At 44.3% G+C, this 144,179-nt stretch overlaps 2 protein-coding genes and 1 long non-coding RNA gene across 3 annotated transcripts in view; 1 reads left to right on the forward strand and 2 right to left on the reverse strand.

The window, feature by feature from the left end:
• The first annotated feature begins 4,393 nt into the window (after positions 1-4,393).
• Positions 4,394-64,705, forward strand: LOC137544433 (uncharacterized). The gene is made up of 3 exons (XR_011025860.1): positions 4,394-4,531; positions 43,271-43,467; positions 64,563-64,705. It is a non-coding gene; the product is annotated as an uncharacterized lncRNA (long non-coding RNA).
• Positions 52,482-80,724, reverse strand: C2H3orf52 (chromosome 2 C3orf52 homolog). The gene is made up of 6 exons (XM_068265509.1): positions 80,536-80,724; positions 69,337-69,463; positions 66,434-66,573; positions 63,954-64,027; positions 59,409-59,587; positions 52,482-54,593 (listed from the first exon to the last, which is right to left on the reverse strand). Exons 1-6 carry the CDS (start codon positions 80,593-80,595, stop codon positions 54,586-54,588), a joined length of 588 nt encoding a protein of 195 aa, XP_068121610.1. The 5' UTR covers positions 80,596-80,724; the 3' UTR covers positions 52,482-54,585.
• A 5,516-nt stretch (positions 80,725-86,240) lies between these two features.
• APOBEC2 (apolipoprotein B mRNA editing enzyme catalytic subunit 2) overlaps positions 86,241-144,179 on the reverse strand; it is a 65,078-nt gene continuing 7,139 nt past the window's right edge. The window contains exons 2-3 of the mRNA XM_068269376.1: positions 98,876-99,279; positions 86,241-91,850 (exon numbers count right to left, since the gene is read on the reverse strand). Of these exons, the coding sequence (XP_068125477.1) occupies positions 91,286-91,850; positions 98,876-99,015 (705 nt within the window). The 5' untranslated portion in view covers positions 99,016-99,279 and the 3' untranslated portion in view covers positions 86,241-91,285. The remainder of the gene's footprint in view (positions 91,851-98,875; positions 99,280-144,179) is intronic.

Below are 144,179 nucleotides of genomic sequence, written 5' to 3' on the forward strand. Positions count from 1 at the left end.
AATGCTTTAGGGTGTAGTTTACTATTTGGCCACAAGATGGCCACAGTAACATTTTGTTTATGCGTCCTGCAAGTGTCCGGAAGGATGCTTGCAGGAAGTGTTATGAGGCTGGGAAACTTTTTTTTTTCACAATGATCGCGCTGCTTTTTGTAGAAGCAGCTGATCATTGCGGGGTTTGGACCAATGAACGGGAACGGGTTTTCCTGTTCATTGATCTCCGGGCAGCAGCATGCACGAGCGCGGGGGTGCACGGACGAGCGAGCGGGAGCGCGGACAGCGGCGAGAGTGGCATCAGGTGCGGATTTCTCCGTCCCTGGTGTTAACAGGGTGGAAAAAGGGACAGAGAAATCCGCACCGCTGGGGGTAAAGTGGTTAAAAGGCATTTTATTTATAAGGTGAGAAAATATTGCCTAGGAGAAAATTTAGGAAAAAAAATGAATTGAATAAGGGCCAGTGAGAGATAATTCATGAGGTAAAATGGGTGAGGAGGGAAAAAAAAAAAACACGAGTTGAGATTAATTTGGAACGATAAATCACAATTGAAGCCAGATAAGGAGAGATAAATGAGGTAACTCCTAGAGAGTGTTGTGTGCATGAGGGACCATAGTTTCCTCAGCTTCCTCTTATAAATTATAAATAATTTTTCAGCACCTACCAAGCAAAACACGCACTCAAAGCATTAAATGAAATTAACTTAATATATATATATTTATAAATACAGTATTTCTTTTCTCATCTTGCTTGTAGAACTTTTCTGTTAGATTATTTTACAGGGTGTCTGTGAGAAAACGCGGAAAAGCCGCCGCGTGAACTGTAGTATGTGCTAGAAGCAAACCTTCAAGTCAGGCACCAGTTGGAACATTGCAGTCCTTACCAGTTCCGAGTGAACCTTGGACTCATTTGTCCATGGATTTTGTGGGCGAACTCCCCAGGTCTGAGGGCATGACGGTCATTTGGGTGGTAGTCGATCGTTTCAGTAAGATGGCTCATTTTGTCCCTCTGAAAGGTCTCCCCTCGGCTCAGGAATTAGCTGATCTGTTCATCCAGCACATCTTCCGGCTGCATGGCATTCCGGAAAATATAGTGTCAGATCGGGGAGTCCAATTTGTATCTAAATTTTGGAGGGCGTTTTGCCATCAGTTAGACATGGAACTTTCATTTTCATCAGGCTACCACCCACAGACCAATGGCCAGACCGAAAGAGTCAATCAATCCCTGGAACAGTTTCTGAGATGTTATGTTGCAGATGCACAGACTGACTGGGTTAAATTCTTGCCATTTGCAGAATTTGCACACAACAACCTGAAAAGTTCCTCGTCAGGATTTTCCCCATTTCAGGTGGTGACGGGAAGATCACCTAAGTTTGCCCCATTACCAGTGGCTTCTACTTCCAGCCCTGGATGATTGGCAGAAGTCCCTAAAGCAAACCTGGGGAATAGTCAAAAGGAATTTGGGGAGGGCTTTTCAGAACCAAAAGAAACAGGCTGACAAGAGACGTTCCATAGAATGGGAATTCGCCTCAGGGGACTTAGTCTGGGTGTCCACACGACATTTGGCTTTAAAGAAACTGTCACCCAAACTAGGCCCTAGATTTGTGGGTCCTTTTCCAGTGACCAGAAAGATCAATAATGTCACTTATCTCATTGATCTCACTACCAGCATGCGTGGTGTGAGATCATTCCATGTGTCCTTGCTCAAGCCGGCAGTTCACGTGGATTCCGCTCCCTCCCCCCCCCCCCCCGTGTTGATTGATGACCAACCTGAGTATGAGGTTGAAAAGATTCTGGATTCACAGCTTGTGCAGAACTTAGTGCAGTATCTGGTGCACTGGAAGGGGTATGGCATTGAGGAAAGAACCTGGGTGCCAGACTGTCGTATGCACGCAGAGGAATTGAAGAAAGAATTCCATGACCTGCATCCTGGGAAGCCTGGTGGGAAGTGTCCGGAGTCCACTCCTCGGGGGTTACTGTGAGAAAACGCGGAAAAGCCGCCGCATGTACTGGTGGCAAGGCGGCTGAATCCGCGTCCTGCGCGGCGGTTTGTCCGCAGCAGCGTGCGTCTGGTGTGGCTGGGTCTGTTAGTTTACACAGGTTGAGGAATATGCGCGCGCGTGCTGAGAGGCAGAACCTTTATGACAAACGTATAGGGATAAGCTGACCAGGCTGGTCAGCTGACCTCAAGGCAAGTGACTATTGGTTGATCACGAATGGGCGGCGCCGGTGAGCGCTGCTCTATATATAGTCACTGCTGGCCAGTCTCAGGTTGTCTACTGTTGCGAACACTTACGTGGAAGCACTCAGACCGTAGTCAGATCCCACAGTGTGTTAGAACCAGGAGGACCTGGGAATTCACACTGAGCCAGATTACTTCTGTGTATTATTCTGTTATACTTCAGACTAGTTCCAGGGTGCCGAGACCACGGACCTCACACCCAAGATTAGGAACTTTGTGTTATCACTCTGTTATACTTCAGACTAGTTCCAGGGTGTCGAGACCACGGACCTCACACCCAAGATTAGGAACTCTGTGTTATCATTCTGTTATACTTCAGACTAGTTCCAGGGTGTCGAGACCACGGACCTCACATCCAAGTCTAGGGATACTCTGTACCATCATATTATATTCCAGACTAGTTCCCGGGTGTAGAGACCACGGACCTCGCACCCAAGACTAGGCATTGTTTATATCTGTTATGACCTTTTGCATTCCTGACTATCCCTCTGCTTTCTGATTCGGTACATTCGTATATCTGATTACCTGTTGCCAAACCCTGCCTGCCTTGGATACCGAATCAGTCTTCTGTCTTTGTACTTTATCTGTCTGTGTGTTGCCGACCTGGCTTGCCCGACCTCGAGAGCTATCTCTCTCTTTAAGAGATAGTCTCCAGACCTGCTAGTGACATCCACCTTCAGGTGTCACTCACTTGCAGGCCCTTCCTACCTTCACCCTGGGACTCCGCCCTTTGGGAGGTCTCAGGCTGTTGGAAGGTTATTGTACTTCTCTAAAGGCAGTATCGCCCGTACTGCCAGAGACCACCTGCTCCTCGGGTGGTCTTACTCAAAGTCATTACTGTTGCACCAAACACTCACACTATAAAGGTGTCCAGAGGTTAGTTATACTTGGATTATCGGTGATTCTGCAGATCATCAATAATCAGGTATAATCTGTATTCTTGGTGATACTGCAGATCGCCAATAATCAGATTCTCTCTGTGTGCCTACACCGATCGTTACAGTATCTGAGGAGGAAAAGAAAAGTTTTATACATACCTGGGGCTTCCTCCAGCTCCCTTCAGGCTGAACCGTCCCTCATCGTCCTCCTCCACCGCCTGAATCGTCCGCTATGGGTCCCAGTAATTCTGCCAGTCAGGGCTAGTCAGCACAGGGGAAGTCCAGCCACGTGCGATCCCTCATCGCGCTCCCATGGCCAGGAGTAGTACTGCACAGGAGCAGAATGCTCCCTGTGACAGGGGCATGACAGGGCACACGTGTGCGGGGCTGTGCATGCGTGCTACTGTAAGTGCCGGCTGGCTCAAGTACTAAGACCCATAGAGGAAGATCCAGGCCGTGGAGGAGGATGGCGAGGGACTGATTAGCCTGGAGGGGGCTGGAGGAAGCCCCAGGCATGTATAAAAGAAAGTATTCTTTTCATCCATCTCAGGTTTACTCCATCTCAGGTCCCTTTGTAACTACAAGAGATAAAAGTTTTTTTTATCTCCTGACATCACACATGAGTTTCTGGAAGATAAAATGGTCAATGTCTTGTCTCTGATCTCTGTGCAAGGTTGGCGTTACATAGTTGAATTAATTGAGCGTTGCACAGACAGGCGATTTGTAAGCGAGATGTAATTCTGTGGAGCTGTCTTCAGCACCATGCACTGCTAGTGGGCTTTTGAAAAATGTTATTTGTAAAAACAAAAATTAACTTTAAATAGCAATAGTTGCCAACCATGCACTAGCAGGATAATAGGATAAAACTTAACCACATGAATGCAAAGTAAAGGAAAGGTCGAAGCACAGACCCCTGTCTCCATCAAGTGTCAGAAACAAGAATGAACAAAAGTAGCCACATTAGCTGCTATGGTTAAGGCACAGTAAGACCATCTAGGCAACCAACTATATTCAAACCTTCACAGATCAAAAAGTTTGAGAACCCAAAGAATTCAGCTGCAGAAACACAGATTAAAGGGGCGCTACAGCGAAAAACTGTAAAATTTAAAATATGTGCAAACATATACAAATAAGAAGTACATTTTTTTCCAGAGTAAAATGAGCCATAAATTACTTTTCTCCTATGTTGCTGTCACTTACACCACTTAGTGAATGGCAGTTGCTCTGTCCAACTGCCAAAAAACTGTGTAGCAAGCAGGGAAGCTGGCCAGCATCATTGTTTAAATCCTTGTTTGGGAATAACTTTATAAAGAATAAAAGCCTTGCTGAGAATCCCCTATGAAGAGATGGACTAGTCCAAAACCTGTAACTTCTGTCAGATTTCTACTGCCTACTGCAAGTGAAGGCAACGTAGGAGAAAAGTAATTTATAGCTCATTTTACTCTGGAAAAATGTACTTCTTATTTGTATATGTTTGCACATATTTTAAATTTTACAATTTTTCGCTGTAGTGCCCCTTTAAGGGCTGCAGTAATTTCATTGTTTCAACCCAGTTTAAGAGCTCACAAAACTTCCTCTGTGCTCATCATGCAAGAAAATGCTCAAAATAATTTTTATAGTACTCTTTCAACTACTTTTTGGTACTTTATCAACTGCAAAATGCTGAAACGTTATTTTAAATAGAAGATGAAAAATTATCTCCTAGGAGAAAACTCAGGAGAAAAAGTGAATTGCATATGGACCAGGAACTCCAGCCACATGAGAGAAGATCTCTCTTCTCTTCCAGCAAGGACATCAAGGGCTTGATCTATCAGGCAGTACTACTGGGACTTCTGCTTGCCAAACATTGCAGACAGAATGCACAATCCTTTTGTAAGCTGACTCCAGATATGGTCTGAGATTAGCCTTGTCAGTTCATAAAATACTTCTTGACTGATACATTAACAAGCGGCAAACAATTGTGTTAGACACAGTGTGTTGACATCAAATAATACCTCCATGTCCTCCAGTGATAGCACGCGAATTCTGCACACAAAGGCTCCCAAAGCTCAAAGCTACCTTCTGAGAAATGTGTTTTCAGATAGGCAGAATAGGTGAAAGACTTTTCTCACACTTGGGAGAATGAAATACTTTCCCCAAATCTGAAATAAAAAGTCAGTAAGATCAAAACGTCAAACAGTTACACATATCTGATTCAAACAAATGTTGCATATGATCTAAATTTTGGTTTCAGAAGAAAATATTAAATTAAGATGTTCCTGTTTAACTAAAGATAATGATGAGAATACTAGGATGAATTCTAATTCACATGAAAGAAGCAACATCCTAAAAGCTATCCTGTAACAATTATTATTATTAATGAAAACAACCTTTTTTTGTTGTATTAATTATTATGCATATCTGTGATTTAATGGATGTACTTGTTACTATGAAGAAGGCAGTGGCTATAATTGTTATAGGGGAAGAAAAGGATATAAGAAATCACAGGTGTTGGGGTTCAAAGGAGATGACTCAGCTAGTAATGGTGTGGGGAGGACTTTGATAATATTACTATATTACAATATAACAATATTACTATATAATATTACTATAAGAGTACTATTAGTCTGCTGCTCGACTCATTCATCTCTCCTCTCGCTCTTCCTCTGCTTACCCTCTCTGTCAAGCTCTTCACTGGCTACCAATTAATGACAGGATTCAGTTCAAACTTTTAACCTTAACCTACAAAGCTCTCCACAATCTCTCTCCCCTGTACATCTCCTCACTAGTCTCCAGATACCAACCCAACCACAATCTCAGATCTGCACACGAGCTTCTTCTATCCTCTTCTAAAATTACCTCCTCACATTCACGTGTACAAGACTTCTCACGTGCTTCACCCCTCCTCTGGAATGCCCTTCCACAACACATCCGCCACCAAGCATGCTCAGATGTACCAAAATTCGGTTCGGGTACATTCGAATTCGGGTCCGCATGACATTCGAATTCAAATTCGCCTTCGACCACGAAATTCGGTTCGAATTCATATTCGGTTCGGGGTTACGGCTCAAAATTCGGTAAAAATTCGTGTTCGCGAATTCGGGTTTTTTTGTGTGTGTTTTTTTAAAGAGAATTCACATTGAAATAGGGGTACTTAAAAAAACAAAACTAAAAACGTGACGTGTGGCACTGGCAGCAGGCAATGCATTGTGTGGACCCTGACAGCAGGAGGATAAATACAGCAGCAGGAGGATAAATACAGCAGCAGCAGGTGGAGGAGTGACATGTGGCACTGACAGCAGGCAATGCATAGTGTGGACTCTGGCGGTGGGACCACTGACAGCAGCAGGATAAATACAACAGCAGCAGGAGGAGGAGGTGTGGCGTGTGGCACTGGCAGAAGGCAATGCACAGTGTGGACTCTGGCGGTGGGACCACTGACAGCAGCAGGATAAATACAACAGCAGCAGGAGGAGGAGGAGTGGCGTGTGGCACCGGCAGCAGGCAATGCATAGTGTGGACTCTGGCGGTGGGACCACTGACAGCAGCAGGATAAATACAACAGCAGCAGGAGGAGGAGGTGGAGTGACGTGTGGCACTGACAGCAGGCAATGCATAGTGTGGACCCTGGCGGTGGGACCACTGACAGCAGCAGGATAAATACAACAGCAGCAGTAGGAGGAGGAGTGGCGTGTGGCACTGGCAGAAGGCAATGCATAGTGTGGACTCTGGCGATGGGACCACTGACAGCAGCAGGATAAATACAACAGCAGCAGGAGGAGGAGGTGGAGTGACGTGTGGCACTGACAGAAGGCAATGCATAGTGTGGACCCTGGCGGTGGGACCACTGACAGCAGCAGGATAAATACAACAGCAGCAGTAGGAGGAGGAGTGGCGTGTGGCACTGGCAGAAGGCAATGCATAGTGTGGACTCTGGCGGTGAGACCACTGACAGCAGCAGGATAAATACAACAGCAGCAGTAGGAGGAGAAGTGGCGTGTGGCACTGGCAGAAGGCAATGCATAGTGTGGACTCTGGCGGTGGGACCACTGACAGCAGCAGGATAAATACAACAGCAGCAGGAGGAGGAGGTGGAGTGATGTGTGGCACTGACAGCAGGCAATGCATAGTGTGGACTCTGGCGGTGGGACCACTGACAGCAGCAGGATAAATAGAACAGCAGCAGGAGGAGGAGGTGGAGTGACGTGTGGCACTGACAGCAGGCAATGCATAGTGTGGACTCTGGCGGTGGGACCACTGACAGCAGCAGGATAAATACAACAGCAGCAGTAGGAGGAGGAGTGGCGTATGGCACTGGCAGAAGGCAATGCATATTGTGGACTCTGGCGGTGGGACCACTGACAGCAGCAGGATAAATACAACTTATACCGGACTCTACCGGACTCCTCCTGCTGCTGCTGGCCTGCTGCATTGATTTACCTATGAATTTATTTATGCATTTATTGTATTTCTACCCGACTCCTCCTGCTGCTGCTGGCCTGCTGCATTGATTTACCTATGAATTTATTTATGTATTTATTGTATTTCTACCTGACTCCTGCTGCTGCTGCTGGCCTGCTGCATTGATTTACCTATGAATTTATTTATGTATTTATTGTATTTATAAAGCGGCAACATATTACACCGCGCTCATTTTCATCCTGCTGCTGTCAGTGGTCCCACCGCCAGAGTCCACACTATGCATTGCATGCTGTCAGTGCCACACGTCACTCCTCCTCCTCCTGCTGCTGTTGTATTTATCCTGCTGCTGTCAGTGGTCCCACCGCCAGGGTCCACACTATGCATTGCCTGCTGTCAGTGCCACACGTCACTCCACCTCCTCCTGCTGCTGTTGTATTTATCCTGCTGCTGTCAGTGGTCCCACCGCCAGAGTCCACACTATGCATTGCCTGCTGTCAGTGCTACACGTCACTCCACCTCCTCCTCCTGCTGCTGTTGTATTTATCCTGCTGCTGTCAGTGGTCCCACCGCCAGAGTCCACACTATGCATTGCCTTCTGCCAGTGCCACACGCCACTCCTCCTCCTACTGCTGCTGTTGTATTTATCCTGCTGCAGGATAAATACAACAGCAGCAGTAGGAGGAGGAGTGGCGTGTGGCACTGGCAGAAGGCAATGCATAGTGTGGACTCTGGCGGTGGGACCACTGACAGCAGCAGGATAAATACAACAGCAGCAGGAGGAGGAGGTGGAGTGACGTGTGGCACTGACAGCAGGCAATGCATAGTAATTCTTTTTATTAAAAGACTGCAACATATATACAAAAATTTTAAAAAGAAATCAATAATTAACAAAAACATTAGGCTAACCGCCTTAAGTACCTTAGTACTTTAGTCTCTGATAAGTCCATACCTATAGGGGGCTAAATCAAAATGCATTAATCATGCCATCACATAACTTGATCCCTTCCAAGTTTATACTTCTTAACTGAGGACTTCAGTTTAATCTTGCCACCTGGGCTTACTATACACTATATTACAATACTATATACATTTTACCTTACCGCAAGAAAGGCTAAGCAACCTTACACCACCTTATGCTTGCAAACCATTCCTCAATTTAGATCATCTAACTACGTGAAGAGAGAAAGAAAGCTCACCAAAGAGAAGGTTTGGCCAAGTCATGGAGGCTTAATGTTCCGCCACAGCAAACACCACTCCCCCCGACTCAACCTTCCCTCCTCAAGACCCCGAATTTTCCCAACCTCACCCAATATGCCATGCACCACCACCTGGACAGGGAGGACTTTCTGATGGATCGTAATTTGACACCGTGCATTCCAAGTGTAATATCGAATCACTAGACTAACTAAAAATAAGGTGTCCAAATTAAATGACCCCCGGTTATTGAATGCCCCATATGTCCACTCCGCATAACTAAGCCGCTCTAGGAAAGGAATACCCAAAGCCCTACCCACCTGTTTGTATACTTCTTTCTTAAAGGAACAGTCCACTAGGAAATGGTCCATGGTCTCCTCCACCCCTCCACACTCCTCATGAGGACAACCACGATCCCTATCCCCAATGAACTTCAAGTTACCTCTAACAAAGAGTCTGCCGTGGAAGGAAAGCCAAGCCAAGTCCCTGAATTTGTTAGGAATCCTAGGAGAACATAGCAAGCGCAAACCCTCCTCCATAATTGGGCTTGGGCAATCTCTCAGGGCCAATGGGTCCTTAAAGAAGGTCTCAATCACTCTCTCCTCCAGGGATTTCCTAGGGATTGAAATGATCTCCTCCCTCGTCAGTTCCCACTGCCTCATTGCTTTCAGACATGGTGCAACATAGGCCGGAAGATAGCCAGGACCAGCTCTCAGTCTTTTCACTAAACCACCACTTTCCCATTGTCTGAGAAAAGGCCTAAACCAGGACTGAAAAATACCCATCCATCCAGGCAGTTCCTCCGCATACATTTTACCAAGATTGTGTTTAATAAATAACAGAGAAAAGAAAACCACCGGGTTGACCATCCCTAAGCCACCCTTCTGCCTTGATTGATAAGTGACATTCCTCTTAACGTGGTTCATCTTGTTTCCCCAAAGCATTTGGAAAAACAAGCTGTAGATTCTTGTGTGAAGAGACACTGGCAAAATACAGACAAAACTGACATACAACATAATTGGAATCAGATAGGTCTTGACTATGTCAATCCTTTCTCTGAAAGTCAATCGCCAACCTTTCCAGCGGACTACCTTAGCCTCGGCACACTTTAGTCTGCTTTCCCAATTTTGGTGACCATAGTCACCCAGGCCAAATTCTATGCCAAGTATTTTAATCTTTTCCTTTGGTGCCGGAAAAGAGACCGGAAGCAAGAAGCTCTCATTTTCCTTGCCCATCCAGAAAGCCTCACACTTATCCTGATTGATCATTGAACCTGATGCCAATGAGTAACGGGCAACCTCCGCACAAACACCTTCCGCCTCCTCCTGTCCAGAGATTACCACAGTCACATCATCCGCATAGGCCACAACCTTGAGAGGAGGCACGCCAGCAATGCCCGATGGCACCCCACACAAAGCTCCACCCTCAATCCTTCGTATGAAAGGATCAATGGCAAAGGCATATAGCAGGGGACTCAAAGGACACCCCTGACGCACCCCTGATCTAACCTCAAAGGTCTGTCCGACCCAACCATTGACAAGCGGGAAGCTTTCAGCACCTTTATACAACACTTTCAGCCAATTGATAAACCTCCCTGGCAGACCATATTTACTAAGGAGCATCCACAGATACTCATGATTGACACGATCAAAAGCCTTTGCCTGATCCAACGCCAGTAAGTACTTTCCCCAACCAGCAGCCCTGCATCTCTCCAGAATCTCCCGGACCGTTAATACGGCTGAAAAAGTGCTCCTCCCCTGGACAGAACAGTGCTGCTGGCGAGAAAGTACTCCATTTGCCACCTGGCTCAAACGCCAAAAAATTATTTTAGCCAGAATCTTTCGGTCAACATTGAGAAGGCTGATAGGCCGCCAATTCTCAATCATTGAAGAATCTTTACCCTTTGACAGAAGTATAACTGCTGATCCTCTCATAGAGGGAGGAAGCTCATCCTCTGCAAGGCTGCGATTGTACACTTCTGCTAACTCAGGGGCCAGAATATCTTGAAAGACTTTGTAAAATTCTGCCGTCAGTCCATCCGGACCCGGCGTTTTCTTGACAGCAAGACACTCTATGGCTTTCACCACTTCTTCAGCAGAAATCTTTTCCGTCAAAAACGCAAGGGGAACCTCTATATCTTCCAGTCCTGGAATATTACACAAGAAAGATTCCATCGCCGTCTCATCAAGGGGTCTACTACCCAACAGTTCAGAATAAAAGGATCTAACGATTTCCAGAATCCCTGCTCTGGACTGCACCAGGGATCCTGTACTATCCTTGAGACCATAGATGACTTTAACTGCTACACTTTGTTTGCAGTTCTGATAAGGGTCCGGCGAGTGATTTTTACCGTAATCCCTTTCCAGAAGCAAAGAAGTGTGCCGGTCATACTGACTCTTGCGTAACAGATCCTTGATCCTTTTGATCTCCCCAGGATCTCCATCCCCCGAGACAGCGATTTCAAGTTTCCGCCTCAGACGCTGGTAGGTAACATATCTACCAAAGGCTCTCTTTTTTGCTATGTTCTTGAAAAGACCTACTGCCCTCCTCTTGACCATCTCCCACCACTCAGACCTACTGCTGCAACAGTCCAGTAGAGTAACCTGTGCCTGAAAAAAATCCCTAAAACATTGTCTCACACTTTCCTCCTTCAACAGCAACAAATTTAATCTCCAGATACCCCTTCCTTTTGGAGGGACCTCTGCAACATTCAACACCATAGACATAATACAGTGATCAGAGAACTCCACCACCTGCACCTTTGGGGATGAGGTAGCAGAGCTCTCCTTAACAAAAAACCTATCTATCCTACTCCTACGCTCACCACAGAAAAAAGTGAACCCTGTGTCGTCTGGATTGTGCTTTATATGTACGTCTACCAGACCAGCATCTCTAATCATATTATTCAAAAAGTTACTATCATAGCCCAGGCGGGTCTTGGCACCTCTCCTGTCCTTTAACCTGACTACGGTATTGAAATCACCACCAAAGACCACCTCCTGGGCTGTAAACAGAAATGGTTTGATCTCTGTGAAGAGGCGCTTCCTTTCCCTTTCAGACTGAGGCCCATAAATGTTAATCAACCTTATATCTTGCCCCCTCACAGAGACGTCCATGACCAAGCATCTCCCCATCTCCACCTCACTTACTCGCCGGAAAGTTACCATGTCGGTCTTAAAAAGGACCGCCACCCCAGTATGAGTCTCAGCCGCAAGAGACCAGTAAGAGGGACCATAATGCCAGTCCCTCTTAACTTCATGTATGTCATCCAGCGTTTGCAACCTGGTCTCCTGCAAAAATAAAATGTCGGCATCAAATTGACCGAGAAAAAATATGGCTTCCCTACGAGCACTCACAGATCTCATACTAGCAACATTAATGGTTGCTAGTTTCAAAGGGGGGGGAACCTCCATCAGAGTAAATGAGTTTGCTTAGCCTTCCTTAAACTGTACCAGAGGATACTTCCATATCCGCCACCCCAACCTCATCATCACTATTTACACCATTCCCTTCTGACATATCAGATTGGTCAGATAATGCATTAAATTTATTTTTCACAGTAACCAATTTTTTCTTTTTAATCTCTTCCAACTTCTCATTTATTTTTTTCTCTGTTTGGAGCATCCTCCTTTCCCTCCTCTTTTCTTTTGCGGATTTTACTTCTATAAATTCTCCTTCATCTTCAACCTCCTTTACTTCCCCACTTTGTTTATACTTCCCCCTCCCACCGACACTTTCTGCTTTTGCTTCCTTTGGGGCTTTGCTGTTTTTCTTCCCCTTTTCCCCACCTTCTGCCTTCTTGGTTTTGGGAGCACTCTTCTCCCGGTTTGCTTCAGAAGGAGTTTCCCCTCCATCTTGAGAAACTCCCTCTTTGCATATGGAGAAAATATTTTTCCCCTCACCTGGTGCTGCAATCTTGAAAACCGCCTCTGTACCCAAAGTACCTTCCGGTAATTTGGCCACCACCGGTACCAAGGAAGGGGGTGGGGGAGGTGGAGGCATTGACTTTAGTACCGATGCAAATATCGGCACTTCCACCTGGGGCTTCAAGGCGATGGACTCTGGACGTGACGACCCACCATCAGCGACCTCCCTCTCTTCACATTCTTCTTCTAAGATTTTTTCCATCTCCTTTTCTACCTCCTCGTCCACATTTGCCCATGCTTCAGGGCACTTCACGTACGGGTGTCCCAACTTGAGACATATACTACAACGTATGTCTTTGCAATCTTTCGCTAAGTGCCCCAAAGCATGGCAACGCGAACATTTCACCTCTTTGCAGGAAATGCTATAATGGCTCCGAGAACCGCATTTATAACACACCCGAGGCTGTCCCTGATAGTAGGCCGTCACCCTGTCCTTTCCAATAAAGACAGACGTAGGGATGTGCTTGACCACATTCCCCACTCTGTCCAATCTTACCATTAGCTCCCAACCTCCCCCCCAGATCCCAAACTCATCCATCACCTTTCTTGGCTCATTTAATGGTTTCCCATAGTTCCTGAGCCACACCATGATATCATGCACAGGGATGGATTCATTCGGGACCACAATTGTCACCTTTTTGTCCAAAGACCGTCCAGACACAGGCTGAGGAATCAACCAAGTCCATTCCTCACTTGCTTTCCAGTTTTTCTCATATTTCTCCCAAAATGCATCTAGACCGGTCGGGGACAAAAAGCTAACATCAAAAAAGGAGGGGGGGGGGCTTCAGGAGCCAAAATGGCATAAAAGTCCACCGCCTTGAAGCCCATCTTTAACAGCAATTGAATAAACATTTTCCTCGTATAAGTTGCACTGTTTCCACCTGGCTTGTAACTCACTCTTACAACATTTCTCCTATTTGCTGCGGATTGACCCGCCACATCATGTACAGTTTGCTTTAATACTCCATTACTCACATTTTTCTTAATCATACCTGCATAAGACCCATTTTTTTTCCCAATCACAGAACCTTCAATTTGCTCATTCACTGACACATTATCATCAGCTTTGGCCCTCCTCCCACCCTCCTTCTCCCCCTGCACAGTATCTAAACCAGCCTCAGATCCTTTTTGTTTAACCATATCAGATTTGAGCTTCCTCCCACCCTCCTCCCCTTTCTCATTTCTCACAGTCCTTTCTTCCCTCTTCTCCAGCCCCTCCTCCCTCCTTCTTTTTGCAGCCTGTGTGCCTCCCGTTTTGTTACCTGTTTGGTTGCCTCCTGCATTCTGCTGTGCTTTTGGAGCAGCATCTAGTGATGCTGCTCCACTTTCAATGCCTCCAGCTCCCTCACCTTCCCCTCCACCAGGGGGTTCAGCTGCAGCATCCATCCTGCTGACCCCCTGGGACTGGACGCTCCGAACGCACTGTCGCCGAACCGGAAGTAGCGCTGACGTCACTTCCGGTTTCGCCGCCGCCTTCCGCCGCCAATACCGACGCACCCAGGGCACTGGGGGAGTTCTGACCACCTTCGCCCACCTCCACAGAAGCTCCCCCAGCTCCCCCAACGCACGGAATCCGCTCGTGAACGCCTCCCCCGCCGCCGCCGTTAGGCCCCGCCCCCACGCCGACTCCAAGCACAGGGGCCATCTTAGGTGAGGGCAAACTTTGCCCAAACATTCCACCGGACAATACAGAGGGATTACACACAGGGGAAGGACTCACCAGGTAGGGATTTGACACATTTGGGGAATTAACACTGGGGAAAAGGTTGGGGGACACACTGGGAAAAGGGGAAGGGGATTGGGATAACGCCAAACTCTGCTGAAAAAACGGGTTATTCACATTGCTTGCATAACTCTGGTAATGTAAATTGGGATACAGTCCATACTGCTGCAACTGTCCTGGGAATTGCTGCATATTTTGTCCGTACTGCGGGGAAAAAAAACCATTAAAACTTTGCATATTGCTTAATCCAGTAGAGTTCTGCATAACTTGCGCCTGCATATTGCTGCATCCAGGTACAACAGGTGAACCAGTTCCTTCCATTCCGCTTGCATTCTGCATTGTATTCTGCCCCTGTACACTTTTCGGGCTCCGCATACTCACATCCATCTCTAATCCCGCCTTGTCACTTTCGAACCGCATTTGATTTTTCAGTCCTTCAGCATGCATACCGCCATTCACTATTAACTCCTCCAATTTCCTTTTCTGCAACACAATCTGCTCCTGCAGTTTCACCAACTGCGGATTGGTTCTTAAAAAAGCCGGTTTCCACGACTGACCGTACTTGTTTATACGTTTCTTTAAGTCAAACTGTAATGAGTTCAATGTTTCCTGCACCAGTTTAACACTCTTGTGCCATTCCACAACATTACTCACAGTCTCTTCCACCGTTGACCCACTGTCCATAGCTTTATGAGCCTCCATCCTGGAGGACAGGGATGCCTTCTCAAGGCCCAGGCCCCCCAAAACCGTCCAGCCCAGGGGAGCCTAAAACCTCCACACGAAGTCCTTCTCCCTCCTTAGGTGTTCTGCCTGGACAGGTTCCTGGATCCTGGGTGAAATTCAAGGGAATCCTCCCTAGCAGCTGTATCCGCTGGAGCACAGCCAGAGAGGTCCTCTCTCCTCGGCAGCCACACTCACACTGACCTCCAAGGGGCGGGGCAATGCATAGTGTGGACCCTGGCGGTGGGACCACTGACAGCAGCAGGATAAATACAACAGCAGCAGTAGGAGGAGTGGCGTGTGGCACTGGCAGAAGGCAATGCATAGTGTGGACTCTGGCGGTGGGACCACTGACAGCCGCAGGATAAATACAACAGCAGCAGGAGGAGGAGGTGGAGTGACGTGTGGCACTGACAGCAGGCAATGCAAAGTGTGGACCCTGGCGGTGGGACCACTGACAGCAGCAGGATAAATACAACAGCAGCAGTAGGAGGAGGAGTGGCGTGTGGCACTACCAGAAGGCAATGCATAGTGTGGAATCTGGTGGTGGGACCACTGACAGCAGCAGGATAAATACAACAGCAGCAGTAGGAGGAGGAGTGGCGTGTGGCACTGGCAGAAGGCAATGCATAGTGTGGACTCTGGCGGTGGGACCACTGACAGCAGCAGGCTAAATACAACAGCAGCAGGAGGAGGAGGTGGAGTGATGTGTGGCACTGACAGAAGGCAATGCATAGTGTGGACCCTGGCGGTGGGACCACTGACAGCAGCAGGATAAATACAACAGCAGCAGTAGGAGGAGGAGTGGCGTGTGGCACTGGCAGAAGTCAATACATAGTGTGGACTCTGGCGGTGGGACCACTGACAGCAGCAGGATAAATACAACAGCAGCAGGAGGAGGAGGTGGAGTGACGTGTGGCACTGACAGCAGGCAATGCATAGTGTGGACCCTGGCGGTGGGACCACTGACAGCAGCAGGATAAATACAACAGCAGCAGTAGGAAGAGGAGTGGCGTGTGGCACTGGCAGAAGGCAATGCATAGTGTGGACTCTGGCGGTGGGACCACTGACAGCAGCAGGATAAATACAACAGCAGCAGGAGAAAGAGGTGGAGTGACGTGTGGCACTGACAGCAGGCAATGCATAGTGTGGACTCTGGCGGTGGGACCACTGACAGCAGCAGGATAAATACAACAGCAGCAGGAGGAGGTGGAGTGACGTGTGGCACTGACAGCAGGCAATGCATAGTGTGGACTCTGGCGGTGGGACCACTGACAGCAGCAGGATGAAAATGAGCGCGGTGTAATATGTTGCCGCTTTATAAATACAATAAATACATAAATAAATTCATAGGTAAATCAATGCAGCAGGCCAGCAGCAGCAGGAGGAGTCAGGTAGAAATACAATAAATACATAAATAAATTCATAGGTAAATCAATGCAGCAGGCCAGCAGGAGGAGGAGGAGGAGTCGTCACATCGGGCAGGCAGCAGGCAATGTATTGTAATTCCCAGGCAGGCACCTCATGTCCTCCTTTCGCCGACAACAGGTGCCAGGAACGTGCCTTCTATCCAGGCCTGGTTAATCTTCAAAAATGTCAGTCTGTCCACGCCCTCTATGGACAGACGAGAGCGCTTCTCGGTGACCACACCACCGGCCGCACTGAAGCACCTCTCAGACAGCACGCTGGAAGGGGGGCAAGACAATACCTCCAGGGCGTACTGCGCAAGCTCCCTCCAGATGTGCAAGCGCTCCACCCAGTACTCCATGGGGTCCACAGGCTCTTCGCTGCCGGTGTCAAGTACACTGAAGGACCCCATGTAGTTGGCCACCATCCGGATCATGCGCTGGCTGTGACTCTCACCGAAGGTGGCTGCTACCCGCACCTCCTCTCTCGGCTGCTGTACCTGCATGTAGAACGCCTGCGTCAATGACAGCAGGTCTCCTGGGCACCTGACGCTGCTGCTGGCCGCAGGCACCTGCTGCTGTGCTGCTGGCTGCTGGACAGGGACAGAGGGAGTGGAAGGCGGGGGGAAGGCTTCCTCCAGTCGCCGAACAAGGATCTCCTGCAACTCCCTTGCTCGCTGCTCACGGTCTCTGGCAGGCAGAAACTGATCCCACCTCCCCCTCAGCCGTGGGTCCAGGATCATGCTGATGCAGGCGTCCTCCCTCACTTGCATCCGCTTGACCCTGGGGTCTGTGCGCAGGCAGCGCAGCTTGTGCGCTGCTATAGGGAACAGGGTGGACCGTCTAACAGAGACATCAGGGTCAGCGTCCTCCACCTCCTCCTCTTGCCCCTGAGACTCTTCCTCCTCTCTCCACCCTCGCACCACTGCTGCTGCGCTCCAATGTTCTCCCCCAGCAGAAACATCCAGCACCTCTAACTCCTCCTCCTCCTCCTCCTCCTCCAGGGACTCCTGCAGAGCAGTGGACTGCGCAGGCGGCTGCTGTTCCAGCTGCTTCAGGGCCTCCTCTCCCAAATCCACCAAATCGCCAAGTGCCCTGTCCAGCAGACAAACAAAGGGCACCCACTGGCAGAGGGATGCCCGTTGTTCACTCACCAGGTTGGTTCCCTGCAGGAAGGGAGACACCACAAAGCAGACCTGCTGCATCTGCCCCCATTGCGCGTTGGTGAGGAGCTGGAGTGTGGTGCTGCTTCTGCTGCCGGTGCCCGCGACAGTGGCATCATAGATGTACCGGTTGACAGCCCTCCTCTGCTCAACCAGCCGCTCCAACATCGCCAGGGTGGAGTTCCAGCGAGTTGGCACATCTATGATGAGGCGGTGTCGTGGCAGGCCCTCCTGCTGCTGGATGTCTGCCAGTTTTGCTGCGGAGCACGTTGGATGCCGTCAAGGAGTTCTTCCCCAGACTTTTCATCTCCAGCAGCGCTTGGCAGTGGCGGGCCTTCACGCTGCTGGAGAGACGGGATCGCTTGGCGGTGGGAGCTGCTGCTTCTCCCCTGACCCCGCGCGGTGGCACCACGTAGTGGGCGACTGGTGCTGCTGCGCCGGAGGATGGACCTGCTGTTTCCTCGCTCGGGCTTTCCACCAGGCTGACCCAGTGGGCCGTAAAGGACAGATAGCGCTCTGTCCCAAACCGGCTGCTCCAGGAATCCATGGTTATGTGGATCCGCGCACTGACAGCGTGATCCAGCGCGCGGCCCACGTTCTCCATGGCAGAGCAGTGCAGTGCTGGGATCGCCCTGCGGGAGAAAAGTGGCGGCTGCGGACTTGCCACTCCGGGATTCAAACCTGCAGCAGTGCTCTGATGTCACTCCCCTCCTGCACAAAGGAATATGGCAGGAGCTGGGAGCACATGGCCCGGGCAAGCAACCCGTTCAGCAACCGGATGTGCCTGTGGGCGGGAGGCAGCACCTTGGTCACACCGGGGAATGCTTCGCTGAGCAGGGTCTGGCGGCGTTTGCCTGCACGGGAGGATGAGGAGGCCACTGTGGAGGGAGCTGATGAGGCCACTGAGGACTGGCTGCCCGGGGGTGGTGGGGGGGTGGGAGTGAGTTGCTGCTGTGCTCCTGCTGCTGCTGCTGGATGGGCAGGAGGGGCTGCTGCTTCTGCTGGATGGGCAGGAGGGTCGGCTGCTGCTGCTGCTGAAATCTGTGCAGATTGTAACTCTTATTTATTACACACACTACGGATGATAATAAAATCACACAGTAAAAGTGAAAAAAAAAAATATATGTGAACGGGTACTAGTAGACTAGTTGTATAGTAGTAGACACTAGTAGTATAGTAGTAGACACTAGTAGTATGCTCGCACGCAGGTAACTAAGAAACACCTAGCGTACTACACTACAAGTAAGTCGTGCGGCATACAGTCGGTGACAATTAAAAACGGTCACACATGGTCAGACGCAATCAATCAATAGGCTCGGGCAGGCGACAGACAGTCACAGGTCACTCACAATGGATGCTGGTGGTGGCCTGTATGTGTTGTAACTCTTATTTATCACACACACTATGGATGATAATAAAATCACACAGTAAAAGTGAAAAAAAATATATGTGAACAGGTACTAGTACACTAGTAGTATAGTAGTAGACGCTAGTAGTATGCACGCACGCAGGTAACTAAGAAACACCTAGCATACTACGCTACAAGTAAGTCGTGCGGCAGACAGTCGGTGACAATTTAAAAACGGTCACACACGGTCAGACGCAATCAATCAATAGGCTCGGGCAGGCGACAGACAGTCACAGGTCACTCACAACGGATGCTAGTGGTGGCCTGTATGTGTTGTAACTCTTATTTATTACACACACTATGAATGATAATAAAATCACACAGTAAAAGTGAAAAAAAAAATATAAGTGAACAGGTACTAGTAGACTAGTAGTATAGTAGTAGACACTAGTAGTATGCACGCACGCAGGTAACTAAGAAACACCTAGCGTACTACGCTACAAGTAAGTCGTGCGGCAGACAGTCGGTGACAATTACAACAATCGGTCACACACGGTCAGACGCAATCAATCAATAGGCTCGGGCAGGTGACAGACAGTCACAGGTCAGGTCACTCGCAACGGATGCTGGTGGTGACCTGTCACAGTCAGTAACTAACTAACACAGTACTGAAACTAATAAAGTAACAGACTACAGCAGTAATAATTAACTAAACTAGTACTACTAGTACATAACTAACTAGAATCCCTAACCTACCTAAGCTAGTAGTAGGCTAAGGCTACCTAGGCTAGCAGGCCTAGCCTGCTCACAGACTAACACTAGCCTAGCACAGTATACACAGGCCCGGCCCTAGACCATTTGCCGCCTGAGGCAAACTTTAAAGAAATCGCCGCTGCGCCCCCCTCCCTCGCCTGGGTCCCCCGTCCTCCGCTACGCCTCCGCTACGCCGCAGGAAGTGACGTCAGTGGAGCGCACGTTGGAACGAGGAAGAGGTGAGTGATCCCCGCCCGTTGCCTGTTACAGCCGCAGCCAGCCAGCCAGCGTGCATAACAAGCTGGAGGGGAGCGGAGGACGGGGGACCCAGGCGAGGGAGGGGGGGTCCGACCCCCCTCCCCGCCGCTAGCCCCAATACCCCCTTCCTGCCCGCTATTACCTCCAGCTCGGGCGGCACTCCACACCCACGGACGGGCGGGTGCCGCCCCCTCAGAAGCGCCGCCTGAGGCAAACGTTTCACCCCGCCTCATGGGCGGGCCGGCCCTGAGTATACACTAGCTGACTAAAACCAATCAAAATACTAGCTAACTATATAAGACAACAATAAATGTGTTTAGGAGGTGTTTAGGAAGCAAAACGCTAGGTTTAGCAGTGAAAAGCACTTGCTCAGACACAGCACAGCACTGGAGAATCTCTCAGTACCAGCAGCAGTCACACAAGTGCGTGGCTCCGCAACATGGCCGCCGCCTTATATAGAGGAGGGGAGGGCCAGGCTCCCCTCCTCTGATTGGTTGCTAGGGTTGCCAGGTCCTCGGCAGGAGGACTTCTGATTGGCCCAATCACGTCATCCCCGAATTCCGAAGCCGAACCCGAACCCACAGCTCCATTCGGCCGAATTCGAGCGCGCACATTCGGCAGGCTTCGTATTCGGGCTCGGCTCGGATCGCAGCATTCGGGTTCGGGTTCGCATGCGGCAAACCCAAAAAACACCCGAATTTTTCGGGGTCCTGCTGAGCAACCCTGTCCGCCACTCTCCCACCTTTGAAATCTTTAAACGCTCCCTCAAAACCCACCTTTTCCGACAAGCATATTATCTAGCTTAGGCCATGCACCCACTAAATAACCTAATTACGCACTGCCTGTACATATACTGTATACTTCCCCACCTCTTGTTTCCACCCCATTCCTTTAGATTGTAAGCTCGCCGGCCCAACCAGTATAAGCGCGGTCAGTTGTGTCTTTGACTATATGCGTCTCATCTGTGGACATCCCAGAAGCGCAAGTATGAAGCCTTGAGCTGGTATATTGAGACCACCAGAAACTTGGACATTTCTTTGTGTCACACTCTGTCCCGCCTGATCTGTTATGCAAGAGTGTATATGTTATATTTTGTATTTTGAAAATTCAATAAAAATTTTGAAACAGATTGTAAGCTCGCAAGGGCAGGGCTCTCACCCTTGTGTGTCATGGACTTTTATTAATTTAATTGCTTGCACACTGTTAGACATTTATACATTTTAGTCATCATGTTAAATCAAATTGTAATCAGCAGTGCTGTATCTTGTATCAGTGTTCATATTTGATGTATATAATTGTCTGTATCATTATGTATCCCTTGTTTGTTTTCTTACATTGTACAGCGCCAAGGAATATGTTGGCGCTTTATAAATAAATAATAATAATAATAATATGGGGAAATCACAAGAACCAGGTCACCCACATGGCAACCTAGGACAAAGCTTAGGGCCTGTAGGGTGTCCAGGAGTCTGGCTGGTATCTCTTTTAGTTCTGTCCTACACATCACCTTACTAAAAAAGTCAAGTGATAAGCAGAGGGAAACTACTAACAGGTCTAGGGCCTTATTTTACCTTAATCTGCACAGAGTTTGTATGTTACTCCTGTGCCTCTGTGGATTTCCTCCGGGCACTCCGGTTTCCTCCTACATTCCAAAAACATACAGATAATTTATTTGGCTTCCCCTAAATTGACCCTAGACTACGATACATAAACCACATGATACAATACATACATAGACATATGACTATGGTCAGGGCCGTGCAGACGGTCCTCAAGTGGGGGGTGCTTAAATTTTACAAAGCCCCCCACGCCCCGTCCTCATTTCTGGCTAGTCGGTATTGGTTGTCATGTGGGTGCTGAATGCAGATGCTGGGTGCCATGTGAGTTCTGGGTGTGAGTACAGAGTGTCATGTGGGTTCGGGCTATGGGTGGGTATCGAGTGTCATGAGGGTGTTGATTGCAAGTACTTATGCAAGTACTTATCACTTATAGTGATATGTGAGATCTAGTTGCATGTACTGGATGTCATGAGGGTGCAGGTACTGGGTGTGACATGGGTGCGAATACTTGGTGCCATGCCTGTACTGGGTGCTGGCTATGGGTGGGCATTGAGTATCATGTAGGTTTTGAATGCAGATACTTTCGGTGTGGGACAGGAAGGGTGCTGCTGGGGGAGGGAAAAGTCAATGTAGGTGCCCGAAAGGGAGGGGTCACTGTGGCTGCTGGGGGAGGCAAGATCACTGCAGTCCTAAAGCCTCATCTACACGCGTAGATGACGCTGCGATCCGGCGGCTCGATTAGCCGCCGGATCGCCTCTTCCGCGTACCCGCCGCGTCCCCGCTCGCCGCGCGTGCGTTGGATTCGATCTGCCCTCGTCCCCGCCCGGCGCCGCTTATCTTCCACTCGATTCCCTGCCATTTTCCCCTCCTGGGGAACGAGCAGGGAATCGGCGGTGGCAAGATCTGCCCTGTCGGATCTTATCAATCGAGCCGCATCAGTGGCTCGATTGATAAGTAACATCGGAGCGTCATCTATGCGTGTAGATGAGGCTTAATGCTGGGGAGGGTGAGGTCAGTATGGGTCCTAGGTGGAGGGAGAAGTCCCTGTGGGTGCAAGGTTGAGGGAGAGGTCACTGTGAATGCTGGGGTAGGTAGAGGTCACTGCTGTCAGAGTCAGAGAGACACTATCTTACCTGCTCCCACACAGCTGTGGGGATGGTTACACTAGGATTCCTGTATGGCACCTCTTTACTCCAAAGTTTCCCAGATGGGGAGGGGCTTCCTGTGGGTGTGGGTGGAGCTTCCTGCGGAAGGGTCGGGGCTTATCACGACCGGAGGTGGAGCTTTGTTTTTACTGCCAAAGTGGCCTTTTTATGGAAATTTAAAGGCCCCCCCCCCCCCTCTCTGCACTTGCCTGACTATGGTAGGGATTAGATTGTGAGCTCCTAGGAGGGACAGTTAAGTGACAATATACTCTGCACAGCAAAAACATGGATATAAAAGAGAGCGCTCCCCCCAATCTAACTTACAGTGGGTTGCAAAAGTATTCGGCCCCCTTGAAGTTTTCCACATTTTGCCACATTACTGCCACAAACATGAATCAATTTTATTGGAATTCCACATGAAAGACCAACACAAAGTGGTGTACACGTGAGAAGTGGAACGAAAATCATACATGATTCCAAACATTTTTTACAAATAAATAACTGCAAAGTGGTGTGTGCATATTTATTCAGCCCCCTTTGATCTGAGTGCAGTCAGTTGCCTATAGACATTGCCTGATGAGTGCTAATGACTAAATAGAGTGCACCTGTGTGTAATCTAATGTCAGTACAAATACAGCTGCTCTGCGAGGGCCTCAGAGGTTGTCTAAGAGAATATTGGGAGCAACAACACCGTGAAGTCCAAAGAACACACAAGACAGGTCAGGGATCAAGTTATTGAGAAATTTAAAGCAGGCTTAGGCTACAAAAAGATTTCCAAAGCCTTAAACATCCCACACAGCACTGTTCAAGCGATCATTCAGAAATGGAAGGAGTATGGCACAACTGTACACCTACCAAGACAAGGCCATCCACCTAAACTCACAGGCTGAACAAGGAGAGCGCTGATCAGAAATGCAGTCAAGAGGCCCATGGTGACTCTGGACGAGCTGCAGAGATCTACAGCTCAGGTGGGAGACTCTGTCCATAGGACAACTATTAGTCATGCACTGTACAAAGTTGGCCTTTATGGAAGAGTGGCAAGAAGAAAGGCATTGTTAACAGAAAGCATAAGAAGTCCCGTTTGCAGTTTGCCACAAGCCATGTGGGGGACACAGCAACCATGTGGAAGAAGGTGCTCTGGTCAGATGAGACCAAAATTGAACTTTTTGGCCAAAATGCAAAACGCTATGTGTGGCAGAAAACTAACACTGCACATCACTCTGAACACACCATCCCCACTGTCAAATATGGTGGTGGCAGCATCATGCTCGGTAGGTGCATCTCTTCAGCAGGGACAGGGAAGCTGGTCAGAGTTGATGGGAAGATGGATGGAGCCAAATACAGGGCAATCTTGGAAGAAAACCTCTTGGAGACTGCAAAAGACTTGAGACTGGGGCGGAGGTTCACCTTCCAGCAGGACAATGACCCTAAACATAAAGCCAGGGCAATAATGGAACGGTTTAAAACAAAACATATCTATGTGTTAGAATGGCCCAGTCAAAGTCCAGATCTAATCCAATCGAGAATCTGTGGCAAGATCTGAAAACTGCTGTTCACAAACGCTGTCCATCTAATCTGACTGAGCTGGAGCTGTTTTGCAAAGAAGAATGGGCAAGGATTTTAGTCTCTAGATGTGCAAAGCTGGTAGAGACATACCCTAAAAGACTGGCAGCTGTAATTGCAGCAAAAGGTGGTTCTACAAAGTATTGACTCAGGGGGCCGAATAATTACACACACCCCACTTTGCAGTTATTTATTTGGAAAAAATGTTTGGAATGATGTATGATTTTTGATCCACTTCTCACGTGTACACCACTTTGTATTGGTCTTTCACATGGAATTCCAATAAAATTGATGCATATTTGTGGCAGTAATGTGACAAAATGTGGAAAACTTCAAGGGGGCCGAATACTTTTGCAACCCACTGTAATTATACTCGTGCTAAAAGTTTGGCTTGCTGCATATAAATAGTGTTACATCAAAACACACCAAAAAAATATGACCATACAATAAATGTGCTTCCAACCTTTATCACTTCTACAAGGTAACAGAGTGATGAAATGGCTACAAAGTCCCACTTTAAAAAGTTCCTATTAAAAGATCCACCGCTGATCTGGATGATTCCATCAGATAAATGCCTCAAAAGAAAAAACAAAGATATATCATAGCATAGTCTGCAGTACATAAACCAGAAGGGACCATCCATACGCGTACATCAAAAAAGGGCGTCAGGAAAAAAGGGCGCATGGTGTAAACGATAAGTAGTAAAAATATTGTGTAGAATTTCATTTACTAATAGTGTTTTAACAATTTATATTCTTAAAACGTTAATCTTCCCTGTTTGTAAACTGAAACTTATAATTACGTTTGTTAAAAAAACAGTAATATTTGTTTAAACATTATAATTATATATTGTTATGAATAATCTTGATTTATCGTTTATTATTATAATAAAATGTGAAAATATTGTTTATAACAATGACATTAATATAAGTACATTCATAATAACTGTTGATTAGTATTATTAAAATTGTACTAAAACTATACCTAACCCTACTCTCACACAAAACCCTCCCAGTACCTATCCCTAACCCCTAGACCCCCTGGTGGTGCCTAAACCTAAGACCCCCCTGGTGGTGCCTAAACCTAAGACCCCACTGGTGGTGCCTAAACCTAAGACCCCCCTGGTGGTGCCTAAACCTAAGACCCCCCTGGTGGTGCCTAAACCTAAGACCCCCTGGTGGTGCCTAAACCTAAGACCCCCCTAGTGGTGCCTAAACCTAAGACCCCCCTGGTGGTGCCTAAAACTAACCACCCAAAGCCCTCCCTGTACCTATCCCTAACCCCTAGACCCCCTGGTGGTGCCTAAACTTAAGACCCCCCTGGTGGTGCCTAAACCTAAGACCCCCCTGGTGGTGCCTAAACCTAAGACCCTCCTGGAGGTGCCTAAACCTAAGACCCCCTATGGATAATAATGTTTTACAAACATTAATAAATAAAAAATTTAAACAAAAAAATGTAAATCATTTTTTGGGTGGATAATAATGTTTTAGAAATGTTTTACAAATAGTGATTGTAAAAAATATATTGCTATTTACGTTAGGTACTGATCGCTTTATTTTGTGAATAATAATGTTTTACAAACAGTAAGGGATAAAATGTTAAATAATGTTTTAGTTAAATAGGATAAATATGTTTAGTATTTTTATAAACGTTATTAGTCACGGGTGCATTTTCTAAACGTAAATCATCACAAGCACAGTTATAAAACATTAAAAATCTCCGGGCGCCGTTTGTAAAACTTTATTTATCTCCGGCGCCCTTTTTTCCCTGTTCGGCGCCCATTAAACGATATTTATAATGGGAGTGAATAGGGCACCCTTTTTGTCCACTTGTCTCATGCGCCCAAATCTCCTGCTTCCATCCACACTTAGATAGTTCCGTGTCTCTTCAAGCAGGACACCCTGCTAAAAGATTGGAAGCGCATTTATTGTATGGTCATACTCTGTACAGCGCTGCGGAAGATGTCGGCGCTGTGTAAATACTGAATAATAACAATAATAAATAATAATAATCTATTATGCCACATTTGGGGTGGGAAGACCATGGTTAAACTTGTTATGGAGGTAAGAAATAACCATAAAGAAAAATTTAAAATAGTGCGCTCCTCACTGGTTACTCGTCTTATTGATTTTTTTCTATAGGTCTGGGGCGCTTTAATCAATTGAGGGGTGTATGCCCTCCAAGCAAGTCTATAATTGGAAGATATGAGCGCTCAACAGATATTTCAGAAGGTGCTTTCCAGCCCCAATAAAAGGTCCTATTGTTAGGGCCTCCACCACATTAACCATACATCTTAGGCATCAATTACATTTGACAGCATTTTATAACTCCACAAATAGTTTTTTGAAAAGTCCTTGTGCAAAAGTCCTAATCCACAATACACCACTATAGCCAGCCGGATTAATATATCTTCAACAACCAAAATGCTCATATATGGTTGAGGTGACTAAACCTCCTTGGTCTGCGCTTCAGTGCACGCTGTAGCGTCTATTTCCCGTGGATAAAGTCCACTGGTGTTAATACGCATTAAGGCATCGCTGCACTTCGATACAAGACCAGTTTAAAGCAATTCAAATAACGATAGTGGTCTATACTGTATATGCAAATTGTAAACAAATTTATTTAAATAGGTACAGAATATAAAACTGGGATATATGTGAGGTGATGGGATGGGGGGACAATGCAATAAAAACGTTTTGACACTCTGCGGGGCTACATCAATCACATTGCTGGCCAGCTTGTGTTAATACATACGCCATACACACATACATTCACCCTGCAATGCTGGTATTATGGTTTGCATAAACTGACAGTGGTACCACTCCTATTCATTTTTTATGTGCACAATGTAAGCGCAGTATAAGCGCACACAAGGTTAGTAGGCAGTCTCTGGCAAGCGTGAGTAGTGTATTAGTTAGTCTTCATAGGTAACAGGAGTCGATCACTTTGTAGTGCTATGCAGCTTTAAGGAACATGCTTTTAGCTTAGAAGCAGGATGGCAAGCAAGCAGTCTCCTGGTAGAATGTGTGTTAGCATACAGTTAGTCTTATACTTGTTTGAAATCAGCAGTGCACATCAATATCTCACCAGTTTTCTTGCCGCTGTGGTTACCATTCAGCTTTAGAGTTTGTGGTACATTTGCCGTTTTGGAAGCTGCGTTGAGCGGCGGTATGCGGACCCTGGCGTCCCAGCCTGCTTCGTACGCCGGGTCTCCGCTAATACCTTCCTCCTCGCTCAGCGTCTTTCCGTAGTTCCAGCTTGTTTAGCCGGGATACGTGGGAGTTGCAGGCCTGGCCAGACGTGACGTAACTCCGCCCACCAACGCGTTTCACGCCTCTTGGGGCGTTTCCTCAGGGTGTGTCATTCCTTCTCTTTACCCTTCCTTTTAAACTCGCACTTTCTCCTCCCATCTTAATTCTGATAGGGTCGGAGGTCTGTTCAGTCCAGGACATTGTGAAGCGCAATCTGCAGAGTTGCCAATAGATGGCATTCAGGTAGCAAAGTTTTTCCTTTTTGGACGTGACAGGAAGCGTTCAGGATTCCCATACATAGATATCTTTTCATCTATTTCTCTCTATTTTAGCAATTGTAAAGTGCCATTTTACCTCATGGTAATGGAGTCTTGATCTTTTTAGGTGAATCTATGACAGACACTTGCACTTCTCATTCATACAATGAATCTAATATCATCTATTTATATGCCTCTAGGCGTAAATACGCCTTTAGATCTAATTCTCTATTGAGTCCATGCGGATACAGCGTATCTAGCTTGTATATCCACATGGCCTCTTTGCAATACAGTAGATCATCATAGTCCCCTCTCCTACTGGACACGTTCAGCTTATATAGCCCCTTGACTCTTGTGCCCTCCAAGCTACTTCCATGACTCTCTGCATAATGTGTTGCCAAATAGCTTTTCTCCTCATTACCTTCCTCTATGTGGTGGAGATGCTCTAAGACTCTCTCCTTTAGCATTCTTTTGGTTTTTTCCACATATTTGAGTTTACATGGGCATTCTATCATATAGATTACTCTTTTTGTCTGGCAGTTTATATGGGATCTTGTCTCATATGTTTTTGTTTCAGAGCTATTAGTGAATGTTTTGTTGTTCTGTCTGTCAATTAATGGGCATAGTTTACACCTACCACATTTATAGGTCCCATTGGGAATCATTTTATTTAGCCATGTGGTACTGTCTTTTATATACTCACTATGGACCAATTTATCTTTAAGGTTTTGTGCGCGACGCGCCGTTAGTAGGGGTCTAGGGCCTATAATTTGTGCTATTTCTGGGGATGAGATAAGAATCCCCCAGTTTTTAATCAGCATCTCTCTTAAATCTTCCCAATGCGACCCATATCTAGTCACCATCCTAATAAATTGTTCTCCTTCTTCTCTATCCTTTTCTTTTTGTCTAGACTGTATGAGAGAGTTTCTGTTTAGGTTCCAGGCTTTTTTAAGAGCTCTTTTGAGTATACGGTGTGAATAGCCTCTCTCACGGAATCTCTGATACATTTCGCGAGCTTCGCTTCTAAATAGTTCGTCCGTTGAGCAATTGCGACGTAAACGCACAAATTGTCCATAAGGTATGCCTCTAATTAGGGGTCTAGGATGGTGGCTAGAAGCATGTAGCAGGCTGTTTCCTGCTGTTGGCTTTCTGTAGGTAGAGGTCGCTAGTCTATTATTCCATGCTGTCACTGTAAGATCTAGAAATGTGAGGGATTGATCACTAACCGTATATGTCAGTTTTATGTTTCTATCATTTTTGTTAAGTTTCTCAAGGAATTTGTCCAATTCTTCCCTGGTTCCAGTCCAGACCAGGAGCACGTCATCAATATAGCGAAGCCAGAGAGCGGCATGCGCTCGATAATCCTCATCTCTATAGACCTCCTGGTGCTCCCAAAGGCCCAGGTGGAGGCAGGCGTATGCCGGAGCACACGCCGCCCCCATGGACGTGCCCCTGATCTGTCTGTAGAAACCACCATTAAAAGAAAAGCAGTTGTAATTAAGTATCAGTTCCATTGCTTCAAATACAAATTGGTTGATCTCCTCTGCCTCCGGATGGAATGCAATGACGATCTAGATGAGGAAATCAGAACCTCATTTAACGAAAATAATCTAACAGATAGATCAGGATATCAAGAACTAAAAGGCCATTTCCAAATTCATAAAAATTTACTGATTAAACAGTTAAAAAGAAAATGGAACTCCTCACTACTCGACTCCTATTCTAAAGCTAAAGTCATACCGGAGGGTATCCTAGAACGCATTATCCCAGCGGAGAACTTACATACAGAAAGATTTAAAGAAAAATGGAAAGTAAGTGCACTTAAAAGAGGTATAGAAATTTTAGAACTTTTTGCTGAAGAAAAAAAATTACAATTAAAGGAGATCACTGTAGAGGTTCAGGAGAGTGTAAAGGTGCTGAATATGTTTCAGGGTAACGAACACTTTGTCTCCCTTAATGAACAACTAAAAAATCAAATTCAGAAGATTCAGAGTGAAATCAAAAAAGATAAACAAGCAAAATTTGCAAAAGATCTTGCCAATTGGGATATAGATGAAGCACTGGATCCCTCCATTAGGCTTGCTAAGAAAAGGAGTCGAAATCAAAAACGTAGAGACAGAAGATCCTCTGGAGAGGGGTCAGGAGGTGAAACTGACAGCTCTGTAGCCTCAGGAGCTAGCAGTAGAAGGGGGGTTACTTTTTTAGGGGAAGACCACCCAGAAAGACAACCAAGGGGAAGGGGATGGGGAACCGCTCGCAGAAGTCGAGGAGGCAGACACAGGAGGGGGAGGGGGAGAAGAGAAGAGAGGAGATACGAAGAGGAGGAAGAGATATACCAGGAAAGACAGAGCAGAGAGGAAGTAGGAGGTATGAAGACACGAAGCAGGGATGGTATAAAAACCAAATAACGAACAACCCCAACATGGTCATAAACCTCTCTGACTTTCAGATAAATGACAGCCATCTGTCCATTTTGAACAAGGGGCTATCATTTTCTCCTCAGATAGGAGGTGATCCCTTTGAAGTCTATAAGCATATAACTCTATTTTTGCGCAAAGTAGCCCTTAGGCTGTGACATAAGAAGGAAGGTGACATCATAGAGGAAATAGAAGGTGATGATGACCTTGATTCACAACTTGATGTTGATGATCAAATGACACTGATAGACTTGATTGAACTCTATGAAAAACAGGAAGACAGTACTAGAGATGGAAGCTATGGGGATGAGAATCTGGGCGGGGATGAGAATCCGGGCAGGGATGAGAGTCTGGACGAGCCTTACAGCTTTTCCTCAGAACCTTCCTTAGATTCACTCCATCCAACAAAACTACGTAAGAAGTCAACAAAAATGCCTCCTATGTCTGATAATAAATACATCTCTGTCTTCTTAGAAATGATAAAACAAGACATTGACAAATATGACTGGAGTAAAAGAATGACTAGGCCCAACCTGACAAGAGAGGAGAGACAAGCCCTCACGGAACTACAACAGGCAAAGGGCCTGGTAATCAAACCAGGAGACAAAGGTGGCAACATAGTCCTCCTCAATGAGGAGGACTATGTTATAGAGGTTAAAAGACAACTAAATGACACAACAACTTATCTTAAGTTGGATGGCAACCCCTTTGCCTGCATTGCCCAAAAGGTCAATGACCTGGTGGACGATGCATGGCATAACCAGGTGATTACAGAAGCAGAGTGGGAGTATATGAAGGTGGAGTCCTTCAATATTCCAACATTTTATACTGTCCCCAAAATTCACAAAAACCCCACAAAACCACCAGGACGACCCATAGTGGCCGGTATAGGGGGACCGACAGAAAGATTGGGCAAATACATAGACGAACGACTAAAACCATTAGTAACAAAACTCCCCTCCTTCGTACTAGACACCAAAAGTCTGCTGGAGAAACTGGATACATTTGCCTGTCCCCCTGGGGCCCTCCTTGTGGGGATCGATGTGGAATCATTATACACGTCGATTCCCCACGTGGAGGGGCTCTGGGCAGTGACTTTCTTCCTTGAAGCATTCCATCCGGAGGCAGAGGGGATCAACCAATTTGTATTTGAAGCAATGGAACTGATACTTAATTACAACTGCTTTTCTTTTAATGGTGGTTTCTACAGACAGATCAGGGGCACGTCCATGGGGGCGGCGTGTGCTCCGGCATACGCCTGCCTCCACCTGGGCCTTTGGGAGCACCAGGAGGTCTATAGAGATGAGGATTATCGAGCGCATGCCGCTCTCTGGCTTCGCTATATTGATGACGTGCTCCTGGTCTGGACTGGAACCAGGGAAGAATTGGACAAATTCCTTGAGAAACTTAACAAAAATGATAGAAACATAAAACTGACATATACGGTTAGTGATCAATCCCTCACATTTCTAGATCTTACAGTGACAGCATGGAATAATAGACTAGCGACCTCTACCTACAGAAAGCCAACAGCAGGAAACAGCCTGCTACATGCTTCTAGCCACCATCCTAGACCCCTAATTAGAGGCATACCTTATGGACAATTTGTGCGTTTACGTCGCAATTGCTCAACGGACGAACTATTTAGAAGCGAAGCTCGCGAAATGTATCAGAGATTCCGTGAGAGAGGCTATTCACACCGTATACTCAAAAGAGCTCTTAAAAAAGCCTGGAACCTAAACAGAAACTCTCTCATACAGTCTAGACAAAAAGAAAAGGATAGAGAAGAAGGAGAACAATTTATTAGGATGGTGACTAGATATGGGTCGCATTGGGAAGATTTAAGAGAGATGCTGATTAAAAACTGGGGGATTCTTATCTCATCCCCAGAAATAGCACAAATTATAGGCCCTAGACCCCTACTAACGGCGCGTCGCGCACAAAACCTTAAAGATAAATTGGTCCATAGTGAGTATATAAAAGACAGTACCACATGGCTAAATAAAATGATTCCCAATGGGACCTATAAATGTGGTAGGTGTAAACTATGCCCATTAATTGACAGACAGAACAACAAAACATTCACTAATAGCTCTGAAACAAAAACATATGAGACAAGATCCCATATAAACTGCCAGACAAAAAGAGTAATCTATATGATAGAATGCCCATGTAAACTCAAATATGTGGAAAAAACCAAAAGAATGCTAAAGGAGAGAGTCTTAGAGCATCTCCACCACATAGAGGAAGGTAATGAGGAGAAAAGCTATTTGGCAACACATTATGCAGAGAGTCATGGAAGTAGCTTGGAGGGCACAAGAGTCAAGGGGCTATATAAGCTGAACGTGTCCAGTAGGAGAGGGGACTATGATGATCTACTGTATTGCAAAGAGGCCATGTGGATATACAAGCTAGATACGCTGTATCCGCATGGACTCAATAGAGAATTAGATCTAAAGGCGTATTTACGCCTAGAGGCATATAAATAGATGATATTAGATTCATTGTATGAATGAGAAGTGCAAGTGTCTGTCATAGATTCACCTAAAAAGATCAAGACTCCATTACCATGAGGTAAAATGGCACTTTACAATTGCTAAAATAGAGAGAAATAGATGAAAAGATATCTATGTATGGGAATCCTGAACGCTTCCTGTCACGTCCAAAAAGGAAAAACTTTGCTACCTGAATGCCATCTATTGGCAACTCTGCAGATTGCGCTTCACAATGTCCTGGACTGAACAGACCTCCGACCCTATCAGAATTAAGATGGGAGGAGAAAGTGCGAGTTTAAAAGGAAGGGTAAAGAGAAGGAATGACACACCCTGAGGAAACGCCCCAAGAGGCGTGAAACGCGTTGGTGGGCGGAGTTACGTCACGTCTGGCCAGGCCTGCAACTCCCACGTATCCCGGCTAAACAAGCTGGAACTACGGAAAGACGCTGAGCGAGGAGGAAGGTATTAGCGGAGACCCGGCGTACGAAGCAGGCTGGGACGCCAGGGTCCGCATACCGCCGCTCAACGCAGCTTCCAAAACGGCAAATGTACCACAAACTCTAAAGCTGAATGGTAACCACAGCGGCAAGAAAACTGGTGAGATATTGATGTGCACTGCTGATTTCAAACAAGTATAAGACTAACTGTATGCTAACACACATTCTACCAGGAGACTGCTTGCTTGCCATCCTGCTTCTAAGCTAAAAGCATGTTCCTTAAAGCTGCATAGCACTACAAAGTGATCGACTCCTGTTACCTATGAAGACTAACTAATACACTACTCACGCTTGCCAGAGACTGCCTACTAACCTTGTGTGCGCTTATACTGCGCTTACATTGTGCACAAAAAAAATGAATAGGAGTGGTACCACTGTCAGTTTATGCAAACCATAATACCAGCATTGCAGGGTGAATGTATGTGTGTATGGCGTATGTATTAACACAAGCTGGCCAGCAATGTGATTGATGTAGCCCCGCAGAGTGTCAAAACGTTTTTATTGCATTGTCCCCCCATCCCATCACCTCACATATATCCCAGTTTTATATTCTGTACCTATTTAAATAAATTTGTTTACAATTTGCATATACAGTATAGACCACTATCGTTATTTGAATTACAACCAAAATGCTCACCAGATTCCAATGCCAATTACAACAGTTGGCATATAGCGTATGTGGCCCAGCCAGTGTCACTTCTCCAGCCTTCTTGTTCCTTCAATGGCATCCCATGCGTACATGCAACGAAACAAGCCCATATAGTGTAGTATGCCGGTTATCTCTATATCTCACCACGTGTCCACCGCACACATTGACACCGCTTGTGACCCACCGCTATCCACTTTTCCGCATGCACTGTATAAACACTAGCCTCTTACCAGCAGGAATGGCTGACCCAACAAGACCAGCATCAGCGTTTGATTTTGTACTAATATCCTCCAGACATCTGTCCTCCACTCTGCCAGCACATTAAACTCAGAACAAAACGCCTCTATGGTGTAACACCGTTTTGTATTCCGATAAAACAAGCTTTAAAATCACACTTACAAGATCCAAGATAAAATGCGCATATCAGTAAAACAGCCTCGAGGTCCAGCGTCTCCTTCCGTGGTTAAGCTCCGCCCTACTAGTTTCGTCAGATATGACCCCTGTAACTATACCTAACCCTACTCTCACACAGAACCCTCCCTGTACCTATCCCTAACCCCTAGACCCATGGGCGTCCGCAGAAAATTTTCCAGGGGGGGGCAAAAAGTGGGGAGTTAAAAATTTGGGCTGGTGTTGTGTGGCGCGCTACGCGCGCCAAAAAATGGAGCTACGTCATGCGGCGCGCGTAGCGCGCCGCGCCGAAAAATGGGTGTGGTCATGAACCAGAATGTGGGTGTGGTCGTGGGTGGAGACAAGTTTACATGAACTAAGCAATGGTGGGACATTAGATTAGGACAATGGTGGCGAACCTTTTGGAGGTCGAGTGTCCAAACTGCAAAGTCACTTTACTATCACAAAGTGCCAACAGCAATTTAAACTAAATACAAACGTTTTAACTCATACATGAACATTATGGAAAATTAAGTTGAAAATAAACTGTGAAGATAAACAATTTCATCCATCGTACTCCTGAAAAAAATTATTCATTTTTTTTAGAACCTCCCAGTTTCATTTTCTGTTTTAAAAAGCAGAAAAAGTAGGTTTAATGCTATTGTCTCATATGATGATGATTCAGCTTTTTCCATAGTCTCGCAGTTAGCAATCATGTGACCCCCAACAAGACAAATTCAGCAATCATGAGGCCCCCCCCATCAAGACAAATTCAGCAATCATGAGGCCCCCAACATGACCAACTCAGCAATCATGAGGCCCCCAACAAGACAAATTCAGCAATCATGAGGCCCCCAACAAGACAAATTCAGCAATCATGAGGCCCCCAACAAGACAAATTCAGCAATCTTGAGGCCCCCAACAAATCATGAGGCCCCCAACAAGACAAAGTCAGTAACCATGAGGCCCGCAACAAGACAAATTCAGCAGTCATGAGGCACATAAATAGACAGCTTTTCACATAAATAGGCAGAATGCCCCCTTAATATGTAGACACCTCTCACCTGGCAGCAGTTCCCCAAAATACACTCAATCTGACAGCAGTGGTTCCCCAAAAATAGGTAGCCCCAGGTCTATAGGTGTCCCCAGAATAGGTGGCCAGCGGTATAGATGTCCCCAGAACTGGTAGCCAGGGGTAGAGATGTCCCCAGAACAGGTAGCCAGGGGTATATGTGCCCAGTATATGTAGGCACGGGTATATGTCCCAGTATATGTAGGCAGGGGGTATATGTCCCAGTATATGTAGGCAGGGGTATATGTCCCAGACAGTATATGTAGGCAGGGGTATATGTAGGCAGGGGTATATGTCCCAGACAGTATATGTAGGCAGGGGTATATGTCCCAGACAGTATATGTAGGCAGGGGTATATGTCCCAGACAGTATATGTAGGCAGGGGTATATGTCCCAGACAGTATATGTAGGCAGGGGTATATGTCCCAGACAGTATATGTAGGCAGGGGTATATGTCCCAGTATATGTAGGCAGGGGTATATGTCCCAGACAGTATATGTAGGCAGGGGTATATGTCCCAGACAGTATATGTAGGCAGGGGTATATGTAGGCAGGGGTATATGTCCCAGTATATGTAGGCAGGGGTATATGTCCCAGACAGTATATGTAGGCAGGGGTATATGTCCCAGACAGTATATGTAGGCAGGGGTATATGTCCCAGACAGTATATGTAGGCAGGGGTATATGTCCCAGTATATGTAGGCAGGGGTATATGTCCCGGTATATGTAGCCAGGGGGATATGTCCCCAGAAAAAGTGGCCATGTGTGCAGGAGGAGGGGAGCAGCGGAGAGAAGAGGGAGAGCTATGGGCACTCACCTTAGGGGGCTCTCCCTCCCTCTCTCGCTCTCCCCTCCGGAGTCCGGAATGAAGTGTGCAGCGGCTGGCAGCGGTGGGCGGAACTTACCTCCTCTCGTCGCACGCGCCGGATGGATTAGCCGCTACTCTGGCCTGATCCAGACCAGAGTGCGGCACCAGAACTTCCGGCGCAGGAGCGAGAGGAGGTAAGTTCCGCCCACCGCTGCCAGCCGCTGCACACTTCATTCCGGAGGGGACAGCGAGGGAGAGAGAGACCCCTAAGGTGAGGGAAGGGGGGGGAGACGTCCGCCCTTCCCCACTGTGCCCATAGCGCTCTCTCTCTTCTCTGCGTGTTCCCCTCCTGCTGGCTGCACGGGCACGCGGCCAGGGGGGGGCAGCGGGCGGCCAGGCTCGGGCAGATGCCCGGTTTTGCCATATGTGCGGACGCCCATGCCTAGACCCTAACCCTAACCACCCCCCTTACCGATCACTTTATTATGAGGATAATAATGTTTTACAAATAGTGACTGTAAAAAATATATTGCAATTTACGTTACGTACTAATCGCTTTATTTTGTGAACAATAATGTTTTACAAACATTAGGGGATAACATTTTAAATAATTTTATTTTGTGGATAACGGTGTTTTACAAATAGTGACTGTAAAAAATATATTGCAATTTACGTTACATACTGATCGCTTTATTTTGTGAATAATAATGTTTTACACACAGTAGGGATAACATTTTAAACAATGTTTTAGTTAAATACGATAAATATGTTTAGTATTTTTATAAACGTTATTCGTCACGGGCGCATTTTCTAAACTTAAATCATCACAAGCGCAGTTATAAAACATTAAAAATCTCCGGGCGCCATTTGTAAAATGTTAATAATCTCCGGCGCCCATTAAACGATATTTATAATGGGAGTGAATGGCTGCGCCCTTGTTGTCCACTAGGTGCTGGCGCCCTTTTTTCCTGTTACCCTAGTCTTTGGATAAGTCAGAAGAGATTTGTTTTCTTCCACACAATAAACAAACATCAAAAATGTCAGTCTTCAGAGAGAAGTAGATTTATCAAAACCGGTGCAAGGAAAACCAGAGCAAAACTGGTGCAGAAGTGTAGCAGACAGATATCCAGATCAAGTATTCTGATTGGTTGCTCAAAATACTGTTCCACAACTGCAACTATTTTGCCCCTCTTTTACTCTATTTGACATTACATTGGTGTAGATAAATCTGTCCCTATTGTATAATAAACCACTGGTTTTATCTTATTAAAATGTTGCTTTAGGCTGAATTGCTTTATGCCTTTATGCAGCTCAGTCAGACGAGGCGGGTGAACGCCCGAAGCGCAGTGCAGGAGGAGGGAGCAATGGAGAAGGACCAGGAAGAACGCAGAGCTGCAAGGGCGTGGGGAGGGGTCCCAACTTCTATCCCCCTCCCATATGCAAAGTAAGGCATAGTGTGTGGGGATTACTGCACAGCACACACTCATGTCCTCTGGGCTCCAGGCGATACAGGTCCAAGTCCCATTTGTCTTCTCTGTCCTGCCTGCCACACATGCCCTAGGATCAGGAAGCAGGGAATGAGCGGGTGGGGTAATTAGGGATCAACTGGCTACCCTTATTGGATGGGGGATACATCTGGCTACCTATACTGCAGGGGGTCCTCAGGTATCTTTTTTTTGGGGGGGGGGGGAGGGAACACTACACTTGGCCACCCGAACGGCAGGGTTCATCCGGCTACCAAATCCAAAAAAGCTTTATTGGCAGGACCACATACATTTAGCATTGCCAAAGCAAAACAAAGCGTTTGTCTACCCATATACTGGGGGGTCCTACATATAGCCACCTATACTGCAGGGATAATCTGGCTACCTATACAGGTGAGGGACTCTATTACCATAAGCCTCCTGCGCATGCGTGATTCTCGAAAAGACTGAACCAGGCATGAGCAGGAGGCTTAAATGCTTGCCGCCCGCGTCACGCCAATGGGCGTGGCCGCGGCGGCAGCCCCAGGACCAGCTAACGCCGATTGGTGTAAAGTCCTTGGGGCTCGCAGTGCAGGAGATCGCGCACAGGCTGCGCGCGCATCTCCTGTTAGTGGGCGGAGCAGAGCTCCGCCTTCAGTCTCCGAGTGGCGGTTGCCGCTCGGGAGACTGTTAGACAGCGGAATAGCCGTCTAATCACATTGTACAGTGCTGTGTGACACGGCTGTCCCCATGGGACACTAGAGAGCGATCGGCTCTCATAGGCAGAAGCCTATGACAGCCGATCGCCTTTATTGGCTGGCTGTGGGGTGGGAGGAAGGGAGGGAAAAGAGCAGAAAAAAAAGAGGCAGATTTATAAAAAAAAAACCACAATAATTATACCAAACAAACACGGAGGGGGGGGGGGGAGGGCGATCAGACCCCACCAACAGAGAGCTCTGTTGATGGGGAGAAAAGAAGGGAGGAATCACTGGTGTGCTGTGTTGTGCGGTCCTGCAGCTTGGCCTTAAAGCTGCAGTGGGCTTTTTTTTAACAAAAATAGCCTGGTCTTTAGGGGGGGTAAAACCCCCGGTCCTCAAGCGGTTAAGGCTGCGCACGCATGATAGAGTCGGGTATGCGGATGGGCCGCGCAGGGCAGTTGCTCACATCTTCACTAGAGTTGGGCCGAACGGTTCGCCGGCGAACCTGGTTCGCGCGAACCTAGGTGGTTCGCGTGCGGGTACCGCACGCGAACTTTATTGCGGAAAAGTTCGCCCCATTGCGGTTCGCCCCATAATGCACTGAGGGTCAACTTTGACCCTCTACATCACAGTCAGCAGGCCCAGTGTAGCCAATTAGGCTACACTAGCCCCTGGAGCCCCACCCCCCCTTATATAGGCAGGCAGCGGCGGCCGTGGCCACTCGTGTGCCTGCATTAGTTAGAGTAGGGCGAGCTACTGCAGTCTCTCATAGGGAAAGATTAGTTAGCCTTAGCTTGTCCCTGGCTGCATACCTGTTCATTGATCCTGCCACTGCATACCTGTTCATTGATCCTGCCACTGCATACCTGTTCATTGATCCTGCCACTGCATAACTGTTCATTGATCCTGCCACTGCATACCTGTTCAGTGATCCTGCCACTGCATACCTGTTCATTGATCCTGCCACTGCATACCTGTTCATTGATCCTGCCACTGCATACCTGTTCATTGATCCTGCCACTGCATACCTGTTCATTGATCCTGCCACTGCATACCTGTTCATTGATCCTGCCACTGCATACCTGTTCATTGATCCTGCCACTGCATACCTGTTCATTGATCCTGCCACTGCATACCTGTTCAGTGATCCTGCCACTGCATACCTGTTCATTGATCCTGCCACTGCATACCTGTTCTGTGAACCCACCACTGCATACCTGTTCTGTTCAGTGGACCCGCCACTGTATACCTGTTTAGTGAACCCGCCACTGCATACCTGTTCTGTTCAGTGGACCCGCCACTGTATACCTGTTCAGTGAACCCGCCACTGCATACCTGTTCTGTTCAGTGGAGTTTGGTGTGTCAGTGTGAAGCAGTACCTTAATTACACTCCCTGATTGATGTATACACATGCAAGATGTTTTAAAGCACTTTAGGCCTGTCATTTAGCATTCAATGTGATTTCTGCCCTTAAAACGCTGCTTTGCGTCAAATCCAGATTTTTCCCGGTGACTTTTGGCGTGTATCCCACTCCGCCATGCCCCCCTCCAGGTGTTAGACCCCTTGAAACATCTTTTCCATCACTTTTGTGGCCAGCATAATTTTTTTTTTTTCAAAGTTCGCATCCCCATTGAAGTCTATTGCGGTTCGCGAACTTTAACGCGAACCGAACCTTCCGCGAAAGTTCGCGAACCCGGTTCGCGAACCTAAAATCGGAGGTTCGGCCCAACTCTAATCTTCACCCGAAATCACCAGCTTAATGGAGCCGCCAGCGGAACCATGGAGGGGACCCAGATGATGCAGGAAGCCCAAGGTAAGTGCAGATTTTCATTTGTAGGCACTGCTCAGGATCCCTTTAATACTAAGCTTTGTGCAAAGCAGAATTCTGCATAATAAACAACCTAAGTTAAGCCTCAGTGGGAGGGTAAAGCTACATACCAATATACAGCAATATATAGCTATAGGAAGTGTTTTGATGCTGAAACTGGGATATAAGCTGGGATATTTTAACTGGGATATAAGTAATGTATCCCAAATCATTTATTGCATTCCACTATATGGTGTTACTGTTCCTCTTTAAAGGACACCTGAGGTGAAAATAAACTAATTAAATAAACGATTGTATCTATCTTCCGTCTCCTAAAAATGACTTTTTAAGATATTCTACAGTTTTATTTTATGTTTAAATCTACTTTTTAAGTTTTAACTGTTTTATTGTTTTTGCTCAATGACACATTCATTGACGTATACCAGAGCTAAAATCTATGAACTATTGACTCTTTTTATCTTTTTCCTGCTCTCAGAAGCCATTTTCTGCCAGGAAATTGTTTTATAGTTGGAATTTCTTATCAGTGAGGGTCACACTGTAGTCACTTTCTGTCTGAGTTAGGACTGAGTCAGCCACTTACATACCTGATATTTAACTCTTTCAGGAAGAGAAAGAAAAAAGGAACACAGCATAGTTATTTGTGTGCTAGTTACTGTACATACCCATCTCATCATGTCACATGTCATCTGGGGTATCCTTTAACCACTTCCTCTCCCCTGGGGCAAGTAACTACTGCAAATTGCCATATCTTCTTGCAGGGGCGTAGCTACTACATCCCTTGCTGCTGCATGATGCCGCTCCCCCTCCCCCCTCGAGTGCCTCTGTGCTCGTTACTGCTACCGATCATTAGACAGGAGATCAATGAATGGAAACACGGTTCGCATTCATTGATCTAAGTCTCCGTATGAATGAACGCTGCCATCTATGAGACGGTGCCTTCATTCACAAAACCAGACACTTACACGTCCACGCATTGCTTCCTGTTTGCGTAGTAATACTCCACATAAGGAAGTTATGCGCGAGGACATCTTGTGTCCAAAAAGTAAAATTACATCTACAAACTTTTTTTCCCCATTAAAATACCTTTTTAACAATTCAAATTAACCCCTTACCTCTCACACTCCCCAATAGTTACCAACACCCCCCCTCCCCCCCCACCCCCCCAAAAAAAACAAATGATTAAAAAAAATAAAAAATAAAAAACTACATTAATAGTTACCTTAGGGACTGAACTTTTTAATATGTATGTCAAAAGGGTATATTAACCTCCCTGGCGGTAAGCCCGACCTGAGCTCGGGCTATGCCACCGGGAGGCACCGCTCAGGCCCCGTTGGGCCGATTTGCATAATTTTTTTTTGTTACACGCAGCTAGCACTTTGCTAGCTGCGTGTAACCTCCGATCGCCGCCGCTACCCGCCGATCCGCCGCTATACCCGTCGCCGCAGCCGCCCCCCCCCAGACCTCGTGCGCTGCCTGGCCAAGCGCTGTGGGGTGGATCGGATTCCCCTTTGACGTCACGACATCGATGACATCGGTGACGTCATGCCACCCCGTCGCCATGGCAATGCGGGGCTGAACAGCCCTTAAAGAGAAAGAGCACAGATACAGGATGAATGTGTGTTCACCAATCTAGTCACGACCCTGCGACGGTGAACACACATCAGCAGAAACAAAAGCAAGAACTCGATCGCGAGAAAGGCAATCGCCAGAAGTGACACAAGACTGATCAGAACAGAACTCAAGAGTAGCAAAGGCACAGCAAACGACAATGAGAAAATAATGAAAATAACAAACGCTAACTAAACGCGAACACCGCACTCATTCGCAACAGCGAACACGTTTACAGCGCTATCTCCGCACGTTAAGCGCAACAGAGACAAGCACGCCTAACTAACCACCGACAGACAAACACGAAACAGAGGACGTGAGCGCTTGCTTAACGGTTGCCTCACCGAGCCTACAGCAAGCGTTCGCATCAGACAAGACAGACAAACGGAAAACAGGAATAAGAGAGGAGAGATCCACTGCTCTTTCCGTCAGAGCGAGTGCGATCCGGGTTCAGGAACAGGCTAGGGAAGATCCACTGCTCTTTCCGCCAGAGCGAGTGCGATCCGGGTATAGGAACAGGAACACAGATCAGAAGGATCCACAGCCGCTACCGCCAGGGGCTAGTGCGATCCAAGCAAGACAGGCAGATGAGATAGCCGGTAGCAACCGCTGCTCCAGCTATACTCCAAGAAAGCAGATCAGAAGGTTTCACAGCCGCTACCGCTAGAGACTAGTGCGATCCAAGCAAGACAGACAGATGAGGTAGCCGGTAGCAACCGCTGCTCCAGCTTACTCTCCAAGAACATCGATCAGAAGGTTCCACAGCCGCTACCGCTAGAGGCTAGTGCGATCCAAGCAAGATAAACAGAAGGGGCTACCAGTAGCAGACAGGCAGAACGATTTCCTGACGCCCACCGTTGGCGACAGGACAATGGCAGCAGAGAGGCAATACAGACAAAATAGATAACAATCTAACTGCACTAGGGAAACTGCCTAGTGCAGTCCAGAGAATTACTCTAAGATAACTTTGACAAGAAATAGCATGGCTGACACTCTAGGAGTGTTTCAACAAACCCTGAAGCGATGACCAGCCAAGGACTCTGGGAAAACATAGCTTTTTATACTGCCAGCCTACAAAGGAGGCAGTTAGGTGATTTGCATAACCAATGTATGCAAATCCCTCAGCAGCAGAACAGGTCTGGAACTTGCAAAGAAAAGACAGGTCTCTCTTCCAGAGACCTGCAGCCCACAGACTAGAGGAATGGTCAAACAGGTGTCTGCCTGTGCAGCCAGCTGAGCGGATCATTACACCTTTATTTCCAAATGAAATATTGGCGCCATACATTGTACTAGGGAAACATTTTACACGTTGCAATAACCGGGTTAAATGGGCAAATAAAATGTGTGGATTTAAATTGTGGTAGCATGTATTATTTAAAAACTATAATGGCTGAAAACTGAGAAATAATGACAAAAATAATTCATAACAAAAAGTACCCCCCAAATAAAGTCTAATTGGTGGGGAAAAAACAAGATATGGATTGTTTCATTGAGATAAGTAGTAATAAAGTTATAGGCAAATGAATGGAAGGTGCGCTGACAGGTGAAAATTGCTCTGTTTTTTTAAGGGGAAAAACCCTTGGAGGTGAAGTGGTTAAAGATCACAGAAATTCAAAGCACATAAAGAGGTGATCATTACCAGCATAACACCAATGAAAAGCCAATACAGTGATTAAAGGAGAACCTCTGATGGACCCCTCTGGTCAAGGGGCCCTGGTGCAATCAAAACCTCTGCCCTTCTGTGCAACCAGCATGGAGTGATAAGGTATGTGCTACTGCGTATTTACAGTATTTTATAGTTTAATCTATCAAAGAGTGGTGTATGAGGAGGTGGTGGTGGTTGTTGTTGTATCACCTGCATGACAGATATCCCCAGCGTTCTAATTAAATCCTGTTTTTTTTAACCACTGACAATAATACTACTTAAGCAAATTTGGATACAGTATCACAAATTTAACAGGAACAGTCCTGGCTATTGCCCCAACATCTCTATTCTTGGTGAGTTGGCTGTAACATCTCTCAGCAATAACTCACTGACATCCTATGGCAGGGGATGCAGGACATTTATTGTGTGAAAACACAAGATCAGAGAGTTGGCCTCTTAGCCTACCTGCTTGTATTCATATCTGAGCTGACTCACCAGATAGACTTTACATGGGACTTTGCTGCCATCTACTGGAAAAGTATGGTTACAACGTGTGATTTTTTTTTGGCTGTTTCATTTATCTATACAGCTGAAACGCTGACGATACAGTATATTCTTTCCGCTGTCTTTATGTATTGACTCAAGTAGTAAGACATAAGCCCTTATTCAATTCACTTTTTCTCCTAGGTTTTCTCCTAGAAGATAAATGTTTATCTTCTGTTTAAAATAACTTTTCAGCATTTTAAACAGTGGGTGAAAAAGTAGTGTATCAATTATTCTGAGTATTTTCTTGCTCGCTGGTGGTTTGAAAGGCATTTTATTGATACGGTTTCAAAATAACACCTAGAAGAAAAAGTGAATTGAAAAAGGACCATAGTGTCTGACTTAGTAAGGTTCTTTTGAATTGCAGAACATATCAGTGAGCCAGCAAACCTGGATTTATTAAAAATTGCCTGTTTCAGTTGGCAACAAGCTGATGAAACTATTTTTGTTCATATTCACTTACTGGCATGGTGGGTGAGGATAAAGCTTGCATTAAAGAACCATTATATTTAAAAATGTACAATACATATGTATAAAATATACAATGGGATGTGAAAGTTTGGGCAACCTTGTTAATAGTCATGATTTTCCTGTATAAATCGTTGGTTGTTATGATAAAAAATGTCAGTTAAATATATCATATAGGAGACACACACAGTGATATTTGAGAAGTGAAATAAAGTTTATTGGATTTACAGAAAGTGCGCAATCATTGCTTAGACAAAATTAGGCAGATGCATAAATTTGGGAAAAAAAGAAAAAAAAAAGAAATCAATATTTTTTTGCAGAAATTACAGCCTCCAAATGCTTCCTGTAGGTTCCAATGAGAGTCTGGATTCTCATTGAAGGTATTTAGGACCATTCATCTTTACAAAACATCTCTAGTTCATTCAGGTTTGATGGCTTCCAGGCATGGACAGCTCTCTTTAAAGGGATACTGTAGGGGGGTCGGGGGAAAATGAGTTGAACTTACCCGGGGCTTCTAATGGCCCCTCACAGACATCCTGTGACTGTGCAGCCACTCACCGATGCTCAGGCCCCGCCTCCGGTTCACTTCTGGAATTTCAGACTTTAAAGGCTCTGTTGGAGCCAGTCTAAGCGTAAGGGAAGTGCGCTGTTTGTGTATCTCTGCAGCAGCCACTGGAGAGATACGTAGAGGGCATACTTCTCCTGCATAGCTGGCTCAGATGACATCAGTGACGGGACCTGGTTCTCGTAGATGCAGGCAGTGGAGGATGGCGGCGTGGGATCGATCAGAGAGTATGGGGCTGGAGGAAGCCCCAGGTATGTATAAAATCTTTTTCATGTCCCCATCTCTGGTTCCCTTTAAATACTCTTTCTCATAATTGGATTCCCCTGTGTATGTAGGTCAGGGGTCACTGAGCTTACCAAGCCAATTTGAGTTCCAATAATTAGTTCTAAAGGTTTTGGAATCAGTAAAATGACAACATTTCTGAACTTGAAAACATACAGCATTTTTTAGTGATTTTGCAGCTTCGTTTGGAAAGATGATCTCACCTGCCACAACTCTTGTGGGCATTTTGGGGCTGCTGTACACACACTATATTCCCTCCCGAGGTGGTCTTTAGCGGCTGCCGCAGTGAGTTCTATTTAAGGTGTGTATGTATGGACCTTTAGAAGCATCCATCTCATAAGGGGGATTTTCAAAGTTCCTTTATTTCCTACTGCTGCCTCTTTAAAAAATATTAATTTCAGTAGAGATTAGTAAAGGTGTTTATTATTCCACAGAAATTCTCCTCAATAAATGTTTGTAGAGAAGTATGTGCACAGTCTGAATAGATGATTGGCTAGTTGCAGTCATGTGATTATGCCTTATGTCTCTTTCCTGTGCTGGTTGAAACAGGATGCAGAATTGAAACCTAATCACAATGAGCCATTCATTAAGCCTGGTACACACTTTTAATTATGATTGGCCAATCACTGACCAATTTTGCCACATCCCTGTAGTATGATAGTTTATATTCAATATATGTAGATGCTCAGATTACATGGAGGTAGTAAAATTGGTCAGTGATTGGTCAATTACAATTGAAAGTGTGTACCAGGCTTTACTAATCAATCTTGCTCAACAAACTAAGCACTCTGCATTCACTAAAGCCAGGTACACACATCCAATTTAGTTTGGCCAATCATTGGTCAATGTTATTACTACCATGTAGTATGGCAGCTACCATGGTAGCCACCATGTACCATGTGCAGCTAGTGAACAAAAATCAGCCAACATCCGTATCAGCCATCAGATGTAATTATAGCTCATATGTATAGCTCTCCATGCTGCCGAAAGCAGTGTGTCTACTACCAGGCTGAAGATGTTGGTTGATTTTTGTTCACTAACTGCAGTGAATAAAAAAAGAACCTACAAGTCTTCCTGTGCTGGTCATCTATTATCTCTGAGGCTGAGGATCCTGTCTCTGTCAGACGGTGCGGACCGTGCACGGATTGAATCGTGAAAGAAGGTTTGCCCTGCCCTCACACGTTTATTTCAATGTCTTTCAATCAGTAAAATTCATAGATTTTTTTTCTGGATTGGATTTTTTCTGACAGTAGTCCTTTTTTACAAGGTGTGTATGAGATCGCCAGATATTTCTTAACACTTGTGTGCACAGCGCAAGCATGACGAAGATGTAGTTGTCAATAAAACCTTTGAAACTTATGAAATGCTTGTAATTATACTTCAATTCACCACAGAAACTACTGATCAAAAAATATCTAAAAACACGGACACAGCAAACTTTATGAAATTCAATATTTGTGCCATGCATGCTCAAAACCTTAGCCCAGGATTGTACGCAGCTTAAAATGTACCAGAGCTGATAAAATATAAATGTTTTATTCATACCTGGGGCTTCCTATAGCCCCATGCGCACACTGCCGTCCTCAGTCTTCTCCCTCTTCAATACTGGGTCCCGTAACTTCAGCCAGTCACAGTCAGACTGCGCAAAAGAAGTGCGCCCTCTACCTATCTCTCCAGCAGCCACCAGGGAAATACATAGAGGGCACACTTTTTTTGCGCAGACTCGTCGCGACTGGCTGAAGTTACGGGACCCAGTATCAAAGAGGGAGAAGGCTGAGGACGGTGGCTTGGTAGCGATACGTGCACATAGGGCTGGAGGAAGCCCCAGGTATGTATAAAACTTTTATATTTTATCAGCTCTGGTGAGAGCAGACTGCAAAATTTGTTGAGCAATTTTGAGGATGTTGCTCCCAGCTGATGGCAAGTGAAGTCTTAATATAGAAACATGGGAAGTTCTAATCAAATGTATTTTGTACTTAAAAATCAGTCACTTGATCGAATAATATTTTAACATAAGTTCTCTTTCTGTACATGAATTCATCACCTCTGCCACAAAATGAGAGAATCTTCTTTAAGTGTCATTCGTTATCTTTACCACTAGATGTCATAGTCTATCAAGCAGTGCATAGTTTATGCAGCAATGAAATGGCTAGAATAAGATGCATGAGGAATATGAGTCACCTTATTTTCAGTTTCCAAATTCTCTGGTGTAAAATGGTTTAAGATTTAGGAAGTGATTCTCTGAGTTATTCTGATGCCTTTACAGATTGAGGAGAGACTTTTGAATTCTTGAGAGACTGAGATGTAATTTATGTTAAAGAACCACTATACAGAGGCGTATCTAGGCAATATAGCGCCCATGGCAAACACTGAGATTGCGCCCCCCCCCCCCCCCAACCAAGTAGTCACATGCCTCCAGATTAGTAGTAGTTTTTATTAAGTAGTTACACACCTCCAGATGCAATAATTCAGTAACCAGGTGCCTGACAATAAGCATTACAGTCAGGGGCATCAAGATCAAATAATTAGGTAGCCAAGTGCGGCAGAAGTTAGATTGTAAGCTCCTCTTGCACAGCCAGCCCAATCCCCCCCCCTCCCCCCTCCCCACACAAGGTATACCTGCACCCCTGTAACAGAATTAGCAAATGCGTTGCAGATGACAAATGATTCCGATGAAAAATCACAACTAAATGATATCCCTGTGATGGTAAATTAGATGAGACAACAGAGTCTAACAGCATCTAATTCTGGAAATCCTGCTACTCTAACATCGTCACTCCACTAATGCCAAGCATTGCTTCATACAAGAGTCCCAGAAATCAGCCTCCTGTGATGTAAAGGAAACCTGCCTATATTGAGCAGAATAGTGAACTGTGAATAATAAAACGTGATTCTGTAATATTATACATTGTTATTATACCACCAAAAGTGTGGATGGAATCACACAAGCAAATTACAAGGAAAACAAGAGGCCCTGTAGTGACATATAGTAGAATGCAGTAAAGAGGTCCTGTAGTGACATACAGCAGAATGCAGTAAAGAGGCCCTGTAGTGACAGAGTAGAAAGCAGTAAAAAGGGCCCTGTAGTGACATATAGCAGAATGCAGTAAAGAGGCCCTGTAGTGACATAGAAGAATGCAGTAAAGAGGCCCTGTAGTGACATAGAAGAATGCAGTAAAGAGGCCCTGTAGTGACATAGAAGAATGCAGTAAAGAGGCCCTGTAGTGACATATAGCAGAATGCAGTAAAAAGGGCTCTGTAGTGACATATAGCAGAATGCAGTAAAGAGGCCCTGTAGTGACATAGAAGAATGCAGTATAAAGGCCCTGTAGTGACATAGAAGAATGCAGTAAAGAGGTCCTGTAGTGACATAGAAGAATGCAGTAAAGAGGTCCTGTAGTGACATAGCAGAATGCAGTAAAGAGGTCCGTATAGAGACATATAGCAGAATGCATTAAAGAGGCCTTGTAGTGACATATAGCAGAATGCAGTAAAGAGGCCCTGTAGTGACATATAGAAGAATGCAGTAAATAGGCCCTGTAGTGACATATAGCAGAATGCAGTAAAGAGGCCCTGTAGTGAAATATAGCAGAATGCAGTAAAGAGACCCTGTAGTGACATATAGCAGAATGCAGTAAAGAGGCCCTGTAGTGACCTATAGTAGAATGCAGTAAAGAGGACCTGTAGTGACATATAGCAGAATGCAGTAAAGAGGCCCTGTAGTGACATATAGCAGAATGCAGTAAAGAGGCCCTGTAGTGACGTATAGCAGAATGCAGTAAAGAGGCCCTGTAGTGACATACAGTAGAATGCAGTAAAGAGGCCCTGTAGTGACATATAGCAGAATGCAGTAAAGAGGCCCTGTGGTGACATATAGTAGAATGCAGTAAGGAGGCCCTGTAGTGACATATAGCAGAATGCAGTAAAGAGGCCCTGTGGTGACATATAGTAGAATGCAGTAAAGAGGCCCTGTAGTGACATATAGCAGAATGCAGTAAAGAGGCCCTGTGGTGACATATAGTAGAATGCAGTAAAGAGGCCCTGTAGTGACATATAGCAGAATGCAGTAAAGAGGCCCTGTGGTGACATATAGCAGAATGCAGTAAAGAGGCCCTGTAGTGACATATAGCAGAATGCAGTAAAGAGGCCCTGTGGTGACATATAGCAGAATGCAGTAAAGAGGCCCTGTAGTGACATATAGCAGAATGCAGTAAAGAGGCCCTGTGGTGACATATAGCAGAATGCAGTAAAGAGGCCCTGTGGTGACATACAGCAGAATGCAGCAGGGGTTAGATTATAAGGAGGAGGGGTGAAGTGCTCACCTCTACCACTGACATTCCCGGCTCTCTGTTCCTGGACCTGGCTTAGAGTTAGATGTTCGCCACCTCCGCATCTTGTGCGTTCCTCCCATGCTAGATGCTTCCGGTGGCCGGTCTTCCGCGCCCCCGCCCGCCGGCTCTCTGTCCCTGCTGTCTAACTTTAGTTTAGCAGCAAGAGGCGAGACAGAGAGGGTGCACACTTCCCGTCCGGTGCGCTTCAAATGCAGGAAGTGGTTGATGACGTCACTTCCGCATGTGACGCGACGGTGTATGGAGTGTGCCCTCTCTGTCTCGCCTCTTGCCGCTAAAGTAAAGTCTGACAGCAGGGACAGAGAGCCGGCGGGCGGGGGCGCGGAAGACCGGAGGCAGCATGGGAGGGAAGCGCAAGATGCGGAGGTGGGAAGGAACGGGGGAGGGGGCGCGGGGGACCGGAGGCATAGTAGAAGAGCGGCAAGGATGCAGAGGTGGCAGGCAGCATGGGGGCAGGCATGGCGCCCATGGTGTGCTGGCGCCCATGGCACTAGCCATGCCTGCACCCCTCTAGATCCGCCACTGCCACTATAGCGAAAAAAGTAGGCAGTTAAAATCTGACAGAACCAACAGGTTTTGGGCCAGTCCATCTCCTTATGGGGGATTCTCAGGGTTTTCTTTGTTTTCAACAGCATAATAAATTGTATTAAAAAAACAAAAACAAAAAAACAAAAACAGATAAATGGTTTATCAGGTGCCAAGTTTATTGGATTCAATGTGCTGTCAGGATAAGGGGCAAGATTGATAAAAGTGCAGGTGGTTGGTTCTCAGTGGTCAGTTTTTACCTAATATAGTAGTCACTTGATCTACCTGTGGCAAGTACGTTTTTACCGGGGTTTTCTGTAACACATCAGCGGTCATTGCACTTTCTGTACATGTCAGTGGTCACTGTGCCTTCCTCAAACACACCAGTGACCCACAACACCTTTGTCAGTGGTCACTGCATCTTCCTGTAATCAGTCAGCAGTCACTGTTCATTGCATTTTACTGTAACATGTCAGTGGTCACCAGGGCCGGATTTACCATAAGGCGGCCGTGGCCGTAACTACAGTAAGGGGCGGGCCACGGGCGGCTAGTAACACAGACAGATACACAGTGTCATTACGCCGCTTTCCCCGCCCACCGGCCGCCGTTTCCATGCCTGCACGCAGCGCTGCAACTTGAGTGAACAACAGCTGCGTGCATAGGCGGCGGGGGACAGTGCGATTGTCCATCTGCTGCCCGCTGGGCTGGCCGGGAGTTTGAGGACCTACGTGGGTGGGCGGCCAAGGCGAGGCGGGCATCACTTACTGGCAAGTCGCACAGACTTAGCCTGCCTGCGCCGGTGCGCCCAGAACCTGATGGAGAGGGAATTGGGGATAAAGAGGAGAATGATTCAAGCGGCACAGCACAGGTAGGCTGCAGGCAAAAAGGTCCGCCCCGCCCCCTCTCCTAAAGCAGCCAACCAGCATGGCTGTAGTAAAGGTAGCCAGGCAGTCTCCGTGGTCCACACCTGGAAAGGCTGAAGAAGCATGGAAGTTCACTGGCCGGCTTCCTGAAAGCCAGCCCATGCTGCAGTGTCACAGTCTGCCGATAGCACCGCTGCCAAGTTCCTGCAGCAGTAAGAGGAGGACAGACCAGCTCAGCTGCGGTGCTTGATGGGATGTCAGTGAGCAGCAGTACAGCTACAACATCAAGGTGATCCCTGTTCCTCATCCTCCTACTTCACTGGTCTCTACCCATCCTCCTGTTTCCCTGCACTGGTCTCTACCCATCCTCCTGTTTCCCTGCACTGTCCTCCCCACCCTCCTGTTTCCCTGCACTGTCCTCCCCATCCTCCTGTTTCCCTGCACTGTCCTCCCCATCCTCCTGTTTCCCTGCACTGTCTTCCCCATCCTCCTGTTTCCCTGCACTGTCCTCCCCATCCTCCTGTTTCCCTGCACTGTCCTCCCCATCCTCCTGTTTCCCTGCACTGTCCTCCCCATCCTCCTGTTTCCCTAAACTGTCCTCCCCATCCTCCTGTTTCCCTGCTCTGTCCTCCCGATCCTCCTGTTTCCCTGCTCTGTCCTCCCCATCCTCCTGTTTCCCTGCTCTGTCCTCCCCATCCCTTAACTTCGCTGCTCTGTCCTCCCCACCCCCAACTTCACTTTTCTTTCCTTCTCATCCCCAACTGGTCACTGGTCTGGCCTCATCCCCCAACTTCAATGCTCTGTCCTCCTCATCCCCCATCTTCACTGCTCTTTAATCCTCATCTTTCACTGCTCTGACCTCTATCCCTGCCTCTCAGCACTTTCATGATCGTACAGTCTAATCCCTGCCTAATATCACTGATCTCCAGCATTTTACACCCTAATCCTTAAAAAAAATATTCTAAACTCTAATCCATGTGTCATGTCACTAACTGCCCATAGGCTTTTACACTCTAATCACTGGTTAATGTCATAATTAGTGACAGGACACAGCGATTAGCGTGTAAAAACCTAAGGAAAGTTAGTGATGACGCATGGATTAGAGTTTAGAATATTTTTACTTGGAGGTGTGGCCTGTGTTATGGGGCGGGGTTTAGGGCGCAAGAACACCTGTGCCTACAGGCTCCTGAGTGGTAAATCTGGCCCTGGTGGTCACTATATCTTCCTGTAACACTGCAACAATCTGTAAACCTTCCAGCAACTTCAAGTGCCAGTGTATCTTCCTGCGAATTGTTAGTGGTCACATATCCTTACATAAGATATTGGTGTCCATGTATTTTTTCTGTAATATGTCAGCAATCACTTTACATGATCATTCAATCTCAGGCTTTTATAACATGTTAGGGGTCACTGCCCCACCCTGTAACAAAAATTAAAAAAAACTATCCAATGCGGAGATCACATCAGCATCTTTGACTTGCTTTCCAGAAAGCCTTGTCTCTTCATTTGTAAAAAAAAAGTACAGGGTCTATGCACATGTAGAAATATAAACTGATTTATTTGAAAGATACATTCATTAAAATACAGGTCTGTAAACTCCGTGAAACAAATAAGTTATACGAAAAATGTAATCACTAAAAAAACATTCAGCATTGAAACATCATATTTTGTTTTAATAAAAAATAAACATACTATTATACAACATTGTTTTTTCACAGAAGTTTGCCTATTAATAATACACATCAAGGCGGCAGTCAGTTACTGAAGGACTTGGCTATGAATCCTGGGAATTATGTTATGTTGCTTCACAGGCACTACAGGTTGAAACAGGTCTACAATGAAACTACAGGACAGACAGAGTAAAACTATGGGGCAAATGACATATTTACCAGTAACATGGGTGAATGAACACATAGATAAACAAGTTAAAATGAGGCATATTCACTAAACTGCGGTAAGCAGAATTATGTGTGTAAAGTCATATGCACAATGAGTATGCATGTAATGTATTGCATTATGCTCTACTCATCATGTGGTAAGACTTTAACCACTTGATAACCCAGCCTTTACCCCCCCTTAAGGACCAGCGCTGTTTTCGCTGATCTGTGCTGGGTGGGCTCTACAGCCCCCAGCACAGATCAAACACCAGGCAGAGCGACCAGATCGCCCCTCTTTTTTCCCCACTAGGGGGATGATGTGCTGGGGGGGTCTGATCGCTCCTTCCTGCGTGTGGCTGGCGGGGGGGGGGGCACCTCAAAGCCCCCTCCACTGCAGGATTCTCCCTCTCCCTCTCCTCCCTCCCTTCCCCGGAGATCGGAGGCTGCACAGGAACGGATCTGTCCTGTGCAGCCTCTAACAGGCTCCTGCCTGTCATGTGACAGCGATCCCCGGCCGCTGATTGGCCGGGGATCGCTGATCTGGTACAACGCTGCTACTGTTAGCAGCGTTGTACAAATGTAAACAAAGCGGATTATTTCCGCTTGTGTTTACATTTAGCCTGCGAGCCGCGTTCGGCGGCCCGCAGGCTATTCACGGAGCCCCCCACCGTGAATTGACAGGAAGCAGCCGCTCGCGCGAGCGGCTGTTTCCTGATTAATTAGCCTGCAGCCGGCGACGCAGATCTGCGTCGCTGGTCTTGCAGCTGCCACTTTGCCGACGCGCGTTATGAGTGCGCGGTCGGCAAGTGGTTAAGCACGTTATTCTGCTTACTGCAATTTAGTGAATGCACATCATTATTTCATAGAATTATCAGAGAGACAGGAAGTTAGCAGCACTGTTGGCAAAGGATGACACAACATGACAACCCACTATGATATTCATAATCCAAAGCTGTTGGTTTGGCCAGGAAAAGGCAAGTGCTTCCATCTCAAATTACACAGAGGCACAAAACAACAACGTATCCAGTTCTGTGCAGATGTGCCAGATGGACCATGATTGTATAGTTATGGGGCTTCTTCTTGGAGGTACTGCATTCTTATTCATTGGATTTTCCCTGTCCTGTTGTTATAGCTTTCTGCCCATCCCTCTTGTCAGGGTTGGGTTTCTGGAAAGACCACAATGGCCCAAGCCTTGGGTACCTGTTTAACAAAGGAGTGGTTAGACATGGAAGAGGACTGGAGGCTGCAAATGGAAAAGGGAAACCGCCATATGGAAATAGGAATGTGTACATAGATGTTAAAAATGGAAGATGGGGCTACACATGGAATGAATGGGAGGGGGCTGTTGCACATGGAAGGGGAGCAACAAGAATTTTGGTCTAGGGGCAAATTAAGTATAAATCCAGCCTTGCCTCTTGGCCCCGCTCTCTACAGAAATCAGCAGGCTCATTTTTCAGTAGAAATGGTAAACAGCAGATAGATCTTGTTTGCAGTTTCAGTTAAAAACATATATTTTCCAGTCTCAGCTTGGGAATGGACCACATGGGCCATATTCCTTTCCCCAATGATGCTGGTGTATAAAACGTATAAAAACACAGTACTTTGTACATTAGCAGGTGGATTTCCACTGAAAGCGTTCAGAAAGAAAAATGACACTATGTGCAAAGCAGACAATCACAACGTCGAGATGATAGAAGTGATGAAATGTATAAGAGTGGTGACTAGGAGTGGTGGTCACTGATCAGCTGTGGTCAGTCCAGTGCTCCTTACAGATCTGTAATATATAAAAATATCAGGTAAATTGCAACTTCGTATACACACACCTTTCATTCATTGTAAAATATGGCAAAAATGAAAGGGTGATTTTTGCTGCCAAACTTATTTTTTACGAAGTACACGTCCTTTGTACAAAAGTGAACCCAAGCTGAAATTAAACTGATGAGATAAACAATTGTATTTATGATCCTACTCCTAAAAATGACTTTTTTTTAGATATCTCATGATTTTCTTTTATATTTAACCATTTAACGACCGCTCCATGCCAATTGGCGTGGACGCACGGCAGCCCCAGGACCGCCTAACGCCAAACAGCGTGCAATCCTGGGAGCGGAGATTGCAGGGGATCGCATGCGCCGATGCGTGTGCTTGAATGATGGCGCTCCACTCCATCATCAGCCTCCCAGCAGTGATTGCCACTAGGAGACTGTTAGACATCTATTTACTGCGTACAGCGCTGCGGTCTAAGGCAGCGATGTACTGGGGACAGCTGTGTGACACGACTGGCCCCTATAACAGCCCATCGCAGTCATAGGCTGGCTAGGAGACGGAGGGAGGGTGAGTAAAAAATAAATAAATAAATAGGGAAATATATATTAAAAAAAATCACATAAATATTTACAAATAAATAAACAGACAGGGCTGCAGCAATTAGAGCCCACCAACAGAAATCTCTGTTGGTGGGCAGAAAAGGGGGGGGGGATCACTTGTGTGCTGAGTTGTGCTGCCCTGCAGCGAAGCCTTAAAGCTGCAGTGGCCCAATTTGTGAAAAAATGGCCTGGTCTTTAGGGGGGTTTAAGCCCATGGTCCTTAAAGTGAACCGAGCACCTTTTTTAGCACTCTCGACATCTATATAGCACATGAAAAATGCATGCCAACAATATGTTTCATTATTAAAATAAACTTGCATTTTACCTTTTATTTTACATTCAAAGTAGTTTTATTCGCCTACTTCAGCAGGCCTGCCCGGTTAACCCCTGTTGCAGAGATTTCAGGAAGCTAATTGATTTATTGGGTGATTACAAAGAAGTAAACAATACCTTTTCATCAACAGAGGGGGTGGGTAATTAGGACAGTTTCTTCAAAGACATTGTGTGAGTCGATGTGTCAAGATAGCATCTGTGACTTGTATAAATAAGGACTGTGAGAAGGGGAGGGGGGAACATGGCAGCTTCTATGCCAGGATAAATTCCAGTGAAAGAGAATGTGCTTAGTTCGCTTTAAGAGGTTAAACATTTACAAAGTAGGTTGAATGTTTTACTGTATCAGTGCCAGCCTATTAAGTGTCCCAGAGTTAGAAAAAGGTCAATAGTTCATGCATTTTATCTTTCCCTTTTCTCAGAAGTTGTATTCTGACAGGAAAACTTTTATGGCTGTAATTTGCATATCAGTGATGTTTACTATATTCCAGATAAGGTACCAACAAGACAGAAGCTGTCGCTTCCATGCCTGTAAGTTAACTCTTTCAGGCAGCAAAATAAAGCAAGTAAAACAGCCTGTTTATTAATATGTGTGCACTGTACATATGCATGTTTATATCATCATGTCACATGTTGAATCAGGTACACTTTAACAGAGTGCAGCACCGTATGTGCATGACAATAAATGACATCATGTACTGCTGTCTCTCCACATTTCAGCATCCACAGCAAGTCACATGTTAATCCAAACTGGGGTTATCTTGAAAATGATCTTGCAAACCTGAACTGGATGAAATAAAATGTTTGCTGTTAAAGCAAACCTGAAGTCAGGGCCAGAGCTACCATAGAGGCAAAGGGGGCAATCGCCCCAGGGCCCCACAGCCCATAGGGGCTCCCAAGGTGTCTCCCCCCATCTTAACTGTTTCTTCTTTCTGGGGCCCCTGCAGAGTCTTTGACAGAGTCGCATATCACCTGTGCTGGCGGGCAGGTGAGACGCTACACTGCCAAAAACTCTGCAGGGGCCCCAGGGAGAAACTGTTAAGTTGGTAGGTGATGGGGAGGAGGGTCAGCAGCCGGCTCAGGGGCCCAAGAGGGAAATTAGGCTGCTACAGTGGGTCTCTATAGCCTCTGTTTGGTCAGGAGTGTCTGTTGGGGGCCCCCAGGTACATTTTGCCCTGGGGCCCCATTGTTACTGGAACCGGCCCTGCCTGAAGTGAAAATCAACTGATGAGATAAACAATTGTATCCAAAGTCCCAATCCTAAATAGGAGTTTCCTGAAATGCCATAACCTTATTATTTATCTAAGCATCAAAAACATGTAGTTTAAAGTTGTTTTGTTGTTTTTCTGCCAGAACTCTAGCAGATCTCTCTAAAAGAACATGTTGCTATGACCTCCACAGTTTCCCTCTTTTTTTACATCTTTGTACATGCCACAATCAGTATCTGATTTGTTGCTAGTACATTCTAAAGTCAATGAAATAAACAGTAACCATGCTTTAATACTTAAATACTGTTCCTGGGATATCCGGCGGAGGGGTCGATGACATGCAGTATGCTATGAGATTGAAAGCAAGGCTCTAAACAAGAATTGTACTGATGTGAGTAATGCAAAGCTTGTGGCTGTGGTGGAGAGAGAAATGTTAGATTGGATGGATCTCTTCTGAGCTCTGATATAATACATTGGGGAAATGCATTCATATTATTTCACGAAGGGCCCTTTTCCACGATAACATTTGCGATTGCTGAATCGCAAAATCGCAAACCGCTAGTGATTTTCAAATCGCTACGGTTTGCTTTTTAACATAGGAATCGCGGTAGGTCATTTCCACTACCGCGATTCGTTTTTTACTTAATCGTGAACGCGCGGTGGAGCGATTATTGACGCGATTTTGCTATGCAGTGCATAGCATAGCAAAATCGCAATCACAAACATTGGGAAATTGCCGGGAAATTTTTAACTTTTGCTGAATCCCAATCGCTAGCGTTCAGCGCGGACGCTAGCGATTGCTAGTGGAAAAGGGCCCATAGTGTTTATTGCAAGCAGAAGTATCCAAATGTATTGATATTAAATAGGTTTCTATTTTTGTGACATGTACCTAGTGTATGCCTAGCTTAAAGAGGAGCTGTTAGGTATAAGGTCTCAGAGAAAATAAACACATACTGTATATCAGTAGCTAAATATAGGCTGTACTTACATTACATATGCATTTCACTGTCCACGTTTGGATTTCACAGAAGTTTTATATAGTATTTGCCGAGAATGATGCTCCTGACAGCTTATGGCAGGTTCCATGTTTGTCTGTCTCCTATGAAGCCAAATGTGTAGTCATGTCCTGCCTGCTTCCTGATCACAGAAAAGCTCGTACTGAATAACACTAGTGTGCAGTGAATATTAATTAGCCATGTGGCTAGGAACAATAGCGGACTCCTGCAGTGTACTCTGCCTGGAGATTTATCAGTGCTGTGCACTGGGCTGAGTTACATGCTATTGTTACTTGACCCTGTAACTTCTCATTAGCAGCCGAGGGGAGAGCCCCAGAATGCTTTGCAGTATGGTATGCGGCTTGCGTCTGCTTGAGAATAACAGCTTTGCTGATAAGCACACATCAAATGTAAGAGAGATTTTTATCTTCACTAATGCCTTTTTGGCTTCCTTCTAAACTGTTTAACACAGGAGAATAGAGGTTTAAATTAGCTTTTGTAGCCTGACAGTTACTCTTTAAAACACTTAAACACTTAGATATTTCACACTTAGTAAAGCTGAATAAGGCCTCTGATAAGGTTTTAATGTTGTAAAGTTCAAAGTGTCATTATATCTGTTTGTTTTTTCAATCAGAAAACCAACCAACTGGCACATCAACTGACTGTTGGGCAGATTTCCTGCTTTGCCAGGTGTGTACAATGCCATTCAAATGACATTGTTCAATCTACAGCATGCATGTCATGTGAAATTTCACTTTTCTCTTGCTCGCATAGTATTTAAATCATATAGTCATTTGGAACATGGGTGTGTGGATAACGCCATTTGAAAGGTTCACTTCTCTTTGTCGGGCGTAAAGTCATTTTTGTGTCATTGATTGTTTCTTTTCTGGGACTTTAATCTAGTGTGTGTATGGATCTTAAAGTGTACCTGATATGAGGACTTAAGAAAAAAATATACATACCTGGGGTTTCCTCCAGCCCCCTCCAGGCTTATCGCTCCCACACCGTCCTCCTCCGCCTTCTCATTCATCTGCAACTGGCCCTGGTAAGTCGTTCAGTTGGGGCCAGACGGCAGAGGCGCAGTATGGCCGTGCGCACTCCCTGTCTTGCTCCCATTGCTGGAATTGTTTTGCGCCTGCATAGTAGCACAGGAGCGTATATGCAGCCGGGCCACGCATACACAGTCCACGCATACACAGTGGGCCCAGGCCGAAGGACTTTCCAGGGCCAATTGCGGACGAGTGAGGAGTCGGAGGAGGATTGTGTGGGAGCGATAAGCCTGGAAGGGGCTAGGGGAAGCATCAGGTATGTATATTTTTCCCCATCACACGTTTACTTTAACTTATAAAAAATGAAGTAGCTGCATGCCTGCCCTGGCACTCCCCTAAATTATAATATGCAACCCGAGACACAGTTCTCCCTACCCACACCATACATCAGCCTAACAACCATTGCAGAGTCCAGAACACTGTAAAGAGGGGAAGATAATTGGAGTAGGTGGAGCAGTGAGACTTCCATACCGGCAGGGGAGAGATCTGCCATTACAACAGATTTGCATTTTTTTTTATGTACAGCAAACATACCATGCAGCCTTGGCCTATATTTTATTTTTCAGTTCAACAGGTAAGTGTGTTGCATACATGGCCAATGAAATCGGTTCCGTTATTTCATCCATCATTTATGTACTTACTTGGTAAAGTGACTTGAAATGCGTTCCATAATGCAGTTGAATGCTGACATGCAGAGTTTTCATGCTCGTGCATATTTTGTACTAATACACCCTTCACCAGCTCTGCACTGATTGGGTATTCCAAAGGCTTTGCAGCGCTTGCAAATTGCAGATGAATAATTGCTGATTTCCGTTCATCACTGAAAAACACACAATATCATTCACATTAAATGCATTGTATGTGTAAGAAAGGATGTTCAGGAATGCGATCACACCATTTTATTAAACAGACTTCAAGAGTTATTTCTGTGAGCCCTATAATAAGTAATTGTAAAGTACACCTGTCATCAGAGAAACATGGCGGCTGACCTAGTGCTGCTTACATGTCTGTATAGATCCTATGACTATAGTGCTTTCTGAGTCACTCCTCTGGAATTTAACTATTTCAACACACGGACACTACTTATCACCCCTTAATGATCGATATGCTTTTTTTTCAACACAAAGTAGGCTTTTCGGGGTTAATATTTTTTCTAGTAATTATTTTATTCTCTATGACTTTTAAAGAGAAAAGAGAAAAAAAAATAAAAAAATACACTATTTCTCCATTTCCATCCATTATAGTTTTAAAATAAAAAATGCTAATGTAGATAAAACCCACACAGTTTTTATATGCATATTTATCCTGGTTATCCCAACATTTAATTTAAGTCCCTAGTGCAATGTATGGGGGCAATATATTATTTGGAAATAATGTTGTGTTTTTTTTTCTATATTGTGATTTTTGTTTTCTCATTGTACTCAAGCAATAATTGTCCTTATTTGCAAAAATAACAGTAATATACTCTCATGGCATACATACTTAAACAGCTGAATCCATAACAACCAGGACTATTCAAAAGTCGGTGTTTTGTAAGCTAGTAAATCGTGTACTTTGGATCATAATTTTTAAAATTAATTTTTAATGATGGATTGAGTTTGTCCCTACCTAATTTTTATGTGGCAGATGTCCAAGCTATAAGACACTTCAAAAATGATTCTAAAACTCGTTTGTTTTCATTAAATAAGGTCACATCTACATTGTTTGCTAACAAATTGGATGCACAGCAATCCATTATTCTCAAGGTGCGCCTATGGCTTTTTTTGTAGGCCTTTTTTTTTTGCTGTAATTGTTACAGCATTTACATCTTGTCCCTAGAGCAATGCATGGAAAAAATTATTTGGAAATAAAGGTGTATTTTTTCTATATTGTGATTTTTGTTTTCTCAGTGTGCCCTAGAAATAATTGCGAGCCTTTATTTGCAAAAAACTAGTAATATACCCTAATAGCATACATATTTAAAAAGAAGAGTCCCTAAGGTAACTATTTATGTATTATATTTTAAAATCTGTCACCAGGGATGTGCTCACAAGTAGTGAGCTATTCGAATTTGTCATTAAAATGAGGCTTAATTTCCTCAGGTGTGCAGCTGGGTAACGAGGGGTTACTTTCCCAGAATTCTGCCAGCTTCTATGCGTATCACATCTTGCATGCGGCCTATGGGACGCGTTGCAAGACTCACTAGCATGCACTTCCTCCTTCAAGCTGGAATGAGGAAGGCTAGTGAGTCTTGCAACACGTCCAATAGGCTGCGTGCAAGACGTGATATAGAAGCCGTCGGAATTCTGGGAAAGTAATACCTCATCTCAAAGCCACACACCTGAGGCAATTAAGCCTCATTTTAATGACGAATTTGAGTAGCTCACTACTCTTGAGCACTCATGAGCACATCCCTATCTGTCGCTTTATTTTCTTTTTACAAGCTTTTTATTTTAGTACAGAACATATGAAAATAAACATTTTATTGCTTTTGATTCAGTTTGACACAGTTTGTCACAGAAAAGACAACTTATACAGTTAAAATAATACCACATATCTCTCAGCTGATGGCTAGTTATCAGGTGTAGTCAGATAGTATAAGTGCCCTCAGTATAGATTAGCCAGGTGTATAGGTGCCCCCAGTATAGGTAGCCTGGAGGGGGGAGCAGCGCAGCAGGCACACAGAGGGGCCCAACTCCCCCCTCCCTCACCTGGGACCCCCCCTTCAGCGCTCCTGTACCCCCCTTAAGAAATGTTAGCAGCGGCAGCGGGTGGGGAACTTACCTCTTCCACGTTTCAAGCGGTGACAGAGCTCTGCATGTCTCCGCCTTCTATGTCTCCAACCCCGCTGACAGGAAGTGGAGTCAGTGGCGTTGGAAACATAGAATGCGGAGACACACAGAGCTCCATCGCCGCTTGTAACATGGAAGAGGTAAGTTCCCCGCCTGCTGCTGATGCTAAAATTTTTGGAGTAGGGAGGCGGGAGCACTGAAGGGGGGCCCCAGGTGAGGGAGGGGGAAGTTGGGCCCCCCTCTCCCCCGCTGTGTGCCCACTGCCCCCTCTTCCTGCTCAGCACCCCCCTCCTGCCCCTTAAAACGGCCCTTGGTGGGCCCTCTACCAAGCTTTACCCCCACACGGACCCCCCTGCACCCGCATCCCTTGCAGGGGTGATTGTTACGCCCCTGATATCTGTGTCACATCTGACTTACATTTTCCATGCACTAGAATAATCCATCAAATACCTAATGAAATACCGCATGTGAATTCTCATGAAGTTGCTTGATAATTTACCAAACTATAACCATATGTGTGAAAACCTTAGCGTTTACTCAAGAAAAATATTTTTTACCACATGAGGTCATTTACCACACATTACATTTTTACTGAACAAGTCTTAGTGAATTGAGCCCTATTTGTAAGTTTGCTATTTATTCAGTAGCCAAGAATACCTAGTATTCATTGAACAATACATGGTATATCTGAGCACTTAGCATTGTCAAGATTGCTTAGTACTGAGCAGTCAGAACTATTTATATTCTCATTTTTTTCTCTGGTATATAAATACCAATCATGCAAGCACAAGGCAGGCCATTCAGAGAACTAACCTTACAACTGGGAGAATGTGCTTCTGTAAAGCACATTTTATTCTTGTTTCAGGCTTATAATTCATGCACAGCTATGGGGGTCTTATAGATAGGATGACTTGTGACAGCGGCGATTAGAAAAGTTTTAAACATGTGCCATAGCAGTCATACAGTCTATAGACTGCATTATACTTTGTTATGACAGCTGCAGGACCACATGAGTAAGTAAACAGTTTATCTATGATAAAACTGTTTAAAATAAGATGAGGATGGTGGTGATGGTGGTGGTGCGGGGGGAGGGGGGAATCTGCCCTGAAGCCTATGCTGGATGTTAATGCCTTGGTGACCCACAAGGTTAATATCAAGGACAAAAATGTTCCTGATTATATATTTTACTCTTGATGACTGCTTATGTGGCTCACTACTATAAATGACCACTGAATGTCACTCTTAATAGATGACACCTTACAATTCATTGTTATTGAACTTGAGGCAGTTTCTGAAGCCACTGGGACCTCCACTGATCTTGTTTATTGTTTGCTCATGTGGCTATATGTGGCCAGGACACCAAGCCTTGTGTTTAATACATATGTCATGAAGAAGACGTGGCCACGAGGATGGAGTCAGAAGGACACAGCCTGAAGGAGGAACGCATGGGCCGGACAGGTGAGTGAAGTGTGTACACCGCTACCGCTAACTCTGTGCAGGGGCCCTGGGGGAGCACTATCAATTTGGGGAGACCTGAGGGGGCGACAGCTGCCTCAAAGGCCCCGGGGGATATCCTAAAACTATTGGTCATTGCATTATCTTTTTATTGGTTCTGTAGTGGTAATGATCACCTCTATATGTGCTTTGAATAGTGGTAATCATTAACAAGTAACTCCTTTTCCTCTGCTACACCTCTGGCTGGCCTTGGAAAGCCAGTTTTGGTGTTTTGCATCATGTGATGATCAGACATACAATGCTGGGAGCTGAGTGTAAAATATGCACTGGGGCCCAGGGCCGGGCCGAGACACAGGCGAGAGAGGCTCCAGCCTCAGGGCGCAGTGTAGGAGGAGACGCACAACTCACTCAGCTATCATTCCCCTATTGTGTTTGAAGCAGAAAGAAATAAGAAAAGAGGATACATGGCAGTGACTGCAAGCCAGATAACTAGAGATTAAAGAATTAGGGGGGTAGTTGGGGGCCCTAGGGCGAATCTTATTGTCATAGCAATCAGTGTGTGACAGCTGGGGTGAGAGTGATGGGGGGACACACTTTAATGTCTTAGCCTTGGGTGCTGGATGACCTTGTCCCGGCTCTGCTGGGGCCTGTGGCTTTGTAACTACTCCACTGCCCAGTGACCACCAATGACATAAACTGCAAACTGCAAATGATAATGCTTTCTATACTTACTTCCAATGTTTCAAGAAGATTTTCAGATATTTCTAATTAACATTCAGAACGTATTTGATAAGCATGCATAATTTGCAATTATAGAAGAGAGGGAACATCTGTTATAATAGCAGATATGACAAGATATGACATCAAGTTTTCCTCTATATAGACCCATGTAAAAGTTGTATGCAATTATTTTTTCACAACTGTCAACATACATGCAACAAAAACAGACTGAAGGCTTACCCGGGATCATAGTCAATTGTGGCACCAAGAAAGTAGTACTGCAGTGACGGGGATGTTGAAAAGACATTGCTGACCTGTAAAACAAATGTACATTCCTCAAGACTAATTATCAGGAAATGGTGACAGGTACTTCAAGGATGGTAATTTGCAAGGCAAAGAATTGAGAAAATTCTTGAGATTGTTTTTTAGCAGTCAGGAAAAATTGTGTGTATTCATAAGTTGTCCAGAGGCACAATTCACAAATCAGAGGGTGGAATCAGCAACTTCATAGGGCAGTACTGAAACTGGTGTTTACTGCTTTACCCTGATTGGCAACTGACACAATGATCTAATTCCCAACATACTAATGCATAAGTAGGTCACCTGAATATAATTGCATACATTCAGGTAATAAAGTTAGGTCGCTAGTAATACTTCCCCCAAAATTGTTCTCCCAGACAGTTAACTATTGTATTTAATAGGCAAAAGCAGGGGGAGATTACAGCTTCCCAGAATCCCCTCTAAGACCAGGGTCGGTGCAGTGTCTGCAAACAGGCACAAGTTGAGTCACCAGAATATCTGCAGGTATCCTGCAGCTCACAGGACTGCCTTTTTCTTTTCCTGTTACAGTTGACTTTGGATGGAGCAGCAGCGTGTGTACCATGGAGCAGCAGTGTATGTACAGAGCATGGAGCAGCAGAGTGGGTACAGAGCATGGAGCAGCAGCATGTGTACAGAGCATGGAGCAGTAGCGTGTGTACAGAGCATGGAGCAGCAGCGTGTGTACAGAGCATGGTGCAGCAGCGTTGTGCCCTGCTGTGTGAATGCTTCACTTTCCCCTTCATTACCAATGTCGGCTGTCCTCATTATTATCTGTATTCAAAATTCTCCTGATCGACCCCATTGGATCCCGTCAGTCCGACGGGAAATTGCATTCTGTGTCCCCAGCATGATGTCCTACCATATTATTATACTGTATTGTTCGTGGCTGGGGGAGACATTTCATAAATCCCCCCTTGAAAATCCTGGGTTTGCCCCTGTATTTCACGGCCAAATTCACTTTAATAGACTGACTATGACAAGTACTCTTTTAACCTAACCCAAGTACCCCCAGGTGTACACGTACAACGTGTTTAGAATCTAGTTGCTATGACACCTGGCAAAAACATTTTTATCAGCAGATGTCTGCCAGTGTCTTCAAAAGTAACATAATCTCTTATAGTTATTCTGATGCCACTGTTGTGATTTACATGCAATGTTTGATACTACAATAAAGTATTTTTGAGACTAAAAAGTAACAATCTCAAGTAACTCATTGGCACTTGTTCATTACACATTTTCTCCTAAGTTTTCACTGCATCACATAGGTATCCCTCCTTCACACCTTATCAATAAAATGCCCTTTAAGTCACCAGCAAGCAAGAAAATACTCAGAATATTTTGGAGGTACTTTTCACCCACTTTTTGGTACTTTTTCAATTGCAGAGTTTTGAAAAAAAGTATCTCCTGGGAGAAAGCGTAGGTGAAAATGGCTAACACAGTGATAAGTTGTATAAAGATATGATGGCCAAATACACCGCATTGGCACAAACTCACCAAAAGCAAATCCGCATAAAAAAACCCTCCTATAATTGTTATGAGGGGTGTGTAGCCAAATGATAAAGAAAACTATACCACTGTATAGCATGGGTCTTCAATATTCAGTACAGACCAGGTCTAAAACAATTAAACTTTCATTAGCACATAAAAATTAATTTTAAATAATTATCAATGTTATTATTTAATTTTTGTATGTTTGTAATACACTTTGTATTTTTCATTTAAAAGATGTAATGTTCCTTTGAGGACATGGCTGTTTGAGGTATAGGGTGGAGTATTGTCTCCTCCCACCTACATATAAGCCTTCTCCTTAAAAGGCTCACTCTAACTATGACTAAGGGCAGACTGAAGGCCTGACACACGTCAGTTGATCCTGTGGTTTTATTGCACTGTGTTTTGTGGAATTTCCAATAAATATATCAGCTTTTTTCATCGACCTGGTCTGGTCTGCGGATCCTTCTTTGTTTTCTCGTTTGGACTGGCCTGGCTCACCAGATCCTGCACCGACTGGTATGATTGGCAGGGGGGAAAGCATACATGAACTCTTTCATTTGCACATTAATAGCACTGTCATGATATTCGGGACTCCTTTATTATGCTAATAACCAGTGTTAGGTGTAAAAATTACCATGTATCTCTGTCTTAAGCCATTGCATCTAAGAATTGGATAAAGTCCTAAGAATAGCTCTGCAGTGCCCTCTCCTGAAGGTGTCACCCAAGGCGTCTGCCTGGCAGCCTATGCCTAAAAATGCACCTTCATAGAACTGGGGGACACGGCAACATAAACATTTCAGGTTTCATAAGCATTCTTAGTTCTAAGCATGCATACGGTATTTGTAAAAAAGTTTCAACAGACACTGCTTTATAGTAATGAATATGACACTTAATTTAGTGTGTCTTACCATGTTTAGAAATGTTGTTTTATTTGTGATCCATGTATTCCGAAGACAGGGGTTGGCTAAATTCAGGGATCCTGTGAATGTGCAGGTTTTATTTGATTTTAAACCGTTGAAGAGGTTTTCATCTTCATCAACATAAACAGCTAAAATGAAAAAAGTAAACAAAGATCTGTGAGATGTTCCAGCCAATCTCCTGATGCATACTCTATATACCATTGTTTTAGGTACTGTTCTATAGATGCAATGACAAACATTGCTATGGGAATGCAGTCACCACAGTAAGCTATTAAAACTAAGGTGTTGGGTTCAGTGTTGTCAGCAGGGAGCCACTGCCGAGGTTCAGATCCTGGAGCTAGAAGCAAGAAGATTTACCAGATTTTTTTTTTAAAGTTAACTTTAGACTAGCGGGTGCAGAGTTCTTTTATGTGGTGTACAAGAAGTAATTGACTGGGAGCACCCCTCATAATTAAACAGATAAAGGACTATTTTAGCAATGCAATTGGCAGGATGTATTTAAACTCTCCTATGTTGATTGTTGAATGGTTGTGAGGAGCCTGGGGTCTGTCAGCATCAGGTACCACACACTTTCAGAGGGGGTTATTCATTTTTGTGTGAGACTGTAACATTGTGTGGTACTGTAACATTTTATGTGTGGTGCTGTAATATGTCACAGCACCATCCTCTCCCTCTTTCTAGTGCACACTGTGGTCCCCACACTAGTCAGCTGAAATCTTCGACTGACTAGAAAGTTGAATATAGGCGGGAAGGAAGTGGCAGTTATCCTCCCTAGGAACGCCCCCGATCACCCCCCTCAATTCCTAAATAAATTACCTAGTTAAGAAAAGACCCCACAGCATAACTCACCTATTCCGAATTCTCATCACTGTCTATTCTAACCTGTCAGTTCCCCCATTCCACCGCAGTGTCCTTACCTAAATGCTGGCATTTCACAGCAATGGTGCTGAGCCGGAAGTATTTTGGGGTTACTTCCTGGTCAGTGACATTGCTGTGAAAATGCTGGCATTTAGAAGAGGACACTGTGGCGGAACAGCAGAGACACTATTGAAGAGACAGCAATGGGAACACTGGAGTAAGTGAGTTATGCTGTGGCATCTTTTTACAAGTTATTTACAAGATTCAGGAGTACTTTAAAGGGTACCTGAACTGACGCGTGACATGGTGAGAAAAACATGTATGTACAGTACAAAACTACACAGAACTAGGCTGTGTTCTTATTTTATTTTCTCACTGTAAGGTTTAAATTCAAGAGTTCTGAATGACAGTTTCTCTCCAGTTGGACAGTATTATAGAGTTAGGTACACACCATATAATTTTCTGTTAGATTTTCTGTTACATTTACCTACCAGAACATGTTGGAACAATCTATCTGGTAGGTAAATCTAAAGCCCCGTCTACACGGGGAGATGTTGGGGAGATGTTGTGGCGATCGGCGGCCTGTTGCGCGTCCCCGCGCGTGCCCGCCGCATCCCCGCTCGCCGCGCGTGCGCCGCATTCGATTCCCCGCTCGTGCCCGCTCATCTCCCGCACGATTCCCTGCCATTGTCCCCTCGCGGGGATCGAGCAGGGAATCGGCGGTGCGGAGATCCGTCCTGTCGGATCTTATCAATCGAGCCGCATTAGCGGCTCGATTGATAAGGAGCATCGCGGCCGCATCTACTCGTGTAGATGCGGCTTAAGAGAAAATCTAACAAAACATTGTATGGTGTGTACCTAGCACAACTCTCATTGATAAATAATTACAGGCTATAAAACTCTTGCATAGAAGAGAGATGAGTAAAGGGAATAGATAAAATGGATCAATAGTTTTAGATGTAGGTTGTAAAACACTTAGTTAAACTATCATCATTCAGCTAAGACAATGAAAACTTTGGCTAAAAACATCAGATTAAACACAAAATAAGATTGCAGGATGGATTCCAAATATCTAATGTAGTAGGATTATAGATACAATTGTTTATCTCATGAGTTTCCTTTCAGTTGAAGTTTGCTGTAAGCCGTTAAGGGATGATTATGTTAAAAAAAAATGATTGTTATGGAGCCACTTCTTCAGCTTAGCCAGTTTAGGAGTCACGACCCCGGCCAGACAAGTGAGTCGCTCTACTGCCGAATTCTTTGCAGGGGCCCTGGGGACCACCATACACTTGGAGGGGGGCAGACCTGTGGGGCTAGCTAGCCAACTCTGGGGGCAGAAATAAATTGGCCTAATACATCTTAAGAAAGGAGAGGGGGGGGGGGGGGGTTTGAGGGGCTCATGTCACTGTTGTTCAGGGCTCCATTGAGCCTAGACTCGGCCCTGGGCATTGCCATTCACCAAGAGGAAACCAGGACCCAATGCACCCGAAAAGGATTTGACAATAGGTCGAATGATTTTATTGTAAAACCTATTGACAGTTAAGGTGCTATTGTCTAGCCTGTAGTCGCTCCAGGGATATACCACCCCTGATCATCACTGACCCACCGCCAAACCAGTTGTGCTGAATAAGGAGCAGATACTGGTCATGCTGATGAGTTGAGGGCCTTCTATGGCACTGTGCAGCTCTCATGGAGTAGCTGCCTGTCTCCTAGAATCTCCTCCATGCATTTGGGACTGTGCTGGGAGACACAGCAAACCTTCTGGCAATGACACTTATTGATGAGCCATCCTGTAGGGTCCAGGTTTTGAAGCAGTTGTTTTTGGTGCACTGGTGTTTCACATCACCTATTTATGGTATATATACACACTGATTACTGGAATCTCTATAATACAACAGCACTATGAGGCTGCAGAATGTCCATTGCTGTCACTGCATCACATAGGTATCCCTTTTCTCAACAGCTAACATTATAAGAACCATTTATCACCACAGTATTCTAAAGAATCGTATGTATAGATCTGTTCTACTTACCTGAATAGAGTACAAGACTGATAATTGTTACTAGCAGCAAAGACAAAAAGATTGCGGCTATCCAGTATTTCGGTTTCTTGCAAAATTTCTTGTAAAATTTCTTTCCACACGTTTGTTCAGTATCTTTCTAGAATTGAAAAATAAAAATGATCTACATTTACTTTTATGAGTGATGTGGGATGCCCATTTACATTATGGTGATACAGGAAATACAGGATTTATTGTAGCGGAGGAAAAGGAACCTACGGTAATCCTACAAAAGTATATTACCTTCTAAAAACAAAAAGTATCTGCATATTATCACATTCACTTATGCATAAAATGCTAATTCTATAACGTTGACTTGAAGACAGCAGACAGCAAATCATTCCTTTCTGACTTTGTGATACAAGCATGTATGCAAAGTTGCTGGGTTATATTGCTCCTTTAGTACTTACAGGGAACCTGAAGTAAGAGGCATATGGTGGCTGCCATGTCATAATTATTTACTTTTAAACAATATAGTCCTGGCAGTCCAGCTGATCTCTTTGGCTGCAGTAGTGTCTGAATCACACACCCGAAACAAGCATGTGGCTAATCTCCTACAGAGGCGCTCTAGCTTTCGAATTACATATGACTGTGTTCTCCTCCCTCAAATTGCCTGATGAAGCGGGATGTGTGCCCGTGAAACGCGTTGCATTGTATTTGGAGACCAATAAATATCTTTCTTATATTAGTTACGGCTTGAATTTAGCCTGGTCATTTCTGTGAGGGTAGTGGATCCACCCACCCCCTCCTTTTTAAACGGTTTTTAATTTATCTTATCCTGTTTTGGCGCCTCTATTTCACCAATTTTATCCATGTGGCTAATCTCGTCAGACTTCATTCAGAACACATGATCTGCATGCTTATTCAAGGTCTGTGGCTAAGGCCCCATTGACACTTGCCGAATTCCAGCGGGATGGAAGTGGATGTGTAAAATGATCCTAAACCTCCGTACAAAAATATTTTTGACCCCCTTCCCGACCGCCTAATGCGGATAGGCGTCAGGAAGGTGGAAACCCCAGGACCGCCTAACACAGAAAAGCGTCAAGTCCTGGGGCGGGGTTTTACAGGGGATCGCATGCCGATGCGCCCGAATCCCCGCTTGAGTGATGGAGCTCTGCTCCGTCATCAGTCTACCGCTAGCAAACTGTTAGACGCTGTCTATTTACATTGTACAGTGCTACGATCTACTGCAGCGCTGTACTGGGGACAGCCGTGCCATTCGGCTATCCCCTAGAGAGGCTCTGATTGTGATCCCTTCTCATAGGCTGATGGCTGTGAGAGAGGATAGCCCTGATTGTCTGGTGGGGGGATGGAGGGAGGGGAGTAATGCAAATAAGTAAAAAATAGACAAATTTATTTAAAAATAATATACAAATAAAAAACAAAACAAAAAAACAAACAAACACCACAGCAGTGATCAGAGCCCACCAACAGAAATCTCTGTTGGTGGGCAGAAAAGGAAGGAGGGATCACTTGTGTGTTACGTAGTATGGCTCTGCAGCAAGCTTTTAAAGCTGCAGAGCACTGAATTGTAAAAAGTAGCCTGGTCACTAGGGCGGGGTAAGACTATGGTCCTGAACTGGTTCTGACAATTTGAAAACTGTTTTTCCTTTGCATTTTTCAAATCAATTTTTGGGAAAACTGCAAGGTCTTTTTGAAAAAATATTTTTTTTTACTTGTACCCAGTATTCCCCTTAATTAACCCCCTGGGCGTTACGAACGAGCTCAGCTCGTCCAGTAACGCCGCGGTGGATTGCTCAGGCCCTGGTGGGCTGATTTGCATAATTTTTTTATACACGCAGCTAGCATTTTGCTAGCTGCGTGTCTTGCCCGATCGGCGCCGCTTGCCGCCGATCCGCCGCTACCCGCCGCGAAAGAGGGGCCCCCCCGCAGACCCCTTGCGCAGCCTGGCCAATCACCGCCAGGCTGCGCTATGGGGTGGATCGGGACTCCCTGTGACATCACGACATCGATGACGTCATTCCGTTCGTCGCCATGGCGACAGGGGAAGCCCTGCAGGAAATTCCGTTCAGAACGGGATTTCCTGATAGGTATTCACGCTGCCGGCGATCGGAAGGGTGGGAGGGAGAGAGCAGGGAGGGGGGAATCATGTAGCTAGCGATAGGCCAGCTACATGAAAAAAAAATTAGGTAAAAAAAACCCTCCCGTGGCTGTGCGCTGCACGGAATCAAAACGCCAGGGAGGTTAACAATTATGGTGACAATAGCATTTATAGGGGCTTTGCTATTAACTGCTAAAGTTGGCCTGAAATTACACGAAAATGCACAATTATGGTTTCAGATTACAATTACAGTAGGAGTTAATTACGATTTTTCTGAAATTTCGCATTACGATTTCACATTTTAATGTTATTGCTGTCAGGGTGCTGCAGAGCTTCTGCATATCAGTGAGTAGCTGATTTCATTGGCTCCTGACCCCGTGATTGCTGTGAGCTAATCACAGTACGAAATAGAATGAGGATGGCTCTAGTCCTTAAAGTGACTCTGTAACAAAAATTACAACGTTTTTTCTACCATCCTACAAGTTCCTAAACGTATTCTAATGTGTTCTGGCTCACTGCAGCACTTTGTACTATTACAGTCTCTGTAATAAATCAATGTATCTTTCCCCTGTCAGACTTGTCGGCCTGTGTCTGGAAGGCTGCCAAGTTCTTCAGTGCTGGTCTGTTCCTCTATGCACACTCTAGTGTGTGTTTTATTTACATAAGCCAGCAGCTTCTCTGCTATCTTATCAGTAATAGAAGAGAGCTGGATAAAAATCCTCCTCTGTGAAAGTAGCTGGCTGACACATACTGAGGGATTACAAACACAGGCACAGGCAGAGCTGTCTGCAGGAAGCCTGTAATGTTCAGTGCATGAGAGAAGAAGGGGACAGAAGGTAAACACACAAATGATCTTTTGAGATTCAAAAGGAAAGCTGTATACAGCCTGCTTGTGTATGGATGTATTTTCTATGTGTGGACATATTGTACATCAATCTACTTCCTGTTTTGGTGGCCATTTTGTTTGTTTATAAACAAACTTTTTAAAACTGTTTTTGACTACTTTTAATGCGGCGGGGAGCGGCGAAATTGTGACAGAGGGTAATAGGAGATGTCCCCTAACACACTGGTATGTTTACTTTTGTGCGATTTTAACAATACAGATTCTCTTTAAGGGGCCAGAGCTGTCCAGTACCATACAGGGAGTGCAGAATTATTAGGAAAGTTGTATTTTTGAGGAATAATTTTATTATTGAACAACAACCATGTTCCCAATGAACCCAAATAACTCATTAATATCAAAGCTGAATATTTTTGAAAGTAGTTTTTAGTTTGTTTTTAGTTTTAGCTATTTTAGGGGGATATCTGTGTGTGCAGATGACTATTACTGTGCATAATTATTAGGCAACTTAACAAAAAACAAATATATACCCATTTCAATTATTTATTTTTACCAGTAAAACCAATATAACATCTCAACATTCACAAATATACATTTCTGACATTCAAAAACAAAACAAAAGCAAATCAGTGACCAATATAGCCACCTTTCTTCGCAAGGACACTCAAAAGCCTGCCGTCCATGGATTCTGTCAGTGTTTTGATCTGTTCACCATCAACATTGCGTGCAGCAGCAACCACAGCCTCCCAGACACTGTTCAGAGAGATGTACTGTTTTCCCTCCTTGTAAATCTCACATTTTATGATGGACCACAGGTTCTCAATGGGGTTCAGATCAGGTGAACAAGGAGGCCATGTCATTAGTTTTTCTTCTTTTATACCCTTTCTTGCCAGCCACGCTGTGGAGTACTTGGACGCGTGTGATGGAGCATTGTCCTGCATGAAAATCATGTTTTTCTTGAAGGATGCAGACTTCTTCCTGTACCACTGCTTGAAGAAGGTGTCTTCCAGAAACTGGCAGTAGGACTGGGAGTTGAGCTTGACTCCATCCTCAACCCGAAAAGGCCCCACAAGCTCATCTTTGATGATACCAGCCCAAACCAGTACTCCACCTCCCCCTTGCTGGCGTCTGAGTCGGACTGGAGCTCTCTGCCCTTTACCAATCCAGCCACGGGCCCATCCATCTGGCCCATCAAGACTCACTCTCATTTCATTAGTCCATAAAACCTTAGAAAAATCAGTCTTGAGATATTTCTGGGCCCAGTCTTGACGTTTCTTGTGCGTCTTGTTTAGTGGTGGTCGTCTTTAGCCTTTCTTACCTTGGCCAAGTCTCTGAGTATTGCACACCTTGTGCTTTTGGGCACTCCAGTGATGTTGCAGCTCTGAAATATGGCCAAACTGGTGGCAAGTGGCATCTTGGCAGCTGCACGCTTGACTTTTCTCAGTTCATGGGCAGTTATTTTGCGCCTTGGTTTTTCCACACGCTTCTTGCGACCCTGTTGACTATTTTGAATGAAACGCTTGATTGTTCGATGATCACGCTTCAGAAGCTTTGCAATTTTAAGAGTGCTGCATCCCTCTGCAAGATATCTCACTATTTTTGACTTTTCTGAGCCTGTCAAGTCCTTCTTTTGACCCATTTTGCCAAAGGAAAGGAATTTGCCTAATAATTATGCACACCTGATATAGGGTGTTGATGTCATTAGACCACACCCCTTCTCATTACAGAGATGCACATCACCTAATATGCTTAATTGGTAGTAGGCTTTCGAGCCTATACAGCTTGGAGTAAGACAACATGCATAAAGAGGATGATATTGTCAAAATACTAATTTGCCTAATAATTCTACACTCCCTGTAGTGATAATTGTGCAATAATATACAAATATAAATACAAAAATTGAGTATAATAACTATATAAGGATACACAACAAATTCTCACTACACCAGATAGAAGTCAATAGCCCAAACTCACTGATTCACACAGCAAACCTTTCTTATTACTTTGATGGTTATATATCCACTTTAGGGTTGAGTCTCAAAAGGCCGGTAACATTGCCTACCATGCAGCAATGTCCTGAAAATAGTAACACTTCTGCACCGATAGCGTGATGAGCATTACCATAGCAGCACATGTAAACAATGTTAGGAAGTAGTGTAGTGTGAGCTACACTACTTCCGTACTGTGCGTACACTGTGTACATGCGTTGCTATGGTAGCGCTCGTTGCGCTATAGGTGCAGCCAGTGTTACTATTTTCAGTACAGGCCTGTAACATTGCTGCGCGGTGGGCACGGCTATCAGCCTTTTGTGAATCAACCCCTTTATAACTAACATTTTACTGCTTATTTATAGTCTGAGTCTTTACAGGTTGCAATATCTTAAAAGTACCAACAATCAATACAGAAGAAATCTAAAACAGTTACAGTTTATATAGCACATGAATAACACCTGCTATTTCATTGTTATGCTTTTTCTTTGCTAATTAACACTGGCACTAGTAGTTATGTATAAGATTTCCATAAAGAACTGTATGTTAAAAGTTCATCTGTAGTGCCCCCTCCAGCTGCCGTTACCCCAGGCCTCTGCCTCGGTAGGCTTTGCCTAAAATGGCCATGAATAGTGGTATAATCACCCCAAAAATATAACCTATAAAATGTTACACGTTCAGACAGCAACTGGTGTAACAAACGCTACACATTATTTGAGTTGTATGTAGAATGCGAGGTACACATACTACATAATGTGTGTTACATTTGCTTAATGTCCAGTAAAATTTAGAACTAACTTAACTTTTTTAGTGACTACACCTTCTACTGTGGCAAAGATTTATCTACCTCAAGCTGCTGATAATAATATTACATTTATTTGAAGAAGGCCTAAAGTAAAGGTTTGCTTTAAAGGAAACCAGAGATGAACGCTTTGGCACAAAATAAACACATTCCTCGATAGATTTTTACAAAGTAAATACTATACCTGGTATTTTTGCCAGTATTGTGAAGCAAAGACTTAAAGGATCGTACACACATGCAACTTTTCTGCACGACCAACCCGATGACATGATACGACCAAACAAATGTACTACTTGTATTTTCCACGCACCAACCAACTGAACGACCAACTCCTTTGCATACTACGCATACAAGCAAACAACAGACTGCATGATATGGCTGCATTCAAAACAAGTACAAGGCGTTGAAACGACGTGGCCAACTTTACGGTATCATCCCAACAATTGTGTGAGTTGAAACACCTGTTGGATCAAGCAAACCGCCTGTTATCAGTCACTCGTCTAGTCGTTGGTCACATGTTCACACACCCAACTATCACCCAACAAACCCAGTTTGGACAATAGTTGGGCAGAAAAGTTGCATGTGTGTATGAGTCTTAACAATGGCATAAATTAAATAAGGGTGTCAGGCATAAAGGGCACGGGGTAAAGCCAAAATTGTAAGATATCATCTATAACAATGTTTTTTATCGTTTCTTCATCTAAGTTAGAATAATAAATATGTTACGGTATTAAAAAGGGCACGGGGTGAAGCTGAAATTGCAAAATATCATCTATAAAAATTAATACAATTAATAAATCAATAAAAATTAAAAGACCACTATCGTGAAAAATTGTAAAATTTAAAATACATATAAACACATACAAATAAGAGGTACTTTTGTTCCACAGTAAAATGAGTCACAAATTACTTTTCTCCTATGTTGCTGTCACTTAGAGCAGGTAGTAGAAATCTGTCAGAACCAAAGTTTTTGGACTAGTCCATCCTTTCATGGGGTGTTCTCAGCATGGCCTTTGTTCTTTATAAAAAGACAGTCCCTGAAAAGGATTTATACAATGATGCTGGCCAGTCTCCCACCTTACTGCCCACTTTTTTGGGCAGTTTAACAGAGCAACTGCCATTCACTAAGTTTTTTTGACATAAACAAAATCCAGAGAAACACCCCCCATGAAGTAATGGGCTAGTCCAAAACCTGTCGGTCCTGTCAGATTTCTACTACCTACTGCAGGGGTCTAGTCCTGGGAAAAGAGGTGAGTGGACTCACCCCAACCCCGGACACCCCTCCCCCCCACTGATCATTTGCTTCATGTGTTATAGCCGCGGTGTGTCCCTCCCCAAAAAATGCCCTCAGACTCAGTATAGGTAGGTAGCCTGGTATAGGTGCCCTCAGTATATGATCTCATGTGTAGGTGCCCTCAATATAGGTAGCCAAACATAGGTGCCCCCAGTATAGGAAGTCAGGTGTAGGTGCCCTCAGTATAGATAGCCAAGCATAGGTAGTATAGTTGCCACAGTAAAGGTAGCTAATTGTAACGATTGGTGTAGCAACACAGACGTATGATTATGAGTGATCTGCAGTATCACCGATTATACAGACGCTATACCTGATTATGGGGTGATCTGCAGAATCACCAATAATGCAAGTATAGCTAGCAGAATAACAAGGTGTGTAGTGCTTGGTGCAACAGTAACCGAATAGTTTGACTAGACCTCACTAGAGGAGCTGGTGGGTACTATTCAGAGAGCACCTCACCAGTGACAAGGGCTCACTGGTGAGTAGAGTGGTCAGACAGGCTAAAATCAGCAACAGGCGGGCAGGTAAAGTACAAAATCGGCAGGCAAGAGAGTAGTGAGATATCAGGCAGAGTTCAGCAACAGAGTCAGATGGGCAGACGTACAGAATCGATTAGCAAGAGCAGAGTCAGAGATAAGCCAGAGTCATACACAGAATATCAAAATATACAATAATACAATAATGCTAGTCTTGTGTGAAATCCCTGGTTTGCTCCCAGATCAAAGCACACCGGATACTGTCTAAGGTCTGAGCGCTAACACATAAGCATTCGCAACAGCAGACAGGTTGCGATTGAACACTGAAGTCTTTTGAAGCAGAGTAGACCTCATGGCTGCGCCCACAACAATCAGCCAATACGGAGCGCCGTGAGTCTCCTCTGACGTCAGCCGACCGGCTGGTCAGCTGACGCGCCTCCTCCCTGCATAAAGGTCCTGTCTCCGCGCGCGCACGTGCAATACAGCACCCCTATGGGCAAATGACAATCCTGTCCTCGGTGTACTTGACGCCAGAGGAACGGGTGAGGTCCCTGAACAGAAAAGCGAGGCGGCTGCGGAGACACCCTGCGTGCCCGCAGCCGCAGCTTCTGCGGACGTTACACTAATATAGTTTGCCCCAGTGTAGGTAGCTAGTATAGCTGTCCCCAGTGTAGGTTAGTCAGGTAAGTGTCTCCAGACAGTATAGGTAACCACTACAGTTGCCCCCAGTGTAGGTTAGCGTTAGCCAGGTAGGTGTCACCAGTATAGGTCAGCCAGGCCCAGGTAGGTTCCCCCAGTATAGTTAGTCAGGTAGGTATCCCCAGTATAGGTTAGCCAGGTAGGTATCCCCAGTATAGGTCAGCCAGGTAAGTGTCTCCAGTATAGGTAGCAACTATAGTTGCCCCCAGTGTAGGTTAGCGTTAGCCAGGTAGGTGTCACCAGTATAGGTTAGCCAGGCCCAGGTAGGTTCCCCCAGTATAGTTAGTCAGGTAGTTATCCCCAGTATAGGTCAACCAGGTAAGTGTCTCCAGTATAGGTAGCCACTATAGTTGCCCCCAGTGTAGGTTAGCGTTAGCCAGGTAGGTGTCACCAGTATAGGTTAGCCAGGCCCCGGTAGGTTTCCCCAGTTCAGATAGCCCACCCACCCTCACCCTCCCTGGCCACCGCTCCATTAGCTCCTAGAGTCGGCAGCTATCCACCTGTATTACTGTCCCTGCCTGCCTTGGCTTATCCATTGTCGCTGCATGCCCGGCGTCCATAGTGTGGTGATACGCACGCCCACCCGCAGACGGAGAGGAGAGCGGATCCTCCTAATTGCTACGCATATACAGGAAGTACTTCCTGTATAGGCGGGGCTAATAGGATGATCCATTCCTCTCCGTTTGCAGGTGGGAGTGCGTATCACCATGCTGTGGACTCCGGGCATGCAGCAACAATGGTTAAGCCAAGGCAGGGATAATAATACAGGTGGATAGCCCCCACCTAACTCTAGGAGCTAATAGAGCACTCCCCGCCCAATGAACCATGCTGTGTCCTACTAGGATGGAAGACGTCCACCCTCTAAAAAAAGTAGGTGGACGTTATCCACCCGCATTCACGCAGGACTCGATCACAGACCTACTGCAAGTGACAGCAACATAGGAGAAAAGTAATTTATGGTTCATTTTACTCTGGAAGAAATGTACTTCTTATTTGTATGTGTTTACATGTATTTTACATTTTCAGATTTTCGCAATAAGAAATATTTATAGTTGTAATGAGGATAGTAAAACATTGGTAATTATTACTGATATTAAACCTAACTCTACTCTCATACAGAATCCTCCCTCTACTGATGCCTAACCCTAAGACCCCCCCCCCCCCCAAAAAAAATGGCTAACCTTAAGACTCCCCCTGATAGTGCCTAAACCTAAGTCTCCTTTTCCTGGTGGTGCCTAACCCTAAGACCCCCCCTGGTGGTGGCTAACCCTAAAGCCTCGTACACTCGCTTGATTTCCTGGAACGACGGGTCTGTCAGACCCTCTCACTGGGCGGGCGTTCCAGCGACAGTACAGTGTGTGTACAGTCTGTCAGGCAGACTGATAAGGCTGTTTCTGAATGATCTGCGCAGGAAATCAAGCGTGTGTACGAACCTTAAGACCACCCCCTTCCTGAAGCCTAATCCTAAAACCCCCCTTACTGATTCCTTATCCTGAGAACCCCCTTCCTGACGCCTAACTCTAAAACCCCCCTTTCTGACAACACCCCTTAAAATCCTGTCCCTCTGCTGCTGCAAAAAAAAAATTCCTTTTCTAAGACAATAAATTGCAAAACGATCATTTACAAAATTATAAGTCTCAAAATAAATTACAAAATGATAAAAAAAATTCAAAAGTGATAATTTACACATTTTAATTCTCAAAACAAATTTTAAACTGATAATTTTTGAACTGAAAATTCTCAAAACGAAAACTTTTTTTGACCAAAATTTCTGCTTTTGGTGCCCAATAGCCAATATTTTGCATTAGTGCCTATGGGGTACCTAAATAGTTCATTAGCCCCAGGCGCCCAAATTTCCTGTTTCATTAGCAATGGTTCTAATTGATGGCTGGTAGACTCAATCAGTGAAAGCAAATCTACCTGTAATCTTCCGCTACCCAGGAAATCAACAGTGTTCGATTATAAAGGGGGGAAGTGTGCAAGTAGGAGTGGCAGAAAATTAGAGAAGCTCATTCGGATTCCACGGAATTGAAATTTCCGCATTTCCGATCGGAATATGGAAAACGGATTTCCACTTAAATCCGATTTACCGCAACTCTGTAATTTTAGCCCAATCGCAGAATTTAGAAGCATTGGACCAATCAGAGAATGCAGAATTTTTCTGCAAAATTTTAGTTTTAGACCAATCACAAGATCGATTTTCCATTTTTTTTCCGATTTTCATTTTTTTTTTTTGCATTCTCTGATGCAAAAATGACTCATAAAATACTCTTCAAAAATCAGAAATCGTAAAGATGGATAATCAGGAAAACGGAAAAACTGTCAATTGGAAAACGGAATTTCTGCAGAATCGGAAATGGGCATTTCCAACCATCCCTACAGAAAATAAAGACTGATTGACAGCAGAGGTTTTGTACTCCAACAGACACTGCATAGCGGTGGTATTATTACAAATCTGATCAGGAGCAACATGACTGAGAGACTCATCTTATCTATTTGTGTTCCCTGGTTACAAAACTGATAAGAAACATTGATTGTAATCAAGTATTTGTGTGTGAGTTCTGGTACAAATATGGCTTAAAAGCAGATGATTCTGAGATTATTTACTGTAAGGTTTATACGTTGTTCCAGTGCAATCCATCTGTAAACTTTTAGATGAAATGCTGGCGGATTAACACACTGTAAAAAATGCTGCTTTTCATGTAGGGCCAGAATATTTCACATGCTCATAAGACATTCTGTGCTGTGTCTCTCAGTAGGAAGCTGTGTGGGGTTATGTTCTGTTTCTCACACACAAAGATAATCTATCCAGCATCAGATATCACTGGGAAGTTTGTCAGCTTTAGTGTGAGGACTGAAGAGTCCTGTACCTCAACAGCTGTGCCAGCTAAAGTTTAGATGATACACTTACATTCAGTGAGCACTGAGTAGTGAGCACATTATATATTACAAGCTAGTAGTAAGTGAAATCCAGCAGTACCCATAAGTATAAGGATACTCTGGACCTTACCAGTGTCCCTGGTTCTAGTAGAGTCATCTGGACTAGGTGGTTGTTCTGATCTGACGCCATGATGGAAGGAAATCCCCGGAAAATGTGAGTATCAAAGCCCCGGAAGCATTCTGTGTGTTTTCGGACCTGGTTCAGTCACAAGGTTTTAAGGAGTGGCCATTCTTCTCCCTGGTTAAACAGTGACAAGACTATGCTAGGACTGGTTTTTCTGGTTTGCTGTCATTTCCCAGCAGTCCTCTGTGGGGTGGGTAGAGAAAAAAAATGTAGGATGACGAATAAGAGTTAACTTAAGAAACAGAAAGAGAAACAAAATGTTTCACTCAAATAACCAATCCTTCTTACTGGCTTGCTTTTCTGATCAAAGGGAATGCATTGTATTATTTTCTATTTGTTAGATTTACTACAATTTTTTTATTCAAATGTTCATCATTTTTAAAAAAATGTCCATATGAAATATTACCTATTATTATTTCATGTCTACCATATCCTTTCAGCAAACTTAGTGCCACCGAAATCACTGACTTAGTGCCACCAAATTCACTGTACTGATCAAGGGCATTGCTAGCCCCAAAGATCAGTGGCACATGTCCCGGATCTATTCAGGGGTGCCCCGCATGCCCCCCAGGCAGAGTCAGCTGTGGTGCCTCGATGGCAGGCATGCTGGGAGCTGTGATGCATCAATCGGGGATATGCTGAGTGCTGTGGTTCCTCTATGTGGGCATACTGGGTGAAGCTTGTGCCATGCTGGGTGCTGTGATGCCTTTATGGGGTCATGCTGGGAGTGGGAGGTCCGTGGGGGCATGGGAGGGGATACACTAGAAGGTCAGGAAATGCTATGGGGGGATTACCAGATAACCTGGCAGTAGACCAACCCGCTCAGCAGAAAGCCAGACCAGCTTGCACAGAAGCCAGGTAACTCTGCCTAGTTATGTTTAAGTGACACTGCCTATTTATGTGGTATGCAGCATTTTTTTTTTAATTAATGGAGAGTGGGGCTTCATCCTACATCTTGCTAGGCAGGCCTACTTAGACCGCTGTTAAGTTCACGTAAATTTGGCTCCACCCATGACCACACCCACATTCTAGTGCATGGCCACACCCATTTTCTGTCTTAAGTGCCCCCAATCTCTTAGGATCCTAGCAACACCCCTGGTACTGATTGTGGTGAAGTCAGATTACTGAGTTCAGGCTTGTGTTTTTTATACATAGTAATGAAATATATCATCATTTGCCCTGCATTCAGTTTTGTGCATTGCACATAAACCGTCTTGCATTATTATTTTTTATTACCTAGCTTGCAAAACTGTCTACTTGTGCCAATGTCAGATCCTGCATAAAATTCAGACCAAAAAAAAAAAATAAAATAGATCAATCTATCATGATTTGTTAATCTTCACATTAACATATGAAAACAAGAAATATATCAATTTAAAGGAAGGGAATAAAGTTTTGAGTCAATTAAACCCATTTTTAGGACAAAAAAGAAAAACACCTATCTTTGCATAGATCTGCACATCAGTCCTGAAAGAGGGAAGCGAGAGAGATGGGGATTGGGTTCCTAAAGAGGGAATGCCCCTCCCAAAAAAGGGACATATGCAGTGTGACCTCAGTCCCATCATTGTGTGTCACAGTGCAGTCAAAGTGTGGTCCCAGTTCTGTAATGGGTCAATGTGCACTTCCAGCTCTGTTGCAGTGGTCACAGTGTGTAATCAGAGTGTGCTCCGAATTTTGTAATTGTTACTAATTATATTCCCAACCTTAACAGTGTGGTCAAAGTGTGGTCTCAGTGCTTTCCCAGCTCGCTCAGTGGTCACAGTTAAGTTAGTGTGGTTCCAGTCCTGTCGGTGGTCACAGAACAGTCCTCACTTTCAAAATATGCGCAAAGTCTGGTTGTTGTGTTGTTCTTCAATAGTGTACACCGCATACCAGGAACAAACACGCCGAGAATTTAAACAGATAGGAGTCAGAACTCTGGCTTGCTGAGTCCGTAACTATGCAAGTATTACAAGCACAGCAACTATGCACATATACTGATAAACTGTGTGTCACTGCTACTTTCTTGTATTGAAGTGTATAGTAATTTCTGCTTTACAAACTTGGCAGCCCCCTGCCCCCCTAGCCAGCTGTGAGGCTTCCCAGGTCACCCCCCATTGCCGGGCCGAGGCGACTGAGGCTCCAGCCTCAGGGCGCAGTTTAGGGGGAGGGGGGTGCACAACTCATTCCCTTATCATTCCCTTATTGTGTTTGAAGCAGAGAAAAATAAGAAAAGGGGATACATGGCAGTGACTGCAAGCCAGATAACTAGAGAGTAAGGTGGTGGGGGCCCTGGGGCACCTCTTAGTCTAACAGCAATCAGTGTGTGACGGCTGAGGTGGTGGTGGGGGGGGGGGGATGGAGGGGAGCACTTCGGTGTCTTAGCCTTGGGTGCTGGTGGACCTTGTCCCGGCTCTGTCGCCCCCCAATCTTATTGTGGTCCCTTGCAAATTTTTCAATAGTTAAGTGACTCACCTGTCCTGGCTGTCGTGCTCCTCCATTAGCCTATGGCTCCATGCATTCCCATATTCATCCTTGGCAGGGACTCCCCTCCTCCATGACCTGGCATACGTTGTACCACCAAGTCACTAAGATGCGGCCAGATGACACACATTGAGATGCGGACTATTGGAGGAGCACACCACACGGTCAGACGAATCACTACACTACCAAAAACTTTTCAGGGGTCCTGGACGCCACAATACAGTTGGGAAGAGACTTGGGGGGGGGGGGCATACAGATGTTCCGGCCCTGGTGGAGATAGCAGACTATGGGCTTGATTCACAAAGCGGTGCTAACAGTTAGCACCCTGGTGAAAAGTCCTTTATCATGCCTAAACTCAGTTTAGGCATGATAAGTTTAGGTGTGATAAGTTAAGGTGTGATAAGTTTAGGCATGATAAGTTTAGGTGTGATAAGTTTAGGCATGATAAGTTTAGGCATGATAAGTTTAGGTGTGATAAGTTTAGGTGTGATAAGTTTAAGCGCCAACTGCGTTAGCACCGCAGTGCACAGCTGACCAAAAGTTTTACGCTAGCAAAGACTGGTGCACTTCGTATAAAGTTTAATGGCGCTGCTTTGCGTGCGGGACTTTGCAAGTGATCTAAACTTATCTAAACTTAGCATGCCTAAACTTATCACACCTAAACTTATCATGCCTAAACTTATCACACCTAAACTGGCTTTTCACCAGAGTGGTGCAATGGTTATCATGCCTAAAGTCTCTAACTGGGTTAGCACCGCTTTGTGAATCGAGCCCTATGAGTATGTTAAGGACAATAGATTGAGAACTTCTTAGAAGAACATTTAGTAATATAAATTATTCAGTGAAAAGTGCTTAAGAAAATATCACAATATAAATGCATCATCATAATAATAATAATAATAATAATAATAATAATAAAAATAAATCAATTTTGGCCTTCCAGTCACAAAGTTATGGAAAGTGTAAGAAAAATAATCCCTATACCTTTGTCACTTTACGGTGCTATATTATTTCCATCCCTATACTGACATTAGCCTGTGAAGGGATATTTCATAATATTTGGAGTAAATGTGTAATTCTCAGGAGGTGTGAGAAGTAATGCCATCACCACAGTCTGCTGCTGCATCTGTTGAGAGATTGCTAATAGACTTATACATTACTAATTAGAAAGTAAACACACGTACACTATTTACTTTAATGAGAAATACAATCACTTCTTATTTCCATAACCAGAAATGTGTTTTCATGCAGCCTTTGTTATCTTCTACTGTTTAAAGCTACACAGGAGCATCACACTTGTGTATTTAAAAATACTATAGAATTTGCCCCAAATGTTTTTTCATGTAAGTAGAAACACTCAGCCATTTATAATACGTGTCTTTCAGGCCAAACGTTCCTTTATTCAGTCAGCTCACCCTCCTCTCCCTCCCTCTCTTCTATAATGGAAGGGTTTATTCACACCTTTGCTGCAATGCCAAAAGAATCACTATGAGGGCCACTTCTGGTGTAATAATGCATGCCAACTATGAGACAGAGTATAGCAAATGGTACTCACAAATAAAGGTCACCTGAAAGGCAACCAATCACAGGGAGGAACATGAACCCACCCATGCTCAGGGCTGTGAGGTGCCTTCTTTCTACAGTCATCGCAGTCTAGCTCGGGAGGGGATGAGGGAACCCAACCTCACAACAATGGTGAGTTAACTGATAATACCCATTACTAAAGGGCCAAAAAATATATTAAATGGTTAGAAGCAGTTTAAATGAAAGAAGGGTGGTGGACTTACTCCCTCCAAAAAAAGATCAAAGTGTATGTCAAAAAGTTTTATTGGACACAACAACAATGTGTTTTGCGGATACTCTCATCATCTTTTGACATAAGATGTGGTCTACCTTGGAAGAGGTAAGTCAACCACCCTTAGGTGCATGATCGAGTAGGAAACACAAAGGGGGAGGAGCTTGCACAAAGGCTTACCATCCAAAGGGGGGAGATTGGGGACACACTAGGTGGGGCATGATGCGTAGTTGCCCAGCGACGTGGGTTAGGGCAATGATAAGGGTGGGCCAGACTGGGGGGGGGGGGGGGGATAAGGATAATGTTATAAAAAAGAATACTCCAGTTCAGTCTGTAGCCATCTATGATTTTCTAGATAGGCGCTCTGTTCATTAATATTTGCTGTGATTAAAGGTTTTTACCCCTTGCACCATAAACACAAAACAATTTCAGAAAACATTTATTTTACATAACACAGCTTGCTTGTACCTACTAAGGTAAATCTGCGTTAGGTAGTTTTTTTTTTTTTTGAGTAAATCAAAACTCTGCAGTCCTCCTATCAGAGAAAGTTACAATTACTTGCACTCCTCTTTTGAGGAAGGGGGGGGGGAGGGGCAACCGCCAAAAGTCAGCTCATTTGGGGTCTTCGAGGATGGCTTTAGGAGAGAGGACAGCGCAGGAAGTTATATCTTTCTCTTACGGAGGACTACAGGGTTTTCATTTACAGGCTGGATATCCGCTTTAATTTAGTTCTTAACCTGTAGCTGAAAAGCTGTCATAAATCATTTGGTAATCACAACCCAACAGGACTGAATGTTATACAAAAGTAAGAGACTAGCTATTGTATGTCCAGGAAATAGAGTAGAAAAGGAGGTTTGTATTATAGTCCTTTGAGTGTAATGACTGATAATGATTCCCACAGCCGAGCAATTTTTAGGACAGGCCTTCAAGGCTTGCATTGGCCTGAGAACAGTGAACCTAGGGATTTTTTATACAATATCATTCTATCTATATACAGGGTTTACCTATATCATTTTACTACAGGAGTTTCAGCTGGAGTGAAAGCAAATTGAACATAAATATAACCATTACTTGCTGATGTCTCTAATTGTATGTACTTCCTTCCACAAATGATCTATTTGCAACATGTCTTCTTCATCAGTGATTTCCATAAATAGGCTGTCAATATCCCGCTTGTGTATCTATTTCCTTCATTAACATTCCAGTCCAAAGAGCAGCTAAGTGGTATAGGGGTTATTGCTGCCCAACTGGCTGCCCTCAAGGGACCCAGACATAAGTAGGGATGGCTGTGTAAACACCAACCAACACAGTGTGCAGGTGACAGCTGCATGATAAACAGAGACCAAAAAGTGCAAAGTGACAACCTCACAAAAGTAAGACAGTTTGACTCAAATTATGCTTAGCAGTATTTATTACAGACACAGAATGCTATAACACATTAAGTCATTAGTTTTTGTACATTGTGTTATTTTAGGATTTATATTCTAAGCACAACCGCTTTTCTTATACAGAAAGAGCTATCACTCTGGATTTTTTTTTACCCAATCAGAATTGTGTTTGCCTATAACAAAAGTCCTCCTAGTTCTCTCCTCCTCATAGCAAATGATAAGTGCCACTTAGTGGCCTTTATATAATTTACGTTTTATTCCTACGTTTTCTCCTAGAAGGTCATTTTTCATATTGTGTTTAAAATATTTTTTCATCACTCTGCAATTGAAAAAAATACCAAAAATTAGGTGAAAAAGTACTATTAAAATTATTTTGAGTATTTTCTTGGTTGTTGGAGGCTCAAAGGGCATTTTATTGAAAAGGTGTGAAAGTTTCACCTAGGTGATATTTTCACATCTTATCAATAAATTCCCTTTAAGCCACCATCAAAATCATTTCATTTTTGACAGGACATCTTTACCTACCATTTGGTACTTCTTCAATTGAAAAGTGCTAAAAATGTATTTTAAACAAAAGATTAAAAAAATATATCATAGGAGAAACTTGGGAGAAAAGGTGAATTGGATCAGGCCCAATAGCCCATATGCAATTAACTTTTTCTCCTTAGTTTTCTCCTAGGTGATATTTTCCAAACGTGTCATTAATTGCCTTTTACATCACCAGAAAACAAGAAAATACTCAAAATAATTTTAGTAGAACTTTTACACCTCCTTTTTTTGTACTTTTTCAGTTGCAAAGTGCTGAACATTATTTTAAATAGAAGATGAACAATTATCTCCTAGGAGAAAACCCAGGAGTAAAAGTTAATTGCATATGGGCCAGTATGTCTATGCAGAGGTCAGGGGTGAAAAATAAAGCCCTGCTTTTCATACCAAGCACATGTTTAAGGGCAAACTGATTACAGTCCCCTCTAACACCTGTAAGTTCAAATAATCTGAGCAAACATAAAAAGGTTTTAGAAAGGTTCTATTCTATTCCCTCAATGGAGCAGGAATATACCTCCACAGAAGCCATTTTTTCCCAAAGCACCATCAACATCATACCTATTATTATTATACATATTATTTCCAGTGCAACATTTGTTAGCATTGTCCTTTCATTCAAGTTTATTCCATGTTATTACACAATTTCATTGAGCATGGAATGAAAAGATTTGCTCTGATGGTTGTTTAAAGGTGGTAATCTTTTAAATCTGCCCAACGGTGCTTGCTCTTTCTCAGTGTTGATCTAAGGGATGGTTACTGCCGCTTGGCCAGCAGGTTTCTCCAGCTCCCCATTAGTCCCATCCAACACTGCTTGAAATGCCAAGGCAGAAGATTCCAGACAGGACATAAATGTAAACATGGCATGTGACTTGTCATGTGACCTGTCTATATATTACAATGGATAGAAGCAGAGCCTACGCTTCAGAAGGACACATGCTTAAATTTTGAATGGTAGAGGACAAATGAACTGCTAACAGTCCCAATGGGATAAGATGGGTATAATGTGAATGCCATCTGGTGTGACTCCCTACTTGGGCAGTCTGTTCTGCTCAGCATTGGTCTTGATTTTCAGCCATGAGCGTTATAATAATCGTGTATAAATGATTTAGTCATTGTTTAACCACTGTAAACATTTTTTGAAATGTATTACAGGTGGCAACATCTTTAGTCCTGACAGGTGCAGCCCTGCGAAATGTTGGTTTACTGAAAGCTCTAAAGACAGTACAAAATAAACCTGGTGTCTCAGAATGCTCTGGGAAGAGAATTCCACATAGCCAAAGCAAAACAACCAAGGCTAACCATCACGTGGAGGGCAGGGTTTCATACCAATATACAGCTATATATCTACTATAGATATAAGAGTTTCTGATGCCGAAATCAGAAACAATACAATAAAAGTGGGTATCATAAATAATTTACTGCATTTTACTATATGTCACTACAGTACCTCTTTAAGTAGACTAACCAATGACAAAATTAAAGGGACACGTGGCTTAATCCACACACATAGGGCAGCAACTGAAAAGGGAAAGTGCGTGAAAATAATACAAAACTATCATGACATATAAGTGTAAGGAACAAAATAAAGTCAAATGAAAAAGATCAAATGAAAAAAGATATAAACGGGAAGTGGCATACTGTACTGATGAAGCCCTTAATAACACCTGAATGGAATGAGGTGAAACAGAAACACTGCTGGAATAATTTACATAAAATCAATTCATAAATATTACAAGGGCATCTTCTAGTGGGTATCTTAAAGTGGCATAGCTAAGTGTAGCATAGCAATAGGGGATGAAGAAGTTACGACCACACTTGGGCCCTTGGACCAGAGGGGCCAACTCCATCAACTAGTATTAGCTCTTCAATGGTACTATGCTGGTAATGATCACTTCTTTATATGTTTGAATATTGGTAATCATTAACAACCTGGGGCGGTCACCACCTCTGTATCCCCTATTGCTCTGCCACTGGTATTTTCTAACTGTCACATTTCTCCTCACTGGACTGGTAGATGTTTAGTCAGGTAAGCCATGCTCAGCTGTAACTGATTTTCCATAAGACTCAGTTAAGAGTCTATTTTATAATGACAGAATGATTATAGCCAAACAAACATTAGATATATTTGGCAATCACTTTATGGAAGCTGCACACGTTTCGAGATCATTAATCATTGTTCCTAGAGTTTATTTACTCGGGAGCAGTGGCGGATCCTCCATCTTTTCAGATTACTGGCCATTCCCTGCATTGCTCTCTATTCATCACACTTCAGGTCCAGTCACTCCGCACTGACAACATCTGTCCCAAGTGACTCCCAGCACATAACGGTTCTGCAGCCTATTAGAAAATAACTTTGGCAGGCTTTCTCTTTCTATAAAAGTGGTCTACTTCACAAAAAGTTTTTATTATCATCAGAGTTTGTTGAGCTGTTGTCAACTCTTAAAGTGGTATGAAACTCAGCAGTTCCTCTTTGCTCTAAAAAAGATTATTTACAGCATAAAATCTACTACCGAAAAAAAATGTGTAGCAGAACAGCATTCAAATAGTTAAACACAGCACCTTGTTCTTCAGTGGAAACTTCCTAAAGCTTCTGGCTGCATACCAAGAGGTGATAACATTATCTTTTGTTTGTTGCTACAATTAGTATACAGCCAGCAGCATGCTGAAACTGACTTGTACATACTGTGTAGAACCAGAGACAGCTGAGAAGTGATCACCAGATACATAATAATATATAAATATAGCAGCTGTGCAGTAAAATGCAATGGCAGCTTACAGAGCAGATAAACTTACTTTGGGAACTTGTCGTTTGTAGACAGACAATATTACTTGCAAAAGCAATAATATGATAACTGTATGGGTAATACAAAGTAGGAAAACACGTTTTTATTGAATGTTTTGTCAGGGTTTTATCCCACGTTAAGAAAAAGTTCTGTGTATGATTTCCTAACTGAAAGACAACAAGACAACATGAAACGTTTGGTTAAGTGGTCTCTGATCTTTAAATACGCTTATAAATGTTACACTCTCTACAAAACATGACGTATGAATAATTCTGCATCTTGCATGGTGATTCAAATTTTATGTCAACTACAGTAATATAGCTATTTCATTTTAGTAATAAAGGTAGCATTTAGTATTGCCATCTCATAGAAAGACAATGAACCAGATTAACTAAGGTTCTCCTACCAGCCTGAAGATCATGAGGTACTAGAATGATCTGGTTGCACTTACACGCATTTAGACTACTTTCACACTGACACGTTGCATTGGGTCGGACAATACAGCTGCATAGCAAACATGATGAGATTATATTGCAATGGGACGTTCACACTGGTGCGTTAGAATCTGTCGGAATAACGCAAGGCATGCTGGGTGTTACTGAGGCAGGGAACACACTACATGCGTTTTTGCGCGTTTTGCCGCAAATGGCAAAACGTGCAAGATTGTAAAGGCTATTGAAGTTATTAGCCTTGCATAGGAAAAGCGTGCGCTGCGTCCTTTTGTGTATGTTTGCGTTCACTTTTTTTTTTACATGTTTCTAAACGCACAGTTTTCTGCTTTTTACCGCACGTTGCATGGCAGCAAATGCCATGCAAACGCATAAACGGGAAAAACGCACGCGCTAGATGCGACTGCAAAACCTGACGGAAACCTGGAAAACGCAGGGGAAAACGGACCTACAAGTGTGTTCCCTGCCTGATGACTTGCGCATTTACAGTTCAAGTGAAACATGCTTTTATGCACTATATACTTCACCGTACGCGTTGTACGGTGTGCGTAACACAGGAGATGACTTTTCCCCTCCGCAAGTTCTGTTTTTACAGTTTATGCAACACCCCATTGTGAAACTAGAGGAGATGGACTAGTCCAAAATCTGACAGATCTATTAGAGTCTCACTACCTACTGTAAGTGACACTGAAATAGGAAAAAAAAACACATAAAGGAAAAAAAATGTACTTTTATATGAGTGTATTTTACGTTTTAAAATTTCTATTGATAGTTGTCCTTTCTTAGCAAGAATCATTATTTTTTTATCTTTAATAAATCTGTCATTTCATTGTATGAATACCAAACTATTGACAAGTTTAACAACCTTTGTTATTGTCCAATATGGCCCAGACAAGTGTGCCAAGTTCTGGCTATTTAATAGATATGGTCAGTGAGATGCTAATTATGAAACTAATTATAAAAAATGGGCTGGCCTATTCCAATTTTCATAAAGTTTGCATAACATTACCATGTAAGACAGAATTACTAGCATCTCATTGACCAATACTATGTAATAGCAGACAATATTTAATAAATCCATGTTTCCAAGATCACTTTTGCACGTCATTGACCTCTAGCCTAGGGATGGGTTAGTAAATCAGGAGCAATGGATCAAGCTAGCCGTACGTGGTAGGTCTGTGAATCCAAAACAACATTGCAATGAAAGTAACAAGCCAGGCCAAAAACATCTGCCTTCCATTGCACACTAGCACTTCTACAGCTGAGTTGAGTTCATCTCAAGATCTCTGCAAGCTTCTCCTCATAATATTTGGAATTTTCCTCTAGATCTTCCCATGGAATAAAGTCTCCTTGTTCACCGGGTTGCTCAGCAATCCCTTCATCATCCAACACTATGTCTGGCTCCACAAAATTTTTCCACACGTACACGTAGTCGGCACTTTTCATCATCCGCAGCTGACAGCCTGCGGAGGTGATGCCTCGCAGTGCCCCGCGGATCTCAGATTCTTCCCACTGGAAAAGTCGGGCCATCACCAGGCGAAGCTTCAAAGCCTTGCTTCGTCGGAGGCACCGAGCAATGGAGGCAGCACAATTAACACAGGGACTGGATGACACATAACAGGTGACAGAAGCTGGACCAGATGAGAGAAACTGTGGAAGCACATTTGTGAAAAAGGCTTCCTCTGCATGGGCAGCAACATGTTCATCTTCTAGGTAGCCCCGGAAAACTTGGTCATCTCCCCTTTCCACAGTGTAGCACAGGAAAGTCTTATTACGCCCCGAGCTGTACTCCACATTCTTGAACTGGAACTTAAAGGAAGAGGCAGGAATGCGACTCCTGGAAGTAAGAAATGAAGCATGGTTACACATATGTATCTTTTTTCATCTAAAAAAGTGTACATGAAGATATAAGGAACTAACAGGCTACTATGGAATTGCAAACACATGTGGCTCACAAGTGCCGTGCTTGCATGAATTGATAAAGATGCACTCAGTCAGCTGTAGTATTTGGCAAAGTGATATATTCCTACTGTACCGCAAGATAATGTTATGTCTGTTTTAGTTCTTGTTTAAGAATGGTCGAGGTCTCAGTGCTGGGATTGCCATTGAGACAGCTGTCTGAGTTATGAGACTTTGTCAACTATAGTTATGACCTTGCATAACAATTAGAATATCTATATCATAGCTTAGAAGCTAACTCTGCAAAAACCAACAAAGAAATAATATTCCCTATAATTTACTCCACCTGTCATAGTGACCTTACAGAGGGAAGGACAAGTTCCATACTCAAATGCAAGACAGGTTTCCTTTTACTCATAGACAGTGGTACAAAGTTTACTGTTTCTTACTGTCTTTAGAAGTAATATATTCCTGAAAGCTCTCTTTTTATGATGCCTTGTACAATAGATGGTACAGAGCTTGTATCCATGTCATACTTTCGAGAGATAAATGCATTCCATGTGCACCAGTTTCTCTATACAAGTGTCACTCTATTGGAGATAACAAAATGCTTTCCCTGTTTGCCTGCATGATTGTGATGCCCTGCAAGAAGCATCTGTCACTGTAACCTCTCTGTGTCACAGACATTTTCAAGCTATTTTTAGGCTTGCTGTAGGCTTCTCTTATCATCTGTCATTGCTAAACTAATCCTGGAATATCTCAAAGTAGAAATAGGAGTTACAAAAGCGTATTCTCAGAGAGTTAAGCAGGGCTACTGTTTAAGTTGGGAGAATGGGCCGTATTAGACAGTACCTAAGGCTTGTTATATGCTACTGATAAGACCAGCTGAAGCATTGCTTGTGACAACTGCACTTTTTATAGAATGTGACATGACCAATCAGAAGCACAAGGTCAATACAATACATATTCTGGACACAGAGGCATCCTTGTAAGCTCAGATAGATAGATTTCATCCTAATGCAATAACTCCACAATGAGATGACCTTTAGCTTTTTTTTAACTCGTAGACAATTTTTGTTGTACAAAAAGTGGGATCAGCGCATTTTATCCCATATGTGGGGCTTGCACTCTTTTGCAGGTAGGCACTCATCTGTTTTTAGGTAGCGCTGTTTATTTCCTTGCTATGTACTAATGTAATTCGTTTTTGGTTTTTGGTCAGCTGCTCCCACTTAACAGCTTTGCTTTTGGTGTAGATAGGTCATGTGTATGCTCAGTGTGTATTTTATCCCATAAGTGGGGCTTGCACTCTTTTGCAGGTAGGCACTCATCTGTTTTTAAGTAGCGCTGTTCATTTCCTTGCTATGTACTGATTTTTGTTGTACGCTTGAAGTCTAGAGCCCTTAGAAGGATGAGAGTCCTTTCATCTGTCAGTTCAGGAAATTATCACATATCTATTGGAAGTCTAAGATATGTGCAGATACTTCCAGCTTTATGATCTGGCAGAGTGAGACAGGCACCTGTGATGGATACTCCAAGCCAGCTGCTCTGCAAAGGTCCTGCAGATAAACATGCCCTCCTCAGTATAATGATGCCATGATTGTCCCAATGCATTATGGGAACATTTGAATCTTCTGGTTGTTACATCATATCTACAGGTATATTGGTCCATATGTAGCATTTATTGTAGCAGTTAATTGGGTTTATGGCCAAAAAACAAAAGTCCCTGAGCTAGACTCTAGAAGACAACCATACATATATAAAGCTAAAGTCAGAAATGTACTTAGACTTAGGGTAAATTCTTTATAACTTGCTTTTTAACCATTCCACATGTTTTATATTAGCAAAGTATAAATGTGGCTTTTTGTTCAAGGCATCCTCTTTGTGCATCAATATTTACAGGTTGAATATTTAACTTTTTATTGACTACATCACAATGCCAGGGAGTCACAAATTTGCATACATTTAGTGAACTGTACCTCTAAACAGAAGATGCCTGAGGAATTATGCTAAGCCTCTAGGCAGTTAGCATTTGATAGTCAATTAGCCTAATATTGTTTTGTTGTGAGCTCCTTGTATGTCTTAAGGTGGCCATACCCTTATAGATTTGCAGCAGATTCGACCATCAGATAGATTTCTGTAGAATATGACAGGATTATATCTAATGTGTGCCACACACTAGGAACATATTTCAGATTTGAAATCTATTGAAAATCTATCGGAAATCTATCTATTGAAATAATTCTGAAATCTATTGGATCTATAAATTGATCTAAATGCATTTTTGCACTATTAGATCCAATGCAACTCTATGGGCCATCAATCTGCTGCCAGCAGCAGATCGACCTAGATTTTCCATCATGTCAGATAGATCAAATCGATTAAAATCGGCTGCAAATTGATCGATTTGCTGATTTGAAAGAATTGATGGCTGAAATTGACCAGTATATGGGCCCCTTTCCCTTGTATGTTAACCCATTTATCTATTGGGCAGAGCTGTGTAAATTGTTAGCGCTTTATAAATACTATAAATAATAATAGGGATATGGGGGCTGCCATATTTATCTAATTTTAAACAATACAAACAGCCTATTTGTCCTGCTGATCCTCTGCCATGGACCCTAAACAAGCATGCAGATCAGATGTTACTGAAGTCTCACTGGATTAGCTGCATGCTTGTTTCAGGTGTGTGATCCAGATACTACTAAAGCCAGAAAGATTACCAGGATGACAAGCAACTAGTATTGTTTAAAACAAAATAAATATGGAATAAATAAGGTAGCCTCCACATCCCTCTCATTTCAGTTGAACTTTAAGGACAACAAGATCAAGCTATAGAGTGAACAGTACAAAGCCCTGTCCTCAACCCATTTGTGGGCATAACTGAAAAAGTATGTGCAAGCAAGGAGACTTACAAACCTGTCTGCCCTACACAAAGCAGATGTCTTAAGCAATATGCCAAATGTATAGTTTGTTGGTAAATCAGTTCAAAGAATTCACCCTAGCTGTCCTTATCAGATGTATCATTGGAGAGTAGCTAGCATCCCTCCTCTGTTCAGTGACCTTTGTTCAGTGAAAAAATAATTCCATTATTGAATATAAATCGCTGGCTCCAGTAGGCTCTAGAACTCAGGAGTAAGGCTGGATGCATAACCTCAGGAATATTTAACTATTGTTTGCTGAGCAGTGAGCAGCTGTCAGAGTAACTGGAGAGAAGGTCTGTACGGTCTCTGTTATGGAAACATTAAAAACATGATAGGAAGACAGTCATGGAATAGTCATTGGTGACTCATGAAGTAAAACCTTCCACTAGGATGAAAGTCTCAGCACAGTTTAGTGGAAGCGGCTGCTAGTGTACAGATCCCCATATAGCTCATGCTAGCTTTCACTCCCTCATTATGATGCTTGTGGCCTATTGGTGGTAACCTGTTGATGGTCCTGAGTATCTTCATATGGGGTCAGGATTCATAAGTAAATACAAGTATTGACTTATTTGTACCTTTGGGGCTGTAGTGTGAATGGTATGTAATTTGTCACTGCAAATAAATGATGGTGTATATTGGGTGATGTGTACTATGAAAAGCCACTCTCAATCTCTTCCACTCTTCCCCTATGCCACCCACCAAATACCAGGGATCCTACTTTCAAAGAAAATAAAATGCATCCATACATAACCTGTTTGCAGCTAGTGATCTTAGATGACATAAATGCTTCTGATTAGGTCTTTTTTTTTACTCCTATGGGTTCTATTAACCACTTAAGGACCAGGGTATTTTCTTCTGATCGGTGCTGCGTGGACTCTCCAGCCCGCAGCACCGATCAGGAAATAGCCAGGGCGATCAGACTTCCCCCCTTTTTTTCCCCACTAGGGGGATGTCCTGCTGGGGGGGTCTGATCGCCGCCGGCTACCCGCACTTTCCGGGGGGGGGCTCTTCAAAGCCCCCCTCCGGAGCGCTTTCCGCCCTCCCCGGCTTTCCCTCCCTCTCCCTTACCCTGTGAGTGGCGCAGGACGGAGTTCCATCCTGCGCCTGATAGGATAGGCTTCTGCCTTTCAGATGCCGGTGATCCCCGGCCAATCAGAGGCCGGGGATCGCCGATCTACGTCACGGCGCTGCTGCGCAGCAGCGCCGTGTGATGTAAACAGCGGGGATTTCTTCCCCGGATGTTTACATTATGCGTGCGAGCCGCTATCGGCGGCTCGCACACTGTTCACGGAGACAGTCTCCGTGAACTGGCATGGAAAGGCCGCTCGATCGAGCGGCCGTTTCCATGCTATACCACTAACGACCCTCCGACGCCTATCGGCGTTAGGCGGTCGTTAGCTTGTAAATGTGCATTTTATGTGTGAATACCACAAGCAAGAAGTGAAAGGTTTGCGGTTCCCAGCAGTATAGTGAGATTCTCCAAGAAGTATTAATCTACATTATCAGTATATTCCTTATAAATTGCCAAAGGCTCACCAGAAGAAATGGTCAATAAGATGTTAACTTTTCTGGTTCACATGCAAATTTAATGTAAACTGTATACGCAGCATCAGTGCTTCAATTTGGGATTTGCATCATGGTTACAAACACAACAAGGCCATTGGGACCAACTTGGAGAGATTAGTGTCAGTTGTCATGGGAGGAGATGTTTGTGAACCACTGAATCAAATGCCTGTGTGCCTTTGTAAAAAAGGCCAATAAAGCACTTTCTTGGGTGCTTGAATATCACCCAGAAGGGTTAGAATATATACCAGCCAGGATTCTATTGCTGCTAATATGTTCATTGGAAGGAGTCCCCTCACTTCCTGTTACCAGTAATATAAGGCAATGTACGAGAAATCTCTCCAGCAGGAAGTCAGGCAACAATAGACATCTGACAAAAGTTATAACCTTTGTAGACACTACTAAAATAAATCAATAAATCATTCATTTTTGTAACTATTGTCTGTAGAAGTTTCCTCACTCCTGCATGGCTTTTTCTGCAGTGCACAAGCGGCTTCATGCTTCTGTGCAGGCACGAGCTTTCAGAACACCTGTGCAGTGCGGCCATGCTTGTTCATGGATGGGAGCATAGCTGCAAACTTTCAGAGAGTCCCAGGTAGCGACAGGGGTATGAAAGAGGATGTAAGAGTCCAGAGGCTTCCCTCTACCGATGTAAGTATCTGACTACCCCCATCCAAAGTCACAGGTTTGCTTAAAGGCTCCACCCACACTATCTGTTGGATCGCAGAATAATTCTGCATGTCAACTTACTGCCCCTGCAGTTCTATGGGACATCTCTGCATTATTCTAACTCGCTGCATACAGGTTTTGAATTAATACACACTATATCGTGTGCATTATGCAACACACATAGGGCTTGATTCACTAACCGGCGCTAAGCCGGTTAGTGTGCCCTAAGTCTTAGTGTGCGCAAACCACGGCGTTAGGTGGTTTGTGCCCACACATTAGATACAGCGCCGCTCAATACGCGCACAGCGCGCATTGTGGGTAATAGTGCGCGGTGCGACGAAAATGGCGCATTGGGTGCCTGTTAAGTAGCGCTTTGATGCACCACTTCGGGGGCACCCGATGCACCGTTATCGTCGCACCGGCGTTTAATGGGCAGCGGGTGCGACGCGCACTAATATCGGCGCACCCGCGCTGTGTGCGCAGTTTGCGCGCACTAGCGGCAAAAAATGGCTTTTCACACCGGCGCTAACACTTAGCGCCGGTTAGTGAATCAAGTCCCTAGTGTGAAGCCAGCCTCATACCTTCTGCGTCTGATTTACTAAGGTATATCCAGGGGTCTGGGGAGACATCAGCAGAGAAGAATGATCCAGCAAACAAGGGTTGAACTAATTAACAATTGCCTGCTATTGCATGGTAAAATATTGCTGTCCATACCTGAGTCATATTGGAAGGAGTTGGGGTAGGCTGAAAAGTTAGTAAAAAATACCCCCAATGGAGATGCTTAAAGCGATGCCTCAGGAAATCTTCATTAAATTTAAAGTTTAGTAGGGATGGCGAATGAGATGCTAGTAATTCAAATTGATTCAATTTTTTATGTACATGTATGAAGCTTGGAAGGGCACCAGTTAAAGGCAACAGCAACATCTGATTGGTCCTAGTCCATGCTGCATGACTGAAGTATTAACTTTGCATCAAATCAGAATTATGAGCATCTTAATTCCAACCCCTAAAGGTGAACAAGCATGAAAACTATGCAAATGTCAGCACGGCTTATAAGAAAGACAAGGTATATAGAGCAGCAGCAGTTCCTTGTCCTGATTAGCCCCTACATAGTTTCAGGTCCAAGTTTTTTCACTCTTCACTAACCACTAGTCTTTGACTCAGCATAGACATTTGCAGCAGGTGCTCTGACTACATTATCTGCATTCTTTTTCCAGGTATGTGACTCAGACCCTGCTGATGCCAAAAGGTCATCATTACAGCCAGCTTATCTGTCATTTATTAAGAGGAAATAAATATGGCAGCCGCCCGCCATCTAAGTTCCCTTCTAGGTTATAATCGCCTTTAAAGAAGGGAAATTAGAGTCTAGACCTAGTCTCATAGCAACCAGCTGGATTAGATGTTTTAGTTCTTATAGAGCCTTGAAAAACATATACTGATCATATGTCCTGACTGTCTGACCAGAATACTTGCTCCACATGGGTGATCCTGTCTCCTGAGAGTATAATATGCAGCGAGTTATCTTTATGCCTAGGCAGAAAGAAATTTCCAGGGGATCAGCAGTGTATATATCTTTATAACATCTCTCAAGACTAGTTTACTTTAAAATTACTTTAAAATGTATGCATTCTTTGTTGTTGGATTAATATAAATTAATTATTAATAACAGCATTTTCTATTGCTAAATGACAGTAAATAAAATAAAAATGTAGTATATTTAGAGCTTACTAATACTATACCCTGTTCATTTCACCTATGTTTGATGCATTTCTAGCACTTCCATCCAGAGTAAGAAACTGAAGCAACTTACCCCTCCACCACCTCAAAGGGTGGCAATTCTTCTAGTTCTGGCTTTTTGGCTTCACCTTCTGAATTTTCTGCATTTTTAGGTTCCTCCTCTGGAGCCTTAGCAGGCTGTGATTTGTTCTTTCCATTCTTTCCAGAGGACATGTTGAATTGAAGTATTTATTCCAAGTTGATTAGGAAGAGAAAAGCACCATGAGAGGGGCAAGCAGCAGTGAGGGATTTTGGGAGGCTTTTCGGAGACTGACAGAGGCAGGAGTGGGCTGACAGATGAGCTGGGTGGAGAGCAGTTTTATCCAGGTTCTAAATTTGGCACCAGCAGGGAGTGACAGCGACAGGGTGACCTTTGTGGAATGGACATTCCCCACTGCTTGACACTCACTTCCAGTCCTCGCTGCCTGGAGCCTGCAGCTAATGAACAGAAGGAACACAACTTTATTTCATAGCAGAACTGATGGGAAGAGCAAAGCCACTGTAATTTATGTGCAATGACAGGTGTGGGAACTATGGAAACATTTCTCAGGTTTACAATAAAGGATCAAAGATTCTACTTTCAATTCATGTCTTGCCTCTTCAAGTTTCTTGACAGGTTCCAATTCATGCATTGCTTGTTATCCAGAGTGCTGGAGTGCATGGAAAAAAGTCTGCTACAAGCTTGAATTGTACAATAAGAGGAACAACTGTGCCAGTAAAGTTATTCTTATAGACTATGAATTCTACATCCTCTTTTTAAAGTAAGAAAGTACATATTCAGTTGAACTGACTTATCAAGTCTAGTGAAAAGAAAACTGGTGTAATAGTGGACCAGTTAGGGTGCTTTCACACTATACACTTTGCATTGCGCATCCTGATAGGATCCGGACTTGTTGATAAGTCGCATCTCGTGTTATCAGTGCGATGTGATGCATGCAGCGGAGCATACAGTCTATATAGAGGTATGCTTATGCCGCATCTGTTACCTCATGCATCCTCTGGTAATGCACATCATGCTGTGCATTATTCCCACTGAATTTGTCGCACCACACTGCTAACGCGCCAATGTGAAAGCACCACTGCAATATAATTGGGCGTGTATTCACTAAACTTTACTGTGTTCAGACAGGTGAAGTTTAGCAGGCGCTAAGCAGATTAAATAATGCGTAATGTAATAGGCAAAGAACATAACTCGCATTATAAACACAATGTATATGTTGCAGTATAATGGGCCTTATTCAATTAACTTCTCTTTTAAATTTGCTCCCAGGAGATTATTTTTCATCTTAAGGGAAAGCAGCTTCATAGCCATCATCAGTCATCAGTGACGTGGGGGGTGGGGAATAGGCAATCTTTGTTCTGTCTGTGTTCTGTTCCCTAACTACCCCCTCTATCTCATCATCACTTACAGGCGATAGTCAGGGTGGAGATGGCAGGAGACACCAGTCAGTCTTTTCATGTAAACACAGAGCTAACCCTGCCCACCTCCTCTCTGTGCTCCATAAGGGCCTGTTTCCAATAATGTTTTCATTGTATGGGAAACGGATGCCTGATGCAGAAATCTGCATCAGAAAAATCGCGTTTAGTGGAAACAGGCCCATAGGCATTCATTGGAGTCAGTTTTTCTGCATCCAGAACCCGCATGTAGTGGAAATAGGCCCAAAGCGGGAAGAGGTGGGCATGGTCAGATGATGACTCATGCATAGACATAACTCCCACTCAGCTGGCAGCTCTATACTGCACAGACCTTTGGATCATCAGTGACTTTTTCAAACAGCTTTTTTTCTGGAATGGCAGCATCAAATATGAAAACTGTGTGGATAATTGAATTGTCCTCTATTAACTTTTACTAACAATGAAAAGTCATACAGAATGAACTTGGGCTTTTAGAATTCTAACGCTTTTGACATTGAGTCCATTAGTGGGCCGGAGTGCTATGATCATTACCATTATTATTATCATCAAAAGCATTATCATTATCATCAAAAGCAATATAATTCCAGCTTCAGAGCTGGCTGGAAGGTGTAATGGTCAAGGGCCCTGCCTCCGGCGCAGGAGACCAGGGTTCGAATCTCGGCTCTGCCTGTTCAGTAAGTCAGCACCTATTCAGTAGGAGACCTTAGGTAAGTCTCCCTAACACTGCTACTGCCTATAGAGCGCGTCCTAGTGGCTGCTGCTCTGGCGCTTTGAGTCCGCCAGGAGAAAAGCGCGATATAAAAGTTATTTGTCTTGTCTTGTCTTGCATAATCATTTCATTTGGACCCCAATTAGTCAAACTGCCATGATAAAGGGTAAATGTTGCAAAACAGTTATATGCAACTTGGGATAAATGCAGGGCTATAACTACAAATTATGGGACCCTGACAAATTCTTAATGGCCCCCTCCCTGTATATACCAGTCGGTCAGCCAGGGGCCCCATCTGTAAGAAATCATATAATAGGTGCAATCACCATCCTCCTCTACCCAAAGAACAAGTGCAGCTATCTATCCTTTCCATAGCAGTGCAGGCATCACATCCACTGCAATATATAAGCAACCGCCATCAGACCATACCTTTTTTATCCCTCATAGCAGGGCTTAGAGCTACCTGCCACAGCACACTGTGGGCCATATGCAATTCAATTTTTTACCTGAGTTTTATCCTAGGAGATAATTTTTCATCTTCTATTTTGGTAGTCTGGTGTCTTAAAAGGTATTTTATTGACAAGTTTAAAAATACCACCTAGGAGAAAGCTCAGGAGAAAAAGTTAATTGCATATGGGCCTGTGTGCCTTGCTCTCAGGCTGGTTCTCTTCTCCGTACATCCTCATCCTTCTACCACTGTAGGAACGCAAAGCTGTTGCCCCAGTTATTACACTGGTGGTTAAATTACTTGAGAATGAAAGGTTACATATGCCATAACTATGATTGTTTGTATATTTCATACATTTTGTCTGTTTGTTTTTTGTTTTTTTTTATAATGAACATCTCCTTAATGGTTGCAATAATGCTCGATGTTCAGCAGGTGTAATGTAAAATCGAATAACATTTTTATTGTACCTAACTCAGATGTGTTTACCTTTCAGGTATATAATCCTGGAACAATTTGACTATTCTTGTTCTTTTTTCCATGGTTATATTTAAAAAAAAATGATAAATATGTTTAAAAAACAAAAAGTTTAAGAATGCTACAAACCAGTGTCTCTGAAAGCGTGGATCTGCTCACCGTTCAGAAGTGATGCATTGTGGTATCGCTTTTTGGACACATGCTGAAAAGGATGACCTGAAAATCTCTTCAGTTTTATGAAAGCAGTACGGCACTTGACTCACATACAGCAGCTATAAATAAAAGTACTGCACTAATGAATAAAAAGCTCTGCAATAAAACTCACTCAGCACTGACACAATGAAAAAGTATACTCAGCGCTATGAGCTTATTGTTACTATTAAAGAACATTGCAGTTTTATCCCATGGCACTTGTCACAATCAGAGCCCCACTAACCTACTTACTGTACCAAGCCTGAACACGCTTGGGAGAAGTATGCAAAGCAGCTAGCAAGTGAGTAACTTATGCAGCTCACATATACACTAAAAGCTGACTAACTAAATAACCAGCCTCTAAATAAACTGTACGGCACATATGGCCCTGACACTGCATGATGAAGGCAGTGCATGGAAAAACGGCATGTTCGGGAAGGTAGAATAACCCCAGAAGCTAACGCTCTGACTAATGCACCTTCTTCATGTCTTGACAGCTCCCACTGTCTTGTTGTAACGACACCCAGACTCTGTTATTGCAACAAAGCTGCATTTTCCACATAGGAAAAAAACATACTGGTATCATTTCGTGGGAACCTGAGAAGACTGATTAGATGCAATTTATACTTACCTGGGACTTCCTCCAGCCCCAAGAGGATCTCGGGCTCCCTCGATGTCATCCCCGGCTACTCTGTTGTCCCAGTCATTCATCTTAGGTACACTTTATATTAAATGTTAACCACATGGGTACTTTTTGTATTTGTATTTTACAATGTATCAACAATCAGACTTAGGCCCATTCCAGTAATCCAAAGTAGGGTCTGCACTCAGACAAATTAAAGGGCCATTGCTCCTAAGGTTTGTAAGTCTTCGAACACAGAAAAGTAGGATTCGTTTTGAAAGTATGGATTGCAGGATTAGAACCCTTATCACTTAATAGACTCAGAACAGTTGCTTTTAGAAATTAGATTTTTATGGTGACAATCCCGCTTTAAAGGAACCAACGATTTATTGTTCCATGCAAAAATCACATAGGCATATGACTGTCACACCGATGATCATTTCGGGGCCACAGAAGGGGTTACTTTTGTCAAGGCCAGATAAGAGGCGGTAATCACTGTTTAACCTCCTTAGCGGTAATCCCGAGTCAGGCTCGGGACGGAAATCTTCAGCTCAGAGCAGTAAGGCCGATTTGGATCCATGGGAGGTGTTTAGGGTCTAAAAGCTCATAAAACAATTGCACCACTTTCAGAACTAAAATTTAGAAATAATCATAACGCCAGGGAGGTTAATGTGTGCAGTCTTTGGAAACTTTTCACACATAATAGTCCGCGTTTTAGTGAATGATGTTTGCACGATGTTAGCATCACATTTGACTTGCTTTTTCTGCGAGTTTTCAGATGAAAATTTTCTGCAACAGACAAAATATCAATGCATGTGAATATTTGCATGTAAATTTAAAGTTAAAGTGAACCAGAGAGGAAGCACCCTCATGTATTTTACCATATATATCTCAGGGAACGGCTCTGGTAATGGTAACCTAGTGGTCCGCTGTTTGGTGGTGGTAGTACATACCTCCCAACTTTTTGACATTAGAAAGAGGGCTTTTCGTAATTGCAATAACTGATAAAACTCGAGGGATACTTTTATCAAATACATCTAGAAGTCTTACACTGTAAGCTCTTATACTAACAAGGGACTCCGAAGACAACAAGCATGAAAGTCCTCATACATACAATATATCTACATGAATTGGCACCAGGGGCGTAACTAGAAATCACTGGGCCCCCCTGCGAATATTTGGATGCCCCCCCCCCCATAGGTGCCAAATAATCGTAATGGGGCAGCGTTTCACTGTAAATTAATTGTAAAGTGGGCAGCATTTTACCAGACAATCGTAATGTGGGCCAGAAAATCGTAATGTGGGCAGAGTTCACCAGAAAATCGTAATGTGGGCCTTTAGAAAATCATAATGTGGGCAGAGTTCACCAGAAAATCGTAATGTGGGCACCAGTCACCAGAAAATCGTAACGTGAGCAGCAGTCACCAGAAAATTGTAATGTGGGCAGCGTTCACCAGAATATCGTAATGTGGGACAGAAAATCGTAATGTGGGCAGAGTTCACCAGAAAATCGCAATGTGGGCAGCAGTCACCAGAAAATCGCCATGTGGGCAGCAGTCACCAGAAAATCGCCATGTGGGCAGCAGTCACCAGAAAATCGCAATGTGGGCATCAGTCACCAGAAAATCCTAATGTGGGCAGCAGTCACCAGAATATCGTAATGTGGGCAGCAGTCACCAGAAAATCCTAATGTGGGCAGCAGTCACCAGAATATCATAATGTGGGCAGCACACACCAGAAAATCCTAATGTGGGCAGCAGTCACCAGAAAATCCTTATGTGGGCAGCAGTCACCAGAAAATCGCAATGTGGGCAGCAGTCACCAGAAAATCGCAATGTGGGCAACAGTCACCAGAAAATCACAATGTGGGCAGCAGTCACCAGAAAATCCTAATGTGGGCAGCATACACCAGAAAATCGTAATGTGGGCAGCAGACACCTGAAAATCGTAATGTGGGCAGCAGACACCTGAAAATCGTAATGTGGGCAGCAGGCACCTGAAAATCGTAATGTGGGCAGCAGACACCTGAAAATCGCAATGTGGGCAGCAGACACCTGAAAATCGTAATGTGGGCAGCAGACACCTGAAAATCGTAATGTGGGCAGCAGACACCAGAAAATCGCAATGTGGGCAGCAGTGACCAGAAAATCGTAATGTGGGCAGCAGACACCAGAAAATCCTAATGTGGGCAGAAGTCACCAGAAAATCGCAATGTGGGCAGCAGTGACCAGAAAATCGCAATGTGGGCAGCAGACACCTGAAAATCGCAATGTGGGCAGCAGACACCTGAAAATCGTAATATGGGCAGCAGACACCTGAAAATCCCCCTGCAGTGACGTCAGCGGCGGCGGGATACATACCTTCTTCCTTGCGTTCCATCGCCGCCTTCTTGCTCTAGCGGCTGACGTCACTTCCGCTTCCGGAAGTGACGTCAGCCGCTAGAGCGAGAAGGCGGCGATGGAACGCAAGGAAGAAGGTATGTATCTCCCCGCCGCTGCTGCCCGCTGCCCACACACATTCACTAGCTGGAGGGGGGCGCAGAGGGGAGAGCCCCGAGGTGAGGGAGAGGGGGGAACTTCCCCTCTCCCCGCCGACTGTGGGCAAGGCTTTCCCCTCATGCTGCCACCCCTCCAGCCCCCAAAAAACGGCCCCGAGCGGGCCCCAGGGGGGGGGGGGGGGCGGGGGCGGGCCCCCCCGCAGGCGCAGGCGCTGCAGGGCCTATTGCTACGCCCCTGATTGGCACTTTACTGCCGCTTTGCCTTTTCTGTTGGTGGTCTCACTGTTTTGAAAAATATATACAATGGGGTATTCAACATACAGTATTCCCCCTGAGGCTGATGCATTCAGAACAGCGTAGTTGAAGCTTTTATAGACCGTTCAAATAAAAGTCCTTGGTTTGGGCCTCAAACCAGCTCTCAGCAACATGCTTGACATCAGAAATGTCATTAAAACTTTGCCCCTCCAGGTGTTTATTCAAGTTCGGGAACAAATAGTAGTCTGAAGGGGCAAGGTCAGGTGAGTAGGGTGTTCAATTTGGTAGCCAAAACTTTGCCTTTGTGCGCAGGTGTATTGTCTTGAAAACAAAACAATCCCTTTGGTTAACTTTCCAGAGTGTTTCGTCTTAATTTCAGCTGGTCCTGGAATTTAGCATAATACTTTTCGGTTATACTAGAGCCCTAAGGTGGGTATTCCACCAACAGAATACCGTCTTTGTCCCAGAAAACAGACACCAACACTTTTTTACCTGATTTCTGGGTGTGGATCTTCTTTGGCCAGGAACACCCACTGTGGCTCTATTCCTTTGGTTTCAATATCATAGAACGGAGTCAGATTTCGTCCTCAGTCAATAAAGTAGCCACAAAATACTGGGCAGCATCAAAATGGGCCAAAATGGTTTTGGATGCTTCAATTCTTTCTTCTGATCACTGTTCAAACATTTCAGCAACCCCTTTGCTAAAAGCTTGATTTCATTTGAAAGGAGGCAAAACCAGGAACTTATCAGCACCCTCTCGTCCTGTATTTATGTGCGGGGTTTAGGAATTTTGTTGTTCTCTTAGTATAGACTAAATATATTATGACTGTGGATGTGCCCTGGGCACACTGTATTTTCCTCTCTCTGACATCTTCTCTTTATGACATGTTGTATTTGGGGCTAGTGCTCCTCCAAACATTTGTGAGTAACAGTGTGACCATTTTATATATTTTGGCTTTAGAGACAGCATTATTTATTATTTTGAAGTTGCTAACAACATGTTCTATGAGCAGTGAGCTGCTTTGGCCTGGCCCAGTGTAATCATGCCAATTAGACTAAAAGGGGTTTAGCAAGAAGTCTCTCTGACAGGATTCCAGTTTGTGCTATGAGAAGTAGCTGGTGCAGGGGCTCCTCACCAAGTATTTTAAGCATGATTTATTTGACAGTAGCTGATAGTAGAGCTTATACCCAGATAAAAATAAGCTGTGCCACAGAGTAATTATACAGGACTAAGAGCTCGGGCTCTGAAAAAGGACTCCATGAAGTTTTCAACACTATTTAAGAATGACATAATGTATAGATTTGTCACATATTTAATTATAATTAAAACAAAATTCAGACACACACACACACACACACACACACACACACACACACACACACACACACACACATATAGTGTCTGAGTCTCCACAAATTAGATTTAAAAACCCAACCCTGAAGCCTTGTCCACATGTACGAGGCATGTTGCCCAGCAGAGATCAGGGCCTAATCCCTCGGGCGACCTTATAGGGCCGAGACTGTTCATAAAGTCATGTCGCTAGCTAAGTGTTCTGTTTCTATGCGGGTGTGGGGCAGAGGACTAATGGAGTGATGCTTAAGTGCCTTCACACAGAAGCTGAGGTGAGTAGAAGGATAATGCAGGGTAACTTGTCGTTATGTGGAAAGCCATAGGATAAAGCTTTTTTTTTTTTACAGTGCCGATCAATGTTCTCTGCTCCTATTGCATATTCATCTTGACTTCATGGTCCACACATGGTAGGTGCATAATAACACCCAACCAAATCAACATCAGATGCCCACCATACACCAACCTTAAATGTACAACACACTATGCAGTGCCTGTTGCTGTTTTATTTTTTTAATTAACATTATAATTTGTTTAACCACCCTGGCGTTCTATTAAGATCGCCAGGGCGGCTGCGGGAGGGTTTTTTTTAAATAAAAAAAAACTATTTCATGCAGCCAACTGAAAGTTGGCTGCATGAAAGCCCACTAGAGGGCGCTCCGGAGGCGTTCTTCCGATCGCCTCCGGCGCCCAGAATAAACAAGGAAGGCCGCAATGAGCGGCCTTCCTTGTTTTGCTTACATCGTCGCCATAGCGACGAGCGGAGTGACGTCATGGACGTCAGCCGACGTCCTGACGTCAGCCGCCTCCGATCCAGCCCTTAGCGCTGGCCGGAACTTTTTGTTCCGGCTACGCTGGGCTCAGGCTTGGGGGGACCCTCTTTCGCCGCTGCTCGCGGCGGATCGCCGCAGAGCGGCGGCGATCAGGCAGCACACGCGGCTGGCAAAGTGCCGGCTGCGTGTGCTGCTTTTTATTTCACTAAAATCGGCCCAGCAGGGCCTGAGCGGCAGCCTCCGGCGGTGATGGACGAGCTCAGCTCGTCCATACCGCCCGGCTGGTTAAAGAAACTGCTTAGTCCTTAAAGGAGAACTGTAGTGAAAGGTATATGCAGGCTGCCATATTTATTTCCATTTAAGCAATAACAGTTGCCTGGCTGTCCTGCAGACCAATGTGGCCGCAGTAGCATCTGAATTGCATCAGAAACATGCATGCAGCTAATCTTGTCAGATCTGACAATAACGTCAGAAACACCTGATCTGCTGCATGCTTGTTCCGGGGTCTATGGCTAAAAGTATTAGAGGCAGAGGATTAGCAAGATAGCCAGGCAACTGGTATTGTTTCAAAGGAAATAAATATGACAGCCTCCATATTCTCGCTACAGTTGTCCTTTAATGTAAAAAGTATTAAACTGTATGTAAGATAAATGTTTTTCCCACAACAGTGCAAATATGACTATTTCAGGCCTTTCAGTGTTTATTACAACACATGGAAACCATGGCCCATATGCAATGAACTTTTTCAGTTTTCTCCCAGGTGATATGTTCATGCCATTTCAATAAAATGCCTTTTAAACCACCAGCAAGCAAAATAATCAACATAATTTTGATAGTACTTTGTCTACTTTTTGGTACTTTTTTTTTTACAAATGCTGAAAAGTTGTTTTAAAGAGAACATGTTTATTGTTAAAAAAAAGAGTGGCATATGGGCCCATGACTTCTATGGCAGGTTGCATTGATAAAATGCTAAGTAAAAATCTCACTAGAATATTGTAATATTTTAGAATAAGAGGCAGTTCAATATTACCACTTCTATCCTAAATTCTCACTGATTTTGGAGTTACTGAAAATGACAACTGAAGTAAAGTCTTATGTGCTGTAGTCTTTAGTACACAACACACATCTGGTTTTTATTTACTTTTGAGATTATATGATTCCAACATCATTAGTTTACATCAACATAAAACATCAAAGGACAATAGGAAAGTTTATGAGAAATTGGTAAGCACAGAATTTGCAATTTGAACAATGTCTTTGTTAAATAACACTCTAAAGGTCCGTACACACGCCGGACTTTAGGCAACGGCCCGGCGGATCGCTCAGGAACAGCCGTATCAGTCTGACGACAGAGCGTACACACGCCGGACTGTCGCTGGCACGCCCACCCAGCGGGAGGCAACGACGGACCCGTCGTTGCCTAAAGTCCGGCGTGTGTACGGACCTTAAGACTATTCAAGACTATTGACACTTGAACAAACCAGAGATGACTTGGTGGGGAAGCGTAAACAGAGTAATATCCTAAGGCCCAGATCTTCTCAATAGTGCATCAATGTTTGTTTTCTCTTCTATGCACTTTCTGGAGCTTTGGAGAGGAAGATGAAGGCTCATGGTTGTATAATATGTATTACACTTTTAGCATTTCTCCGGCAGTTGACATCAGTCACTGCTTTCAATTGACAACTAAGCTAAAGGACCACTCTGTGGGTCTACCTCGGACCCTCACTGGCTATTGCTTTTGGCTTTCAGATGATTATAGGTGGTGGTTTCATTGCAATTTCCGGGTAGAATGAAGTGGCTAAGGTGCAGTTTTTTGGTCAGTGATGCGAAGCTCAGGACATACAAATAGAAACTGAAGACTATCACAAGCAAACCATAACACATTGCCACACTATATAGAGTGGGGAGCTCCGCAACTCAAAACTCTGGCCTCAGTGCAGGTCCTTTGAACTGATCTGGTAAGGATGCTGCAAGATAGTGCAGAGATCTGAATTCTGGTGAAAAAGATTTCAGAATTTGAATGAGACAACATTTTTTGAAGTATTCCAAAAGTGATGAGTCAGCGTTCTGATGAAAAGAGCAGGACACAGCTACATTATTATCACTTAGGTGGGGAGGTTCTGTGAAGGTGGACGTAGGGATCTTGAGGAAGTGGTTGTGTGAGCTGTCACCCAGAGATGCAATGTCCACAATTTGCTATTCACTTATTTTCCTTCGTCCATTGTGAGTGTGATTTTAGCTCCTTTTTATGATTAAAAAAATGGTTTTAAACTACGCAAGTTACTTTTGAGTTGTAGCAAGGAAAGAGGAGCGTGGAAGGCTTACTTCAGACTTTTTGACATATTAGTTCTCCTTACATGCTTAATCCTACCTCTAGCACTAAAGGATGATCCCAGGGTGAGTGCGGGCAAATAGGGGGAGTATCCCGGCACTGGTTGCTATCTGTTTCAGGTAGTGGAAGAGCGTGAAGCAAAGTGAAGGGTTGTCATCTCTTATGGAAATCCACTTTTTATGTTGTTTTTTCTTTCCCTGCAGAACGTGTTAGTCATGAGAAAGCAGGAATAGCAGAATTTGAAGAAGTTATGAGAGATACCAGTTTGGAGCAGTGGACTTCCAAAGGATCCCATTATACTATGAGATCTTTGCATCGCCTAAGACTCATAGACCTGAGCGCGGTCTTTAACCCATTCCCGACCACCTAACGCCAATAGGCATTGGGAAGGTAGCAGCCCCAAGACCGCCTAACGCGTCAAGAGCAGTGGGCGGAGATTAGCAGGGATCGCGGGTGCCGATGCATGCGCATCCCCGCTTGAGTGACAGAGCAGAGCTCTGTCAACAGTATGCCAGGGGCGATCGCCACTAACAGACTGAAAAAACAAAACCGGTTGCGCTGTACTGGGGACAGCCCTGTCACTTGGCTGTCCCCTGGAGGGGAAAAACAAAGCATCGGTCTCATAGGCTGATGTTTGGGGCCCTTAAGTGGTTAACTGTTTATAACATTTTGAAGTATCTGGTGGTCCATTTTTAGTGTCCTAACCCTAAGCAGTCCAGCAGTACTCTTGGAGCACCCTTGGGATTCAATTTCACTACTATTAAGTTAAACATTTTATAAGCACACAAAAAAGGTGTTTCCCTACCCCAATGACAAGCAGCCCCATGAGTAGGCAGGCAGGCAGGTAGGTTGGGGCTAAGTCGAGAGATTGCTAGCAGGTGTGTGCTGCCCCTTCCTGCTATAACACTAGTAACATACATAAAGTAATATTACCCATGGTATATGTGCAGTAGCACACAGTGGCGTAGCAATAAGCATAGCAGCCAGAGCGGTTGCTATGGGGCCCTTGGCACAAGGTAGGTGAGGGGGGGCCCGGGACACATGGGGGCAGGTGGCAAAAGGAGGGTCCGACTCTGAGGCAGGCTCTCTCGTCGCTGCTGTTTGGCCGTGTGTCTGTCTCTGTGAGACACGGCACCTCAAACAGGCTGCAACATTCCTCACTTCCGCCTGGCTTTGTATCGGACTGACGAAGCAGCTCTTTACTATCAAGACTTGATAGTAAGTGCAGGGGAGTCCTGGCTGCCGAGTGGAGGAACGGAGTTCACAGGCACAAACGATGAAGGGGAGAAAGAGCCTGACTGAGGTCTTCAGAGCTGGCGGACCAGCCGTGACCTAAGGTCAGTTTACAGAGGTCACTGAGCTCTCCTCCTGACATTTAACTTTCTTCCCCTTCCTTTGTTTTTAACTGTTAACATACACTTTTGAAACCTCTGGGACCACAAGGCCCTGCATGTGCAGAGCACTTAAAGTTTAAAAAAGAAGAGTTTTTATAAATAATGAATGCTTAATTAATTTTTATAATTAATGAATGCTTCTCAGCAAGGTCTGGCTTATATGTAGGACCTGCTGAGCCTTACAGTCCTCCAGAGGCTGCATCTTTTAATGTTTAAAGCAGGGGCGTAACAATAGACCTTGCAAGGGATGCAGCCGCAGGGGGGCCCAGAAGCCACAGGGGGCCCTGTCCTGAGAGACTGACAACTAAGGGCAAGGAGAGAGAAAACGTTCTGCTCTCTGCATAATTGTTCTAATGACTGCATCTGCTCAGCCACTGATATCGAATCATATGAAGTTTTGTAGACAAAGATTTGTAGACAGTCCCTATTCAGTGTGCAGGGGGAGGGGGCCCCATCCAAAGTTTTGCAGGGGGGCCCAGTGATTTCTAGTTACGCCCCTGGTAGCACATCATCACCTAAATACACTTCATTAGAGTGAAATATATATTTCATTCAACTGAATATACAACACACAGTCCTGCAGAGACATTAGAAAATGATTAATTGGCCAGGCCAAGTTTGAGTGACTTGTGAGCTATAACACATGAACAATTTTGTATTGAGCATTTCTCTCTATCCGTGATTCAGCACCAAATTGTTTCAGCATTATCTATTAATATAAATGCAGTCAGACAGTTGCTAATGTTGCTAATTGATTCAGCGTTACGTGAGATTTATCAGCATTATATGTTGGTGGCACCTTCACTTGTTACAGATGGTGACTATTAGTTTCTATAATTGGCTCCATATGAGGGATCTGTGCCTGTGGAAGCCTGCCTTGTAGCCAGCCACAGCAGCAACTCTGTAGCTAATAACATGTCACTATTACTAGAAACCAATAAAGTAGTTGCTTCAAGTCTTTGTTACCAGTCTTTCATGCACTGTAACCATTTATCTCACTGAAACATATCCAGATGCTAAACAGTATGAGAGCCAACAGATTTTGCATACTGCAAACAGAATAGGTAAGCTCTTGTACTACATGGAAGTAGTAAAAGTAACCAATATCATTGTCCAATCAAATTTTGATGTGTGTACCAGGCTTAAGAGTAACCTATAGAAAAACTGTAAAATATGCTATGAGTTCTCTAAATCTGCTTTTGCAATGCATTTTTAATTCTCAATATGATGCTTCTCCCCTGTTGATGTCCTGAAACGAACCAAACCCCTTATAGGTATAACATTTCTAAAACTTAACCCTAACCATCCCAAAATATCTTAACCTCTTCCTGATGCCTAACCCTTTTCCCCCATGACAGCCACCCTCTCAGCCTCACCCTGCATTAAAATTTCCCAGTGCTGTTCAAAGCATTCTATGTGGGAACAATTTAAATATAACATGCAACCTGTATCAGCTGTTATAACAGCTACATGTCTGACCCTTTTAAAGTGATGTTTGTGTTTCAAGAGGGGGAGTCACATGATCCTTTTCCAGTGTAAAAATTAGGTTTGTTATGGTCACTGGCTTTCTTAGCTGCTTATGTTTCACAGAGGTGATACACTCACTTTCGGAATTCTGTTCCAGATAGCCGCTAGGACATGAGTATCACATCTGTACATCTGATCCTGACAGCCGTTTCATGTAAATTTGCTGCTTCAGAGGCTAATACATGCACTAGCCCACGGGTCAGGAACCTTTTTGTCTGAGAGAGCCATAAATGCCACATATTTTAAAATGTAATTCTGTGAGAGCCATACAATATGTTTCAAACTGGGACAGTAGGGCTCACATCCCTGTTGCCATGGTGATGTGTATACAGTTGATCCGCCAGTCAGCGGAAGTGCCAGAAACGTCTTCAGCTTCTCTTGGGTTTCAGCAACATCAGCAATTTCCCCGAGAGCCAGACAGGAGAAATACCGAAAGAAAGACTTGGGAGTTGATTCACTGTGTGGGACGAGATCCCCATACTTTGGCCCAATAGGCTGCCTGTCAAGTGATAGGCAGCCTATTGGGCCAATCAAAGTGCGGGGATCTCATCCTACAAAGTCACTGGACCTGACAGGGTCCAGAGTGGGACAATTGGAACAACCGTTCGTGAGTAAGTTAGTAGTACATGCTACAGCAGTAACGTGCCTACTTTCAAAGTGTTATTTGCGCTGCCACACTAAGCTGTGCTGCTTGAGCTGTGTATATTAGTGAATCAACCCCGACTGATTTGTATGTGAGCCAGATGTAGCCATCAAAAGAGCCACATCTGGCTCCCGCACCATAGGTTCCCTACCCCTGCACTAGCCTCTGAAGAAGTACCACAATAGGTACTGTTTGTCCGATTCAGTTCAGTGGATGTTCCTCCTAGTGTGCACATTTCAGTAGTACCAGTGGTGTGGGGCCACGCCACCAGCCGCATCTAGTGCCGGTTTCTTTTTATCACACTTTTCTTTTGAGAATAAGACAATGTGGGCCTGATTCACTAATCCTTACCTGTGTGCTAATAGTTCACATAAAGGTGTACGCAAGTTACAGAAAGTGTGAAACGCATGTTACACAAATATCCTAACTTGCATTACGCACACAACATACATATTGTCGCTATAGTGTGCTTTATATATACCAACAATGTTTGTAATAGCTGTAACTTATGTGTAGTTTGCATAATGTAAGTACATTTCCTGTAACACCCACTATACTTCACGTGCGCTACCACCAGCACACAGTAAAGATTCCTGAAGCAGTGTACTGTGGTCGAGACACACTTTCTGATGACACATGTGGCCTAATTGGTTGTATTTCAGCTACAAATTGCTAACTGAAAGTGATTTTCAACATCAACTGGTATTGCCTTTACAGATAGCAACAACTTACAGGGAATCGCTTGCCTCCAGTATTTATCTGATATAAACGTTTTATGCGTTACATGAGAGATTAGATCCAGCCCTGAATCTTCCTATCTACACTCAGCTGTAAGAACATTAGGTTGTCATAGTTAGTTGTCACTCAGAGTGGACAAGGAGGAGACACTTACCTCTGTCTGGAAGGCACCAATAGCGTAAATGCAGGAGTGGCTTCTCCCAACCATTTCCAGTATTTTGCAGTGGCTCTATTGGATGGTAAAAGTGATCTCTTGTCCACCACTTCCAGCACCATCTGCTGGTTACTGGCTGAATAGGACACCAGCACCACACTTCCAAAGGCTCCATCTCCAAGGTAGCAGTATGAAGGAATCCGAGGTGAAAGACATTTGGAGGCTGCTATACTTATCTCCTGGTTGCCTGGTAGTCCTGCTGATCTCTTTGGCTGCAGTAACTGGATCACACACCTGAAACAAGAATGCAGCTAATCTTGTCAGATTTTTGTCAGAAACATCTGATCTGCATTTTTTTCAAGATCTATGGCTGAAAGCGTTAAAGGCAGTGGATCAGCAGGACAGCCATGCAATGTGCATTGTTTAAAAGGAAATAAATATGTCAGCCTCCATATGTCTCTCACCCTGGGTTCCCTTTAAGCTCTGTAGAGTCAGAGGGGCCAGAATGCTCACTGTATCATTAAAGGCTGGTTTCTGACTACCTGCTGGAGAGGAGAGAGAAGGAGAATACGGATTATTAAACATTGGAGGTGCGATCTACATTCATGCCACATGGTTCAATGATGAATTGCATTTGGTCTATTTATACAGCTGTGGTTAATGTTTTATATATAACATACTTATAGATTTTTCATTTCGGATGGAAAGCAGCACTTCGTTTTTTATTTGATATACACCTTGAATGATTCAGGAATGTTTTCCCAGTTTTGTTGCACATGCAGTGTCAGCAGTACACTGAATAGGGGAAGGTCATCCAAATGACTTCATCATCCTGACTCCATTCATTGATAAACGATTTCGTTTTGTACAACAAGGGGAGGGCAGGATGTTAGGAGTTTCCTACATTTAATCTTTGATTTCACAAATTAAATGCATATCGTATGTGCTTCTTCTCCATCTTTCATGTTATCAATACATGAGAAGAAAGAAAAAAGCAACATTTACCTACATGTGTGTTTTTCAAACTCACCGGGAGGCCTTTAGACCTTCGCTTGGTCTTTACTTGTTATGGTCATTCCTGCACTATAGCATAGTTAAAAAACATATAAACACTTGAAATAAGTGCAGGGGCTTATCTACAGGGGAGCAGACCGCAGGGGGTCCCAGAGCTGTAAGGGGGCCCCATCTACTACTTTGCTTCCGCTGATAAAGGAATCCATCCATTAGATCAGGTGTTTTTGTGACTACACTTGTTTTGGGTGTGAAAATTATGATACCCTCACTTGTTTTATGACCCTTTCAAGATGGGCCCCCTGGCTGTGAGGGTCACAAGGAGTTGGCAAGATAAAGGGTGTTTAAACTGGGGGGCCCATCAAGGTTTTGCTTGGGGGCTCCATGATTTGTTGTTATGCCCCTGCTTATGTGCATATGTTTCTAATGTCCATGCATCTTTTGCATGTATTAATCCATAGTCTCTACATTTGCAATGTCCACTGTTTACTTGTGTTTTTAGAATGATGCAGTGACTTATGCTTGGAATACACGGTTTGTTTCTGGCGCTCGATTCTCCTCTCTATCGTTTTTGTCGCTTGATGATGCAGTCGATTCTCTTATCTTCCGCTCGTTTTTCTTATCTTTTTACATTCACTTCTATCAGAAATCGAACAGTGAAAGGATCGAAAGGGAGATCGGACATGTCGGAAATTATCTATCGAACCATCGAATCACCTCAAAAACGAACCGTGTTTTCCCAGCATTAGCTGTGTAAGTTTTTTCTCCACCAGTGGTGGTGCTGGTTAGGTGATATTGCTATACAACCAGTGTAGGACGCAGTGCTCTATATCTTAATAGCTCTGTGTGATGTAATATCTGGGAATGATTACTCACCCCATCATTAGTAGTATATGGAACAGCCGAAATAATTTGCTGGGTCTACACTTACATAAATGATACCTAGTACCCTACATTAAGCACACTGGACCCTTGAGGATGAGGAACTGGTCCAGCAACACCATGGAATGCATGGGGTCCCAAGATACGGAATACTCCTAACAATGCAACTGCAGGATGCTCCGTCCGGGACGCTTAGGTCTGATACCTAATATATTGTTCGCTTTGCATTTGCCTTATTGATTCAGCCCTGAATTTTCTGTGTGTATAAAAAAGTGTGATAACCTTTCTACTACTGTGCATTTGTTGCCTTATCATTTTCAAGGAAATCTTGTATGCATAAGACAAATTTCTGCATGTTGGATATCTGTAGAGACATTGGTAGAGGCATGGTGATTATCAAACTTCTTTCATAGGCACTGATCCTTAAAGTGTAGCAGAGATGGGGGATTTATATATAAAATATACATACCTGGGGCTTCCTCCAGCCCCCTCCAGGCTTATTGCTCCCACGCTGTCCTCCTGCACCTCCTTGTTTGCCTGCAATTGGCCCCGATAAGTCGTCCAGTCGGTGCCAGTGGGTGCAGGCGTATTCCTACAGAGCGTGCTTCTCTGTCTCACTCCTGGCTGCGGGTCCAATTGCAGACAAACTGGGGGTGAGGAGGGGTTGGGGCTGGAGAAAGCCCCAGTTATGTATAGTTTATATATTAGTCCCTATCTCATTAGTCCCCATCGACTCTTTCGAGTTGTGGTGCTGGCAACGGTTGCTACGCATTCCATGGACAGCAAGAATGACGAACAAAGAAATATTGGAACGTATAAGACCAGACGTGTCACTGGAAGGCAAGATCACCAGACTCAGGCTCACATATTTCGGCCATGTGATGCGATCAAATTCCTTAGAGAAAGACCTAATGCTAGGACTGGTCAGTGGCAAAAGGCGACAAGGCCGCCAGAGAACGTGATGGCTTGATACCATCGAAGCTGACACAGGATTGAGCTTAAAGCTAATGTAACCCCACCTAAAATGAAAAAAAATTCAGATACTCACCTAAGGAGAGGGATAGCTCTGAGTCCTAATGAGCCTATCCGCTCCTCTCCCGGTGCCTGGTGGATCCTCCATTCAAATTCGCCGCTGCGGGGACTTCAGAACTCTTCGGGAGCACTCGGGCTCCCGAAGACCGGCGGCTCAATACTGCACACGCGCGAGTGCGGCATAGACATGCGCGAGTGCGTCATAGGGGGCACTGGCGCATGCGCAGTATGCAGCGGCCCGTCTTCGGGAGCCCGAGTGCTCCCGAAGACTTCCGAAACCTCTCTTCGGTGGCGGAAGTGACAGTATTTGACCGAAACGGTCGAATACTGCTACGGGGGATCCTGAGCTGGACCAGGCTCCGGGAGAGGGAAGTCTCATTAGGACAGAGCCTTCCCTCTCCTTAGGTGAGTATCTGACTTTTTTATTTTTTTAGGTCGGTTCCCATTAGCTTTAAAGCAACTGGCAGAAATGGTACAAAATCGGACAGCATGGAGAGAGCTAACCCATACAATCGCCAAGAGTCGGATACGACTGAATGGATAACATAATCATCATCATTACTATCTCAGGTTTCCTTTATCGGGAGTAATACCTGTATTACGGATATGTTTATTGGCTTAGTTATACATACAGTATAGTTGTTTTTAATTATGTAACTTCAAATCCTTGTTGATGCCACTGCAGATGATCAGGCGTCTATATTTATTTGTAACAGATACAATATTTTAGAGGCAGAAATTGGCAAGCAAATCCCATTCATGTGTTTCTCAGTTTGAAGTTTTTTTTATGCTTTTATTGTGGGAGTAATCTACATGTTTTGGGTATGTGATATAATTAATAAAAATGGAAATTACTAGTTTAGTGGTGCTTTCATAGGTGATTTCTTTATCCTCAATTTGGCTCTCCTACAAATACATGTTCACATCTGCCTCCTTTTGCACCAGCTGTCAGAGAACCTGCTGCTGCTTCTTCTGCTGCACTTTATTAATTTTCTCTAGTGTTTCCACCCCTCTCACCTCAAGTTCATACAGGGAATCCCTCTCCCTACTGTTTCTTGTCCTTGCTGTGCCAAAACAAAATCAAATTGCGTTCATGAACTATACATATATTTATATACTTGTATTACTTGCTGGAAGTTTCTGTTGTATTATGTATGAACTATGCTCCGGACATAAAACAATACAAATGTCAGTGTAAGCTGTATAGTCCAAAAAGCGTGCAGCCTAAGTGATTGCTCTTTAACAACAGTTCGATATTCTATTCCAAGATTCAAAGCACAGTCCTTTTGGAAAAGACAAGGGGATTTTCACCACTAGTGCTAGAGCACGTCACAAGTGACCACAACTTGGGATATTGGTATGCTTACGGCTACATCAAGTGACCCAAACGTGCAAGGTCTTATAGCATGTTCTTTTCTGCATAGGGGCTAGCAATTCTGCAAAACTTTTCTCCACACCACAGGTGTGTTGTTAGAGGGTGGGATCCGGGGCTAGGCATCCGAGATATTTCGCTTCCGGGAGACTTTGGCGCAGGATACAGCCGGTATATGGCTTATCCTGCTGCTGCACAAGCCCCGGCGGCGTTAATTACTATTCCCCCTCTAGGTCCACGTGGATAGTGGGGAATGATGTAATTCGGCTTCCAGCTATTGCTGGAGGCCAAATTACAGTGTTTTCAATGTAGTTTAAGCTCCACCTGCTGACGGCGCCAAAGTTACTGACTCTGTGCCGCTATAGCCGTAATTCCTATTACGGTCTATGGTGGCGCCGGCTGCGCCCAAATCTGCTGCGCTGCATTTGCAGTGTTCGGGGGCTAGAGTCCCGAATCTACATCCACTGTGCCCCGTATGTCAAAATTTGAAGTGACCATCACAGTGCCCCAGATCTCACGTGGCACTGGCAACCGTTATCATAGTGCTAGCGCGGCCTGGGGGGAAAGGTCACTGTGGGTGCTATTGGGGTTGGCAGAAGGGGAGAGGTGACAGTGGGGGAAAGTGGGTGTTGCTGGGGATGTGGCAGTGGAGAGGGGTCACTCTGAGTGCTGCTAGGGAGTGACAGAGAAGGAGAGGAGTGGCGGCAGGGGAGGAGGTCACTGTTGATGCTACTGAGGGAAGAGGTCACTATGGATGCCACTGGGTGGGAGTGGCAGGTAGGGAGAGATCACTGTGGGTACTGCTGAGAGGTTGCTGTGGGTAATACACTGGGGGGGGATGAGGTCACTGTGGGTGCTACCAGGGGGTGGCAGGGGTCAATTTGGGTGCTGCAGGGTGGTGGTCTAGTTGGTGTCTATGCTGCTGGCATGGAATCAGGAGGGAGGTGGGATTTCCTCTTTCCTCCCAGTAGGGGACAGAGCTTTTTCCGGCCATCCATAGCCCACATCTCCTCTCCATGTCCCAGGCATGGGGTAGGGCTTTCTCCAGGAAGAAGGTGGGACTTTTCCAGGAAAGGGGCTGGGCTTTTTCCTGCCAATGCAGATGCTCAAATAGCACTGGGCTCCATCCTGCCGATGTATAGGCTCAAATGGCTCTGTGATCTGCCACAACAAATTAAGGTTTTTGGGGGGGTTTTGTATTGTGAAAAGTTTTTCAACATTGTTTTAAATGTACATTTTTTTTCTAAAATACATACTTATCAAATGAATTGATAATAAGTGAAGGTGAACTAGGACTCTAACATGCCAATACAAGCGATACAACTCTATTACTTTTCCTGTAAACACCGTAATGCATACCCCTGGCTTGCTGATGGATCATCAGCACGCAGTTTTCCCTTGTTAATCTTTCCACAACAGCTGTTATGATTTGATAAGGCTTATATAGAGATTATGCTGCTCCCTGTAGTAAATTCTAAATAAATTAAACGATGTAGCGGATTTATGTATAACTATATATTTAACATATTATGCACTGGTTATGGAAGTCCAAGGTGACTTTACAAACTGACTAATGTCCAATCCAACCAAAAGCTCTACTTTAGCTATGAATAACTTGGAAAAAAGGTTAGAATATATTTAGTCTTTTTCTGAGACAGAAACTTCAGTGGCAGTGAATCAGGAGGATCCGCCTTCTTCCTGTAGTGTGAAGAGGGCAAGGAATGATCAGAGCAAGACAATTTCCTGCCACCTGTTGGTAGGTTCAGGGCCGGCGCTACCATAGAGGCAAAGGAGGCAGCTGCCCCAGGGCCCCAGAGCTTGTAGGGGCCCCCAGTGGCTACAAGAGGAAAAAAAAATCAAATCGGCCTTATAGTTTTTGAGAAAATCAATTTTAAAGTTTCAAAGGAAAAAAAATACACATTAAAAAACCAGCCGACTTTAATGGTTAATAGCAAATCCACCTTAAATTCTAGAAACCCTAAATTTGCAGGATATGTTAAGGAGATCATTGGGAATAAGAGGAAAAAAACTATTTTTCAAAAAGACCTTATAGTTTTTGAGAAAATCAATTTTAAAGTTTCGAAGGAAAAAAGTATACTTTTAAATGCGGTAAATGTCACTTTTAGTACGTAACGGTAGTGTAATTTTACATGTATCAAAAGAAAGAGCAATACATTTCCTGACGGGGTTTCCAGGGGGTCCATACGCAGCCGCAGTGCTTTGGCCAGGGATCGCTATACAGTCGCAATATGGCTGTATGAAGATCTCTGGCATTTTTTCCCTATTTTCCAAATTTTTTTTTATGTTTAGAGTGTGAAATTTTTTTTTTTTTAATTATGTGGGGTCCCCCCTCCTGAAACTTTTTAACCCCTTGTCCCCCATGCAGGCTGGGGTAGCCAGAATGTGGAGCTCCGACCGATTGGGGCTTCAAACCCTGACTATACCAGCTGCAAAAAAGGTCCCTTAACCACTTGCCGACCAGGGGATTTTACACTGATCGGTGCTGCGTGGGCTCTACAGCCCGCAGCACCGATCAGGAGTGCAGCAGGGCGATCAGACTACCCCCCTTTTTTCCCCACTAGGGGGATGTCCTGCTGGGGGGGTCTGATCGCCGCCGGCTGCAGTTGCTTAGCGGGGGGGGGCTCTTCAAAGCCCCCCTCCGCAGCGCTTTCCGCCCTCTCGCCCGCTCCCTCCCTCTCCCTACCCCTGTGTGCTGCGCAGGACGGATTTCCGTCCTGCGCATTGAAGAATAGGCTTCAGCCTATCATATGCCGGCGATCCCCGGCCAATCAGAGGCCGGAGATCGCTGATCTGCCCTACGGCGCTGCTGCGCAGCAGTGCCGTATGATGTAAACAGGGGGGATTTCTTCCCCGCCTGTTTACATTTTGCCGGCGAGCCACCATCGGCGGCTCTCCGGCTGTTCACGGAGACACCCTCCGTGAACTGACATGGAAAGGCCGTTTCCATGGTAACCCGCAGACGACCAGTTTACGCCAATCGGCGTTAGCTGGTCGTCAAGAGGTTAATGCCAATTTTTGTCCTGGGGTATCTGTTGGGGGGGCCCCCCAGGTTTATTTTGCCCTGGGGCCCCATTGTTGCTTAAACTGGCCCTGGGTAGGTTAAGAGCAGCTGTACATAAAGTAAGATAGCACTTTGTGTCTGCTGCCATCTAGAAGGGCTCGTTCACACCTAGGGTGTTTTTGCCCTTTTTTCAAGTGCCGGAGATTTTCAAAATCACCATAAAAAGCTTGTGTAGTGATTCCCTACGAGAGTGTTCACACCTGAGTGGTTCATTTCTGATCTGCTCAAAAAAGCGCTGCCTGTACCATTTTCTGAGTGATTTTGCTCAATGGAAGGTATAGGGAAATCACAAAGCGCTTGAAAAAGCGATTTGTATAGCGATTTCCCCAGCGCTTTTAAGAACAAATACATTTGAAAAGCACTTATACAAAATCATCGCGTGCAGCTAAGCGCGGGAGGAGAAAAAAAAGTGCAATACTCATACGTGTCTTATGTATGAGGCTTTGATCCTGCACTAGCAGCATAAAATAAATGTACCTTGTTTTTTTGCAATACTGGAAAATCTTTATCTTAGCTTTCTGAACCTCTCAACTGCTTTGAAATATAACTTTCGATCATATGTCCTTCCCATATGAGGAGCAAGAAGCATGCCTTGACTTATCAAGGCAAGTAGAAGAACTTATCGGCAGACATATTGCACAGGTGGTCAGCACTAATATTAGCTTACAGTGCAATCTGTTCCCATCAGTGGCCTCCATTGTTTTTATCCTGTCCTCCTAGCACATACTTTGTGTATTGTGACCCACTAACTGAACTCAGGGGCTCATAGCCAGGCTTTGCACATCCAATCTTCCCAAATATCCTCTAAGTTTTTTCTCTCAAATAAGATTCTGTTCTGGTCAAAGGCATCATAAGAGATTCGATAGGCGTAGATTAAAAGCAAATATTTTCTCCTGGTCTTCAAGAAGTTTTTGATTGTGCTCATTTTGTACCTATCCATGCCCAAGCCATTCTTCTGAAGAACCTCATCTAGTACCTCTTTTAATGCATCAATCACTGGACTTACCTCTGCAACATTGCAGCAACAACACTGGCTCTTTCGGGATCCCAAATAGCTGGCTCCATTACTGTCCACTGTGGCATGCTCAGAGGCCCTGCACATGTACACGGGCCTGCATCCCTTGACACAGGTGCACAGTCACGTGCCCATCTTAACCACTCTGGTAGCACCACTAACCACTGGAGGAAAGGGTTTTAAAGTGGAACTCTATTATTTGAGCAGCCAAGTGCTTCTGGGACTTGTAGTCCCACTTTGATTGATCTCTTCTCTAATAAAGACTGCCCTTGTCCACTTTGCCCATGATAGTAGATAGTTTGTAAATGCTATATTGCTAGGTGTGTTCTGGACGGCCACTTGTTATGACCGTTTGCTCAACCCTTGACCTATGTTTGTATTGCCGTCTGTCTTCACCCCTGTTTTCCTGGATTACCGGTATGTCTTGGCCTGAGTTCTGGATTATCTATCTGATTATTGGATTTACCGTGTATAAGCCCTGGTCTGTCCTTGACCTTGAGTTTTTCTGATCCCTGGACTGACAGTCATCTGTCCTTCAGTACTGACCTCTGACCTAGTTCCTGGACTTTGTCTCTGCTTGACTTTCTTTTACTTCATTGGTTTCTTCTTCCTCAGATCCTATATCTTGCATGCTTAAGTCCTGGGGGCAACCAAAGAAGTGTTCAGTCTCCCATTCAAATGTAGACTTGGCTTTAGGTGAATAGCATGGTTGAGACTGGGAAATAGGGTCTGAAGAGAAACTAGTGATTGCTGGGAAGTTTTACAAACCAAATATCAAATAATTAATGGATGGATTGTTTAGAAAACAGCAACAATAATGTACAGTACATATTCCCCATTATTTCCATATGTAACAATTAAAATATTTGCCAATGTAATAAGGTTCAAAATTCAGTCTTTTTCTACATCATACAAAATAAGGCCTTATAGTGTCATCACAAGTAACAAACACCATTCAGTGAACTCAAACAGGAAACATGAATAGTGTTGATGTTTGAATTCCTCCTTCCAAACCAGAAAGAGAAAGTGTCAGTGTCACATGAAATGCAACGTGACTCGCAAGGCAGTGAACTCCTCCTGACCCTGTCCGTTTGTGCGGTGCTGAACAGCGGCAGTCGGGAGTATTCAAGTGTTCTAAATCAGCTATGCCAAATGTGAACAACAACACCAAATATGAGTAAGATCTAACTCTCATATCACATTTAAAGAGTCAAATGATATTATTGAAATAGTAAATATTCAAAAGAGAGTAAGTCCAAAAGTAATTCTTCAAGCATTTCTTCTTCAGGGGAAATCCTGAAGTCAGAGAATGCTGCATATAAAAAAAATAAAGGCCAGTTTAAAAAGTGATTATGGTGAATTGAATATCACACTTTATTGTCATTCTTGTATTATAAAATCACGGGGAATATTTACTGTACATTATTGTTGCTAATTTCTTAACACTTCACCTTCATCTGTGTGTCTTTATGGCATATATGATTTTCGAGTAAGGCATACTTTTTTTGTTGTTGTTTCAAATACCTAATACATTTTTGGTTAACAAAATTGTTAAATGTTCAAACCTGGACAATATTTTTAGATTATTGACCTCCAAGTTAGACTGAAAACAACAAAACAACTTTTCTTCCTATATATTAAGGCCTGCTGCCAACGTGATTTTACAGTGGGGCAGTCCCAGCAAGCCTGGTTTTGTTTAAAGTCTCTTTCACAGAGTATAGGTGCACTTTAAGTATATAGAAGACTTTAAAAGCTGCACAATACTAGAATGCAAAAACTACAAATGCATGTTACAATGCCAAGAGGCATATGAGGTCCCTGCTCAAAACAACATTCAGGTAAATGTCAGAGTAATTTGAATTATAGTTCACCTACGCAGAGTCTAAGAGCATATTTAAAAAAAAAAAAAAAAAAAAACTGACAAGCATAACAAAGCAAAGAATCAGTTGTGCAGTAAAAACAAATTCCTCTAGAACACTACAGTATGTAAATTTATATACTGCAGTCAACATTATTGAAATCTTATTTCTTGGTTTGTTCTAAAGGTAGACAAATTAAACAGCCGTTGTGTGGAACAGATGATCTGATTGATGACCCATAAGGCAGTGGTAAATGGGTATGTCGTCAGGTATCTAAAAGAGGGTTAGGAAATTAGAATTTTGGGTGTTCCATGCATCAAATGGTGTGTGGTTGCCATGACTGCAAGGAATAATTTTTAAATTGATAGAAAATCACTTTAGCTAGTGATACAAATGACTAGCACAGATGGAGCTCTGAGCTAATTAACATTCATTCATAAGTCTTTACGTTTTCAGTTTTTTTGTGCATGCGTTTTCTGCACACCATGTGTGTTTGTATGCAGAAAAATGCACAGGTTTTTTCACAGCAGCTGATGTCAAGTGTGTCCTCTGCCTTATGCTGGGAATACACGGCTCGATTCTGAGCCATTAAGATGGCTCGATAGATAATTTCCGACATGTCTAATCACCGTTCGATCGTTCTGCCGCTCGATTCACCATTGAAGTCAATTGAAAAAAGATAAGAAAAACGAGCAGAAGATTAGAGAATTGAGCGGGCAAAACGATTGGGTGCAGAATCGAGCTCCAGATAATCAACGTAACAATCCAAAACTGATATTTAGCCATATGTGAAACAAAGGGCCAATGCACACCAAAAACCTCTAGCAGATCTGCAGAACGCTAGAGGTTTTTGAAGCAAATTTCAGAGCAATTCTAAGCATGCCTAGTGTTTTTTGGAGCTTTTTTGTGTAGCAGATTACAAATATTGTTACAGTAAAGATGTTACTGAACAGCTTCTGTAACAAAAATGCCTGGAAAACCGCTCTGATCTAGCGTTTTTCAGAGCGGTTTTCCTATACTTTAATATTGAGGCAGAAACTCCTCCGAAATCTAAAAAATGCTGCAGCCCCCAAGTTTGCGTTTGTGGAAAAAACGAGCCGCTCTTGTGTGCACCATCCCATTCACTTTCATAAGCCAAGCGGTTTTCCCCCGCAAGCGTTTTAAAAAAACGCTTCAGAACCGCTCTGGTGTGCACCAGCCCTAACAAACAAAAAATACACAGCAACACTGAGAACAATCAAAGCTGTGCCATAAAATGACATATTTCTTGTTGGGAAAATAAAATATTTGCAAAATATCAACCATACTAACCAACAAAGTAAACCATTGTTCAAATAACCTGCAATATTCAACTTCAAAATAAGCCAGCTAATATAAATGTGACCCTTATTTTATAAATAAGAAACCACAGTAATATACGCAAGCAGAACTGACAAGCTAAAGTTAATTCATGGATGAATATGTCCCAAAACAGCTACACACATGATTAATCCTAAGCTGATAATTACACATAATTACAACACACTGATTTGTAGAATGCAAAACTGCTTTATACAAATTGGAAATGTTGCTTAGAAGTAATTGGACTAGACATAAAAGAAAAGGTGAAGGGTAATCCAAATTGTTACAGCTAAAAAGCACCCAAAGGTAGCAGGAGAGCCAGCAGGATGTGAGGAGGAGGACAGCAGGGATCTGGCGATGCTCCAGACACAGTACTAAACTACATGAGGGCATTGCTGCAGCTACAAAATATCAGCTTCAGTATATTCAGTGAAACTGCTAATAGCCTTGTCATGCTACCAAGAGAAGCTCAGCAGTAAAGCTGAATACTCACCTCGCGACCCAGGAAGATGTATCCCAGCGATGTCCCATAATGACAGGCGCTCCCCGATCCACCTTCCTGGTACTGGGTATACGCCACGCCCACGTTACGCGACGGCACATGACGGGCGCAAACAAAAGTTTAAGGGATTGTGGTACATTGTGCGTAAGTCGTTGGGCTGTGCCAGTTGCTGCGCATCGCTGAATGATGCTCATTTGCGTATTCGGTCACCTATGCCCACATAGCGAGATCGCGGAAACGATCGCTTGTCACTCAAAAAATCAGTAGAAAATGGAAAAATCGCATAGTGGGCATAGGCCTTAACCACTTAGCACACTCATACCGCACGTCGGCAAAGTGGCAGCTGCAGGACCAGCGACGCAGTTCTGCGTCGCCGGCTGCAGGCTAATTAATCAGGAAGCAGCCGCTCGCGCGAGCGGCTGCTTCCTGTCAATTCACGGCGGGGGGCTCCGTGAATAGCCTGCGGGCCGCCGATCGCGGCTCGCAGGCTAAATGTAAACACAAGCAGAAATAATCCGCTTTGTTTACATTCGTACAACGCTGCTAACAGTAGCAGCGTTGTACCAGATCAGCGACCCCCGGCCAATCAGCGGCCGGGGATCACTGTCACATGACAGGCAGGAGCCTGTTAGAGGCTGCACAGGACAGATCCGTTCCTGTGCAGCCTCGGATCTCCGGGTAAGGGAGGGAGGAGAGGGAGGGGGGGAATTTCGCCGCGGAGGGGGGCTTTGAGGTGCCTCCCCCCCCCCACAACACCCAGGCAGGCAGGAGCGATCAGACCCCCCCAGTACATCATCTCCCTAGTGGGGAAAAAAGGGGGGTGATCTGGTCGCTCTGCCTGCACCCTGATCTGTGCTGGGGGCTGCATAGCCCTCCCAGCACAGATCAGCTAAAACAGCGCTGGTCCTTAAGGGGGGGCAAAGGGTGGGTCCTCAAGTGGTTAAGGGCATAGCTGGAAACCAAAAAATGATAGGGTACCTTTATTCCCTCCCCTCCCCCCCCCCCCCCCCCCCCCGCACACACACACACACACACACAAGACAAGACAAGACAAGACAAATAACATTTATATTGCGCTTTTCTCCTTGCGGACTCAAAGCGCCAGAGCAGAGCAGCAGCCACTAGGGCGCGCTCTATTGGCAGTAGCAGTGTAAGGGAGACTTGCCAAAGGTCTCCTACTGAATTAGTGCTGGCTTACTGAACAGGCAGAGCCGAGATTCGAATCCTGGTCTCCTGTGTCAGAGGCAGAGCCCTTAACCATTACACCATCAGCCAACACACACACCATCACACACAAGCATTAAATAGCTAGAGGTTCCCCAAGTATTAGGTAGCCCCAGGTAACACCCAGTATAGGTAGCCAGAGCTACCCCTCAGTATTGGGTAGTGCCCAGTATGTGTAGGCAGATGGGCCCCAGTATTAGGTAGCCCTCCAGTATAAGTAGTATGATTGCAGTTGTAGTGAAGCATACATCTATGTGCTGTATGGTTTACTGTATGCGTCATATCAGACTCATAACATGTGATGAGACTTTTTACAACATTGCAATCCTGGATTTTAGTATGTGCAATGCAGCATGCATTGTGTGTCTGATGTAGCAAAACATGGCTGCCACTAAGGGAGCTGTTGCTGGATAAAATCCGCCACAGCGCTAGCCTCTTTAGATCACCACTGGTACCATCCTCCACTGCTGCACCACGTAATTTAAACACAGGTCTGCTTTAACTTATACACAGTGGTATATCAATAGGGGTTGCAAAGGTCTTACCCACACCGGGGCCCTTGGGCCAGAGGGGCCCCGTGGGGCCCTCCCTCAACTGCAGTATTAGCTCTTTATTGGTCCTGTGCTTGTAATAATCACTTCTATAGATACAGAAGAGGGAAACCGAGAGCCCAATATAGTGTAGTAAGTACTGCAAAAATGGATATATGTAAAGAGTACAAAATATATACTCACAAGACAGGGTTACCTCCAGGCAACCACTGTATAGGCAGGTGAGGAGATTATCCCGTCCCCACTCAGGAATAAGAAGTCGCTCTCTGTAGACAGGAAAAAAGGGGTATCCCCCTCCACCAAGGGTGGATAATTAATATTATGTAGAACAGAGGCGCCAGCAGGATAAAATCAGGTAATAAAATGTTTAAAAGTGCTTTGGAGGCAGCGGTGGACTTACCTCCTGTAAGCAGACACTATAAACTGTCAGTTCAAATGTAAATACATTTTATTGGCATACTCCAAGGGGGTCGCAACGCGTTTCACAGGTGTAAACCTGCTTCCTCAGGCAATATAACATAGGAGCATACAACAGTAAAAGGTCCGGGTAACACCTGGCGCCTCAGCTTTAACTTATACACAGTGGTATATCAATAGGGGTTGCAGAGGTCTTACCCACACCGGGGCCCTTGGGCCAGAGGGGCCCCGTGGGGCCCTCCCTCAACTGCAGTATTAGCTCTTTATTGGTCCTTTGCTTGTAATAATCACTTCTATAGATGCTCTTAATGGTAGTAATCATTCAAAAACTGTTCGCCAGCCCCTTCTTGCACCTCAGACACAGTGGTTGTCTTTTGCAGGTTTTAGTGCGCTGGATCATTTGGTATGTATAGAATGCTTTGCGGTACCCACCCTATGTAAAACTCGCACTGGGGTGCATAGCTCCTTAGTTTCGCCACTGCTCATACAGGTCTGCTTTAGCTCATACCAGTGAGACTCAACTTGTCTCATGAAACCATGAAAAAACATAATGAGGGTGGACAGGTGAGGAATATGCGCAACTAGAAGGGAGGAAGAGTTGGAAGACAAAACACTACTCCCGTTCCTCTCTAAAATTCTCCCCACCTATACTCTAATCCACCTATCCAGTGGCCCAACTGCTGAGTCTGACACTACCCTCAAATCACGTGAACCCTGAATGCCCCTTAATGCCCCTTAAACTAACCCCTCTAGGTTGCAAAACCCCCCATGGTGGCCTTCCAATAGCTTGCAACATTGACTATGCTTTTCTGTTTTAGAGTGTAGAGATAGCAGCCCAACTCCATACTATTCATCTGTTTTGCACTGTGATCTAAAATACTGGTGTACATCTCTAATCCACAACTTAACAAGGCTCGCTGAACTTTACAAGCAGCTGCTGGTTTATCACTAGTATATTTTACTCTAATATAAATAAGATCATATTATTGAGAATGTACCACACCTCACGTTTTAAAGAGACTCTGTAACAAAAATTTCATCCTGTTTTCTACCATCTTACAAGTTCCTAAACCTATTCTAATGTGCTCTGGCTTACTGCGGCACTTTCTACTATAACCTCTTTGTAATAAATCAATGTATCTTTCCCCTGTCGGACTTGTCGCCCTGTATCTGGAAGGCTGCCAAGTTCTTCAGTGTTGTGTTTCTGTTATGCGCGCCCCCCTCTGGGCCCCTCTATGCACACTGCCTGTGTGTTATTTAGATTAGGGCAGCTTCTCTCTGCTCTCTTATCTTTTAAAAGCTGGATAAATCATCCTCTTTTGTAAAGGAATTACAGGGCAGAGCTGTCTGCAGGAAGAAACAGCCTGTAACTTTTCAGTGGATGAGAGCTGCAGGGGGATAGAAGGTAAACACACAAGTGATCTCTTGAGATTCAAAAGGAAGGCTGTATACAGCCTGCTTGTGTATGGATGTATTTTCTATGTGTGGACATACTGTACATCAACCTACTTCCTGTTTTGGTGGCCATTTTGTTTATAAACAAACTTTTTAAAACTGTTTTTGACTACTTTTAATGCAGCGGGAGCGGCGAAATTGTGACAGAGGGGAATAGGAGATGTCCCCTAACGCACTGGTATGTTTACTTTTGTGAGATTTTAACAATACAGATTCTCTTTAAGGCATGGGTGATGTTAGCTACAATTAAATAAATATCCTATTACTTGGTACTAATCCAAAGTAACCAAAAGCTTCTCACCCAGAACATATATGACAAACAACTACAGGGAAAAAAAAAATCTTCTAGTCAAGTCTGAAATTAGGGAGATAGAATATAATTATTACAACTGCTTTCCTATATCTAATATGTGAGGCAGACAGTACTGTACCTAATGTTGTAGAAAATTACAATCTAGAACAGCGCAGTGTATTCTATTATGCCGTGTACAGTAGAACATCATGACTGTTGCTGACAAGAAAAGCTATGGATGGGTGCTTCATAAACATTGGGCTGCTGTAACTGGAATGCATAAATATGCTTTCTCTTTGTCCTTGGAGAGCAACACTAACAGTTGTCTAATATTAGTGGAGGTGTCTCTGGAAGCAGTTTAGACAGAAGTGCTTCCTAAATTATACTTTAGATCTTATCCTGTCCATGGTTGCTGAGTAAATGTGGTCCAAAGAGGAGCTCCAGATTTAGCTAGGAGTACAATATACTGTATGTTCACAGTACAAGCAAGGCAGTCCGTGCACAGCTCCTCAAATCACATTTATTTCTTCAGCAAGCATGTAGATACATTATCCAAGGCATAACATTATTAAAGGGGATAGATCTGACCTGTTCCAGAATCTTGACATAGACGGATGAGGGAGTGTGACCAGGGGGTTAGAGGACAGCGCAACAGCCGTTTCGCGCGGGTGTGGCGCTTGTTCACGTGCGTGTGTCCAGGGCAATGGCGGCGTGTCCGGGCTTCCGTGATGTTACCAGGAAGCCCCGCCCACCATGCTCGACATTGGCTCGTGACGCTGGAAAGTGAAAGGTTAGGTGTGAGAGGGAGGAGGATCGCCGTGACCGTGAAAGAGTGACAGGATGTGCTTCACCACGTAGTGTTTATGTGACAGGATGTGCTATATTTTTACATACAAATAACATGATAGTGAAAAGCTCATAAAGCATTCTTAAATTGTGCTTACATGACAAAAAAACAGGACATTCCCATCCTTTTATGTGAATTATAACAACATGTGATCCATGCATAATAACTAGTCAAAACACCTGCATCAACCTTCCTGCACCTATTCGTCATGGCTGATCTCAAATTCCTTGTATTCATTAAAAAATCATATCTTTATTACAACGATTATTTAAAAACCACTCATTCTCCTAGTTAAAATCACTGCGAGGTTTGGGGGAAGGAAAGGGTTCTTAGAGAGAGAGCTCTAGGATCGGGCTGCAATGTGTCCACCCATTTTCATATCCTGTCGTTTTGCTGGCTGTCAGCCAATCTAGCCGCAACTCATTCATATTTCTGAGTGCTTAAAGCAAAAGAAAGAAAAAAGTACTCACGCAGGTAACCATATATAGGGGCGGAAAGGAGAGAACATTATGAAGTGGGAAGTGGGGGTTATATAAATTAGATGGCACATATGCCACGCTGCAAGAATTGCCTAAGGGTCTGCATGGGAACATTTTATACACCATTGAAAGACAAGGCCTCCTTGAGGCATGAGGTTATGGTTGGTTACCTGTGTGGTACCACCTTCCTAAATTACACAAGTCCATGGAGAGCCCTCCGGGGAGGCCCATAGTCTATGGGTGCGGGTCCCTCATGGAGCGGCTCTCCTGGTTCTTGGATAATTTGCTTCGCCCTCTCCTCGTGGGGGTCCAAGCCCATCTGGTGGACACGTTGGACGCAATCAGTATTGCAGAAAACGTGGAGTGGCGACCCGGATACAGGCTTGCCACAATTGATGTGGAGAGCCTTTACAGCCGGATACCCCACGGGGAGGGCATAAAGGCAGTTTGTCGGTTCCTGGATAGGACCAATAAAGACACGGGTTAAAAGGATTTCCTGTGCGAGTGTCTTAAAGGAATACTATCGATTCACATATTTTTTTCAATTGACACAGGAATTGTTTGGGAAGTGCTGCTAAGTACTGGTGTATACATTTTAGTAGCAACTTATTTGTTTACTGTTAGCAAAATACATTCAAAGTTTACTGACGCCAAAACTGATGGCTGACTGAGCCATGAGGAGAGGGGAAATTCCCCTCACACTTGATCAGTTAACTATGTGTAGCTCTGTGTGTGACAGAGAGAGACAGCACAGGAGCTGCAGCTGTTGGGAGCTCTGTTTCTGACTGAAGTGTCTGAAAAGAGCAGAGGAAATGTAACTAATTGTCACAGCTTTTTCATATTGTTTTTGCTTTCAGAGTTTGATATGTTTGATATTTGCTTTCTGTAGTCTGATATGCAACTCTGGCTGTGCATTGAAGCAGACACCCCTTCTGCAATTGATTTGTCCCAATATAGCTAAATCCTACCCGCACGCCTACGGGCAAGGGATTATGATGAGATTTCTCTTGAGGCAGCAAAGGAAAGGGCTAAAGGGAAGGACAGGTCCTCTCTCCTTGTTAGACAGCCTAAACCTGATAAAGGTAAATCTATTACATTTACATTTGATTACACTCCTATGACCAGAAAGCTATCTCAGGTCATAAAGAAGAACTGGTCGCTCATAACAAGAGATCCTGCATTACAGAGAGTTTTCCCTGACCTCCCACGGGTAGCCTACAGGAGAGCCCCGACCTTAAAGCGGAATATAACCCTGCATTTCAACATTGCTCTAAAACATTATTTACAGCATATTATATGCAAAAAGCATTTTTTTTTACTAGACCAGCATTGGAAGGGTTAAACACAGAGGTTTAAAGTTCCGTGGAGAGATATGCAAAAGTTCAGATTGTTACATTCTATTTAGTTAAATGTATATATTGAGAAATGTTACACACTCTTTGGCTTTCCTCCAACTCCTTCTCAGTCAGAGAGATGAGTCACATTCAACACTTAGATACATTTATGTAAACAAAAGCCCCAGCTGCTTGCCTGTAGCCGTGTTTCGGCTACAGGCAAGCAGTCCTCCAGGAGGAGGACTTTTGAGTCCTCCAGGACGGCTGCTGCTGAGACATTGCATGTCTCCGGTCACACTGGAAACACTTGAAATTAAATTAAAAATGTAAATGAAGTGTGAGCCCATAAAGAAGCTCCTCCCTCCTCATTCACCAGTTCAAACCGAGAACCCATTCGTGCATATTTATACACATATATACATATACATAATAGTTTCAAATAGGGCTGGGAACTCAGGCAGCCGTCCTGAAGGACTCGCCGAAACACGGCTACAGGCAAGCAGCTGGGGCTTTCTCCCATCGTCCTCCAGGACGGCTGCTGCTGAGACCAACGAGAAATCTTTACCTTAGGGAGGGATGATGGCCTGTAGGACCTTTCGTCCGAAACTTTGGTCCTGGCTTGACAGTAGCTCCACTCGATAATGTCTGATGAATGTAGTATGAGAAGACCAGGTTGCAGCCCTACAAATCTGCTCTAGACTCGCACCTGACCTTTCTGCCCACGAAGTTGCCAAAGACCTTGTGGAATGTGCATTTATTTTGGAAGGGGTTGTAGTATTCGAATCCCTGTAAGCTAATGCAATAACTTCTTTTACCCATCTAGAAATGGTCCCTTTAGACGTTTGTAGGCCCTTATTAGCCCCCGCATAGGAGACTAGTAAATGACTTGACCTCCTCCACTCAGCTGTTCGTTGGAGATATATCAAGATTACTCTCCTAACGTCCAGAGTACTCCATCTTCTTTCTCGATCATTGGTAGGATTGGTGGAGAAGGAAGGTAGTACCACCTCTTGTGATCTATGGAAGGCCGAAGCCACCTTAGGTAGGTACGCTGGATCTGGCCTGAAAACTATCCTGTCTCAATGGATTACCATGTATGGATCTTTTATAGACAAGGCTTGAATGTCACTAACCCTCCTTGCTGAGGTGACTGCCACCAAGAAGGCCACTTTTAAAGGATAAGAATTTTAATGGTACATCAGTCAAAGGTTCAAATTTCTCTGACGTCAAGAAATCAAGAACCAATGACATACCCCAAGGTGGGACCAGCTTCTCCGGAATTGGCTGGGTTCTAGCTACTGAGGAAAGGAAGTTTTTAACAAAATTGTTCCTTGACAACCGCCTATTAAGAAAAACAGAGAGTGCAGATACATGGACTCTAAGCGAGCTAACCGCTAGACCTAGATCCACTCCACTCTGCAAAAACTCCAAAATAAATTTTAGGTCATTAGTTTTGACCCCATTTCTTTCCTTCCAAAGTAAGAAGGCCTTACAAATTTTTCTGTATTTTTGCCTTGTCGAAGGTTTTCTACATTTGACTAATGTGGAAACTACCTTTCTTGAAAACCCCCACCCTTCTAGGATGCTTTCTTCAGTATCCAAGCTGTGAGGTTCAGCATCTGAGGATTGGGATGTAGCTGGCCCTCCTGAACTAACAGATCCTCTCTGCTGCCCAGATGCCATGGACCCTTGAAGACTAGTCGTTGTAGGCACGGAAACCAAGTCCTTCTGGGCCACCATGGACCTATGAAGATCACACTGCAATCTGACATTTCTATTTTTCTTAGTACGCTGGGAATCAGATTGAACGGGGGAAATGCATAAAGGAGTCCCCTGGGCCAATCCACCATCAGGCCATCTAGTCGACCTTCCGGTACCGTGGGGTACAGGGAGCAAAAGTCCTCTACTTTCGCATTCTGAGGGGTTGCAAACAAATCTATTATTGGCCACCCCCACTCCTGTACAATCTGTAAAAAGACTTCCTGATTGAGCTGCCACTCTGCCTCCATCGTCATTCCTCTGCTTAGAGAGTCTGCCCACCTGTTTCTGACTCCCTGAATGTGCACTGCTGTCAGAGATATTAGATTTGACTCTGCCCAATACATTATCTGCAACGAGAGCTCCCGCAAACTGTCTACTCTGGTACCCCCCTGTTTCCTCAGGTATGATACCGTCACTACGTTGTCTGAGTAGACTAAGACTTCCTTCCCTATTATTTGGTCCTGTAGCTCTAGAAGACCCAGCTTCACAGCCATCAGTTCTCTGAAGTTGGAGGACCTGTCTATCATATCCTGTCCCCAGTAACCCTGGGCTTGAAATGTCGAACAATGGGCCCCCCATCCTGATAAACTGGCATCTGTATATATCCTTGTCGGGGACCTCTGAAACCACCGTCTCCCTAGTGACAGGTGATCTACACAATTCCACCACTGAAGGGATATCTGGATCAGGTCTGGTACTTGTACCAAATTGTCCAATGATCCCTGGCTCCTGTCCCACAGTGACAGGAACCAGGCTTGAGTGTCCCTTGAATGAGCCTGAGCCCATTCTACTGCGGGGAAGGTTGAGGACATCTGACCTAGTAGAGACATGACATCTCGTAATGAAACCCCCTCCCCCTTTCTGAATCTCTGTACCTTCTGTACTACTTTGTAAACCTTCTCTTCGGGCAGGTAGACCATCTGAGTTTCCGTGTCCCACAATAATCCCAGAAACAGAAGTCTCTGAGCTGGATTCAACTGGGACTTTTCTTTGCTTATTATCCAACCTAGTTTTGTTAACCACTGAATTGAAAAATCTAGCTGCTCTTTTAAAATCTCCTTTGTTTCTGCGAGAAACAGGAAATCATCCAGGTATGGCAGAACCCTTAATTGTGGAGGTGTAGGAAAGCAATTACCTCTGCAACTACCTTCGTGAAGATTCTTGGAGCGGACGTGATCCCGAACGGCAGAGCGCGATATTGGTAATGGCAAATAGCTCCCCCGATTTGCACCGCAAATCTGAGGTATTTGCAATGCGACGGGTGAATTGGTACATGATGATAAGCATCTTCCAAGTCCAACGTCGCGAGGAACACGCCTGGCATCATCAAATTCCTTACCGAGGTAATGCTTTCCATTCGGAACATTTTCCCCACAATGTAAGGGTTCAGGGGCTTTAAATTCAAAATCATCCTGAATTTTCCCGAGGGTTTGATCACTAGAAAAACCTTTGAATAAAACCCTTGAAAATGTTCCTGAAGGGGCACCCTTTCGATTACTTTCTTTTCTAACAATGAAATTATCGAATCTCTTAAGGCCTGGGCCCTTTGAGGATCCCTTGGGATCCCTGTCACTAGCCTGCTGGGAGGAGGAACTGAACTGAACTCGATTTTGTATCCTGATTGAACCAAATTCAGAATGTAAGGGCTCTCGGTTATTTTCCTCCAAGCTGGAAGAAAAAAACTGAGCCTCCCCCCTACTGCCTGATAGTCATTTTGACTGCTTATTGGGAGGGGCCTGCGGCTTGTTGAACAGAAATGAACCCCTGCCCCTGCCTGCATTATAAGTCCACCTTTTAGACTGAAACCCCCCTCTAGAAGACTCCGGGCGAGGTGGGATTCTTTTATTAGTAAAGGGTTTTTTAGGTATTCTCTTCCTTTTGTCCGGAAATTTCTTTCCTTTATTTGAAGATCTTTCTAAAACTGTATCGAGGTCTTTCCCAAATAACAACTCGCCCTGGAACTGCATAGAACACAAGTTATGTTTAGACGCCGAATCTCCCTTCCAAGCGTTTAACCAAACAGCTCGTCTGGAGGAGTTGACAAGAGCCGCAGCCTTAGCAGAAGCTCTTACGCTCTCTGAGGCTGCATCTGCCAAAAACGCCACCGACTTGGAAATAACTGGTAAGGATTCAAGTATTTTTTCATGCGGAGTACCTGCAACTAGATGACTCTGCAACCCGTCGATCCATTTAACTAAATTTCTAGCCAAGCAGATGGAAGCAATCGCTGGCTTGAACAAAAAAGACACCGCATCCCATGCGCGTTTTACTAAGGCTTCTGCCTTTCTGTCCATGGGATCTTTTAAGGATCCCGCGTCCTCGAAAGATAAGTCAGAGTTCTTAGAATACTGCGCCAGGGCAGCATCTAATTTTGGACACTTAGTCCAAGGAAATTCCTCTTCCTCCTTAAAGGGGAATCTTCTTTTAAAAGATCTAGGCACAAAAAACTGCTTTTCCGGATCTCTCCACTGGGACTTTATGAGTTCCTTGATTGAGTCATGTATGGGAAAGACCTTCATAGTCTGAACAACTAAACCCTTGTATATATCGTCTCTAACAGAAGTTACCGGCAAATCAGGCTTTATCTGTTCAGAGTCATATATAGCTTTTAATATTTCATCTGTGTCCTCAGCCGAAAACAGATAACGCGACAATCTTACAGCTTTCGAATTGTCTGATCTGTCTGAATCTAAAGCCTCACCCTCATCACCAGAATCCCCAGAAGATCCTCCTAGGAGAGATATAGGTAAATTTTGAGGCACTGCTGACCTGATGAGTCTTGAATAACTGAAGACTGATCGGATACACCACCCTGCCTAGAACCCTCCACGGCTATTGCAGGGGGTTGAGAATCCTGTCCCGGAATCTGACTTTGATCCTGAGTTACAGACAAAGCAGATCTGAAAGCCGTAAAAGTGTTAGAAATTTCCTCCTTAACTGTTTGCATAAGGTCTAATAAAGCCCTTGCAGCTTGGGATCCCTCCCCCTCAGGGACCGAAGGCTGTTTTGATTTTAAGTGGCAATCTCTGCATATGTTTCTAGTAGCCCCATCCTGAAGCCTAGCATTACAGACCCTACATCTAATCTTCTGCTTTTCCTTTGCTTTCTGAAAAACAAAATCGGACAAAGAAACAGCCTATTAGATCCCTAACAAACAGTATAATGGGGAGAAACAGAAAGCTGTGCTTTCCTACATACCCGTGGACTTGTGCCTGTATCCACCGGAATGGCCGCCGGGGCATTCTCATCTGCTGCCTTGGAGGACTGCATCTTCTCCATGATGCAGCGTGAGCGGTGTTCCTCGTGCGCTGAAGCACGGCTTGTATAGCCGCACTTCCTGGTTTTCGGCGCCGCCCCCTGCCTTCCACCAGATACCGGAAGTGGAAGTGACGTCACACGCACAGTCCGTGCGCGTGATGTGAGCCGGCCAGATCCACCTCCAGCTGCACGCTCCCCGAACACCAGACATTTAGGCGGCTATGGCGGCTTCCCATAGGGACACAGGAGACCAGGTAACTGTTACCATTCCACCTCCTGAGAGGGCCGGAACCTCCCGCTCTCGACCCCGACCACCATAAGGCAACCTACCTATTCTAAAAATACAGGTGCCCCAGGCCAAAATCCTGTATCAAAAAAATAACAAATTCCCTATCTATTCAGGCGACCAGTACGAATGGGAAACAGCAAAAAACTGGTGAATGAGGAGGGAGGAGCTCCTTTATGGGCTCACACTTCATTTACATTTTTAATTTAATTTCAGGTGTTTCCAGTGTGACTGGAGACATGCAATGTCTCAGCAGCAGCCGTCCTGGAGGACGATGGGAGAAATGTATCTATGTCAGCTTCGGATGCGTCTGCAGAAATCTCCAGGAACTTTAAAGCACTGTGTAATCCTTCCAATGCTGGTCTAGTAAAAAAAAAAATGCTGGTTGCATATAATATACTGTAAATAATGTTTTAGAGCAAAGTTGAAATGCAGGGTTATATTCCGCTTTAAGCGATATTCTGATACGCAGTGAATATCGCTCCACTACGCCATCAAACTGGTTAACTAACAGACGCCCCAAGGGGAATCATAAATGCATCAGTGCAAGTACTGTCTGCAGATGTTAGAGAGTACGAACTATAGAATAGGAGGGGTACAGTGGGAGGTGAGGGCCTTTATCACCTGCCAGACCAAGTTTGTCTCATATGTCATTTTCTGCCCCTGCCAGTTTTACTATATAGGCAAAACAACTAGGCCCCTGAAGGAGAGAGTGGGGGAGCACCTCAAGTCCATCAAGTCGGGGAGGGGGTGCCCACGCTTGATTGAACACGTTATTGATGCCCATGGGGGCAATGCTTGAGATTCGCGGGTCTTTTACATGTTACAAACCCCAGAAGGGGAGGTAACAGGGATCAAGAACTAACTTGACGCGAATCCCATGTAATTTTGCGCACAGAGGCAATGGGGCCCTTAGGCCTCAATGATAGGCTGGAACTATCATGTTTCCTTGACCCCTAGTAGTTTGGGTTTTCCCCATCCTTGGGCTTAATGGTGGACATGTGGGTGCTTCCCCCCTCTCCCTGGAGACCAGGGCATAGCCCTGGCTGCTAGTTATGCCCCTATGGTGCTGCTTCTTCTCCTCCCCCCCTCTTCCTTTCCTTCCCTCCTGTTTTCCCTTTCCTCCATCTTCCTCCTCCCTTTCCCTGACCCAACTGTCCTGACCAGCTACATTGGATTACCCTATTTTGGAATGGTTCTGTCCCCCCATATACCATCTAAAAAACTTATAATTGTGCTTGAGACATTTATAGTCCTTCCCTCCTCTGGCTTTTTCAGCATTTCTCCTTCCTGTTTTTCTCAACCTAGTCTCTTTTCAAATAGCCTTTCTGCCCCCTCTTTTTCCTTCTACCTTCTCCCTGTCTTTCCTCCACATCTTGATGTTTTAAGTCCGGGACTGTTGGATCATATACCATAATTTAGGGGCGTTTTCCCTGATAGACATGATGTAGGGATCGGTCGGGAGAGAGGTGCAATTTAGTTATAGATGGGCATTTGACATGGACGTCACTGAAATATCCGTGGCGTTGCCGCTCCTCTCTGGGGGAAGAGTGGACACCATGGGGAGGAGGTCTTTAATGCCCCCTTTATGGCTGTCCCCCCTAGAGAAATGCCATCTTGTACATGCACTGTCATCAAACCGACCATAACCTCATGCCTCAAGGAGGCCTTGTCTTTCAATAGTGTATAAAATGTTCCCATGCAGACCCTTAGGCAATTCTTGCAGTGAATCATATGTGCTATCTAATTTATATAACCCCCACTTCCCATTTCATAATGTTCTCTCCTTTCCGCCTCTATATATGGTTACCTGCATGAGTACTTTTTTCTTTCTTTTGCTTTAAGCACTCAGATATATGAATGAGTTGCGGCTAGATTGGCTGACAGCCAGCAAAATGACAGGATATGAAAATGGGTGGACACATTGCAGCCCGATCCTAGAGCTCTCTCTCTAAGAACCCTTTCCTCCCCCCAAACCTCGCAGTGATTTTAACTAGGAGAATGAGTGGTTTTTAAATAATCGTAATAAAGATATGATTTTTTAATGAATACAAGGAATTTGAGATCAGCCATGACGAATAGGTGCAGGAAGGTTGATGCAGGTGTTTTGACTAGTTATTATGCATGGATCACATGTTGTTATAATTCACATAAAAGGATGGGAATGTCCTGTTTTTTGTCATGTAAGCACAATTTAAGAATGCTTTATGAGCTTTTCACTATCATGTTATTTGTATGTAAAAATGTAGCACATAGTTACATAGTTACATAGTTATTTTGGTTGAAAAAAGACATACGTCCATCGAGTTCAACCAGTATAAAGTCATTGTAATCCCTTTTCACATAAGCACTACGTGGTGAAGCACATCCTGTCACTCTTTCACCGTCATGGCGATCCTCCTCCCTCTCACCCCTAACCATTTCACTTTCCAGCGTCATGGGCCAATAGTGAGCGTGGTGGGCGGGGCTTCCTGGTAGCATCACGGAAGCCTGGACATGCCGCCATTGCCCTGGACACACGCACGTGAACAAGCGACACACCGGCGCGAAACGGCTGTTGCGCTGTCCTCATCAGCCCCTGGTCACACTCCCTCATCCGTCCATGTCAAGATTCTGGATCAGGTCAGATCTATCCACTTTAACCACTTGAGGACTCAGCCTTTACCCCCCCTTAAGGACCAGCGCTGTTTTTTCCATTCAGACCACTGCAGCTTTAACGGTTTACTGCTCGGTCATACAACCTACCACCTAAATGAATTTTGGCTCCTTTTCTTCTCACTAATACAGCTTTCTTTTGATGCTATTTGATTGCTGCTGCGAGTTTTACTTTTTATTATATTCATCAAAAAAGACATGAATTTTGGCAAAAAAAATGATTTTTTTAACTTTCTGTGCTGACATTTTTCAAATAAAGTAAAATTTCTGTATACATGCAGCGCGAAAAATGTGGACAAACATGTTTTTGATGAAAAAAAACCCATTCAGTGTATATTTATTGGTTTGGGTAAAAGTTATAGCGTTTACAAACTATGGTGCAAAAAGTGAATTTTCCCATTTTTAAGCATCTCTGACTTTCCTGACTACCTGTCATGTTTCATGAGGTGCTAAAATTCCAGGATAGTATAAATACCCCACAAATAACCCCATTTTGGAAAGAAGACATCCCAAAGTATTCACTGAGAGGCATAGTGAGTTCATAGAAGATTTTATTTTTTGTCACAAGTTAGCGGAAAATGACAGTTTGTCACAAAAAAAAAAAAAAAAAAAAAGGTTTCCATTTCTGTTAACTTGTAACAAAAAAAAATGAAATCTGCCATGGACTCAACATGCCCCTCAATGAATACCTTGAAGTGTCTATTTTTCAAAATGGGGTCATTTATGGGGTGTGTTTACTGTCCTGGCATTTTGGGGGGTGCGGAATTGTAAGCACCCCTGTAAAGCCTAAAAGTAGTCATTGCACTGTGGGCCTCTTAGCGCAGTTTGGCTGCAAAAAAGTGTCACACATATGGTATCGCCATACTCGGGAGAAGTAGTACAATGTGTTTTGGGGTGTATTTTTACACATACCCATGCTGGGTGGGAGAAATATCTCTGCAAATGACAATTTTTTGATTTTTTTTTACACACAATTGTCCATTTACAGAGTTATTTCTCCCACTCAGCATGGGTATGTATAAAAATACACCCCAAAACACATTGTACTACTTCTCCTGAGTACGGCAATAACACGTGTGGCACTTTTTTGCACCCTAACTGCGCTAAGGGGCCCAAAGTCCAATGAGTACCTTTAGGATTTCACAGGTCATTTTGAGAAATTTGGTTTCAAGACTACTCCTCACGGTTTAGGGCCCCCAAAATGCCAGGGCAGTATAGGAACCCCACAAATGACCCCATTTTACAAAGAAGACACCCCAAGGTACTCAATTAGGAGTATGGTGAGTTCATAGAAGATTTTACTTTTTGTCACAAGTTAGCGGAAAATGATTGTTATTGGGTTTTTTTACCAAGTGTCATTTTCCGCTAACTTGTGACAAAAAATAAAATCTTCTATGAACTCACCATACTCCTAACGGAATACCTTGGGATGTCCTCTTTGTAAAATGGGGTCATTTGTGGGGTTCCTATACTGCTCTGGCATTTTAGGGGCCCTAAACCGTGAGGAGTAGTCTTGAAACCAAATTTCTCAAAATGACCTGTGAAATGCTAACGGTACTCATTGGACTCTGGGCCCCTTAGCGCAGTTAGGGTGCAAAAAAGTGCCACACATGTGGTATCGCCGTACTCGGGAGAAGTAGTACAATGTGTTTTGGGGTGTATTTTTACACATACCCATATTGGGTGGGAGAAATATCTCTGTAAATGACAATTTTTTGATTTCTTTACACACAATTGTCAATTTACAGAGATATTTCTCCCACCCAATATGGGTATGTGTAAAAATACACCCCAAAACACATAATACTACTTCTCCTGAGTACGGCGGTACCACGTGTGGCACTTTTTTGCATCCTAACTGCGCTAAGGGGCCCAGAGTCCAATGAGTACCGTTAGCATTTCACAGGTCATTTTGAGAAATTTGGTTTCAAGACTACTCCTCACGGTTTAGGGCCCCTAAAATGCCAGGACAGTATAGGAACCCCACAAATGACCCCATTTTACAAAGAGGACATCCTAAGGTATTCCGTTAGGAGTATGGTGAGTTCATAGAAGATTTTTTTTTTGTCACAAGTTAGTGGAAAATGACACTTGGTAAAAAAAACCCAATAAAAATCATTTTCCGCTAACTTGTGACAAAAAGCTAAATCTTCTATGAACTCACCATACTCCTAATTGAGTACCTTGGGGTGTCTTCTTTCTAAAATGGGGTCATTTGTGGGGTTCCTATACTGCTCTGGCATTTTAGGGGCCCTAAACCGTGAGGAGTAGTCTTGAAACCAAATGTTTCAAAATGACCTGTGAAATGCTAAAGGTACTCATTGGACTCTGGGCCCCTTAGCGCAGTTAGGGTGCAAAAAAGGGCCACACATGTGGTATCGCCGTACTCGGGAGAAGTAGTACAATGTGTTTTGGGGTGTATTTTTACACATACCCATATTGGGTGGGAGAAATATCTCTGTAAATGACAATTTTTTGATTTCTTTACACACAATTGTCAATTTACAGAGATATTTCTCCCACCCAATATGGGTATGTGTAAAAATACACCCCAAAACACATAATACTACTTCTCCTGAGTACGGCGGTACCACATGTGTGGCACTTTTTTGCACCCTAACTGCGCTAAGGGGCCCAGAGTCCAATGAGTACCGTTACCATTTCACAGGTCATTTTGAGAAATTTGGTTTCAAGACTACTCCTCACGGTTTAGGGCCCCTAAAATGCCAGAGCAGTATAGGAACCCCACAAATGACCCCATTTTACAAAGAGGACATCCCAAGGTATTCCGTTAGGAGTATGGTGAGTTCATAGAAGATTTTATTTTTTGTCACAAGTTAGCGGAAAATGACACTTGGTAAAAAAAACCAATAACAATCATTTTCCGCTAACTTGTGACAAAAAGTAAAATCTTCTATGAACTCACCATACTCCTAATTGAGTACCTTGGGGTGTCTTCTTTCTAAAATGGGGTCATTTGTGGGGTTCCTATACTGCTCTGGCATTTTAGGGGCCCTAAACCGTGAGGAGTAGTCTTGAAACCAAATTTCTCAAAATGACCTGTGAAATGCTAACGGTACTCATTGGACTCTGGGCCCCTTAGCGCAGTTAGGGTGCAAAAAAGTGCCACACATGTGGTATTGCCGTACTCGGGAGAAGTA

The sequence above is a fragment of the Hyperolius riggenbachi genome, chromosome 2 (genome assembly GCF_040937935.1).
Source record: "Hyperolius riggenbachi isolate aHypRig1 chromosome 2, aHypRig1.pri, whole genome shotgun sequence".
NCBI lineage: Eukaryota > Metazoa > Chordata > Amphibia > Anura > Hyperoliidae > Hyperolius > Hyperolius riggenbachi.

What these genes read in the sequence shown, in the direction of transcription:
- C2H3orf52 (XM_068265509.1), bottom strand. Translation starts at nt 80,595, where the DNA reads ATGGCGTCAGATCAGAACAACCACCTAGTCCAGATGACTCTACTAGAA. An exon ending in TACTAGAACCAGGGACACTG is followed by an intron (nt 69,464 to 80,535) that starts GTAAGGTCCAGA and finishes TTTCAATTCTAG; the next exon opens with AAAGATACTGAACAAACGTG. An exon ending in ACAATTGACTATGATCCCGG is followed by an intron (nt 59,588 to 63,953) that starts GTAAGCCTTCAG and finishes TGTGTTTTTCAG; the next exon opens with TGATGAACGGAAATCAGCAA.